At 44.5% G+C, this 121,896-nt stretch overlaps 3 protein-coding genes and 1 non-coding gene across 10 annotated transcripts; 1 reads left to right on the top strand and 3 right to left on the bottom strand.

Annotated features, from left to right (window-relative positions):
• Nucleotides 1-215: 215 nt before the first annotated feature.
• LOC114793790 (uncharacterized) lies at nt 216-10,509 on the bottom strand. The gene is made up of 17 exons (XM_028985922.1): nt 10,374-10,509; nt 9,945-9,971; nt 9,138-9,449; nt 8,355-8,651; nt 7,949-8,242; nt 7,186-7,497; nt 6,406-6,702; nt 6,000-6,293; nt 5,237-5,548; nt 4,455-4,751; nt 4,049-4,342; nt 3,806-3,832; nt 3,399-3,710; nt 1,432-1,728; nt 973-1,296; nt 746-895; nt 216-658 (listed from the first exon to the last, which is right to left on the bottom strand). Exons 1-17 carry the CDS (start codon nt 10,507-10,509, stop codon nt 576-578), a joined length of 4,065 nt encoding a protein of 1,354 aa, XP_028841755.1. The 3' UTR covers nt 216-575.
• Nucleotides 10,510-17,182: 6,673 nt separating this feature from the next.
• On the bottom strand, nt 17,183-103,799 carry rarab (retinoic acid receptor, alpha b). Of its 7 annotated transcripts, none has more exons than XM_028985814.1 (10): nt 103,457-103,799; nt 78,679-78,724; nt 65,072-65,575; nt 26,218-26,366; nt 22,684-22,825; nt 19,628-19,788; nt 19,133-19,309; nt 18,777-18,981; nt 18,373-18,531; nt 17,183-18,284 (listed from the first exon to the last, which is right to left on the bottom strand). In XM_028985814.1, exons 3-10 carry the CDS (start codon nt 65,220-65,222, stop codon nt 18,073-18,075), a joined length of 1,356 nt encoding a protein of 451 aa, XP_028841647.1. In that variant the 5' UTR covers nt 65,223-65,575; nt 78,679-78,724; nt 103,457-103,799; the 3' UTR covers nt 17,183-18,072. The 7 variants fall into 7 exon arrangements, with proteins under 7 accessions (XP_028841647.1, XP_028841648.1, XP_028841650.1 ...); XM_028985815.1 differs by having other exon boundaries at nt 103,474-103,799; XM_028985817.1 differs by lacking the exon at nt 78,679-78,724 and having other exon boundaries at nt 103,442-103,799.
• Nucleotides 67,230-67,393, bottom strand: LOC114795001 (U1 spliceosomal RNA). Its single transcript, XR_003750414.1, has one exon. It is a non-coding gene; the product is annotated as a U1 spliceosomal RNA (small nuclear RNA).
• A 16,030-nt stretch (nt 103,800-119,829) lies between the features above and the next one.
• hspb9 (heat shock protein, alpha-crystallin-related, 9) lies at nt 119,830-120,718 on the top strand. The gene has a single exon (XM_028987431.1). It carries the CDS (start codon nt 119,922-119,924, stop codon nt 120,588-120,590), a length of 669 nt encoding a protein of 222 aa, XP_028843264.1. The 5' UTR covers nt 119,830-119,921; the 3' UTR covers nt 120,591-120,718.
• Nucleotides 120,719-121,896: the final 1,178 nt, after the last annotated feature.

The following is a 121,896-nucleotide window of genomic DNA, read 5'->3' as shown; positions in this document are numbered from 1 at the left end:
TGAGTGAACTTTGTGAAGAGTTTTTCTTCATGTCCGCCTTGATTCTTTACAATGTTTTTATACCAGACTAAAGAGTCAGATGTCAGATGCCTCTGTGCTTGTGCTGTTACAGTGTTCAAGTATCACTGGTGGTGACATTAAAATGCTGGTCTATCTACCTATCCAACACCCACTTTGCAATGTTGTGAAATACAAACATTTTGATAACTAGGAAGCATGGTCTCTTCAAATATTTTATTTATTAAGGGACAGAGATGGACATAGAAATCAGTTACAAGCTAGAGTACAATGAATAGAATCTTATTATCTCATCCTCATTTGTAAGATTAAGACACAATGGTATGCAGTGGGGTTTGAACCTGTGTCTTTGTGGTGTTTTTGTTCATAGGTGAGTGTCTAACCCACTAGGCTACTTACACCCTACATTTCATGCTACAGATTAATAGGTATAATTTTATAATCACAATTAGTATAATGTAGTATACATGAAGAAATAAATGTATGGTTGCTGTCACAATATTTTCGGCCGGAGACCAGGGTGATTTTTTTTGTCAGCCGTAGTAATTCAGGATAGATTATTCTGCACTCTCATCTTGTTCCTTGTCTAATTTTTCTTCACCTCTGTTGTCGTCCAAGCCGCTGTATGTTTTCATGGCCCCTGTAACATTGTGACAAATGCATATATGCAAAACTTATAACCTTTTAACATCCTGTTTAACACAGCAAAGACTACATGGATACTCACAATACTCAATGTTCATCTCCAGTAGACCACGCCTCCGTCTTTTCATAACACAGATGATAGCCACAACTAGCTGGAAGAGCAGCAGGACTGCCATGACACCATAGGCCCATATGGGGAATGCAGATTTTGTATGAAGCAACATAATTGTTCCTAATAGGAAAACACATATTATGAAAGCTGAAACGGGGTCTGAAATGAGACAAACATGATTGCATCACTTGCAGCACCTTTTATAGTGACAACCAGTTCTTCAGTCTCCACTGAACTAAAGTAAAGGTTTGCCACAGCCACTGTGTAGATGCAGCTGTAGTTCCCTTGGTTGGAAAAAAAGGCCTCATGAACATTGAAGGTGGCAGAATGATTGACAGCGAGCTCTGTCTTGCTTGTGTTGGACCCACTGAAGATGAGGTTGAAAGAACCCCCTGGATACTGTGACTGGGTGGAGCAGGTAATGGAGAAACTGTGGCCTCTGTTAATCACTGGACCCTGTGGACCCCAGGACAGCCCTCCATTTGGAGCACTGATGGAAATGCTGGGCTGAGCAAGAAGCACTAACAAAACAGGGATAACTGCATTTGCCAGCACTTTGTTTAAATACAACCAATGTCAAACTACAAAAAACTACCAGATGTCAATTTTTAAGTGTTGCCAATGACATTGTGCAAGAATCATGTTAGCATTCTTACCTTCCACAGATAAGTTGGAGAAAGGTGGAGTTGAGGAAGAGCTGAAGTTATGATTAGAAACTGTGGTCAGATACTGGCAGAAGTATAACCCCGCATGAGAAAAGTCTACTTTAGCAATGGTGAAGGTAGCTGAAGTTCCTGCAGTCTCCACGGTCTCTTTAAAAGAACCAGAAACCTTTTCCAGGATGAATGTACCACCTAAGTGTTGACTTGAGATGGAGCAGACAATGTCAACTTTCTCTCCCCATTTGGCTTTTCTGGAAGGTTTGAATGTGATGCTAGGACTGGATAGAAGAACTGGGGAAAAATACATAATATTTTAAATGTACATACACTATATTTATCTATATTTGTGTGGTGTTGAATCAACATCTTCCAGCATGATTAAATTTACACCATTTAATGTCAGTGTAAAAATAATATAATACATATACACTATAATAGACACTTCTGAAATTAAACAGAGGTGTGATACTGGCTTAAACCACAATGACATAATGACCAAAAGGAAGCTAAAATACATATACAGTAATGGTCTGTACTGTACATGTACAACCCCAGTTCCAACAACAGTTGGGACATTTTCTTAAATAGACATTTTGATGATGTAAAAATTGCAGATACCCATATTTTACTCGCAATATAACACAAAAACAATTATTAATCGATAAATGGTATACTAACCCAATGTGTTTTCTGGGTTCAAATTTGGGGTCTGAATCTGATGAGAGGAACATGTTCTGACATGATAAATGAACCAAGAATATAAACCTTGAGGGACTTCACAAAATGTCTTACCTTCTACTGATAATTGTAAACTTTCACTTTGATTTGAGATGAAGGCTCGATTAGCTACTTTAGTCTCATACTGGCAGAAGTAGTAGCCATTGTGTGTGAAGTCCACTTGATCTATAGTGAATGTAACAAATTGCCCTAATTTTTTCTCCCTGAATGTTGCATTCAGCTTTTGCAGGGTAAACGCACCACCCATGTTCTGAGTAGAAATGGAGCAGATGATTTGGACTGTCTGTCCCCAGTTGATCTGAGAAGGTTTGAATGAGATATTTGGAGTGGGCAGAGTAACTAGAAAAGTTTATTAGAGAATTGAGTCAAGAATACAGTTACTTTCTTTACATATTTATTTTTATTATTCAGACCAACTTTACTCACCCACAGTTATATTAATGATGTTACTTCTAGGGGATTTCAGGCTTTCATTTTCAGTGTAACTGTAGTCACAGTAATAACTCCCCTTGTATGCATACATTTCTGTTTGCATGCGATCAGAATTTGTGCTAGAAAATGACAGTCCATTATGATACATACGATAATTCACCTTCACACAGAGTCTGGATCCTGTACTGCAATTTATCTGGATTTTTTCTCCTTCCATGAACACAGAGTGAGGGGGGATTATTGTGATAACCGGTGTTATTAAAACCGAAGCTGTTGGTAAAACCAAAAAAAGGTCAGTCTTCAATTATTAGTATTTTCAAAATTAATTTCTGCAACATAAAAGTACATACATATTTTTTTTATCTGACTAATATGACACAGAAACATAATATTGTCATAATAATGCAAAGCGATAGTGTCAAGTGGCTAGTTGGGCCAAAATTAACTTTGTTAATTTGGTTACAGAGAATATCGCTCTTGATTAATTAGGTAAGCATGTCAAACATGCCGTTATGGAAATATGTTGATACCTTTACTTCTCATCGCTCCACATGAGGTATATTGAAGTATTCGAACACACACACACATGCATTATTCACTCAGTCACTCACACCTACAGCCAATTCAGAGTCACCAATGGAGGACACTGGAGAACCCAGAGAAAACCAACATTGGGAGAGACAGGGATTTTAACTCGTTGGCCACGTTGCTAATCACTGCATCACCGTGCAGCCCCTACAATGTACCATGAATGTTATTATCAGTTATCGTATAATGACTTAAATATTTACCTGAGCAGACAACTCCAACATCTTCACTGTGATCACAGATCCGAGCTCCATGTCTCTCAATGGTGCAGTTGGTGATGAACTTCTCTGAGCCTTGACAATTGTAATCCCGCCATATTGGTCCCCGTCCTTGCTTAAAACAAGCTTCTGCAGAGGCACCAACGGCACTCCCACAATCCAACTGTCTGCACACCACTTCAGCATTTTCTAGGTGCCAATAATCATCACAAACTGTGCCCCACTTTCCATAGAGGTTGACCTCCAGTCTCCCAGCACACCTGTCAGGACCTCCAGCCAGCCGGATAAGAGCACTGTCTATAACAAGGACATATTCAAAAGAGGCAGGAAGTCTAACAATTTTATCACATTTATTGTACAGTGATAGAACTGTGTTGAAAATATGCTCATACCAGCAACAGCAGGAATATTCAGTTCATCTGAATGAAAAAAACACAACTGTAACAATTTTTAGACGGAGTCATGTCATGCAACAACAGATCATTTTTAAAGCATGTTTTCTAAAGCTATTCTATGATATATGGTAACCGCTCAGCGTTGAATTGCAGCATTTGCACAGAAATTGTTGAATGCAACAGGACAAACTTAAATAAACAATATATTAACCTTAATGTTTATTTTTAATAAATCCTTACCATCCAGAGTTACTTTTACAGTTGTGCTGCCTTTAGATATAAAGGTCCGATTAGACACCAATGTCTCATATAGGCAGAAATAGTCACCCTCACGAGAAAAGTCCATTTGAACAATAGTGAATGTGGCTGAGTTTCCGACTGCTGATTTCCTTTCCCTGAAATAACCAAATAACTTTATCAGGGTAAACTCCCCACCCAGATGCTGTGTTGAGATGGAACAGATAATGTCAACTTTTTGTCCCCAGTTCACCATCCCAGAAGGTCGGATGGAGATGTTTGGACTGGGTAAAGACACTAGAAAAAGAAGTTGTAAAATTAAACGTGGCACATACAAGAATAATTTTAGGGTACTTTTGTTTTAATAACTGGTATTAGGCCCATTTGTCACCGTACAGAGGTTACTCACCTACAGTGATGACAACAGTGTTGCTTTTAGGAGATTTTGCTCTTGTATTTTCTATGTAGGTGTAGTCACAGTAGAAATTGCCGTTGTAAGTTGTATCAATAGTTCTGTTTGCATACATTCCTTTGTGAATATGATCAGTCATTACGTTACTTATTGATTGTCCGTCTCTATATATTCTGAAATCTGCCTTGACACACAGATTAGTTGGTGCGTTACAGTCTATCCTGATTTTCTCTCCAATCATGAATGCTGAATAAGGAGGAGTTATCTGGAGTTGTGGGGCCTTCAATGGAGCTTCTGAAAAAGAATGTAGCTATTTAATCGCTTCTACCAAAAGCATATTATAATTTTCATTTTAGTGAATGACCATGAATAAAATTTTTATTCTAATTTCAGGTTTGGGATTCTAGCATGACAGCAATGGCAATTTATTTATTTTTTGCTGTGGACTGTATTATAAGAGGTTTTGTTTACTCCAGTAATCTCAAAAGAGAAATTGTTTTGTTGCTCAAGAGCAAAATTCTTAAATTTTACCTATATATAAATTATAAGATTTATGTAATTTTATAAAACCCCAAAAATCAATAGACAAATTTTATTTGTTACACCGTGGCCTTCCAAGCTGAAAATGTGAAAAGATGGTCAATATGCATTTTTTAACAATTGTCACATTAGAGACTATAATCTTCATCAGTGATCATCAGTTTAATTTCAGACTTTGCAGAAGTACATTATCTTCCTCAGTGAACAACATGATGTATAAGGAAATGTGGATTTCTTACTTGAGCAGACCACACCTCCGTCTTCACTGTGACTACATGAGCGGGAACTGAGTTTGCCAGCTGCACATGAGGTGATTGAACTCTCATTGCCTTTGCACTTGTAGTCCCTCCATATTGTTCCGTTTCCTCCTCCAAAGCAAGCGTTTCCAGAGGCGCTTACAGCCGTCCCACATCTCAGCTGTTTGCACACCACCTCAGCATTGGCCAAGTTCCAGTGTTCACCACACACAGTTCCCCACTCACCAGAGTGAATGATCTCCACCCTTCCAGAGCACGGCCCATTTCCATTGACCACTCGGACAACTGAGCTGACTAGGGGAATAAAATAGTCTCACTTAGCCTCAAACAAAAAGCATTCTGCTCTGACATTTCCTCTTTACTGTAAAAAGACCTCAAGCCATGGAGTTAAATTTAAACACTTCATGTACCACTGCAGTTTGTGTACAGGATGGCATGTGCAGCATTCCAGTTATACTCAGAAGTAAGAATTTCTGTTGTGGTTTTAGTAACAGCAACTAACTTGGCTGACGGGACCCCATCAGCTTGGGTCTGGTATCGTTCCCAGCTCAGAATACTGACTTCTGAGATAAATGTCATGCAACAACACATCATTTTTAAAGCATGTAGCATTGTGCTATTCTATGATATATGTTAAGCGCTCAGTGTTGAATTGCAGCATTTGCGCAAAAATTGTTGAATGCAACAGGACAAACTTAAATAAACAATATATTAACCTTAATGTTTATTTTTAATAAATCCTTACCATCCAGAGTTACTTTTACAGTTGTGCTGCCTTTAGATATAAAGGTCCGATTAGACACCAATGTCTCATATAGGCAGAAATAGTCACCCTCACGAGAAAAGTCCATTTGAACAATAGTGAATGTGGCTGAGTTTCCGACTGCTGATTTCCTTTCCCTGAAGGAACCAAACAACTTTATCAGGGTAAACTCCCCACCCAGATGCTGTGTTGAGATGGAACAGATAATGTCAACTTTTTGTCCCCAGTTCACCATCCCAGAAGGTCGGATGGAGATGTTTGGACTGGGTAAAGACACTAGAAAAAGAAGTTGTAAAATTAAACGTGGCACATACAAGAATAATTTTAGGGTACTTTTGTTTTAATAACTGGTATTAGGCCCATTTGTCACCGTACAGAGGTTACTCACCTACAGTGATGACAACAGTGTTGCTTTTAGGAGATTTTGCTCTTGAATTTTCTATGTAGGTGTAGTCACAGTAGAAATTGCCGTTGTAAGTTGTATCAATAGTTCTGTTTGCATACATTCCTTTGTGAATATGATCAGTCATTACGTTACTTATTGATTGTCCGTCTCTATATATTCTGAAATCTGCCTTGACACACAGATTAGTTGGTGCGTTGCAGTCTATCCTGATTTTCTCTCCAACCATGAATGCTGAATAAGGAGGAGTTATCTGGAGTTGTGGGGCCTTCAATGGAGCTTCTGAAAAAGAATGTAGCTATTTAATCGCTTTTACCAAAAGCATATTATAATTTTCATTTTAGTGAATGACCATGAATAAAATTTTCATTCTAATTTCAGGTTTGGGATTCTAGCATGACAGTAATTTATTTATTTATTTATTGCTGTGGACTGTATTATAAAAGGTTTTGTTTACTCCACTAATCTCAAAAGTGTAATTGTTTTGTTAGTCAAGAGCAATACTCTTAAATTTTACCTATATATAAATTATAAGATTTATGTAATTTTATAAAACCCCAAAAATCAATAGACAAATTTTATTTGTTACACCGTGGCCTTCCAAGCTGAAAATGTGAAAAGATGGTCAATATGCATTTTTTAACAATTGTCACATTAGAGACTATAATCTTCATCAGTGATCATCAGTTTAATTTCAGACTTTGCAGAAGTACATTATCTTCCTCAGTGAACAACATGATGTATAAGGAAATGTGGATTTCTTACTTGAGCAGACCACACCTCCGTCTTCACTGTGACTACATGAGCGGGAACTGAGTTTGCCAGCTGCACATGAGGTGATTGAACTCTCATTGCCTTTGCACTTGTAGTCCCTCCATATTGTTCCGTTTCCTCCTCCAAAGCAAGCGTTTCCAGAGGCGCTTACAGCCGTCCCACATCTCAGCTGTTTGCACACCACCTCAGCATTGGCCAAGTTCCAGTGTTCACCACACACAGTTCCCCACTCACCAGAGTGAATGATCTCCACCCTTCCAGAGCACGGCCCATTTCCATTGACCACTCGGACAACTGAGCTGACTAGGGGAATAAAATAGTCTCACTTAGCCTCAAACAAAAAGCATTCTGCTCTGACATTTCCTCTTTACTGTAAAAAGACCTCAAGCCATGGAGTTAAATTTAAACACTTCATGTACCACTGCAGTTTGTGTACAGGATGGCATGTGCAGCATTCCAGTTATACTCAGAAGTAAGAATTTCTGTTGTGGTTTTAGTAACAGCAACTAACTTGGCTGACGGGACCCCATCAGCTTGGGTCTGGTATCGTTCCCAGCTCAGAATACTGACTTCTGAGATAAATGTCATGCAACAACACATCATTTTTAAAGCATGTAGCATTGTGCTATTCTATGATATATGTTAAGCGCTCAGTGTTGAATTGCAGCATTTGCGCAAAAATTGTTGAATGCAACAGGACAAACTTAAATAAACAATATATTAACCTTAATGTTTATTTTTAATAAATCCTTACCATCCCGAGTTACTTTTACAGTTGTGCTGCCTTTAGATATAAAGGTCCGATTAGACACCAATGTCTCATATAGGCAGAAATAGTCACCCTCACGAGAAAAGTCCATTTGAACAATAGTGAATGTGGCTGAGTTTCCGACTGCTGATTTCCTTTCCCTGAAGGAACCAAACAACTTTATCAGGGTAAACTCCCCACCCAGATGCTGTGTTGAGATGGAACAGATAATGTCAACTTTTTGTCCCCAGTTCACCATCCCAGAAGGTCGGATGGAGATGTTTGGACTGGGTAAAGACACTAGAAAAAGAAGTTGTAAAATTAAACGTGGCACATACAAGAATAATTTTAGGGTACTTTTGTTTTAATAACTGGTATTAGGCCCATTTGTCACCGTACAGAGGTTACTCACCTACAGTGATGACAACAGTGTTGCTTTTAGGAGATTTTGCTCTTGTATTTTCTATGTAGGTGTAGTCACAGTAGAAATTGCCGTTGTAAGTTGTATCAATAGTTCTGTTTGCATACATTCCTTTGTGAATATGATCAGTCATTACGTTACTTATTGATTGTCCGTCTCTATATATTCTGAAATCTGCCTTGACACACAGATTAGTTGGTGCGTTACAGTCTATCCTGATTTTCTCTCCAACCATGAATGCTGAATAAGGAGGAGTTATCTGGAGTTGTGGGGCCTTCAATGGTGCTTCTGAAAAAGAATGTAGCTATTTAATCGCTTTTACCAAAAGCATATTATAATTTTCATTTTAATGAATGACCATGAATACAAATTTTATTCTAATTTCAGATTTGGGATTCTAGCATGACAGCAATGGCAATTAATTTATTTTTTTGCTGTGGACTGTATTATAAGAGGTTTTGTTTACTCCAGTAATCTCAAAAGTGAAATTGTTTTGTTGGTCAAGAGCAAAATTCTTAAATTTTACCTATATATAAATTATAAGATTTATGTAATTTTATAAAACCCCAAAAATCAATAGACAAATTTTATTTGTTACACTGTGGCCTCCCAAGATGAAAATGTGAAAAGATGGTCAATATGCATTTTTTAACAATTGTCACATTAGAGACTATAATCTTCATCAGTGATCATCAGTTTAATTTCAGACTTTGCAGAAGTACATTATCTTCCTCAGTGAACAACATGATGAATAAGGAAAGGTGGATTTCTTACTTGAGCAGACCACACCTCCGTCTTCACTGTGACTACATGAGCGGGAACTGAGTTTGCCAGCTGCACATGAGATGATTGAACTCTCAGTGCCTTTGCACTTGTAGTCCCTCCATATTGTTCCTCGTCCTTCTTTAAAGCAAGCGTTTCCAGAGGCGCTTACAGCCGTCCCACATCTCAGCTGTTTGCACACCACCTCAGCATTGGCCAAGTTCCAGTGTTCACCACACACAGTTCCCCACTCACCAGAGTGACTGACCTCCACCCTTCCAGAGCACGGCCCATTTCCATTGACCACTCGGACAACTGAGCTGACTAGTGGAATAACAAAATACCGCTATATCAAAATATCATGTCTTTCCTCTTTTCTTTTTCTCTCACTTTTGTTCAGGTTTACATTAATTTGTTTCACCTTGATCAGCACAGAAACCTAACATTTTAAAATTCTTGCTTGCATAAAACATAAACAACTTTCTGATTATTCAATAGAAATTTTAAGAGCAAGTGTTCCTCTGTTTAGATTCCAAATTTACTCAATGCTCTTGTGAAACTCTTTGACAGAAAAGTGTTATTAATCCAGAAGGAATCCTTGTTATTAGTGAGTATAAAGGACAAAAGGTTCAGATAAAAATTTCTCAAGCATGAACATGAATCATTAATATCTATGCTGTTTATATTAATATGATTAATAATATTTAATGATTAGCATGTATAATTAACGTTACATCATATTAAAGACCAACTATTTTATTGGACAAGAAAAATTTATATTTGACTATAGGAAATAGGAACTGATTTCTTCAAACTTACCTGCTTGGCGTTGGCTAAAAAGAAGGCCTATTAAAGAACATAACAACAATAACATAGATTAAAAACAACAATAACAATGAATAAATACCATTAATACTGTTAGTACTACAAATAACAATAATAAAAACAGTAAATTCCAGATTTGTGGAGATAAGACTTGTTGTACTCATTTTGTTTAAGCAGTGGAAACCTCCCCATATTTAGAATTATCACGTATATTACACTCCAAACCACTTACAAGTATGTTGTAAAATCAATCAAAATCAATGTAAAATCAATGAATAAAATCAATGAGCTTAGCAAACCAAAACGTACCTAAAACCAGCACCTGTACTCGTAACATCCTAGGTTTCATTTTAATGTGCCAAATGCCTTATCCACTCTTTTAAAACTTGAACTTCCCCATTAAAATGTTAATAAAATGCTTACTGTGAATACTCTGTTCCTCATTCCCTTCTAAAACCAGCAGTCTCATGAAAGGTATCTCATGGCCAAACTCATTATCCTCTGTGAAGTCAATGATCTTTAAAAATTTAGTGCTCCTCAAAGAATGCTGTAGATGCATGTCATGTCATATTTCTGCAATGGGAGAAAACACAGAGAAGCTCTATAGGCCAAGTAACCTAAAAATAGTCTCACTTAGCATGACTAAAAATTCAAAGTCAACAGAGCTGAGATTGTGCAAAGAGAAAAAAGATTTTGTGCAACGTGATTTTGTGCAAAAAGTGTTTGAAAGTGCTGGAGTGTATTGGAGTTCTATGTACTGTTGTTGTTGAGAGCTCGGACAGCCTGCGGGAAGAAGCTCCTCCTCATTCTCTCTGTGTTGGACAGAGAGAACAGTCCATTGTTGGGATGGCTGAGGTCCTTCACTATCTTCCTGGCCCTGGTGCAGCACCGTTTGCTGTAGATAGATTGAAGGTCAGGGAGCTTGGTACGGATGATTCGTTCGGCCGATCGAACCACCCTCTGTAGGGCTCGCCTGTCCTGCAGGGTGCTGTTCCCGAACCAGGTTGAGATATTTCCCGTCAGGATGCTCTCTATTGTGCATGAGTAGAACTTTCTGAGCACCTTGGAGGGCAGTCTAAAGTCTCTCAGGCATCTGAGGTGGTGGAGATGCTGCTGGGCCTTTTTCACCACGGTGTTGATGTGACAGGACCATGACAGGTCCTGCGTGATGTAGACACCTAGGTAACGGAAACTGTCCACTATCTCTACTTAGCTCCTGTTGATAACAGGGGTGTGGTAGGTCCTCTCCTGCTTGGTACTGAAGTCCACCATTAACTCCTTTGTCTTGCTGACATTCAGGTGGAGATTGTTCCTCTGGCACCAGTTCACCAGATTTCCAACCTCCTCCAGGTAGGCAGTCTCATCGTTGTCAGAGATCAGGCCGCCCACGATGGTGTTGTCAGAAAACTTGATGATGGTGGTGGACTTAGTAGTGGCTGTACAGTCGTATGTGTACAGGGAGTACAGCAAGGGGCTTAAAACCCATCCTTACTGCCTGTGGTCTCCCGGTTAGGAAGTTGGAGATCCACTGACAGAGAGATGAGCTGAGTCCCAGGTGCTTCAGCTTGGTGGTGAGTTTGGAAGGGATTATTGTGTTAAATGCTGAACTGTAGACAATGTAAAGCATTTTAACATAATTTCCCTTCCGAGTGTCCAGGTGGGTGAGTGCTGTGTGGAGGAGATATGAGATGGCATCGTCTGTGGATCGGTTGGGATGGTAAGCTCGACTAAGATGAAACCCTAACCTCTAAACCCAAATTCAGCTCTAGACCCTGATTCTTTTCCACCCTGAATAGTTCGCAGCTCCTCTACAGGGAGTGAGAGAATTATTAGGCAAGTTGTATTTTTGAGGAATAATTTTATTATTGAACAACAACCATGTTCTCAATGAACCCAAAAGCTGAATGTTTTTGGAAGTAGTTTTTAGTTAGTTTTTATTTTTAGCTATTTTAGGGGGATATCTGTGTGTGCAGGTGACTATTACTGTGCATAATAATTAGGCAACTTAACAAAAAACAAATATATACCCATTTCAATTATTTATTTTTACCAGTGAAACCAATATAACATCTCCACTTTCACAAATATACATTTCTGACATTCAAAAACAAAACAAATCAGCGACCAATATAGCCACCTTTCTTTGCAAGGACACTCAAAAGCCTGCCATCCATGGATTCTGTCAGTGTTTTGATCTGTTCACCATCAACATTGCGTGCAGCAGCAACCACAGCCTCCCAGACACTGTTCAGAGAGGTGTACTGTTTTCCCTCCTTGTAAATCTCACATTTGATGATGGACCACAGGTTCTCAATGGGGTTCAGATCAGGTGAACAAGGAGGCCATGTCATTAGTTTTTCTTCTTTTATACCCTTTCTTGCCAGCCACGCTGTGGAGTACTTGGACGCGTGTGATGGAGCATTGTCCTGCATGAAAATCATGTTTTTCTTGAAGGATGCAGACTTCTTCCTGTACCACTGCTTGAAGAAGGTGTCTTCCAGAAACTGGCAGTAGGACTGGGAGTTGAGCTTGACTCCATCCTCAACCCGAAAAGACCCCACAAGCTCATCTTTGATGATACCAGCCCAAACCAGTACTCCACCTCCCCCTTGCTGGTGTCTGAGTCAGACTGGAGCTCTCTGCCCTTTACCAATCCAGCCATGGGCCCATCCATCTGGCCCATCAAGACTCACTCTCAATTAATCATTCCATAAAACCTTAGAAAAAATCAGTCTTGAGATATTTCTTGGCCCAGTCTTGACGTTTCAGCTTGTGTGTCTTGTGGTGGTCATCTTTCAGCCTTTCTTACCTTGGCCATGTCTCTGAGTATTGCACACCTTGTGCTTTTGGGCACTCCAGTGATGTTACAGCTCTGAAATATGGCCAAACTGGTGGCAAGTGGCATCTTGGCAGCTGCACGCTTGACTTTTTCTCAGTTCATGGGCAGTTATTTTGCGCCTTGGTTTTTCCACACGCTTCTCACGACCCTGTTGACTATTTTGAATGAAACGCTTGATTGTTCGATGATCATGCTTCAGAAGCTTTGCAATTTTAAGAGTGCTGCATCCCTCTGCAAGATATCTCACTATTTTTGACTTTTCTGAGCCTGTCAAGTCCTTCTTTTGACCCATTTTGCCAAAGGAAAGGAAGTTGCCTAATAATTATGCACACCTGATATAGGGTGTTGATGTCATTAGACCACACCCCTTCTCATTACAGAGATGCACATCACCTAATATGCTTAATTGGTAGTAGGCTTTCGAGCCTATACAGCTTGGAGTAAGACAACATGCATGAAGAGGATGATGTGGACAAAATACTCATTTGCCTAATAATTCTGCACTCTCTGTACATGGGCAAATAATGAATGCTACCCACCCCCCCATACACACACACACACACACACAGGGGGCAGTGGTGTGTCTAGCGGTTAAGGAAACGGACCCCTAAATCAAAAGGTCCGAACACACTGCTCCCAGGGTGCCTGTCATGGCTGCCCACTGCTCACTAAGGGTGATGGTTAAAAGCAGAGGACACATTTCGTTGTGTCACCGTGTGCTGTGCTGCAGTGTTTCACAATGATAATCACTTTACTTTCATATAGTAGTATATAGGAACTGCTTTATATAAATGGGACATTTTAGGGTTTATACATTTAGGTGCTTATACAAATTTGTATTTGTTGCTGCATTTTTAACAACTAGTTCACCGTCGGCCGACTTTATATCCATTCCAACCTGGGCTTGTGGTGCATCACATACAACTTGTGAAATGTCTTTAAGAAAGTAGCCCTGAACGACCAACAAAAATGGAGTAAGAGCTGAGGTGTGGCGTTCACATAAAACCCTGTGAAAAGTAATAAACCCCCTGCAATATTTTAAGAGGTGATATTGTATTGATACAGAGACATAAAATGCAAACAATGGTGTCGAGCGTTTTCTTTAGTGAGGTCAGCAGCGATCAGAATCCAGTGTGCGACTAAAAGCTCCACTCCTGTAGATGCCGCTGTTCAGCTGAGTACTTTCAGGCAGAGCGAAATCGCAAAACATGATCACAGCATCTTGTAGTTCAGTTCTGTTTTTACATTTTCAGCGAACTGTAGCATATCGCAATATGTACAATATCACAACACATTATATCATGACCTGTGTATCGTATCATGAGATCTTTGCCAGTACACACGCTACCCTATATATGTTGTGTATGCAGTAACCATCACCTGATGATGGTGGCCAAGATTTGCAAATTTAAAAAAAAAAAATTTGCATCAAAAAACATTTAATACATTTACTTAAAACATGCAAAAAAAAAAAAAAAAACAACTAGCCAATCAGCGAAACTAATTTACAAGTAGCAAATCATATGGAAAGAATAGATACTATAGACCGGACATTTGGGTTTACTTTAGCCGCACGAGCTCGACCTGAGTGAAATGATTGAAATTTGTGTTCCTAACTCGGCAGGTCTCAGTTTAGTCAGTTGGTAAACTCTTAGAGACAAAATACTGTATATTGTCGTTTCAGTCCATGTGTACATACTATAAATTTCAGCATTTTGCGATCATGTAATCGCACAATCTGACATCGTGATTGCGCGGTGCTTCACTCGTGAGCCTATAAACTGAGAAACCCGAAAGTGCACAGCGTGCCGTGACCTGTTGATTGCTGACAGATTGATGGCTTGTCTCATTTGATTTAGAAAAAAACAATACAGGAGCATAATTTAACCCCTCTCACAATTCAATAATATGTGATCATTTTAATTAACATAAGGAGAATACGTCTACTGGGGAGTGCAGAATTTAGCCGTCTAGCTCTGTTCCGCTAATTCCGATTTCATTCACAAAAATGCAAAACACATTTTACAAACCTGCCAAATTATTTAGAGGTTACCAGTAAATAAATGCTTAGGGTCTACAGTGTTTTTAAGATATCTAATATGTCATTTTTTTATGTTATTTAAGGCTATAAATTTGATCATTTAAATCCTATTTAAGACTTTTTAAGGATTTGTGGCCTTTTTGCAATTTGTAGTTTTGCATATATGCTTTATACCCAGTTTCTGAATGTAGAATGTACCTGTGGATAAGAAGGGTGATATTAGCTTAGTGGATAACACAAATCGCTCTGGACAAATGTGTCTGCTAAATGCCATAAATATAAATTGAAAAGGTGAACTGCTCAAAATCATGTTTTAAACACTAGGTGGCACTATTGGCTTTTTTTTTTTGGTTTGTTTTGGTAGGAGTGTACTTTCTGTATTCATTCTTCATGATATTAGTTATAATGTATTACATTTTCATTTTAGGTTGACAACATATGAAAACACACATGGTTCATTTAAATCTTTCTAGAGTTGACTAGTGAAAACTGTCCCACTCATGTTGACTTTGACCTAGTTCATGTGCTGACACATTATTATTTATGACGATTGAAAAAACAAGAAGGCAGTGAAAACGCAGGACATTATAGCCCACAGGCAGGTTCGTGCATGGTACCAAATGTCGAGCTGCTAAAATCACAGGCAGAACTGCCATTTCGGGATCTTCTCAACGATATAACATGAAATCGTATGGAAGGTGAGCGAGGCCCGCATTAGTTAACCGCACCAAGATGGTGGACACATTGACGCATTTAGCTGTAATGTGAGGGACACTCTCCTCCCTATTATTCACACATGCTAATCAAGCAAAAATAGCAGATATTTTAACATAATGTTTACTATTTTTTAATCAGACTAAAGTAATCATTTAAAAACCTTTACGGACAGTTTCATTGGATGCATCTTTACACAAAAGACATCAAGTGAGTATCCAGATAACAGTATTAATAGACTGTGAAAAACAAGAAAATAGTAAATGTGCGTATTTTGACTTGAGGGTTTTGACTTGTAGACGAACCAAAAAATTGTTTTTTTTTTATATTACGTTTAGAGTTGAAGGCTTGAAGTTTCAAGAAATGATTCATGGCTGGCTTATATATTCTAAAAATAATACACAGTTACATTATGTGAGTTTACGCACATAATGATGGCATCATTGACATTTGAAAAAGTAATTGCATTTGTTTTCATTTCAAATTCATGTTAAAACACAATATGCAGGCGGAGGATATGCTCTTATGTTGTAATAACCTTTTTATTTTGCCCAGGGCTGTTCCAAACCCCACCTCAGAAACTTAACCACAAAAGCACAAGATCATCTCACCACGTTCATAAACACACACAAAAAACATGGTTCTTTATTAAACATGGTTCTCTTCACCCAAAGAGCTGACGGAATAAATGTTTCTTTACTTTTCTTATTTTTTTTTGTGCGTCCGGCTGTCGAGAGGATGAGAGAGGGCCGTGGCTTGTGCTGGAGGAGCCGTTCACTCCGTTTGCCACCTTTTCTATAGAAGGGTGGGCGGTTGCTGTTGTGTTGCGTCTTCAGTTGGTGTGCTGCACTTCAGAGCGTAGACACGCCGCAAAACGTGGTGCTGAGGAGGCAGTTGTTGTTGTTGTTGTGGAGTAGAGATACAGCGATGGATGCCCTCATTCACTGCTGGCCACACACGGGGTGATTGTCGAACGGGAGGCAGTGATGGTGTTGGGAGATAAATTGATTGTTGCACAGAACGGAGGCAGATAGGTTGCGGGAACAGGAGGCGAGCTGCTTGTGTGGTGTAGAGGCAGTATTGTTGTTTTTGGATTAGCTTACAGTAATAACGGAGCAAAGACGGGCGGTTTCATGACTGCGGATGAGAGTGAACGGTACAGTCCAAACGCAACGGGACTCCTTAACAGCTGAGTGATTGCGAAAGAAAAATATCTATATTTTTTGGTGTATAATACAACTCTCTCAGTGGTTATCAACAACTGGGCAATGCATTCAGCAAGCCATACGTGGGCTAAGCAGCCCAGCCCATCAGCACGTAATTGACAGGACTCTTCTGGGAAGTACAGTGAAAAACTACATGTGTTTTTCACCTGCCAAAATGGTAAAAAGACAAAAAAAACAAAAAAAACATGAAAGGCATTTTAAACATGTTGACAGGGATACTGTTCCAGATTATAAAAAAAAGAAAAAGAATACATCCTATGTACATGGCATTCCTGGCTCTAACATATTCTATTGAGTCCACCGGTTTGAGGAGGGAAACACAATCACAGCCAAATCAGGTACATCTGCGGCGTTCAACTTTCAACTCTATCTTTACCTCATAACAAAAGTCAAGGGATTCAAACCCAGTCTATTACAGTTTGTGTCTGGTGTTTTTATTATTATTATTATTTTTTTTTACATATTGTTTTTTTGTACAGTCAAGAGTGCGATAGTGCCTGTGTGCTTGAAATGAACAGCACTAGCTGCTTTCTTTTCAGTTTAAAAAAAAAAAAAAAAAAAAAAAAAACCACACAATCCTTTGAGGTGACCATAGACCTACTTAAGGAGGGAGGAAAAACTGCATCTAACTCTGATGAACAGTGACAAGGGAAAAAAAATATTTTAATGCATTTTAATCATTCCACCTAAGACAATTCAAATCTTCATTTGTCAATATAGATTTATATATATTCATGTATCTCTCATAAGAAATAAAAATGGTTTTTAAAGTTCTGAAATGTCCCTGACGACCTATGGACACCGAGGCATCTTGTGTCTGCCGACCTGTTTTTCCTTCCCTTCTCGGCTCCACCCCCTCTAGGTCCAACAGCCACCCTGCAATCTAACGAGTTTAAAAGGAGGAGGGGCCAGAAGGCAGGACATGTGACCAATGAGGAAGTGACCCGCTCGTCTGGACTCTGGTGAGTGGATGGTTCTGGACCCTGGGAGGGGATCAGGAAGAATGGGGGGGCTGGAAAGCAGGACACGTGCGAGCCCACGCCGGTCAGAAGTGGCTCAGTTCAGTCGCCTGGTACACGTGGCTGTCAGGCTTGGACCCCGAAAGTCAATTCCAGTTTAGTCTGGTCTGGTCTGTGAAGGTGTGAAGCCCAGATTCAGTCGTCAGTTTTCATTTTGTCTGATCCAAGTCACATCCTGCCCCAGTGCCAGTGAAAAGTCCAACTGGTTCTTGTCCAGCTCTTGCGGGGCTTGGCCCTGATTTGGGCCTGCTTCTGTCAGCTCCTGATGGAGTCTTTGCAGGGATTAGGGTGTGGATGAAGGCGATGGAGCAGGCGGGCTGCTGCGGGCCGAACAGGGGGACAAGCTGGGGCTGCAGCTGCCTGGAGGAGCGCCACCTCCAGCCCGAGATGCCCCTCCCTGGCTCTCCAGCCCCTCTGAGTTCTCCAGCATTTCCTGGATGAGTGGAGGCATAGACCCAGGGATCTCCATCTTCAGTGTGATCACACGCTCCGCCCCTGACAGAAAGGACAAATGCGCTATTATGGTCGTGTCGTGCAACGAAAAACTTGCATTTAAGCCTTACAGCAATGGTGCAATTCTTACCCTTAGCACTGATGCTGCGCAGGTCTGTAATCTTCATCAGCATCTTGGGAAACATGTGCGGTTTGTGAGGCCTCCTGTTCCTCACGTAGATTTTTAGTGCCTCCAGCAGCGGCTCCTGAAGCACGTCTACCTTGTCCGACTGCTCCAGATCCTGCCGGTCTGGACATACGATTGCAGAAATGTTAACTACCCATTAGAACCAGTGTCATTTCAACTTTTTTGGGGGATTATATGGGAATTCTAAGGTATTTAACCAAATGAATTAATTACTAGATTTCCAGTTAGTATTTAAATGTTAAGTAAAACAGGTTACGTGTAACACTGCTGTCGATGTTAAGGTATTCTAGTTGCTAAATTGGTGGAATTTTACATTTCTTCACAATAATCCAGTAGCAAAAGACTACCTCCACATAGCAGGCAGATGGCGCTAAGCAGACCCGTCTCCGCATCGTCCATCTCCAGCGGCAACAGCTGGTTGGCAAAGGCAAACACCAGGTCCGTGAGCGGCCCAAAGCCAGCGTTGTGCATTTGCGTGCGGTTGAGGGTCAGTCCGTCTGAGAACGTCATTGTGTCCTGATCGGGTGTGTAGCGAGTGCATATGCGCAAGATCTAATAAACAAAGGAGTACATTTACATTTACATTTACGGCATTTGGCAGACGCCCTTATCCAGAGCGACTTACAACGAGTAAGATGGGGAAACATTTTTACATTGGATATTTTGTAATATTCGCCTCTTAAAAACTAAAAATGACACTGACCAAGATGTCGAGACAGGCGGCTTTAAGCAGCGTGATTTGGTCGGCGATGGTAAGTGTGGTGAAGCCAGGCAGCTGCTTTGCAAATTCAACTGTCTTGATTATGCATTTCGTGGACAGCTCGCTAAACTTGTCCCAAAGATCGACGTCCAGGGAGACACGGTGTTCTGCACTGTTGTTCTGTAATACGATATTAAAACATAGATTTTCATTGTTATGCAAATGCATCTTGACATTACTAATACATTACAACCAATGACTGAGTGCCCTGCTGAGGTGGAAAAAAAATATAAAAACCAGGACAGCAAAACCAATGCTTATTAGCATAAATATGATTGTCATTAGTGATAATCAATGCTGGAAAACCCCACAGTTCAGCATGTGTTGTGTATTGGACATTCTTTCAGGTCAAAGGACAACTGCATCAAGTTGCAGAGGTCCGCCTCTCCTCTCCAGATACGCTGCACCCCTCAGAGGGGTCTGGCTGGGTGGACTCACCGTTGTGTATTTGCCCAGCTGGCAGAGCGAGGGGAAGGTTTCCTGATGGGCCTTCCGTACGCGCTCAATCATCTGTTCCGTGTCGGGACTCAGTACATAGTTCTCGGTGCACTCGGGCTTCTTCTCTTCCTTTTTCTTCTTGTTCCTGTCATTCCTCACTGCTGCAGGGAGGGAAAAAAAAAAAAAAAAAAAAAAAAAAAGAGACTAAGCCTTTTGTACACTTTCAATTTCAGTACAGACCAGAGCCATTCCAAGGTGAAGAAAGACAAGTAAAGAGTTTTTACATCATATGCATGCTAGACTAATGCACCATCTCACCAGTAGATGGCACTATAAAACCAAATACAGAGATGTGAAGCAAGAACTGTATGGAGGGGGGAAGACTATTTCAAACGCTTCAACTGCTAGACAGGCGTTAGAAACCGAGAAGAGGAGAAATAGTGCAGGAGAAGTGGGGCTGAGAGCAGAGTGCAGAACGGCTTGGCCGTGACAGTTGAAAAACAGCTTAAAGTGGGGAAGAATCTGCGGGCTGCTGAGAAGGCGGAAAAAGAGACAGCGAGGATTGGGAGGAACAGAAGTCTCCCTAGGCTAGTGTCTGCATTGTGGTGCTCAGCAGTGTCAACGTGGACACACACAAACAGTGGGATATTTCCTAAAATAAGATGATAGGTGAACAGAATAAATGCTCCTGCACAAGTATGCGTATGTGACATTATATATATATATATATATATATCACACACACACACACAGCAAAAAAGAGATAGAGGTGTCAGTTGATTAATAGTGTTGACTGATGAAGCAGTTAATTAAGCTGACAAATCACCTCAGCTTTCATTACAACCTAATCTAATCAAGTCACATGACAAATCTGCACACTAACAGTCGGGACTCCCCATGCACCCCTCACCACCGCACACCAGTTCCTCCTTTTACATCAAAGCCCCGACTACTACACCCCTTATGGACTTTCACCGCCACTCATTCCTTTCAGTTATGCTCATATTTCAAGATCTGTCGTACCTGGAAGTTCCTCCATTCCTCCTGATCAGCATAATTGTCTCTATCTGCCCTCCCTCTGAGAGCTGTACTCCCACGCACACCCAGTCCAATCTCTCTCCATTAGGCAGCCCCCCGAATTCCCCTTCACATCTCACTTCACTACATTTCCTCGCCGGGAAATGTGTTCTTTTGGTCCATCTGATCCAAACCATAAAACTGTAACACACAGAGCCTCTGGGTTTCCATCTCCGTCACTTTCTTCACCCCTCTCATCCCGGTCATGATACTCCTCCTTGCCTTTCCCTCACAACACCCAGACATGCACATTAACTGAAGTACAGAAGGGGTTTGAACCCAACAGCAAGTGTCTTTCCCTCTCTCTCACACACACACACACACACACACACAAAATCACATTTGGTCTGAAATGTCCCTCATTCCGAGAGGAGCCTCATTACCAGTGAGCCTGTCTCTAACGCAGAGGAGAGAAGGAAAGAGGGAACAGAAGAGAAGGGGAGGAGAAAGAACCGCTGGAGAACGAGTGCTTCTCTCGCTCTCTCTCTCTCCTGATATTCATTTCTCCAGGGGAGAAGGATGCCAGCATGGGCCCAGAGAACACAATCTAATGAAGCCATTAAAGAACTATTAGCCTGACTGCCTAATCAGTCACAGCACACACAAACAAACACACGGCCGCCCAAACGTGCACAGCCCCCCACACATACACACACACACTTTTAAAAAAAAAAAAAACTGCGCCAGCAGCTGGGCGTGTGAGTTTCGTCTCTGGGCAGGTGATAGCGCCCGGCATCTTCATATTGTAAGCCGGTACATGCTGGGAACACAGTGAGAGGAAATAAAAAAAAAATTATAAATAAAACAGCTACATGTTCAGTATTTTGATCCTGAGGTCACCAAAAGCCTCATTGTTAAGGAAATGAAATGGGTGTTTTTCTTTAGCTTTGCATTTTACCAAAATAAATGATAAAAAATAAGTGTAAATACAGAGGGATGATTGGGACATTGAGCTGTTTGCAAATTAAATAGAGAGTTTATATGGGTTGTGTGTGTCTGGAGGGGGGACAAGATGGATAGACAGCCTCTGGGGCAACCTAAGGAGGAGCGGAAAAAAAATAAAAAAAACGCCAACGGTTCATCTGTCAGACAGCTCAGGCTTGGTGACAACCAAAAGCCCCAAGCCTCCATCCTCCCCCTCCTCAGAAGAACAGCATGGGCAGGGATCAGAGGTGAGAGGTGAGGGGTCAGAGGGGTTGGCAGGAAGGCTTGGACACTGATGTGCCAAAGTGCAAGGGTCACGGCAGGCTTATGAACGACTGGGACTGTGCCATGCTCATGATGACTGCCTCCTGTGTTAACACACACACACACACACACACACACACACACACACACACACACACACAATCTTATTACACAGCTAACTTCTAAACGACAGTCTCTATATTAGTCCCTTTATCCTCTTTGCTCTTGTTTGCAAACATGAACGTATTTCCTCTGGATTCGGTTCAGACGTAAGAATATGCTGGCCTGTGCCGGCACATTTTGCCTGCAGTGAGCCCTTATTATTCCCTTTCTCAGAAAACTTGTTCTTCAAAAATTCGTGCATACATAAGCACTGACTTTCACCTTGGAAATGTACTCAGGTTGGCCAAAGACGTAACGAACCAGAGGATCACAGGGGTTAGAGGTCGCCAAATAAGAATTCGGTTCCCTGCTGAGGTCAGTCCCACCACTAGGTGGCAACAGTGAATTATCCCTCTACCCAAGACTTCAATGAGATTCTGTGGCCACGCAGATTTCAATCGAGACTTCTGGAGTTTTGGGGTGTGGGGAGGTTTGTGGAAGAGAGCGCCTGGCATGGAGCACTTGGCCAGGTGCCACAAGGCATGATGAGAAAGACAAGAGTGTGTTGTTGTGTGTGTGCCTGCACTGAAGCTGATAAGTCTTAAGCCCTATTTGGAATGCTGGTCTGGGAGCATAAACAAAAATACAAAACACACACACACACACACACACACACACACAATACTCACACTCCTTGGACATGCCAACTTCCAGACACTTCTGTAGCCGGCAGTACTGGCAGCGGTTACGGGTGACCTTGTTGATGATGCAGCTTTTCTCTCGGTGGCATGTGTACACCATGTTTTTCTGTATGCTTCTCCGGAAGAAGCCCTGCGAAAGACAGACACACACGGGGAGGGAGAGAGAGAGAGAGAGAGAGAGAGAATATTTTTATTGCAGCAGCCACACCATTCAACCCTCCGAAACCTGACAACCGTTTAAACATGTGAGAAATAAGTCGACCCAAATCAGAGTTACCCACACATTTAAACGTACACGCCGACAGGAGCGTACACCTCAATGACGGTCGCTCTCGGTGTGGTGCTTACGTGAGCTTTGTTGTTGTGTGCGGTCAGGGTCACAGGCACAGGACGAGTTCGGTGATGGCATCAGTGGTACCATACTGGTGGGCATTATCGCACAAGTTTAAGCGCCCATGAGCTCCCATTGGATAATCCCTTAAGGGGCTTAGCCCATATCAGCCACAGGAAGGAAGGGCCCAGGGGGGAGGAGGAGTAGATGGAGGAGTGGACAAACGCTGGAGGGGGAATTCCAGCGCAGACTACATTCAGTCCAAACACACACACACACACACACACACACACACACACACACACACACACACACACACACTAATATACACAGAGGTATAGTGTATAAATCCAGATGTCCAGGAACTACCACAGAGACTGCAGGGAAGGAATGTTCCCCAGTCTGGAGCTCAGATTCCCCAAGAGGGGATTCGACGGTGACAGGACCCGACTGACTGCTCCACCCAAAGCCACCGCTCCAGGTCGAACAGTTAAAAACAGCAGAATTGCCCCCTGCAAGGGTCACCCAGTCTTGTCGAAGTCCCACTTTCTAGAACTGCGGCACTTCTGGCTATTTTACCTTTCCCCCAATAAAAAGAGGGACACAGGTCTGATCGTTTGGCTGCAGTTGCGGCCGCCCGTGGCTCCTTTGTGGGGGTCAGGGGAGTTAGTACTGTACGAAACGGACATGGCAGCGCACAAAGGCCTTTGTGCAGAGTTAGTGGGTCAGGGGCCTGGCAGCAGAAATGTGTGCACACCCACTGAAATGGAGATCAGGTTTCAGCGAAGACTGTTTCCCCCCCCCCCCCCAAAGGTGTTACAAGCAGGAGAGGAAAGGACAGTAAATGAAGGGACAGAGAAGGATGGTTTAAAAAAAAAAAAAAAAAAAGAGCAGAGCAGTTTATGGTCCAAACATCATGGCCTTGGCAGAGAAATGATCTGGAAGTAAAAGGTAGTGCTGAGCGTGTAGGTCTTTCCTCGATTGAGCAGCAACAGCGGCGCTTGCTTCAACTGAGCAGGGCTGCTGTCGACGAATCCTGATGTCAGCACTCAGCAGCGTGGAAGGTGTGAACAGATGATCCGCTAAAGAAGATTTAAAAAAAAAAAAAAAAAGTGGTCCTCTGGGCAGCAGCGGCCATGAAAAAATCATGAGGAGGAAGGTGAATGGTGTGGACTGGAGATGGCGTCTGCGCTCGCTTCGTTGGGTCTGCCGCCATTTGAGGTCGTTCTCCTGTGCTTGGGTGCTAGTGTGTGCGTGCATGGGAGCGAAAGACGAGGAGCGAGAGAAAGCGAAGCAGAGACATAAGAGGTCCTCTCATATTCAGAGGGTATGTTTAATGGATGGAGCTCCTTCTTTAGGTCACTAATGTGAGGTTTGACGAGAAAGAATGAAAAAGGGGAGCCTGTGACATCACTCCACCTCAGACCAATCGCCACGGCTGCCACCAGCATTCTGTTCCCGGTTCAGGTTTCACCATGGGCTACGAAGGTCCATAATCCACCAAGTCCTTTCACAGGGGTTCAGACCACAAATATCCCGAATTAAGGACCCCCCCTATGGAGTGACTATGGAGTCTAGTCACAAATAAAATTTCCCCATTCTAACTGACCCCAACTCTTGTGACAGCAGCCACCGGTGGACTGAAATCCGCAGGAATGAACTGAATATCATCACGAGGTGTGAAGAATGTTCTGGCAATGACTGGGTGGGTGGGTAAAGCTCTGGATTACGCAGAACGGATGAGGCCATTCACGGGGAAAACAGGCTGCAGGGCGTAATTTTCCTCCCCCCCGACATCTATCTGCTATCGTCAAATTGGACAACTGTGCAAACGTATCAGAGATGCATTTTTGTATATGATATGCAATGTTTTACCCTCATACAATCAGTATAGTATGCTTCAGTACGCGTAGACAACACGTGTGGGTCGAACACGTTAAGGTGATGTTCTGTCCCAGGATCGGAAATCCTAAGTCATTAAGGATTAGTCATGGATTCAAAGTCCGAGAACGAGGGAAGTTCGGAACGACTTTCTTCAGGAGGATTTGTGCCACACAGACCAAACTGCAAAGTGATATCTTGGGCACATCTGACCGCCATTATACTTGTTTCCTTTAGTCAAGAATGTACTGCGAAACACACAGAACCAGACAAACATCGTCCTGTCTGACAGACTGGCACGTTCTTGGAGGCTTGTTCTCAAAGTTGGGCTCAACGCCAATCTAACCACCACCCCCTTCCCCCGATCCCACCTGAACTCAGGGCAGTGGTCCTAACTCCGCCTCTAATGAGTGTCTGCAATGCAGTGGAAAATGTACAAGTGGTTTTTTTTTTTTTTTGCTTGGGATACGGATCTAATGCCCATGTGTGTGAATCCTGCCGCGTTTGTCTGTGTGTGGCTTGGCGTCTCCAGATCTGACGGCTGTGTTTCCAGGATGGCTTCAAAAGAAGAACCCACCCGGGACTCCCAAAACATGCCTGTGGCTGCGCTTCCCAAAACCCGTGGGACTCCGGAGAGAGAACCTGGATCTGCTTACCCCCTTGCATGGCTCTCAAAACAAAGTACGCTACAAAAAAACAAAAAAAAAAAAGAGAGAGAGAGCAGCAAACGCCTTCAAGAAAAGAAGATCTACCCGCCCACAGTCAAAAAAACGCAGAGGAAGGCCCGGCGCATGAGCATATGTAACCAAGTCCCGCTCTGTTCCAAACACGCGCCTCCCACGCATTCTTCGGCTGCCCCTTGACCTCGTGGAGAGCGCGCCCCCTCGCAGCAACGCCCGTTAGCCAAGCGCTAGCCGACGCATTTCACCCTTTCTCTACGGGAGAGCGCACGCATTGTATATACACGTACGTATTATATATGCACACGCCGCTAGCCTAAATTATTTAAAGGACTCTTAGAAAAGCCGAGGCACAACGTTAAATTGGTGGAGAAGTTTTGTTACTTTACAGCAAAATAGCCTGACTATGCAAAAAAAAAAAAAAAAAAAAGCTGCTATGTAACAATAACAAAATCACAACACAACATAGCAAGCTCCACAACTCTGGTTCTTAATGTCATCTGTCCCATTTCAATTCTTACATTTGGCGATAACATGCACAAATGGCGTTCTTGAGTGAGGCGTTTAATATCGTTGGGTGGTGGTCGGCGTGTGTTTGTAGGACACGGACAGGGGGTGACTGGGACTCACCTTGCACCCTTCGCACGCGCTGACGCCATAGTGGTACCCGGAGGACTTGTCCTGGCACACGAAACAGGGCTTGTACACCCTTGGGGGAGGGGGTGGCGAGGGGGGGCTGGGGACAATCTCCTCCGAGCTGGTGCTCTGGGTTTCCACAGCTGTAAAGAGAATGAGAGACACGCAGTTAGCCAGGGGGAAAAGCGTGATGGCCACGGGCAGCCAGTGTCGGGCAGGACTGAAAAAGGCTCCCGAACTCTGGGCAGATTTCTAGAAGAGAACTGCACAACCGGGAGAACCATGTATAGGACTTATTACTATTCATTTAACTATTAAAAGGAACCAGACAAACAATATACACAAGCGTTTCAGCATCATTGATAAATTTTGCTGTAGGACACAAATCAGCACAAAGAAATCGCTCTCATGGATTATTATGGTAGAACATAAAAGGAGAGAGGGGTCAGGATGGATTTAAGCGCACAATGCGACAAGCAGAGACTATCTGACCGAATCTGTGAAGAGTTAGTCTGAACAGGCCTGCAGGAAACCGATGTAAACAGCACATAAGAGGGCACGCAATCCATTAGAAGACCGATTAAATGAACCCTGTGTCCTTTAATACAAAATCCAGAACAGATCCACGGATGAACTGACTCATTTTGATGAGTGTGTGTGTGTGTGTGTGTGTGTGTGTGTGGCAGTCTGTACCACATTAACCCAATCACAATGGGATTCCTTCACCCTGCTTTTCTCCTCCTTCTCTGCATTCCTCCCTGACATATCCACCCCTCACCCCAATCAACTCCTCCACCGGGCTCTGCCCCCAAATGCCCTCTGCTCCTCAGCCCCATCCCCCCTTCCTCTGTACAGGATGGGGGTGGGGTAAGTTCTAGGGGTAGGAGATGAGAGAAAATGGGAGGAAAATACCCGCTATTGATAAGTGAATTATTCAATATATACGAATGTCAATAATAATGATGAGCATTATTATTGACAGAGCAGAGTTGAGGAAGGGTTATCAGTGCTGCTGTGAGATGCTTTTGCTAAAAAAAAAAGGAATGCAAACAGACGTTATTTTTGTTAGTGAGACACACATGGGTGCGTGCAGACACTGGAATAAATACATAAATTAATTTCATGCAATTGCAACTCCCAGGGTCCTTCCTTCTGTACAATAAAACTGGAGCAAGCCTCTTCCACAGGCCCAGGGTCAGAGAGTCCAGGGAACTGGTGGCTCACAGAGCATAGCTTAATGCTGAGTGCTGATCCAGGGCCAGGCGTCCTTTCAGGAGATCATGGAGGCTGAATGTGACTCCAAACGTTTGTTTACCACATGTCACTTAGTTCTCCATGTAAGACTAGCCTTGCACCTCCAAGAATTAAACCAGACAAAAAAACCCACAGTGAATGCGTAGGGTTTCATCCTATTAACCTCTTAGTACACCGCCCCCTGGTGATAGGCACCGGCGCCTAAACAGTACTCATTTGATCTAATCATGTATTTCACAAAAACACAAATGGCAAACTTAAGAGCCACAGAGTGGCACAAAAAAAAAAAAAAAAAAAAAAAAAAAAGCACGCACACAGATATGAGCAGCAACTAAGGACCTTTCATATTTCTTTCAGCTCGTCAGCAAATACGATCATTTACAATAGCAGAAAGGGTCAAAACCACAATTTGATCCTGTGAGATGAAGAATTAAAAAAAGATCACAGACACAGCTCTCCTACCAACCCAAGATAACCCAATTGCGTCTAGAACCTGGTACTCTAAATGCAGATATTTTTTATTTAGGGTTGCTGAAAAGTCAGATACTAGCCAAGGAATGGTTTGTACAACAATGGTGATATTATTGGTGAGAAACTATCAAGCATTTTTCCCTGTTTGGACAGCTTGGAGAAGTTGGGGGACACTTGGGTACACCTATTGCCATCCCCTCAATAAAACTGCAATTAGTGACCTAAATATCCAAAATAAAGACTTCATATTTCTAATATAGTTTGTCAACAGTGTATTGAACCATAATATGAAATCATTTTTAAGAATACAATTGCAATTTCTTGTATTGCTTTGTGAAACAAAAAACTAAAGGTCTTTTATATTTTTTAGTAATTGCCCTGAATTGACATCTTTATGAGGATAAAAGTTTAAATATATAGATTTGTGGGTCCAAATATCTTTCACCATGTGCACAAAGATCTGTTAGATCAACAAAATTAAGATTATTGCACATAAATTGAAGTAGCTAAAAACAGGCGGAAATAGTGATCATTGGCCCGGTGAACAAGGGGAAACGAACAGTATTCTCAATATGAACATTTGATTTAAATTACAGTACTGAAAGTGTAAATAGGTACTAATTGCAAATTTCTGAATTTAAATGTCACATTATTAACCCCCAAACATACCACACTTTCTCTCTGGTTATAACAACAAGGCTGCAGCCAGGGTCCATTTCCTAAGTTAAGGAAGAAAACACACACACACACACACACACACACACACACACGCTCAATACAACATATTGTATTTTTAGCACTCCCGAAACGAAGCTGGCACAAACACCCTAAACAAAACCCAAGATCAGGATGTGGAGTTGTTATCTGCCCCTACACACCAATAGAAGGCAGGCACAATGGCACGCACCCCCACACTCTCCCTCGGCAGCTTCATACACAACGGAAACTGCGGCTTTGACGCTGCCTGCGCACAAACCTAGATGCCGGTGCATACCAACCTGAGCAGGTATTTCAGGGACATGCTCACCAGCACACGTGTGAAAATGCTCGCATGAAGGGGTTCAGCCTCAACCCTGTCTTAAGTTCTGAACAAGGTTCCTCATTACGGGCATGAAGAACCTCACTTTACAATTATTTGTCTGGGCACAGATGCCAACCCCCTGTTCAGTACTTTATTTTCAGCATCCGGCAGTTGCACAAGGGTGGACTACTTGAACACACATTCCTTTGTACATTAGTCTCAGTGTTCACTTGCATCTCACCTATTAATGCCATGGTCCCTGGCTGGCACTTTCAGCCTTAAGCTTCACTAAGTAAATTAATCATCTGCTGTCGTCCCCCTTCTAAGAAGACACAACAGTGCAAAAGAGGCTAGCAAAGTTAACCTACAGAGCCTCCTAAATACAACTTCCAAGAGGAAATATCCCCAAAGCGGATCTGGGGCATCAACATGTCTAATGGTCACTGCAGGAAAGGGTTCCTAAATATAAGATTCCAAGGATCCGATGATCTAGAAATACCCTTGGATTCGTAGGAAAGAGGCTTTATTTAAAGTCACAGGCTTTAAAATAACAGGACAGAGAAAAGGTCACACACTGGTGCCACTCTCTGCTGTTTTTAACATATGGCTTTGAGGACTATAGTACTAGACCAGTCTCTTTACCCACTCAGTGTTATTTCTTCACATCTCAGCACTCTATATGCTTCTAGAGATGCTTTTATGCCAAACAATATATCTCTCTCTCTCTCTCAGCATTTTTCACCTAGAAATAAACTGGTACAAATAAATAAACTGTCAGTAGCAAAGTCTGATTGGTCCCCTGTGTCATAAGAAAGCACCACTATACAGACCCATAGAGTTTATATTGTCCCCCTTTGGTCTTCAAAGGCCAACTTAATGATACACTTAATTAACACACTGCTTGTGATAAATACATATACAGAAATATAGATTAATATTTTATTCCTATGCAGTAAATGCTATTCACATAAAAACTCACTGCCCAGAACTATTCTGAGTGATTTGCTCTCTAAATACCTTTCAAATTTGAATCAGTGTGGGAGCAGAAAGGAGTGAAGAACGCACTATAGGTCAAATGACGCTGCTCCTCATCGTGCTCTGAAATAGACAGATGGCAATTTCTGCTCCACTGCTAAATTCTCTCATGCACAGGAAACCTTCACTTTGCTCTTCAGCAGCACGGCCACAACTCCATTAACCCACGGAGAGAGAAACTACGCCTTTCTGTCAGACCTCTTTGCCCGAGTCAGCCAACATGGTTGAAAGCTGACTCTCCAGAGAGCCTTATATTGGTCCAACGGGCCTCTTCATTTGAGTTTGCAAGATGCTTGTGGACACCAAGGAATAAAAAATTGCTGCCAGGTCAATTAAGCAGCAACGCTAGACGGCTAGAGGAGCATCAGAAAGTCCCGAATTCATCTGAGAGCCACTGAACTGTCGTTTCAGGTGACAATCTACCTCCGACTCTCAAGGTCAGGGTAGGGCCTACACAGGAGAGCTGGGAGAACATCCCTCCCTCCATCCCCCTCTCACTCTCTCGGTCTCTCTGGACGGCCGCTATTTGAGCCGGGAGCCAGTTCCACAGACTCCATTTAGGAGAATTTCTGGCCAGCTTCAGACCCTTCTACCATGTCCGCCTCCTTTCTAGGCTTTCACCGACGGCTGAATTAGTAAACAAGCGTTACCCCAGGCAACAATCCTACCACTCAGCTTCACATTCAAGCAGGGCCTTTCTGCTACTGAAACATTTAGAGGAGAAACATCTGCGTGGAGACGGCACTGCTGAAGGGTACAATGTTGAAAGTAGAGGGGCACAGACTAGACCCTGAGAATAGAAAGTACAGCAAAACAGATAAAGATACAGAATGTGTGTGTTACAAAGAGAGAGAGAGAGAGAGTGGGAGGGAGAAAGAGAAAATAGGGCAGCGCATGAAAGGAAAGAGGCTACATACCTCGCAGCACAGACAGAAGTCATTGGAAGGAAAGATCCTGGTTAAGCTATAAACACTAAATTCTCCAAAATCATAAAAAAGGCCCACACAAACCTTCCTACAGTTAATTGAATAAAGGGCACTGGGAGTATTTCCACACACTTCAGTTCGTGGGATACTGTACCTTTGGATTTGGAATGGGAGAATGTCTATCTTTTTGTTTCTAACCCTTTAAAAAACAATGACCAGGGGTGGGTGGAGGGGGTCAATATAGCGCACGCTCGCAGATAATGGAGATGTAGGTCACTTCACACCAGAATGACAGTGAATCACCAGGCTCGATCAGGTCCTGGTGGTTCGAGCCTGTGACTCACTTCCATAAACCCTGATCCTATTGGTGCCTCACATAGGAGAAAAGAGAGACCCTTTTCTCCTAGATGGGACTGCTCAAGGGGCTAAAACATGATTTGGTGGCATTTCAGTGCTGCAAGTCGCCATTAACAATGTTGACCCAACGTGGCTTTTCACTGGTTTTGTTGTAAAGTGTTTTGGGGCATGTTTAAGCAGTGGAGAGGACGTCAAATGAATAAAATAATCATGCAACGCTAACAATAAGACCTGCCAAAAAGGAAGTAGATGAAGCTGTTGGCAGTAGTGGTTCCAAGACAACGTTAAGAATGCTATAACCAGTTTCAGAATGCCCAGCCTATTTATTGACCTAGCAATAACCTCTCAAAACACTTTCATTTTAACAAAACCCCTGAAAGAACTTCCCATCAAGCACTCCATGCATTGGAAGTGCAAACACGATTTGATAGAAAGAGCCACAGACCTAACAGATCATTTGAGTCAACAAGACACTTCAGCCTACCCTGACGAGCCACTCATTAAGTGGTCATTGCCCTGAGAGGTGACAGCCCTACTTGAAAAAGCAAAGAACAAAGCAACAAAAGCCCCCAGAAGCCCACTGAACCTTGCACTTAAGCCCTGATGAGTCTATGGCAGGGGAGACAGGGCTTTACGTCCCTGGCCTATGTCTCGGGGGAGCAAATCTGTAAGGATTAGGCCACCGCAGACAACGGGGTAATCCGCGCTCCCACCCCTCTGACAGTCTGCAAAAGCCTGCCCTTTTTACTCCTCAGTGTCAAATGATAGGTGGCAACACTGGCAAGAGAGCTGCATCACTTTTTCCTAATCTATACCTGCGTGTAGGTGGAACATATGTAGACATCAGGAACACCAAAACAAGAAGGATCCAGAAATAGATTAGGCACAGGTCCTCGCCATTCAGTGGATGTCCTTCTCAATGTGCACAACATACTTTTACATTTATGACATTTATCAGACGCCCTTATCCAGAGATACTTACAATCAGTAGTTACAGGGACAGTCCCCCTGGAGTGTCTTGTTCAGGGACACAATGGTAGTAAGTGGGGTTTGAACCTGGGACTTTATGGTCTTACCCACTAGGCTACTATCACCCACAACATGCCAAGACAAAGCCAACAAAACGAGCCTAAAACTAACAAACTTGGTGTAAATAAAAACACTGCATGTTCCACAGCATACTTTTTTTGTGCATCAAATCCTTCCTCCTGCACGCTCCACAAAGTTCTGGAAATAACAGGAGGTGAGAATGGACGCTAAGGGGAACTCCATTCAGTTCACCTGAGAAAATGGTTCATGAATGGCCCGTGGCTGTAGACAAACAGCTCAAATCCCACATGAAAACACAGACCTTACTGCAGCTAATGTTAGCCTATTTAGTTTTGGGGAACAAGATCGATAGTTCGTAGCTAGAAGAAAACAGGGCACAACAAGAACTTTGCCAGACTCATTTTTTTCCACGATTGGAAACAAGAGTTTTGGGAGAAGAAGAAGAAGAAAAAAAAAGCAACTTTTCTAGGACATGCTGGAACCCTGCAGAAAGTCTAGCAGCTTCTTTGCATTCCTAGGCTTACCTAGATATTATTTTAAGGAAGGATCTATTTTAAAAACTTCAAGAGGGGCTGTTATGACCTGCCATACATTTTTTTCTAGTTCTCATATTACTGTTTCACTCATCATCTAATTTGTTTGCCGGGGTTACACACAGACAGTTGCTTGTGGGGTTAGGAAAACTTTAACAAATGGAAGAGAGAAAAGATTCAAACTGACCAGAAAGAGGTTTTGCTTCATACATCGTATCTCTCCAGTGCTTTTGGATTTATTGTTACTTACAAAGTGAGCCAGAAATTTTTCAAAACCATGACCTAAGCTTCCTCACAATGATATGCAACATCAGACATCCAGAACAGAACATGTCAAAACCACCCTAACCCCTCCAGGGCTTCTCTAAGGCCAACAACGGTTGGTGATACCTCCCTCTGTGAAGGAAAAGGATTTCAAAATCTTGCACGAAAAAAAAAAAAAAAATATTTTCACTGACTCAACTTGAACTTTAGAGTAGCCAAACACTGCCTGATGTTAAAATAGTCATATACATCAAGAAAAATAAATGCAAATTATATAATGCAAATTACTCCAAACATTTGATATTTATCACCAAACAGAAAATGTCTATCTGTGGGAGAGTCTTCAGAAAACACAGACCTTGGTCCTGCACCAGGCATGCGGCGGTCTGCATCAGGAAACAGAAATAGTGCCCCTTCATCGCGTTGGCCAAGCTCACCCGGGTAAAACTAACATTCCTGCCAGAGCCCTTCCTTAGCCAAAACCAAGAAGTACCAATTTTCCAATTGAGGCGCATTTTTATGGGTTTTCTTGGGCAGCCAGTGAATAAAAAAGGGACGAGTATAAGAGCGGCCTTGTAAACCAACAAATAAGTGTGCGGGCGGCATGCATTGCCGGAATCGCAATTTCCTATGAAGTGTTAACACGCCTGCTAAACTAATTCTGCCGGAATTTGAGGCCCCTTCCCCCTCCGACAAACAGAAAAAGGAAAGGATTTAATTAGATCAACATTAGTAATAAGATTAAGCATTTGCTGAGATAAGTGGGAGTGGAGCTGGCCAACCAACAGGTTTCTTTTTTTTTTTGCACCACGACTATAAAAACAGTGATGTAGAAATCAGCTCAACCTGCAAATCCCTAATCATGCTTGGCCTGAGTCCAATTCAAACGTGACAAATGCCCACGACCCAGTGAGTGCCCTAAATGTCCACCTAGGCCGAGGGACCAGCAACAAACAACAAAAGCCCAGCCCGCAGAACAGTAGTCCCGGCATGAGCGCTGAGGGAAAAAGCTGACGGGGTGGCATGCGAGGTCTGACCCGAGAACAGTGGGGGAGAGAAGAGGACGGTAATGAGAGAAAAGCAGAGTCACGGCTGAGGGGATCCCTGATCTCCCACCGACAGCCACTGACCTACATTCAGCTGCAGCTGGCGGGCCACGTCTGAAAGGAGCAGCAGAAGGGGGCTTCCGTGAAACCGAGACAGGAGAGGAGGCGGAAAGTGGGAGAACGAGAGAAATGAGAAGGGACTACGAGGACTGGGTGTGAAACAGGAAGGAGGACAGATCTGTATGTGTGGCACAGACCTACGAGAGCCACTTGGCCATCGACACCTTTCAAAGCGCCTGGAGTTTTTCCTGAAACCTGGCAGTATTTAGTGTTCTAAAGGACTGTTCGTAATTGTGTGTGTGTGAAGGTTTAAAAAAAAAAAACAAAAAAAACAAGAGCTTGAGACACAGAGGACAAAGGTAAGGGAGGAGGGTTGCAGGAGATGGTGAGGAAATCAAAGTGGGTTAAAGGTCAACCTCTGCTGAGCCAGGAAACGGGATCGGGAAGAGAAGTGGCTGACAGGCTGGCAGGATCAGTTTGTGGCGTCTTTAGTACGGGTTGACCCCACGACCCCTTTTACTCACTCTTCATTTAGGTGACACACAGCCGGCCTTCAGGCCCATCCTCCCCTCCCCCCTCGGTTGCCTATTTGTACCATGTGTGTGATCTTCCCAAATACCTCCAACTGCGGCTTAAACACCCCCTATTAGCGGGAACAAAGCCATTATATAATTCCTGGTTGCTGATATCCACCATTTTCTCCCAGGGGACATGGACACCTGAGTGGCCTGTCCTAGACAACACAAAGCACACTTTTTCTCTTCAATCGGCATACTTTTAAAGGCCTTCAGCATCGATACCCCGGGTATAGTCATTACCAAATCTCCATTAACACTTGTCACCTCATTAAGCTAACGTGCTTTCTGGAAGCTCTATACCAGATTCATCCGCATTATTAGCTAGGTTAAGGTATGGCCCCTACGATTCCTGCACGTCAGCAGACCAGGAATGGATTTTTCCATCATTGAGCATTTCCATACATTGGCAAAACACAGCAGTGCTATGTGATATGCTGCCCTAGAAACAGGACTAACTCTTATCTGATTCTTTAAAGTGGATACACATTTGAAATGTACAGATTGTTTTTATTATGAGGCCCATCTTTACATAGTTAATGTTGTTCGGACCAATGACATCCTAGGCTCTTTATATAGCTCTACACACACAACATTTCCCCTCTGCATAGAACCCACTTCCTTACCGCTTGGTGAACAGTGAACAGCTTGGTTCAAACTTGAGGTATGGCATGATTGAGACCGACACTGGGAATTATGCAGCAGGACTTCAAATCAGCATATCATTTTATAGACACTAACCCAAACAGGACTCGCTCCATTCCAGAGAAATCTCTGCACAATCTCCTGGAAAGCGTGACTGCACCTTATTTTTCTGTAGGCCCAGTCCATCTCTAGCTACTCTTCTGTAGCCCCATCCCACCCTCACAGGCACTCTGCCAGAACAGGTTTTCGGGCCTTGCAGGCCGCCTCCCATTTTTACAGCTTGACTTTATGGCCACTCTCAGTTTCTCCTTCTGCCTTGCGTTTCCTTCAAATTTTACAGCAGGCAATATAAAGGGACGCCCATCCTCCCTCACGTCTGGGATTTTGAGTGCCTTGCTAAGATATTTATGTCTAGGAGCAGCACTGCAAAGTCCAGGGGCATTAAACTGGTATCCCACACAATGAAGATGATAGGTATGGATGGGAATTTGCTTGAATCAAACAAGTAGCTACGTTTTCTCCAAATCAAACACGATCCCCCAAAACCGAGGCTGCCCCAACCGATATGGAGTCCTACACAATGGATAATATAGCTGCGTCGTTAACAGCCTCACCCCTTTCAATCACTTCCTATTTTGTCTTTCCCACTTTTCTCCTTTCCTCCCGGAGGCATTCCAAGCCCAACGCAGCATATTAGGAAGTCAAACTGACGCAGGACGATCACTGCATTATTCAGTCAGTTGTTTCTGTGTGAAGGGCCCCCAAGGAGCTGGGGAGAAGATAGTGCTCAGTCCCCCTAAACCACTGTCTACCAAGGTATTCTGACCAGGGACACCACGCACATCTGCCTCAGCAAGACACAGGCATGAGGACCAATTAAACAGACAGGGACAGGGAACGGGAAGCTGGAAGTGGAAGTTCTATTCTAAAATAAGTGCTTCGATTCCACTGGCCCTATATTAAGATGTGTGCACAAGAATAACGTGGTGATCAGAACAGGCATGGCCCATGGGCAAGCAGAAAAGATGAAGTAAAGGGCACCGCAATAGAACAACGATCTGCACACAATCTCGTGTGGCCGAGTACACAACATTGCGTCAACCACAGTGCCAAGCATGACACAAATGCATTTAGCAAGTAATGTAGAAAAACCAGGTACTGCAAGATCATCTCTGTTGTGTAAGCCTGTTGGTTGAGAGGAGAACAAAAAAAAAAAAAAAAAAAAAAAAAAGAAAGAAAGAATGCATGGGTACAGAGCGCTTCATTCTGCAAGGGTGCCAAGACTTGCAAAATTCTGCCCTCCGGTGTCCTTTAGGTGCTCGAATCGTTACCCCTTGATTACGGAGTGCCGAGGCTAATGTTCAGCCTGCTCCAGGCACCGTGTGCACCCAATTGACACCACAAATGGAGCAAATGATTGTCGCACCATGCTGAGCCGAGATCAGCGTGCGGTTTCCAGCGTTTTGGTTTAAACGGGAAGGGCGAGCAGGGCCCGGTGGGAAAACCACAAAGACTCACGCTAATAGTTTGGTCCAGTTTAGCAGCACTTTTATAACAGACGCAGCACCCGTTTAGTGGACCAAGGTCTCCTGCGCAAGCTAGGCGGACTTGTCCCGGGTGCTCTTTAGGTTGTCCAGTTGACCACAAAAACATCACTTCAGCCGGAGTTCCCAAACCGGCCACGGAACGCCACCAGGCTGCTGCTTCCTCAGGCTGCCAGCGCCGCATGCTCCCAGATGCCGGGGGGGGGGCACGTGTGTGTTTTGCATGTGTGTGTGTGTGTGCACGCTCGCAATGTCATATTTTCCCGGAGTGTGCCGCCATGGTCCTGGTGCCGGCTGCCAGACGCGCGCTGTACTTAAGAGCTGGAGAAATAAACACCAGGCAGCGCGGCCAAAACCGCAGCAGCTCGGCGCAGCCGCTGCCAGCCCCGGACTGTTGGCAGGATCCAAACAAACCGCCCCCGAGACGTGTGCTGCACAGAAGCCATGCCAGGCTATCTGCAGTCCAACCTGGCAGCCGAAAACACGGAGCCGACGCGACCGTAACAGTCACGGCCGTACGGCACCCCGCCCCCTCTTCCCCAAACGTGCCGTTCGTGGGAAACAATTAAACGCCACAGTAACACGGCCCCCACTGGAACGCCACATGGGTCCCTCGCCACGCCGCTGGGCCTCTGGACAACTCGGAAAGGGCTTCAGGACGGGACCCCTCAAGGTCAGCGGTCCGGACGGCGAGCCCGTCGGAAGCCCGCAGGGTTTTAAATAGCTGAATTACGATCGCAGAATAAATGCTTTTGAATAATTTAGGGGCAGTGGTGTCCTAGTGGTTAAGGAAGAGGCCACGTAATCAGGTTGCCGGTTCGAATCCCGATACGCCAAGGTGCCACTGAGCACAGAACCGTCCCCACACACTGCTCCCCGGGCGCCCATCATGGCTGCCCACTGCTCACTCAGGGTGATGGGTTAAATGCAGAGGAAAAAATTTCACTGTGTGCACCGTGTGCTGTGCCGCTGCGTATCACAAGTGACAATCACTTCACTTTTTGAACGCGCACGCAGTCTCGGTTTAAAAAACTAAATAAATAAACAAGCACCGGTTCTTCCGCCGCAGGACGTTTCGTCGGCATCAGCAGCGTTGCTTTCAGCTGTCAGCGCAGGGCACACCAGACTGGCATCTCGCTTGCTCGGCTGTTGTGGCGCACGGCAGGATAATCAGGCCCAGCTGTCAGAACCGCGGCGAGCGGGTTTAGAACTCTTTTTATTTTTGCTGTTATCTTAAAAAAAAAAAATAATAATAATAATAAACAAATAATACATGTATGGGCAGCAAAACAGACGCTGCAAAAATGGGGCAACCGTCGAACCCGTACACCACTGGCATCAAAGCCCACGTCTCCACCCCTTCTCCGTGATTGACTCAGCGGCAGCCTCTGATTCCCTCATTTTTCGCGAGAACAAAGGCGACGTGAATTTAATATGTACAAACGGATTCACAAAGCAGCACTTGTTCCGTAGCTGCAGCGCCGGTACAGCGACCGTCTCCAGCCTCCTGCTTGGGGAAGGGGGGGGGGGGGGGCTGGGGGCCGCGAGATGGGGAATCCAGCGCGGGCCCGCCCTGCTCTTGTCTTCTGGGGGGAACCGAAGAGCAGTCAAAATGATGGAGAACATTTCAAACAGGCCTGTGATGGATCCCTCTGGAGATCCGGCGCTTGGCCACTGTGATGTAACGGGACCTTGCGAACACAAAGAATGGGAGGGGGGGGCTGGGAGAAGGGGGAGGGGGATCGGTTGGCCATCTAAACCAAAAGAGCAGATTGATCTTGTGCCTGAAGGCGGATGAACCGATTCGGAGGCATGAAACGTACACAAATTAGTGACGAGAGCTCGAGGGAGAATAGTCACCTAATGGAGGGGTGGAGGTGGGGACTGATCATAAAACCAATAAAATCTTGGAAAAAAACTTCTGTCACGCATATTTAATCCTCAAGGATGACCAGGACAATAGGCCTGCTCTGGTATTCGAGTGTTTGGAGGGGGCTAATCCAACTGAGGACTGCTGTGAACGCCACTTAAGTCAATGGTGCTTTATAGTCACGCTGAAAGGCCATCTAGCTCTTTGTAATGTCACTTCCACAGGTCTGCCTGGTCGGATAATGGACCGGGGCGGGCCTGGCAAACATAAAAAGTGAGTTACGTGGCGCAAGAGGTCTTCCTCGAGGGTCTACAGGGCCACTTCTGGCCTTAACGTGTCTGGATCGCGTGCATGCACGGACTCATGGCTCAAATTCCACCATGTAAGCATCATTTATGGCAGAAAATGCGGGGACACCTTGCAAAACCCCACAAGTGTTCATTTTCCTCACATTGAAAGTATTCATGCTTCCATATATATGGGGAACATGCTGGTGTACGTCCCCTCTAGGTTCACTAGATGCGCGTTCTTGTTCAGCGGTACACCAAAATGAATAAATGAATGAATATGAAACGAGACACGGTGCAGGATTTTACACCTGGTTCCTTTTTTTATGGCCACTGTTGTGGGAGTTCCCAGAAAAAATTAAAAGTGTCACCCAAGATGCTCAAAAAATGAGTCACTTCCTGAACTTGGTTCTTACTCTCAGGGGTCAGCTGGGTGTCAATTACACACCTTCAACTCGACCCGAACCCGGGAGGGGCGGCGGGTTTGCTCATTGGTTCGTGCCGCTGGCCCCTTTGACTCTTTTGTGGGAGATAAATACTTTGGCCCACTTTTGGCCCCCGCGCGCCGCAAGAAAGGAGACGTCGGGCCGCAAAACAAATCATCCCTCAAACAGGCTTACACGAGCTTAGCCATGCCGACGTGTCCAAACAATCACAGGGGGAGACCGGGTTTCCAGGCAGACTCCGGCCAGGATGAAACGTCGGGTCGCTGCCACGCCGCGCACGGTGACGGCCGCGAAGCCGGATGGAGAGCCAACAAGGAACTCCCGGCGCTCTCGGCGGTGATGTCTTCACCAACCGGCGGGGTGTTTAAATAAATGAGAAGGCCGCTCGCTTCCCGTGGTGGACTAATGTAGTTCAGGGATCAATAAAGCAGGAATAACGGTCTCGCCACGTTCTAAAAGCTGCAAAAAAAATAAAAATAAAAAAATCATCGCCCCGTGGTCCAAATTTCATGCAAACACGCAGACGCCCATGAAACATGTTTGACTCTTTTGACTTTGGTCGCCGGCCTCGTGTACACAAACACCCACCCACCCCCACCAGCCACGCCAAAACCCCCAGTCCCCGGCTCTAGTCCTGCAGGGCACGAACACTTACCAAAAAAAAAAAAATCTGAGAAAAAGAAATAAAAAGGACCAGAAGAAGCCCGAGGGCGAGTTGCGGAGGGAGGAGGAAGAGGAGGAGGATGCGCCACCTACAGTGATTGGAGCCGCTCCAGTGCGGGTTCCGGATGGAAGTGCTGTAGGGACGCGGGGCTCCGGGCACGAGGCCTTTCTCCGGGATCAGGCAGCCGCGACTCTGGTGGTAATAATCCATGGCGAGGAAGGGACTCGGACCAGACGTGAGCCCCACCACATCCACGCTCTCGTACATGGCGCGCAGCTTTCCCGCTGTCGAGCGAGACGGACGGGGGAGGGGGCAGATCCAGGCGGGCAGGGGTCAGCAGGACCACATTTCCTCCGGGGAGCGCGACATTTGCTGCCTCCCGGTTCAAAAAGAACGATTCGGGTGGGAAGAACTTAGTCTCTTTTATTTAAAAGTGACCCGGGCGGCGGGTCAGTTGGCGAAATGAACAAAAATAATAAATCAGCGCCCGAATTCCTCCATTAGGACCGGTGTGAGGGGGAAAAACAAAAACACGCGTCGGTCGGGTGAATATTTCGGCGCGATTCGACCGACCGAGAACCTTTCCGGGAGAGACGGTGAGAAGAAGTCAGGCAGTCCGGTGGCGTCTCCATGCAACTCGGTTAAACCCCGGGCGTCGGTACGTGCGAGCCCGGATCCATCGTCGTCACAGCGCCGCGTTTCCGAAATGGTCGCGATCAGCGAACGCGCGTAATAGTCCTCGGCGGAAAGAAAGTCGCTCCTCTCGCCGGTTCGCCGCGCCTAGTGACCGGACGGCCGGTTCTACGTCGACGGGACCCTCCGCTCCCGCTTCCAGTTTCCGAGCTCTCCCCTGCCCGCCTCGCGCTTGACGAGCGTCAGCAGCTGCGCGCTGGCCCCGCCCCCCTCCGCCCGCCGCTCGGCCGTGATTGGACGGCCGCTGGCCTCTGATTGGCCGCCGCCGTGCGTAATCCTCTCAACTTCACCTCCACGTTCGGCGGAGTTGACGGGAGTGTGTGGCTCGACTCCAGCACGTGTCGTGCGAGCAAGAGAAGCGCGGCGTGTACGGTGTCATGACAGAACAAAGCACCAGGAGGCAATTCATTATATGTTAGTGGTTTATTTAGATCCCAATAATCACATGAGGACGGAGGCTATATTTAGGTACAACATAACAAATAGCCTTACACACACACACACAACCACGTTTCTCTGCTTTTCAGCAGTACCCCAGACGTGTTTATCATTATATTGTTATTCTTATTGATGTTAGATGCATTTGTGATGCGTTGAACAGTGAGACCATTAAAGAAAGTGCCTTACATCAGATGAACCCAGGTTAAATTCAGTTATCGACCGCCGCATCGTCAGGCTGCAAAAGTAGCATAAAATATTAACACTAACAGTAAATCAATTAAATCGGGAAAAAAAAAACCCTCAATGTGTGATACAAGAGAGGACACAGGCACCGATGATACGCCGCATCAGTCAGCGAGCCCAACCAAGGTTACTGTTGCTGATGGGAGAGATGGCTCCATCCATCAGTGCTGCAAGATATATTGGCCTCTCCCACTTATTTCCAGGCTTCAGCACTCATATTTTTGTCCTTGACACATCCACGAGCAGACGTATTGATTTTTTTACATTTAAAATATTAGGCCTGGCGCAAAAAGGCTCCCCATCCAATGAGTCCACATTCATTAGGGTGCTAGCCATCCGCCGGGACTCGCGCTTAACGATAAATACTGCTTGTCAGTGAGATCACTCACTGAAATGAGCCGCCATTAACACATGAGTTATAAGCAGGTGCTAATAGAGGTGATTGCGCACGCATTAGTGCGCACCGACGTATTGTGTTCTCGCGTGCTGAACCCGAGGCTAGGTGTAAAAACATCAGAGAAAGGAAAAATGAACAGCGATCAATCCAGAACCCACTAGAACACTCACTCAATCAGCCAAGTACAGAATCGTGGGCTCAGTTATACACCCATGTGTTATAATAAGAACGTCGGTTTGTAGTCTGTTTATGCTTATCATATAGTATGCATAAGCCTGGTCTTTAAAGGCTTGGGCAAACCTGAACCCAAGTAACATCATGTAACCACAACCACAAATAACAGGGTGTCAGTTATACTTACTTACACATAAAATAAAAGTTGACTGTGAAATGCACTGATGGTTTCTGCTACAGTCATATAAATGCCACATTTGAACTACAGATAAGATGTCATAGGCGGATATAGGTCATAAGACATTGGTCTTGTACTTATGTAAGCGTTATGAAAAGTGATAAACTATCACTATGGTGATCTACTACAATTCTACCTAGATACCTGTTATAACACTGCACTCAGTAAATATCTAAAATCATGACTTCCAGAAAAGTTGAGACTTCGAAAGGTCAAAGTGTTAACCACCCACACGTATACACACAAACACAGAGAAAGCGATAGAGAGAGAGACAGAGGGAGAGAGAGAACACAATGAGAAGCTGCCAGAGGTAATTCCAGGTCATAGAAAAGAGCGCCATTTATATCTGGGTCTTATCAAATGCTGTGCAGGGTTGCACTGTTTACTAAACAGTGGCACTTCAGTGCAAATCCAAGAACTCGTGAAGCCGAAAAAAAAACAAACAAAAAAAAACTACCAGTCGAACTCGTTGACTCTTTACATGACTGTTATTGAGAGTCATGAAGACCGTATTCCAACAAAACTATAGCAGAAGGCGGCATGAAACAGTGACCCAGAGGCACCGCGCATACTTTAAGTGTCCTCGACGAGCCAGACAGTGTTCTAGAGGCTTTGCAGGTGTAAATGGTAAGACTCCATTTAAGAAGTGATGGGGGGGGAGTAGGGTGTTGAAGTTTTATGAGAGAAGGGGGGCGGGTGCATGGGAAAACCTGCTGGCAACTTGAAAGTGTCAGGCCATTTATTACCCCCACCCCCCACCCTGCTCCCCCGACCACATCTTCCCCACTCACACACCCTCGAAAAAAAAAAAAGCCGTCCCTCCATTGTCTCCCAGGCATCGACCACTGAGCAGCGCAGCCATCATAGGACGTTACGCTTCCATGATGCTTCCTTTGTGAGCCCCGCGTCTCTGAGGTTATTAAAATATCACTTGTGGAGTCATTAATGTCTTGTTGAGAACCCCCACTCCTTGGCTACACTGGCCTTGTTACTACCTCCTAGGAAAAAAGCCAGAGCACTGTTCCACCACCATCTCCTGGGGCTGGGATGGGACCTCTAACTCAATTCTATTCATGACGCAGAACACAGGCGCCCTTTTCCCAGCCTGCAGAAGCAGATGGCTCTTTATGGAGCGCCGCCGATGAGCTTCATCTGCTTCCTGAGTGGATCTGATCAATCAGCGGCCTCACACTTTTGTCGTCACATGCGGCAGTGTTTGAATGTGTCTATGTGTGTGCAAGGAAGCCAGTAAGAAAATCAGCACGACTTTCAAAGACTATTCTAAGAGCACGGGGAGGGCACATAAGACGGCACAGCCTGTGGATTTTTATTTGTATTTTTTCTTCCTTTAGGAAATAATGCCTTCCACACGGAGGCACGCCTGAATACAAGCATGCTCCTGTTTCGGCCTTGTCGTCCGGGCCAAGAGAAAAGCAACAACACGCCGAGCGCATAGCGGCGCCGCTCCGCCTGTGCCAGGGGTGACGCTGGTTGGTTGCGTTAGCATATGGAGTGGATTAGCTACTGTGAGTATCCCCTCCAGATATGGATAGGTGGGGGTAAGGGCTCGGCAGGGTACTGGAGGCTGCCGGTGCTTTCACTGGGAAGACGGTCTTCGACACCCCCGGAGACCGGTGCATGTTTCCCAGCTCGGCGGTACGGATTGTGTCATCTGGTTGTTTTTCTCCTGAGAGCTTGTGTGGAAATAATGTCCCTCTTTTAGTGTGCATCCCACTAACACAGAGCTACGTAATGCCAAGTCACCGCTACAAATCGCAGTGTTTATAAAAAGCAGATAAAGCTGTTATCGGTACAGATAAAGCTGTTCCCCAGGTCAGTTCAAAAGGAGCTTATTCACACGTAGGCGTCGGGGCGAAGTTCGCGCCACAATGTACAATGTAGTGGACGCAGTCGGGAAAACAAAACTAGCCCCACATAACTTGGCACAGTTTCCTTTATATGTACATTTCAAGGTGCCTTGCTTTTCACATTCTACTGAATTCTATTCCATGGCATGTTATGTATACTAGCCTATTTCTGCCCCGTCGATTAAAAGATATTCCTGCGTTTTAAGAACTAAATTTAGTCAGATTTGTCATACTGGAATGTGTAATCGCAGCAAAAGATACCCATGTTGTGTAATGGAGTGTAGCTACATTCTTGGCCATGACCGCTGGGCCGAGAGGATGGATGAACGGTTCAAGTACAATAAGCTTGGTCCTCACCACCTGTTCCTGGATACCCAGCATCATAATAGCTCTCTAACCTAATGACCTTATAGACCAGCTGTAACCTCACAGACGCATGAACCAGGTCGACCGATGGTGCATCCATATGGCCACAACTCATAACGCGCAATGAGTGCAGAAGCAAAAATGAATGTTACGTAACGTACTGAGACGATGTAAATGAACACTTTTGTAATTCTGATGAACAACTGTTAATATGTGTGTTTTACAGACAATTTAGTTTCAATCCTCACTCTATTTTTGTTATGCCAATTCATGTGTACATATGATTTATGTTCATATGATTTATCACATCCCAGTATCTAGTGGTCATTTCAGTCTGTCTGAATTAATGCTACACAGAAATAAGAAGCTAATTCATGGTGTTGTTTGAAAGGGGGTTCTTGCAAAATTTTCATTGATGTCCTCTGTAACAGTGAGTGACATGAAAAGTGGTGATGCACACAGGCAGTTCAAATGTTAATGGGCCTCCTGAAATGCCCTGCTTAGCCAGCATGTTGGGGAACAAAAGGCCTATAGAGATGCAGCCTGACTGGGTCTGAACATGACAAATACTGTCGGGGACTGGACTGGTGGGAGGAGAGTAGGAGTCGGTGGAGGGGGGTGGACTGTAATGGTCAACTTGGCGTGATTAAGGCGATCTCCTCTATTAATTAAAAATCTTCCCATTCTGGACTGCATGGAAAAGCAAGAATATTAAGAGGCTGCTGGGTTAAATTAATGACAACACTCTTAGCAGTAAAAAGAAGATGATGCCACACATACTGGCTGATTGCCCCAGGGACAGAGTGCCCCTCCCCTTGCCCTTGTCCAGAGAAAGACCCAGTGGGACGGCTTTATGCCGAAGGGGCAGAGTAGGAAGAGTCTGTTACATTACACTGGCCAATGGCTTTCCATCAAAGCGAGACTGATCCCCATTTCAAAGCTTCCAGGGATCCGCACCAACAAAAGACGTCAGATATAAAGCTAGTATTCCAGCAGAAGCCGTTTTGGTTATCAAAGCACAAGTCCCCAGGAAGTCCCACTGGTATCTCCCACCAGCGCAAGAGCCAGCGAGTGCTTGTGACGACGCGAGGCTGGCCGATTGCGAGCTTAAGCTGAAAATCCAAGCGTGCTGAGAAGAAGCCAAGCCTGCCGTCGAACCCTGGAGCTCCCCGACTATCGACGCGTTGATTCCCAACGTAGCCCCATTGCCTGAGAATCGCTGTAAGACCCTCGCTCTGATCAAATGCTCCCTCTCGCCTCCTAAAGCTGCTTTGAACTCGGAACAACAGTCGGCGCATTGATAATGGTCTAGCAAACGTGCCATTATGCCTAGATGACCCTCTCCTCTCTCTCGGTGCGCTTTGAAACCCGTAATTAGCCCTCCTCTCCTCATTACCCTTGATTTAATTAACAATAGAGCAGAGGTCGGGCCTGGGAGGCAGGCTTTACAAAGGTGTTGTTCAAATTCATGTGTCAGTAGTTTTGCTAATGCTTTCAGACATTATCATGCACGATGCCAGCCAAAGGTTGCTGGTTGACAGGCACGTCACATTCCATCTAAAATGTAACATTTGGAAACATCGGAAAATTTCCTGCAAATATGTTGAGTTCTTAGCCAAAGTGGAGTGCATTTGAATTCAAATGGGAATAATTAGGATATTACAGGAATACCTAAAAGTGGAACTGGGGGTGAAAATGTAACCTACAAAGAGAAACCTTGATTTTAAAATAGATCCCTCATTAAAGTGAGCACTTTCCAGTCGGTCTAAAATGAAGGTAGGGCGGCCACCGGTGTCATCTTTGAGAGGTTCTGCTGCCGTTATTTAAAGAACTCTATTCATACATAACCAAAAACAGCCGAGTGCATGATCTGCCCACTCAAACGAGGACGCCGGAGAAGAAAGAAGGAATGAAAAGGGAGCGCAAGATGAAAGGGGCCCGGTGCAGCTTTAGTGGATTATGAGCTCAGCGGCGAAGCGCAGGCAGCCATTTTTCCAGCCCTGTACCTCGGCGATGCTCTCACTGCACCAGGACCTCGGCTCCATTCAGGGGCCTGATAATATTTAACCAGATCCTGATGAGGCCATCTGGAGCACCCAACCCCCTTCTCTACTCACACATCTGGGCCTGTCTCATTGTGCCCCCCTTCCCTCCCCATTTCGGTCCCCAACCCCACCCTCATGCAATATTTCATCTTTTGTTACGCTCCTGTCCATGCATACCTTCCCCCTCCCCTCTGGTCCCCTCCACCAAGCCAAGACTTGGATACTTTCTTTGCTGCTTTTCTTTGCTTCCAGAAACGGTGCTGGCTTCACTGCCATGCTCCTATTTTTCACACTCAAAATATAAAACCAACAAGACGCTGCCTGGAGATAATTGACAGCATTGGTTATTTGTCAAAATGTAGAGTCTTGTTGCTTTATCACTCCCCAAGATGCTGTCTGGCATCTCCTTTATTGGTTCATGTTAAAAAGGAATTATACCGCTTTTTATTTTGGCACAAAACAAACCACAAAACATACTTCTCCAGATGAAATGACTCCAGCAGCTCTCATTCAAAAGACAAAAAAAAAAGTGCATCTTATTCCCAACTGCAGAGCACTACGACCTCACAACAACACAATGCAGTCCCTCCAAACCTCACGGCTGGAACATCAATCCACCAAAAATTCCCAGAGGTTCCCTGAAGACATGGAGTCATGGGGGAGGGGGGGATTTGAAGATGTAGGACAGGAACAAACACCCTGACCCCTGGCCCAGTTGGCTTGGCATGGCAGTTCCCACTCTACGGATCACTTCCTGCCTCTCTCCTCCGGACTGCGAAAACAAGCGGTGACCTCGCAGACCCGCTCTGCGCCCAGGGCCACTTGGCCCGAGCCATAACAGCAGCACTCTGCCGAGCATGCCGACGGGCATTAACATTGTGTTTACGAGCAGAGTGGGAAGACAAGGGCAACATTTCAAACAATTGTCACTGTTCATAACAACCCTGTGTGGGCACCACATTAACAAAGGCAGACAAAAATACAGCAAAAAGTTTCTTACGGAATGGTTCTTATCATTCTAGAAGCTCTGTCATTTGGCAAATAATGATATAATAACCTCTCACCCAGCAGAAATGCACTGTCTACATGATAGGAGACAAAAAGGAGACAAAAATGAACTTAAATGTTGTAAATTTTACCATTTTTATTAGAAAAATGCTACCAAATAATATTCTTCAAGATGCGTCCTTTGACACATTCTGGTAGACTGGCAATGTAGTGCACTGTTCCACTTGTTTCAAATTCAGTTCCACATGATTCATTTTATTTAGGCGGCCCAAATTGCTGTGCATTATTTCAAACCATACATATTTAGCTAATTCAGCTTGATTTTTTAAATTAACAAATGGATTTATTAAGTTGATCAAATGTGATTTGGCATTGAATCTAAATTGAACACGTTAATATTACATTATGCATTTTGTTGTCGAATCCATTTAATTAATTTAAAAAAAGGAATATTCCCTTTTTTCCTGTGTACAGTCGCACATAATTCCACATTTAATACTAATATATACTCCTAAATTACACTTACAACCTAGCTTTTTCTTGCGCTTTATGATGTTGCTATTTATACCAGTGGATTTGAGGTTGTAAGTCGCTACCCAAAAGCTGCAGTGAAAGCTTATGAACCAGGCTATGGTATTATAAAGCAACATACATAAACTGCAATATTTGAAATGTAAAGCCATTTCAGCAACATATCTGCACATATGGACTATTGTGCAAGTAGCTTTGGTTAGGTCACAACCAACCAATCACAGACATGATGAATGGACACATCAAGCCATGCCATAGGCACGTGCACCACCCAATCTATGCCATAGCATATGCGTAATGTCGATCAGTGTTGACAAATACATATTTGTCATGTTTGGGCAGTGGTGGCCTAGTGGATAAGGAAGCGGCCCCGTAATCAGAAAGTTGCCGGTTCAAATCCAAGGTGCCACTGAGCAAAGCACCGTCCCCACACGCTGCTCCCCGGGCGCCTGTCATGGCTGCCCACTGCTCACCAAGGGTGATGGTTAAAAGCAGAGGACATATTTCATTGTGTCACTGTGTGCTGTGCTGCAGTGTTTCATAACGACAATCACTTCACTTTCACTTTAATATGATAGTACTCAGTTTCAGAAGGAAGGGCACAAATGCGAGTTAATGCCACAATTTGGGACACAGGCCAGGCTTTGGCAGAGCGTCCCCGAATAATCATACCAGACGTGGTCTAACACCTCCGGGTGATCAGGGTCAAATATGGTCAGTCAGTACCATGTGTTACAATCTGGCCACAGAGCCAGGGATGTGCTTTCGTCCCTGAAGGAGCATAGAGTCAAGGATACTGAAGACTTGATCTGGAGGCTCATGTTTCGGCGGTGGTGCAATCCAGTCACCCAACAAAACACCACGTTGAACACACACACACACACACACACACAGATCATACTCTGGCCAACAGCCCGTGCCAAAGACACACTTGCTGATTCAAAAATGTTTGTTATATTCACAACATAGTCAGTATGCAAAATAAGAGTACCGCCATCAAAAAATGCGACAGTGAAAGTGCTGCTCCCAGAACCTACCTTCAAAGTCATGTTCCTCCCCCTCTGCTGACTTTTAATCCACCATTCCATGCCTAGTGTTGCCAACTGACACTGCCAAATCTGCTTCTCACCGGCACAAGAGCCAGATAGGGAAATGTGAGCAATGGCCATCTGCAGGTTTCAACAGGAAGCCGACAAAATTACGCTTTTGTTCTTCGGGGTTTGTGTTGTTTTACATTTGCCTGTCAACTGATCGCACTTCTTATTTCACTGGAATGTATTCTGTGCTTGAGTCAGTTTTTTGACCTAGTATTACCTTTGAGTGTTAATGCCATTTCCCACTTTTTTATGATGTCAGCCACACTGAAATGTACCAGTTTTCAATAGACAAATGTGAGGTTCAGCAGAATAAAATACATATTTACAGGTGAATTTATTAACATTATATGAATTTAATGTTAATTTACTTAAGATTGAAATTTCACCTTTGGGGTCTTTTAACATTTTTTCTCCCTATCCCTGTTGTTACATTGTTAGATATCCTCATGCTCGTCTTACGGGTTCATATTTCCATTTCCCCACCACACAGTGGCTCTGCATGCATCAATAGTGTCTCCTGAAATGTCTGAGATGAGAAAAGCCCCCCAAATTCTATGTAGAGCCAGAGTGTCCCTGTTTCTAGTTAAAATACACTCACATTTAACCTCTTATTAAGAATAGAAGAATCAGCACCACAGACAGCTCCTTATTAATTTTCAGTAACTACACATTATTAACTATACAGTACATACATGCAATCATAATTTATAGGCCATATTATCCAGTGTGCACCAAGTTACTTGCATATACATGCATGTGGTCAATATATGTAGTCAACAGTGTTTCTGTGAAAAACTACTGCAGCCTCCAGTAGCCTTTCATACCGAAACATTAAAAGCAACATTAGAATCACACATGAAGATTTATTTGCATCCAGCGGTGTTATGCCTGGATACCACAGCAAAGACAGACACAATACTGTGTTAATTAGTGGAGATGGAGCGTAAAGAGATATGTTTTCTTTTCTGGAAAACTAAATCTCACACAAAAGTGTCAAATGTTTGAGTTGCCCACAAATGTCTCTGAGGAGGCTTTCAGAGGAGCTTGTGCCTCTATTTAATGCCTGTCTGGAGTATTAGGGGGTTAACGGAGTCACGGACACACTGTTGGAAAGAGTCGGGCTCGTGCATATGGCTTTAGATGATAGCAGTTGGTTCATTGAACACCAGGCTACTGCCAACCTATTACCACCAATAAGATGTCAGGGAAGGTTGCCATCAATAAGTCCCAGACACAACTCTGGAAAGAGCAGGCAGCCAAATTCACCCGGGCTGCACGTTTCTAGATGATCTCCCCCAAAAGAGCTGCTGTCACAGGGAGGAAATGGATTGCCAACACCATTTACCCCCCACTTCACGCCCCCTGTAATGAAGCACCAACTCTTTTCAGCGGTGGGATTTTCTCTCTTCCCCCCTTCCTTCAGAAGCCCTGGCAGCTGGAGGAGGGGAGGTGGGAAATTGTTTTGGGGCAGGAGGGGTACGGGGGAAGCAGGGGCAGAGCGGGCGGCCTGACAGCCTCTCACCGACGTAATTAGTGAAAGGGAACTTGCACCATGTGCCACGAACGATTAGCAAACGATCTTTTCCTCCTGAAAATAGACAAAACCAGGCAGGTCGCACTGGCTCTGCAGACACGCACACACACACACACACACACACACAGTTCCCCTCTTTTTATTCATGAAAATTCCTCCCTCGGGCTGAGGAGGGGGCTTCTATTGATTCGGCCGCCGCTGCAAATGAATTTGGCACCTTCAATGTGGGACAGTTGGGCATAGGGTGCCATGGCAGGGAGCTGAATAGCCTGGTGTGGCAATGTGCCCTGTGTACACTGCTTGTGTATGTCTGTGTGTCTGTGTGTGTGTGTGTGTGTCTTGTATGCCCCTTGATGCGAATGCCTTCAAGTGTGCAACTAATTGACTCTTCAAGTAAAGTGTGCAAATAAGTGACTCTCCCAAACCATCTCTATAAATAGACACGTTTATGTGGTAGTATTATTCATACATTCATATACTTGTCTTATGCATTATGATTTATACGGTTAGTGTATACTATTGATATTTGCCTGTTTTTAAATAAATTATGTAACTTCATGCTTGTGTGTGTGTGTGAGCATGCGTGCTCATGTCAGTGAAACTAAGCTCCTTCCAGCCTGGCACAGTCAGGAGTAATCTGTCATTAAGAGGACACCGCTGGCTGCTGCCATTGAGTCATGCCTGCACTAAATGAGGTCGGACTGATGTGTTGTTTTAATCAACCCGGGCTGCCTCCATCAATTATTCAGCACCTTGGTGGAGAGGGAGGCCCAGGGCAAGGGAGACGGGGAGGAGGGGAGGGATGAAGAGAAGAGGTCACACTGGGCGAGACTGAGAGGGGAGGGTAGGAGGGATGCAGAAAGTACAGCGCACCGCCAAACATGCAGCATGTGGGGGCTACTGTGCAGGCGGCAAACTGCCCACTGGCCCCACAGAGAATATTTTAGGACTTCCCAAAAGTTTCAACTCCTTCCCAACATTTTGGGTATTCAAGAGCTCCTGTACACACACTTATGTCTTCCTATCAGCAAAAATTGATCAACAACATTGGATCAATCAGCTTAAAAACCTCAAGACTTTTGCCTCATTACATGTCAAATGTCACAAAGGACTTTTTTTCAGGGATATATTTATATAGTTTGGGTGGGACATAACCTGCAAGATTTAATAGGCCTCAAACTTTTCATATTATTGTAAGTTGCTCTGAATAAAAGTATTTGTTAATCAAGCATTTAAAAAAAACTACCTTTGTGAGAAAAAAATGTGTTAAGGCAAATAATGTGTTATTTTGGGGTAGTGGTTGCCTAGCAGTTAAGGAAGATGCCCCGTAATCAGGAGGTTGCCGGTTCGAATCCCAATCCGCCAAGGTGCCACTGAGGTGCCACTGAGCAAGACACTGTCCCCACACACTGCTCCTCGGGCGCCTGTCATGGCTGCCCACTGCTCACCAAGGGTGATGGTTAAAATCAGAGGGCACATTTAATTGTGTCACCGTGTGCTGTGCTGTGTATCACAATGCCAATTTTTCACGTTCACCTTCACAAAAAAGTCTGGCCTGTTGCGGTCGTTTGGTCAGAAACTGTCTGGTTGACATAGCGAATGACAGTTTGTAACTTAGCACCTTTCCTGCGTGTCTATAAGGAGGATTAACCCAATAAAGTTGCAGATGAGCATAGGCACAAGGTGTCTGTTTCTAATAAAGTGGCCGGCGAGCATCCGTTGGATGTGTGCCTCTCGCGGTAACATGTTTTCAGCTGGGCGGCTCAGAACGGGTCTGGGGTCGGTAAGATATTGTGTCGGACAGTTGTTGTGACTCAGTGGTTGGCTGAGGCTTAACAGATCTGAGATCAGCCATGGCAGGGACCTCATCAGTCACGCCTCTCCTGAGTAACACACGGAGAGACACACACAAACACACACACCAAATCTCACACTTGTCTCAGCCAGGGAACTCAAGGACGGACTTTGGTGAAATGTCAGTGGACAAAGTGTGTCAATGTGCGAATACAGGGTGTGACGGAGCCACGGTTTTGGGTCATGGAGTTTCACACCTCCACTACTTGCGTGATAACACAGTGAGACACACGCCCAGCAGATCCTGGCCATGGCCAACAGTATGAGCTCCGGAGGAGAGGGGGCGGAAACAGATAGTGTAATAAATATGACTGAATCAGGAATTCTGATACACTTGTGTTTTGGAAACATCACTGGAAAAAGGGGGGAGAGAAAAATGGCAAAAACTGCAACCCAAGATAAAGGTGAGAGTAATCTTCAACAACAAAGTGCAGTATAGAAAAAAAAAGATATGAGAAGACGGGGAGACCGAATGGTCTCGTTCCCTATCTCTGGACCGCGGTCTACAGATTTATGGAGACCCCAGATCTGAGCCAGTATCCCTCCTCCCTGGCTCTGTCTGTTCTTCCCCTCTCTCTCTCCAGCAACCTCCTTCTCTTGTTTCCATCCGTCTCTCCGTCACCAACCCACTCCCACCCCCCTCTCTCCGGCTCTCTCTCATATTACCCTCTGTTGAGAGATAAACATTGTCTGTGGTCTGTAAATCCAGGCTGGCCCTGACAGGCTCCCAATAAAACAGTTCATTCTCTCGCTGTGCAAGCGGCTTTGGTCTGGAGGCCCACAGGAAGTGAGATCACAGCCATGTACACACACACAGACTCATAAGGAACACAAATACATACTAAAGCGACTGTGCACGGACATTAGAGCCTCCAAAATTGTTTGAGGTACTCTGTTGCCTCCCTCCGCTGAACCCCTTGTTTTCTTTTTATTCTTCTCTGTTGCCAGACGTGCATTTGATCATGCAAATGATCATCTTTTTCGTAATGATGTAGAATGATACAGAATAAATGTACACATACACGGACAGGTCTACTGTAATGTTTAACAGGGTCAGAGTGATGAACTTGTTTCTTTAAACAAAACTGTGTCTACAGGGTGTAGGTTCACACCAATCACATTTGTGTATTAGTGTGTGTGTGTCTCTGTGTGAGACCTTCTTCTGGGTCAAGTTCTTCCCCTAACGCCCCTTACAGCTGCTCCACTGAGTCATTAAATACCAACAGTTCAATGATCCCACAGTATGAACACAAATACGCATGCACACACACACAATATCCAAGTTAGTGGAATAAAACAATTATACACATGTGTATACTTCTAGCACAGCCCAGGACCTGCTCTCCATTTCTATGTCCAAGGACTATGAGGAGACAGAATGTGTGTGTGTCTGTAGTGCACATGCACATATATGTGGACGCAGTACTTGGGAAGGAGTGTGTATACACAGGTGGTCTCAATCCAAATGTGGCAAACACACACACAGACACTTCCTCATTTTAAGGAATTATCAGCTTAGAGCTAAAGATGAAGAGAGAGAAGAAAAAGAAGTGAAGATGGGGAATAAAATGGGGGTGGCACGCTTAGTAAAAACACACCTGGTAGCAATTTCTGAGTAGGGGGGGCAAAAATGATTTGGGTTAAGCCGGTGGTTTCATTTTTCAATCAAATAAATCATTAGGCGGCAGAAAGAGAGAGAGAAAATAAAAGAGTGTGTTAGCGGTAACGCGTCTCCATCTGTGTCTGAAGTGAGGTAGGAATCCCTCCCGGGGGGTGGGGAAGAAGGGGCGCAGAATCGTGTGTGTGGAACTGTGATTGCCTTCATCCTCATCTTTGAGCACTAAAGGTATGCTTATTGTTGAAAAAGAGAACCGATCAAATAATTTCGCCCACTGGCAACAAAACCACATTAAATGTCGAGTAAAAACTGGATGGAGAATATTGTAATTTTGTATCATTCTGACAGAAATGAGAAATGAGGGCCTGTTTGGGTTTGTGCTCGCAGGGTGTGTGTGTGTGTGTGTGTGCGCGTGCCGGAGTGGCTGGTCGACGTGTTCGTTTTGGTCGACGGTGCAGGAGTAAAACCCATGAGCAGAATCAATGGCAGCAGCCATGTGACAGCACCAGAGCTGGGACACAGACACGGCAGTGTGCCCAGACGCCTCTGCGCAGTCCCCACATACCAGCCTCATGTCCCAGCATGCCATGGGTGGCAGGCTGGGTCACCGCTGTGAAAACAGACTGACCTGCAACCAAATAAGAATGTCCTCGTAGAAAGTTCCGGTGTGTGTCTGAGACTGTGTGTGTGAGTCTGGAATCATAAAAGAAGCTTTCAAAACTGTTAGGAATCTGCAAGTGGTAAATCATCATATAAATACCCCAAAACATGGCTATAAAACCCATTAAGGAGTTAACGGGACCAGCCAGTCAACCCCCTCCCTGGCATGGGTGTGCGTTTCATCCTCTGATTTATGGTGTGTGTGAAAGCTGTATAAGGTGGTGTAAAAGCTGTGTGTGTGTGTGTGTGTACTGAAGGGGTCATCTTGTGTTGCCCTTTTCTCCCTCTGCATTCCAGCCCATCCTCTGTCTGTGCCTCGCACTACCCTACACTACTACCCCACCCTCGCCACCCCCCCCCCCCCTCCACTCGCTGCCCTGCCAATAAAAAAGAGGCTCTTTAAAGCCCCAGACTGCAGCCTGTGAAGTTATTTATTGCTGATGGGGCTGGGTTTGGGGTGCTCTGGGGTCCTCAGGGGTCAGAGGGCCACCGAAAAGCCACAGACCTTCTCTTCTGTCGGCCGAATGGGCAGCCGGGCATCTGTTGGATGATCACACTACACACGCATTCCTCCCAGCCAATGCGTGTGCAGGATTCTACGCGATGTAGTCATGCGGTGCAGAAACCGGACACTTCTAGATGAGAGTCTGCCCAGTTATTCTGAAGAGCTCAGTGACGATCAGTAAAAAAATAAATAAAATACAGGAGCAGCAAAACCAAGCAAATCTCACCAGCATTTATACAAGAGAGCGAGATGACAGGAAATATCTGGAAACTCCCCAAGCAAAAAGTCTCAGAGGGTTAAAAAAAAAATATATAAGATATTTTGGACGGGGTAGGGCAGGAGAGAAAATGTCATTTTCATGCTTGTTTCGGCCTTTTTATGTGGAAAAGCTCAGTGTGTGAATATTTACCGCCGTTCACCAGTCCGCTGTGAGCATGTCATAAAACATTTTCCAGATGATCCACCGCCCAGCTGCTCAGCACGAGCGCCGATCTCCAGCTATAACTTAAAAAAAAAAAAAAAAAACCGTTCCGTGAGCTGCTGAAGGCTGAGGAACCTGTAGAACCTGCTCAAAGGAGCTGCTGCTCCTCCCAGTGCTATGGGACCATAAATTTCCTCTACACCTTCTCCCATGGAAATAGCAGAGCTTTAGGTTCCACATTAACCCCTCAACACCAATCCTTTCTTTTTTGGAAAAAAAATTCATATCAGGTCTGTTCATACATTCAGAAGGAACATGCATGATAAAACAAAAGGCTGGTTCTTAATATTAGTGGTGCACTCCTGACAACAAATTACAGATAGTTCCAGTTTCATCAGCCATGCATTTTATTTCCCCAATTAGCAAGCGTTTAGAATACAAGATATTCAAATGTGAACAGAGAAGTCAAACTTATAAAAGTAGTAAGACATTTACTGCACATCTTTCTGTAGACATATTGCTACAGCAAAACTAGTCTATTCTATTCTGTTATATTCTATTATCCACTGGTATTCCTAATTGTTGATGCACAGATTTAGAACACTGCTCACAATGTCAGGACACAATATATCTTACATCCAATAATTCAAACGGTGATTGCATTTTCAATACTTAAATACCATGAATGTTTTTTGCAAATGATTGTAGTTTAACTATCGAAACAACAATGATGAAGGGGTTAAATAAGCATGCGAACTCTGTGTGTAAAGACATAAAAATGGAATACAGAGGACTACAGGAGGTGAAGAGGGCTCAGGAGACATTTTTAAACACGCAGACACAGAAGCACAAAAACTCAACACATAACCAGCCCACTGACATCCCAGTAATGACCACTTTTGCTAAATCAAAGCAGCTGGCGCGTCTGGTGCGCAGAGAAAATTCCTCAATTAGAGGGAGGCCACGAAAGCGCAGACTGTTAAATGCGTCAGAGATCATGGTGTCAGAGCCCATCCGCAACAACCGGGCTTTCACAGACCAGGAGCTTCGCATGGCCATCATTAACACACACAATTACTCACACAATACACATTGCAAATACACACCCCCACACGCAGGTTCCCACTTTCAGTTAGTCACACACACAAACACACGGGCCTTGGAATGTGTGCTCTCGCTCTCTCAGACAGAAGGACTGGTGAAGGTCGAGCCGGGCAGTGATCTGTGGAGAGGCTGTAAAAGCTGCACCGTTAACGGGCTTTTAGTGCCACCGGGGCCGCCACACTTTTACACTGTCACCTCCAGGCCCCTCCCCAGGGCACTTTAACAGCCTCCACTTCCCTCCTTTTACTCTTCCTACCGCCCAACCCCATCTCCTGCATGAAAAAAAAAACCCTTGGTCCTCCTTTTCTTTATCACCCTATACAGGACGATGAGGAACTTGGTCCCACCCACTCAGGAAATCACAGTGGGACTGATGAGGACATTTTGTCATGAGGCTTGAACAGCCAGTGGCAATGAGACTCGTGGTCTGGGTGGGGTACATTAACCTATGACTACTGGCAGGCTAAAACTGCAACCTAACTCATAACTGAGGTCTGAGCCGGCAAGAGTAAGAGGAAGAAAGGGGGGTGAAGGGGAAGAGGAAGACTTTAAAGACCCAGAGGAGAGATTCTTCAGTGAGAGGCAACCTTGACCCTGGATGATTTAGGATGCCTGCAGGCTGCTCTCCTTCACAGCCCAACCCTGCACCCGGCAGATGGATCCTTTGATTCTTCTCACAATTACTACTTTTTTTAAAAAAACAGATTTGACCAGACAGTGTCATATCTCCAATGACTTTCAAAGTCAATCTGGTCAAGACTGTCCATACAATTCGATTTCCATTCTACAGGAATTAAGGCAAAAAATATTATCTACCATGTTATGCAGAAGACACAAGTGTCAGGAAAATGTCAAATGCACAAATCCAGAGTTCTTGCAGTAAAACTTATATTGGAAATATTGGAAATGTCGTTGAGAACACATGGAGATGAGCGATGCAACAGCACTTTCCAGCCAGCGGGGGCACTAGACCTTCAACAGCTTCATTCTCAATTGAGAAACTGTTTTTTTTTTTTTTACAGTCTGTGACCCATATTGTCAGCCTGAAAACTCCAGGTAGTTCATGGTTAATTAAACAATACTGATTGCCTGGATATTCACGGTTCCTAGCGAATCATTGGACCAACCATAAACGGATTTTCCAGACTAAATACTAACTTGTTTTATATGAACTGGAATATTAATGTGAGACATTTACATTTACATTTACAGCATTTATGAGACGCCCTTATGCAGAGCGACTTACAATCAGTAGTTACAGGGACAGTCCCCCCCTGGAGCAACTTAGGGTTAAGTGTCTTGCTCAGGGACACAATGGTAGTAAGTGGGATTTGAACCTGGATCTTCTGGTTCATAGGCGAGGCTACTACCACCCCATTTCAAACAGCTCAGTTAGTGCCACAAAAAAAGAGACACAGACCACCAGTGCTGAGGTGTATCACAGGTGGAACCCGGGTTCCTGCTCAGGTTGAACCCACTGCCCACAACCTACACTATGGACAAGGCGCAACAGGCCAGACATACACCCAGCGCCCGCCTTGCGTCCTGCAGAAAGGGAGAGTCTTGACAATCTATGAACTCTAAACGGGCCCGACAGCTACTGCCATGGCGAGCATGCCCACAAATCCTTACACCTCCCGACAGCGAGAGAACGAGTCTGACCAGCGGCCTGCGTTTTCGCACCTTCAGACGTGGGAGGCGGCATGGCGACAGAGCGTGTCCGAACGTCTGTCAGGTGGAATGTTCCAGACGACTAGAGTCAGACAGGCGGCCCTGTCTGGCATCAGGGATGGTTAAGAGGGTGACGAGATACGTGTGTTTTCTGCAAGGGAAGTTTAGGTTGCAGTCATGTGACGGACCCTGTATGGCACATACGTAACTGGACCCGCAGTCTCCTTTTTCAGGCATGTTTCAGGAGCCAAGATGAATCCACTTTCCTCAAGCAACGGTCTGTAGCTTTTAAAGCAATGTGTCTAATTTAGATGTTGGCTAATACAGGGCCAAGCCTTGCCTGAAGGTGCAAGTGGTCCGCTCCCCTGCAGCTCCCCTCCCTTGAATCGGGCTGTCGAGAGCAGTGACGCACAAAGCACGGGTCAGATTGTGGTGCGGTTGTAAGCGGTCTGTTCAGGGACCCGGTTTGCGTATCAGGGCGGACCTCGGCAGCGGTAACGTGTGGCTCTGGTGCAACCATCTTGGCACAAAGAAGGGCTCAGACGATGGCATAGGCTGTGATGTTAGCACATTAATGGCCGTAAAAGCCACGGGACGTCCACGTTTACGAGTGCAACTCCGACGTTGGCTAATGGAGCTCGTTACAATGCAGTCCAACAGATTTCACAAAAACCTGCTTTGTTTTTCCTTTTATTTACTTAGCTGGATGTTAAGTGGGGAAAATACGATATTAAAAGGGCATTTGTGAAATTGTTAAGGTAGAGCTTCCAGCAAATTTTTACTATGTACATCTACACTTGTGAGTTTTATTGCCCAGTCACATGTGGTATGACAAGTTCCCGAGTAACCACACAGAGTCTGGAATGGCACTGGTTGTAGGAAGCGTGGGATGGCCAGTAAAAATCTGTGCTTCGTAATTGGCTCCTTTGAGCCTGACCTCCTTCTAGGCTGTTATGAAAGTATCACGGTTGCACAGTTTCATGGCATTAAATTATACATAGGGACGCACATCCATTTAGTTTATTTTTTTTGTGTCTCTATTGACATGGCAAAATATGTTTAACTGCCCAGCTTTTTGTGAGAAGCTCTAAGTTTACTATTAATATTTTCATAAAACTACCGCTTCACAGTGCGGGAAGACACAAACACCAGTTTTTACTGGTTTTACTAATGCCGCTCACCCCACAACACAAGGCTGAAAAAGGAAAAAGGGGCTGTTCACATGTAGTTGGAAAATAAAAACACAAGCGTGGCAAGCCGCCCATATTCTAATTTCCCTCAACACTTCTTCGGCATGGCCACAGGCGCTCATGAAGTTCAGGGCGTGTGCATCCGTGTTTGGGGGAGACCGAGGACACAGAGTTCCTCCACGGCAATGCAAAGTTGCACTAAATGGGCAAAAGGTGTGGAGAGTGTTCCCAAGCTGTCTAGCTTCTAGCGAAAGATTCTGATCGATTAAACCCATTTCACAACGGGAAATAGGCCAAAAAGGTGGAGAGTGATTAGGTCTGTAAGCTGCAGGGATCTGCCAGAAATTATGTCGCTAAGCCCCAAACATTTTTTCATGTACAATATGTGTGCAATATTAGCAAAAAAAAAAATCACAATAAGGATAATTAGACCGTATTTTAAGAACACCAGTCAAAATCTTATAATGTTGTGCCGGGCCATCCGTAACTATGCCTTTCCACTGACTATTTAGCCACATGCAACAAAACATGTACAGCTTTTTCTGTTTTATTTGACAGCTCTTCTTAGATCACTTCTGATTTCTGAAGATTAAAATATAAGAAAGAAAAACATTAAGGTCTACAGTTGTGTAATAACAGTAAACCATTTCTGCTCATTGCTGTAAAAAAAACCTACAAATTACAAATTTTTGTATTGGCCCAAGTTAACCTCAAGATTTTTTTTTTTTTATAATTTTTTGTGTTATAACCATTTTAGAGATTGTTTGTGATTAAAATTATATTCTACAACAATAAAAAATGAAAATGTCAGCACTGCAGCAATTATAGCATATAGACATGAATTGAGCATGTAGACATGAAATTGTTGTTGCGTAATAAAATGTGCCATGATGCAGGAGGCTGCCACGTGTGGATTTTATGGACAGACAACACGAACCCTGTTCGAGATGGGAGCTATTAACAGGCGTGGTGTGCTCACTTTTCATTTGCATAATTTTCACATCTTGAGCTGCATGCCGCTCTTTTCTTGGCCACACAAAGACGCCACATTTGCCAGGAAACTGTGAGTCAACATGGATGTGCTTGCACGCTTTTCATGATCTTTCCCATGCCCCAGCACTTACAGAGCTCCAATGTCTGCAGTCATGCAGTCCCTGTATGTCCCTTCACGTCCAGTCACGTTTCATTTATAACCTGCCACCTGCCTATACAGGCAAAAAATATTATCAGTGTTTAGTATTAAATATTCATATTTAACACAGTCTACGCAAAAACTGAAATTCCCAATCTTAAAAATCATTGTTTCAGTCAGATTAATATGTTGGATACATTTTCTAACATTAAACATAATTAACAGGTGATTAACAGACATTTTACCTTTATTCATATATTAATATGTATGCACTTTATTAAAAAATATGTAAAAAAAAATTTAATTTTTCTAGCACACAATAAGAAAAGGGGGCATACATCATCCCTTTCACTGAATCACACGGAGCCCCCTGCACTCAAAGTCTCCAAAATCCCACTATTGAGTGCCAAGAGCACTAGAGGCTAATCATCTGAAACTGTGAAAGACGATGTCGGTCACCTCGACTCGAACCAACACCTCCGCCCCTCCCACTGTTCTCACCACTAAAACTGTGACTCGCTGAGGCGGCTTGTCAGGGGGAGAGACCCGGGAAGAGGGCGGTAGAAATTTGGGGGATCCCCACCGGTCTATCTAGCACGCTCCGTGACGGAGACAGTGAGAGCTGGACACCTGGGGGCGTCCATTACCAAAGCGGGTCGTCATGTGATCATAATCCGCATCTCTGAGGGGAAAAAGCTGGGGGATTGGCTGGAAGAGTTTTTTTTTTTTTTTTAAATATGAGGATGTGAAGCCAAAGGGAGCCCCTGAGTTGGTGAAAAGGCCCCGAGCTGCGGATTTCGGAGGCTTAATCCTGGCTTCCTCGCTTCAAACGGCCTCGGTGGTAATTAACACGCCAGTCCCACAGGGGTCAGAACCCACAGCTCAGATCTCTCGCATTCAATTAACCCACTTTAACGAGCCTATACGGTGTGAGCTCCATCCAGAGATATAATGAAGGGAGAATCAGAATTTATATATATATTTTAAAAAATGGTGACGAGGAGTTGGGCCGCTGTGCTGCAGAGGGAGGACAGCATGTCAGGAGGTGTGAGAACCAATACCTTTTCTCCACTCTGCAGGAGACCATTCACACTTCCCTTCCTGTCAGATCCCATTGAGGGAAGAAGCATCAGAGCCTTGCAGCAAACAGCAGTGAAGGGGCTGACAGGCAGCAGAGCATGATGGGATTGAATCGACTGTATATCCTTATGTACTGCAGAATGGTTTTTAATGACATAAGACACTTTTAGACAAAGATTTAGAAAAAAGAAGTAGCACTCTTCACTTTGGAATGACATTTTTCAGGGGAATGGGAGGTGTTTCTGGTAGAACTGCAACTAATGATTATTTGATGATGGATTAATCCGTCAAAATGTACTCAACTAATCAATCAGTAGAATCAATCAGCTTTAAAATAATCATTTAAAATAAGTAAATACATCTCCAGATATCAGTTTTCATGATTGAGAATCACATTTTTGAGCAGAAAAAAACACTTCTGCCATTTAGAGCTTCTTTAGTGTAAATGAAGTTTTTTTTTTTATAATGCCAATTTGTAAACTGGCTGGCAGCTATTTTAATAATCAATTATAATTGATTATATACTTTAGTCGCTGCAGCCCTTGCAGACGTGACCACTGTACAAAACACACATTCCCTGTGCTGATGCAAGAAAAAAAAATCTCCGAATGCCAACATCTGACATGCATAAGATCTAAGCAGACGAAGCTAAAAATACGCCCGTCAGACTCCACACAGGAACACGTGCTCATAATGCCAAGCATAAAGCAAAAGCCAGTTGCATGCGCGCTGCTGCTCTATCCCCGCGACGGGCTGGAATGTAGGACAAGCCCGAGACGTCCTCCCTCTCACTCACACTTCAGGCGTCTTCACAGCGCCAGCGAGCGGCACCACGCGCAACGCCACTTGGAGTCCCATTCCGGACCAGCAGGGGAGCGTGTAGTAATTGGCCCCCGCGAGCGTCGCCGCGCTGTTTGTGTGACAACACTGCGCTGGTCTGGGGATTAGTGCGTGTCCCTGCCCAGGGAGACGGCAGACTCCGACCAACTGTCAGCCCACCCACACGCCCCCACCCACTTGCCGGGACTCACAGCCCGCACAGGGGACCCAGAGAGGGAGGGGAACTGTGCTATCGGCTGCATAGGCCCGGCGCTGGCAGGGTGCAGATGTTTGTGTTCATAAGCAAGCACCTGGTTATTCCTGACGTCTCCAGACTTGCAGAGGCTAAGGTGGGATTGGACGAAATGTCGCTGAAAGAGACCCGATATGGTGGAACGCCGAGGTTAGTGATGCAGACGTACGATGGAACCCATGCAGAGTTCACTTGAGGACGCAAACATCTCCCAAGGCATTGTGGGCAGGATGGTATTCTGAGTTGCCCTAGAACATTCCAGTGGTTTGCCCGGTCTCGCAACAATTGGGCCAATCAGGGAGTGCCAACCTGAGGCAAAGTCAGCAAGACCCTTTCATATCAGAAGCGCAATGCAACATCACAAACAAGCAAATAAAGACATAACACGACGACCCTGGGTGACTTGTTAGTGAGTCTGACGGCCCTGGCCCTCCTAACCACTGTGACTCAGTCACACAAGGGGTCACACCCTGACTCAAGAGGTCAACTTCCTCTTTTTTTATCCACATCTGCTTTATCTGGTGAACCTGAGGAAATCTGATTTCAGATATCACACTAAACCCAGCGCATTCAGCTGTTTTGGGGGAGGTAAATAGAGTGACTGCATCAAAAATATTGCCTAATACCAGAGAATCTGCTGTGCAGACAGCATTCCTGTACCAAGCCGGGTTACGGTCAGCTGCGCTTCAGATTTGGCGCAATTCAGGAACTTGTGAAATTGTTCCCACAAACATACAAATGATGCGCAACTGACCGTAATGCTGAAAGATTTTGTGCCACTGACACTCATCATTTCCCATCAACACCACAGCCAAATAACAAAACCAACGACAAAAAGGCAAACTGAACAGTACAAATCAGACTGTCATTGTGAGCTGGCATTGATCCACAATCGTTCATCAACATCATTATGGTTTGCGGTTTAATTTATCAACAGAAGTGACTACAAGTGTGTGTGTGATTATGAACACAAATGAGACTGAATAAGACACCGTAAAACCAAAAAGACACGAAAAACATGCCATTTTGTCCTTTAAACACACGGAAAATAAGCGGAACCAAAGATTTATACTGCAGCCAACCAACAGGGGTGATAGACCTGTGTTGGCTTTACGTCTCAAAGACAATGTGATGCTCATGATGGTCAGTGAAATAACGGCACATCTTTTATAGAAATGCCAGGAGTCGTACCTGCCTGTCCTGTTCAGGCACCTAATGTTATGCTAACAGAAAAGTTATCAGCTCCAACTTGGGGCTGGACCTATTGCCCCTGGCTGCAGCTCATGCCGGAATAACAATAACTCTTATTTTTCCCCAACCTTATCTTATCTGTGAATGACTAACACTGTTCATATATTAATTTAAACAAATCAAGTGACAGACAATAAAATAATTTGTGTACTTATAAACTTGGTGTTAAATCACAACAAGTAACTAAATTTGGGGCAGTGGTGGCCTAGTGGTTAAGGAAGCGGCCCCCGTAATCAGAAGGTTGCCGGTTCGAATCCCGATCCGCCAAGGTGCCACTGAGGTGCCACTGAGCAAAGCACTGATCCCCAAGGGTGATGGTTAAAAAAAAAACACATTTCCTTGTGTGCACCATGTGCTGTGCTGCAGTGTTTCACAATGACAATTACTTCACCAATAGCAACATTACTGACGTTCTCAGTATAGTTAAACTGATCTAAGTTACCAGGACCAACCTTACACAGTAATATGTTGAGAATCACGTCACGGCAAACTGTAAGCATATTCAGATCAAACGATCTCTTTGCGCACTTTGCATCAAGTGAAAGTTAGCAGGTTAGACAAAGACATTACAGGCATTAAAGTAGCAGTAGGGTGACGAGTACTCACTGGCAGGTGACGGTGTGCTGTACCCGCTGACCGGCAGCCCAGGTGACAGTCCTCCAAGCATGTGGGGGAAGAAGTACGGGTAGTGGGGCATAGGGAAGGGTGCCAGGGGTGCCCCCACACCAGGGGGGCAGGGGTTCCCGTTGCCAGACATGGCGCTCAGTCCCAGTCTTCTCCTCAGGTTGTCCGTGGCAACAGATGTCTACATCCCATCCAATGAAAACGTAATTGGCAGTAATCCAATTAGAACCACTGGCTGTGTTACATGTGTGTCTGTTCTCTGTGTGTGAGTGTGTATGCAGGAATCAACCAGTATGGAAGTATCCCAAAGTCTGAAGCTCCCTCCCTACAACGGATCTTCTTGGAGGAATGGAAGCAGGTGAAGACTGGTGAATAAGGGGCGTTGGAAGACACTGTCCAATAGTGAGCAATGGAGCCCAGTGTTCTGGAGGTCACATGATGCTCCTGGCTTGACCCTGTCACAACGAGTGACCTCAACAATTCACCCTAGAAGGAGAGACAGAGGGAGAACATTAGTAGTCTGGAATCCTGGAAATAAAACACAGACAGACACCACATCAGTTTGACAGCGTGGGAAAATTCAGCCCAGGTCGTCCTCGGTGATCTTGTTAAATGTAATGCCTTCGTAGGCTGATGGCAAGAATTCCTTACTCTCTACCTCCACCCATCAGAATATCTCACAGCGCCACAGTAACACTCTCACCCCAAACAGGCGGGCAGGAAGTGAGGAGGCACCAAACAGCTTCTAACCTTGCAACATCTGCTTTCTAAACGTGCAACATCTGACCAGCTATAGCCCTACAGATCCATACATTCATCCTGCATACACAACAAGGAAGTGTGGCGTGGGATTCAAACTAATTTAAACCCGTCCCTTTGAGGGAACGAATGTAGAAGGCCTCCCAAGAGGGTCTTGGTGAATGAGCAGGGTGCGGCGTTCCAATATAACTCAGAGCGGGAAGAGTCTCAAGGGGGCGGGTGAGGAGGGTGGATGGGGGGGTGGGAGACAGGAGGGAGAGATCAAAGGAGGAGAAGGGAATGAAGATACCTCATTGTGCCGCGCAGTGCTCAGTCTCACTCATACATTATTAAACGGCGTACTAAGTAGGTTAAACCCCATAGGTCCCCTTTACGTAGTGAGGGGCTTGCTAATTTAATCATGCACTTGTGTGTTTGTGTGTGAGTGTATATGTGCATGTGTGTGTGTGTGTGTGTGTCAGAGTCGGAGGGAGAGGGAAGTATATGGAAAGCACACTGCACAGATCTTTAAAAAGACGCACAGAACTTTGTGGATGGCGAAACGCCCAGCAAACGCGTTTGCTCACTGTAGCGGATTCTTCTAGAGTCCCTCTTTCTGCAGCTGTTCTCTGTAACCCCTGTACCACAAAATTCCACAAAAAACATAACTAGCACACTTGCCTATTATCTTGCAGACCTCCTGTCTAAAATTTGTGTATTGAAGGAGATGCTTTATAATGTAATATGCACCACGAAGTAACCCTGTTATCAATGACAACACTTTTTTGAACAAGACGTTTTATTGTTGTTCATGAGAAATTTTATCTCTTAATATCCATAAATAAAATAATGATAGTATGAACTTCCACTTTCAGTTATCACGTTGAAGCGTCATGTAAGGAATTATTATAGCACTTGTTTTCACAATTTTACCCCAAACACAACTTGAGATGTGACTGATATGATCATTGTACTGGTCACTTGATCTACTAATAATATTGATAAAGAATATTGATCATCATTTTTAAAAATATCTATATCATAGCATACCATAGTGAATACTGTGATAGGAATACATTATAGCTTGAAAGAATGAACTACAGAGTTTAACTCTGACCCTCGGGTGAGAGGTTGTAAATAAGTAAAGTAAAGTGAAGTGATTGTCACATGTGATACACAGCAGGACAGTACACAGTGAAATTTGTCCTCTGCATTAAACCCATCACCCTGAGTGAGCAGTGGGCAGCCATGACAGGTGCCCGGGGAGCAGTGTGTGGGGACGGTGCTTTGCTCAGTGATACCTCAGTGGTACCTTGACAGATCGGGATTCGAACCGGCAACCTTCTGATTACGGGGCCGTTTCCTTAACCGCTAGGCCACCACTGACCAGAAAAAATCAAATCAGGGGAGAGCGTGAACGCAGTCCCCCACTACCAGAAATTATGCAGTCGAGATTCCCACATTTGGGGAATTCGCAGGGGTCAGCACAGCCGAAGTGCAATGGCTGAGCCTCGCCCTGGCTGAGCCGCCTTCTTGATCACGGTATCTCCCCTGCCAGGTAAGTATGTATAAATACACTGGCCTCACACACACACACACACACACACATATTTTCTTCTTATGGATAGATTGATCTCTGGAGTCGGGATATGCACATGCACAGAACCTAGAAATGGGTCATTTGTTTAATCTCAGGTATTAGTTCCTGTGAATAAGAAAGATTCAGACTGGGGCAGGGTGGGGGAGGTGAGGATCAGATGCGAATGACACTTAAGATCTTCATACTTATCTGTTGAGGCAAATACAAAGAAGCTTAAAGGAAGCCTAGGTCAGAATGGGTCACGAATCTGTTGTCAGTAATCCCTAACATTGCAAAACACATTTCTATTCATTACATTTTTTTCAGGAACATCACAAGTGTACATAAAAAAGTGTCCGAGCAGTTTAATTTTTATTTTTTAACCAAGGTGCATGAAGGATGGGTAGAAAACTGAGGAGCTTCAGCAACTATCAAGAGAACATAGAACTTTGGCAGTGCAGACAACAAAACTACTCTCCACGTACATATACGTCTCCGAGTGCATATAGCAGCCTGCCACTGCTGAAGAAATTTTAGCCATGGAACCTAATCCAAAATTAACCACAAGGTTTATAATCTCTGCCGTTTTCCTCGTCCTAAAAGTACACTAGGTTTAATGCAATTTCCCACTTGTGGGACTAATAAAGTTTTATCCTATCTTATTTTTCCAAACGTCTATATTGTTCTGCATTGTTCAAAAGATGCATGTGTGCTGGACATTTCGTGATTGCTGCTCATGCTTAGATCTGTAGTCAGTGACCTTTAACCCTAACTAGAGAAGAGAACCCAGAGCCACATACTAATATATTTTCTATTGTGTGGACGGTTTTTGTGTGATGCCTGTGACTGTTGTTGGGGTAGTTGTAGTAGGCCACACAACTCACAATAATACAATCAGCTGCATCCTGCTATGTACACATGTGGCATTAGATAAGGGACATGCAGTCGGTGTCTTCCATGTCACAGTTTTAAATAGGCCAAAACACCCTTCTCAATGTCCCCGTGGCTTACGAGGACTCCTCGCAATAGTCTTTACTTCCTAAAATGCTCTCTCAGTCTCTGTAATCAGGTGTATTGTCTGCCTAAACCATAAACACACACACACACACACACACACACACACACACACAGATAAGTACTTTTGTTCCCTGTGGCGTAGCTGCCTCGCTTAATGGCCAAACCTTTTCAGAACTACCAGAGTGTGACAGAGGACGCAACCTTCCCTTACAGTACAGACTCACCAGGGAATGGGCCATTCAGCTGCCTTTTACACTCACAACTGACCCGGGTCAGTTCACCGCCACCACTGCCCAAATGAAAAGCATTATGAGTAAACAAACCAGTCTCTGACTTTTTACAAACACAAAGAGCTGACAGGAACCTCGACTGCTTTAATAAAAAGATGGAGGGTGGTAGTAGTCTAGTCGGTAACACACTCGCCTATGAACCAGAAGACCAGGTTCAAATCCCGCTTACTACCATTGTGTCCCTGAGCAAGACACTTATCCATAAGTGCTCCAGGGGGGGGACTGTCCCTGTAACTACTGACTGTAAGTTGCTCTGGATAAGGCCGTCTGATAAATGCTGTAAATGTAAATGTAAATACTAAAGTGCAGCGTGTATGAGATAGAGCTTGTTTGAACTGATTTCCTAATCTCCTGTGGTGGGCTGGTGAGTGTGACAACTCGATGTTTTAACGGACCCGGGTTAAAACGTACCTCGCCTTACATTACTCTACACATTTAAAGCCAAACCTGTGCAATATACACAGGAATTTCATGAAATTGGTTGGCACGTTTTTAAGCCATCAGTTTATTAAACTAGCTAACATTTGAAATAAATTACTTTATTCATTAATTTCATCTGCTTCATATATATATATATATATATGTGTGTGTGTGTGTGTGTGTGTGTGTGTGTGTGTGTGTCTTGTCCCTGAACCTATAGAATGTGTCCATCTAATGTCATTACAGAAAATTCACAGGTAAGACAAATGAAATAGTGTTTTAGTGGCCAAAGGCCATAAAAGCAGTCCTGGTCATGATGTCCTCCATGTTTTGTCAATGGGGACAATAACGGCAGTCACCTCAATATAGTAGATTTCAGTGATCAAGATTATGATGGTGGTATAGTATGTCCAGCCTGCCATCCACAAACCAAACCCCAACCTCCACCCCCCCACCCTATCCCATGAGCCCTGCTGCATCCGGCCAACAGTGTGACAAAGCGTAATAACATCACAGCCCCCGGGCGATCGATAGCGGCAGTGGCTTCTGTGAAAAACGAGCATTGGGCCCAAGTGGCAGCGCGCAGCGCAGGCCAGAAGCCGTTAGAGGAAAAACAGACCGTAAATACGGCCCCCAATTCTGCCATCATTGATAAAAGAGGCCCCATTTTCTCTAATTTTTTCCATCTCACTTTCCTATTCAAACACACAGGCACAAATGAAAACACACTCTATCACTGTGGGCGGTAAGACTGTAAATTCGCATGCAAGTGCAGAGGCATGTGTTTTTTTTTCAAGGGTTGTGTTGTTTTTTTACATCTTTTTTTCATCTTGGCATCATTTTTCTCCTGAGGCAGATCCCACGGTGACCACTAAAGTGCTGCTGTCGTTCGAAAAAGCCAGAGGTTCCTGGAGACAAACCCCAGATGTTTTATTGAAAGGTGCTTGAAGTAGAGGGCACTAAACGAGGGAGTTAGCAGGAAAATATCTGGCAACCCTCCAGGTAGAAGCAGCAGGAGAGATGAGTAATGGCTTGCTTTAATGGAGATGTCAGTGAAGACTTGGCAAAACTTAAAAACAGCATGGGTGGGGGGCGCAGCCTTGCGCAATCCAGGAGAGCCGCTGTTGGTCACATGACCACGACTGGACTGTATTGGATGAGTTGGCATCAGCTTTACAGACATTGCTGTTGTGGGTTTTCTAGCAAACAACTGAAGGCACATCATATGCATGATTTCACCAGCACACCAACAAACATATGAGCCACGATTCATTCTGTCAAACAAACTCTTGGCCACCTCGACCAATCTAATGCAGCTGGTCACATGTTAAAGGGCTAAATCCCCCACACTGAAGGACCACAGTGATGCAGACAAATGCAAACTACACCCACAACCAGCCTATCACCGAAAACATTGCAACTGCAGCGTGCATAAAAATAATGATGTATGCACACACGCACACACATTATCTCGGTCCAGACAAAACTGGCCCCTGCCTGGTTCAGTGTCTGTGCGTTGAAGACGTCTTGATGCATTAGCATCGAACATCTGCCATTAGCAGGCAGCCAGAAATGGGCGGTGAGAGAGTTAGTGCGTTAAAGAGAAATAGAGAGGAGCGGGAAAAGAGCTGATGGAGGTCTGGGGGGCTTCGGTAATGGCCCCATTTCCCCTGGTCCTCGTCCATTAGAGGCAGGAAATGAAACGAATTGAAATGAATTGAGCCCACAGTCGAGAGGCGGGCCAGCCCCTATGGGACCCGGCGGTGGGCGACAGGGGAGACAGCAGTGCCGTCATTACTGCCAACGCTCGCCAAATAAAGAGCCTGCAGAGCCTTGTGTGCCCGGAGGTCGTTACGGACGGCGTCTGCCAAATAGTGAGTGGATAAATCTCGTTGCTAAACAAGCGGGAACCCCATTAGGAGCACAGGGCTGGGCCAGCTGAACATTATGCACCGCTACACCCAACCACATCTTTGCATGTGAGTTTTGGGTACAGTATACAGCCCGTGGGCTCAATACACAGGGTTCAGCGCAGCTGACGTTTGACTGAGTAAATCTCACACAGCTGAACTACCAAATCTGCAGAAAACACACACACATACAAGCCATGAAAAACGTGCGTCCGTGGTGCAGTCGGTGTGAAATAAGGACATGCAACTTTAAGAACTGCTACCGGAATCCGGACACAGAATCAAATAGCTGTGAAAAACTGGAAATATACATGTACATCCTTTCCACAGTTTCATGGTTTTATATTAGCTAATACTGTTTTTAAAGGTTCAAATACGATGATAAAAACACACTCACAAACATTCATTGAATCAATCTAGATACAAGAAAAAACACAAATGTGTGCACAGAATGCAAAAAAAAAAAAAAGAAAATCTATACAAATGTATGTATTGATTGACTTTTCTTGCAGTCACATGTTCTTCTCAGTTGTCAATATAAACATTATTGACTGTTTAGATGTGTCATATGGCCTGAGCTCTTGGGGGAAAAACTGGTCCAACTCACTGCTGTGCTGTGCACATATTTCTCCTGACTGTCCATATCTATTAAACACATAATAACTGTCAAGAATCGGATAGTGTATGTTGAGCCCAAGATTGTATAATTATGATATAATTATACAATTATACAAAAATGAATTATATATATCTTTAGCATGAGTTAAATTCACAATACACAGACTCATTTCAATGAATTCTGTCATAATGTCTGTGTGTGTTTGGATGTGTCATGTGTCTCTAAGGAATGACCCTTCTTGGTGGTCATGATCCCAGCCCCCACCCTGATGGTGAATACTTTGAATGGGTACGAGTGTGTGAATGTGTGTGGGTAGTTGTGTTGATGTGATAATTGTCATCTAGTTTTGATACTTCCATTATTTTAATTATGAAGACAACCTAATATCTAAGACAACTTCATACCGAAATATGCTGTTAACAATGAAAAGCATGAAGGTTCAAAAACATGTATAATATAATACAAAAACAAAAAAGAAAATTGTATATTTCTGTTCCATTGTAACTTTCAGTATCATGTTAAGTTTGAGCATTTGAGCTGTTAAATTCCCTCATCTACTGATATGTGGTTCTGTGTTCTGCAGAACTCTGTAACTGCGGCTGCTCACTGCCTTATGACAATCCTTCACCAGAACCCTCAACTGAGTCACACTTCACGGCAAACATGCGTTTTATCCATTTCTTCAGCTGCACATCACTGTTTGCAAGAAAGAGGAAGCCATCTGTGAAAATGGCCAGGTTCGAAATGCAAGCAAAAATACATTTAAAAAAAGAAAACATCAACAAACACCGAGGCGGTGAGCACCGGCATACGTAGTCAGACATTGACCTGGTTTCGGAAGCGGATGGCAGCAGTCGGAGCGTCGGAATAGCGCTCATGGAGAAGTTATATAAGCCAGGGAGGGGAAAACACAAAGGCAATCCTTCAGTTCAAAGCTTGTTATACAATTTGTTTACTGGGTGGGCAGGTTTTTTTTTTTTTTTTTTTGTGGGGTGGGGGTTTGGGTGTATTAATTCAAATGTGATTACCACTGCTAAATATAGATATCCATCTGTATCTGGTGTTTTTGGTTCTGCAAAAAATTGTGCATTTTCTGAGCTTCTGAATGACTCTTTTTATCTACTGACATGTTTGGGTTAATAAGATGTGTGTGTGTGTGTGTGTGTGTGTGTGTGTGTGTGTGTGTGTGTGTGTGTGCGCACACACATTTTGCCCTTTTCTGTTTGGCAGGAGGTGATCTCGAACCTCGATCCCTGCCATGTCCTCACTTTCACCAGCTCTTGCTGCTCCGGCTCTGGATGAACAGACAGGACATTGTGTGCTGATGTCTTTCTTCTCCCCTCACCCTCCCTCTTTCTCGCTCCCTCTCTCTCTCTTTCACCCCCTTCCTCTCGATGTCTCCATTATTTATTTATATCCAGACAACATTGACTCACACACACAATCCTATTACTGCTTAACATGACAGCCACCAGGACAGAGGAGAGAGGCGCGGGAAGTCAGCGAGAGGGAATAAGAAACGCTGTCGTTGCAACCTTAAAGCCAAGGCCTCCCAGAGAGAGAGCGAGAGAGAGAGAGGGGGGTGGGGGGTGGAGAGAGAAAACGGCCAATGAGAGACAATGAAGGAGTGTAAACCAGATTGAAATGAGAGAGGTAGAGTTGGATATGAGAGATGGATGAATGCAGTCTGAGGGAAAGACAAATGAGAGCAGCCGCAGACAGGATTCTCCACGCAGCCTATCATGAGTGAGGGCGAGGACAGGGGCGAAATGCAAATGGGTTCCCCCGGCAAGCGATATTGGATTCTGGGAGAGCCATCCATAATGCGGCGGCTCCGGTGCGGGGAGGGAGAGTGGGCTGATGGGAAAAGGGGAAGGGAGCTGGTGATGAATAGAAGTCTGAACTTTAATCAGAGCCACGCTGCCTAAGGTGGTTTCTAGGCCCAAGTCACGGCAGCTTATCCGTCACACCGGCCCGGTGACGTGGCACTGAGGGGTTTTGGGGGGTTAAGGCCGGCGAGGGAGACTCTGTGAAACAGTGAAATCATCCCTGGAGGCGGGGCAGGAATGAGAAGCAGGTGTGCAGAGATTGGTTCCGCCAATCCGTTTGGATTAAACACAAGCATGCCAATGCTCAGCAGTGTACCTACAAGGGTCCTGATTCATTTCATCCAGGGCCACCACCAATTGCCATGTCAGATCTGCACCTTCCTGCCAAGCCACCAATGACATCAAAGCACAAGCGACAAGGCGGCTACATTTGTTATTAGTCATAAATATCACAACTGTGTCATTTATAAATGATATACAAAAGTACATATGCCTACTCCAGGGTTTATTTCAAAATACCATGCTTCTGGACTTTTATAAGCCAACTATTCACTCTTAAGATTCTAAATAATAATATTATATTTTTGTCCTCACTCATCATTTTTTATTTTTCAAAAAATAAGAACAGAAGAGAGATGGGAAAAAGAGTTAAATAACTTACAGTATAAAATACAGGCCAAATGTTTGGACACACCTTCTCATTTAATGTGTTTTCTTTATTTTCATGAATGGACACATGTTATGTACTTAACAAAAAAAATTGAAAACATGTTTTATATTTCTAGCTTCTAAATAGCCACTAGGGCTGCACGATTTAGGGAAAAAGACATATTGCGATTATTGAGATCAATATTGCTATATGATAAAGGACACTTGCCTGTATATCAATGAAATAGTGAAATGTTTAATTTCAAAGTGAAACATACAAACTACTTATAACAACCTGAAATGCCCAGTGCTTTCAAAATACAATATTCTACAAAATTAAATAATCACAAAAAACTCTTTTACATTACTGTCGAACGACAAACAACTGTTTTGATTATATTTGGCCATTATAAAATCCCGTATTATAGTTCTTACGTTTAACCAAAACGTTGTTGGGAGGCTGACTTGAACACAAGGATACATAGCTTTGCCAGCTTAGCTAAGGTTAAGAATTATAAACTGAATTTCTTTAGGAAACCTTCAACGTTTGAAAAAAAGTTAACTAAACAGCTAAGAACAGTCTAAATAGTTAATGCCTACGTTTAGCCAAAACGTTGTTTGGAGGCTGACTTGAACACAGGAATGCATAGCTTCGCTAGCTTAGCTAAGGTTAAGACTTATAAAATGGGATTTTATAATGGCCAAATATATTCAAAACAATTGTCCAGCCTTACGTATGAAATGTAATCCCCGGGATCTGGTTTGGAGCGTACAGTGGTTTGTACAGCCCCAAGCAGCACAAGAGTGAGGCATTTTTATGCACTTCTCTCCATAGACATGTATATGCTTCACTCCACAGCAGAGCCTATTGCAATATGGCGGCGACGTTGATGTACGATGCAGCTCGTCATGCCGCATCTACCTATATGTCTCCGAATCGAAAGTCATGTGACCAAACACGTAACATCCGACTGAAGTGAGACTTCAGTCAGCTCGTAAACTTTGAGAGAATGAGAGAATGGATCGGATATGTTGCCGATCCAATCTATGTACTAATCATTTAAATCGCAGCTTTTTGCATTCATGTAATCGCACAGACTGACATCGCGATTACGATTGTGATTAGATTAATCGTGCAGCACTAATAGCCACCCTTTGCTCTGATTACTGCTTTGCACACTCTTGCCATTCTCTCGATGAGCTTCAAGAGGTAGTCACCTGCAATGGTTTTCCAACAGTCTTGAAGGAGTTCCCAGAGGTGTTTAGCACTTGTTGGCCCCTTTGCCTTCACTCTGCGGTCCAACTCACCCCAAACCATCTCGATTGGGTTCAGGTCCAGTGACTGTGGAGGTCAGGTCTCCACTTTTTGTTAAGTACATAACTCCACGTGTGTTCATTCATAGTATTGATGCCTTCGGTGAGAATATACCAATGTAAATGGTCACGAAAATAAAGAAAACACATTGAATGAGAAGGTGTGTCCAAACTTTATGTATTCGCAATAGATTATGATCACTGAGTACATCTATAGAAACCATTTACTCTCTGAATCCATGCACCACGCATGCTGTAGATAGCCACTAATGACCTCGGCCTTTGACCAACAAAAATTATCAGTTAATCCGTGAGTCCAAATTTGCTCCAAATTTGAAGAAACATATCCTTAATGGCTCATGTATGAGTTCCTAATATGTGGTTGCCACAAGAATTTGAAGTCTGTGTGACCTTGACCTTTGACCGCCAAAATACAAACCGTCTAGTGACCATCACTGGCACAAACAAGTTGATTTAATTTCCAGTAAAAGACATGTGCATGTGTGACCCTCTCAAACTTTTTGAAATTGAGTCTTTTCTGATTCCCAACCCGGTATGTGGGTCATAACAGTAAGAGCTTCATTGTGCACAGTTCAAAAATCACCGGAACCATGGTGAACTGTAGAACTCAGATCACCTGGTTCAGATGGCTGGGAGCTGGGGCGGAATGAAAAACATGAAAAAGAGGACTGGGTGGAGAACCACTGACCCAGATATTACATGACTGTTTCTAATTTAAGTTGGGGGGGGGGGGATAATACATGGCACTGTTGAACAACCTTAAGTGACCCTGGCCCAAGATCCCCAACAAGAGAAAAAAAATTCTCAGCATAATTTGTGCACAAGAACAACAGCGGTGACATAAAGCAGGAAAAGCAGGCTTTGGCTTGCAGAGAGAACGGTTGGATAGAAAGAGGAGGAAAGACAGAGAGAAGAAGAAGAAGTGGAGCGATCCTGCCTCGGAGGGCTTCTCTCCACCATATCATTAGCCTTGCCTTAAATTAACGTCGGCCCGAAAATAGGCTGATTAAAGAAGCCCCCGCAGCCATTGCAGCTGCGGTAATGCGCTTTATAGTGTGTGTGCAAACAAATGCTGTACAGACACTGGCAGACAGACACTGGTGAACGTTGGCACTGTCGTATACGCCAATGACATCTCCACTGAACTCCATCACCAGATTTGCAGAAATAAAGCATGTGCCTGAAACGAATGACAATGTTGGGTGAGACCAACCTGACTGGACCAAAAATGGCATAATCAGAATCGGCTGATGTCTGCATTTGAGAATTTAAGTTAAAATTTGCTCATTTAATATCAACAAAAAAACATGGGTGGCTTCAGCCTATATATTTGGAGTTTTTTTGGCATGTTTGCTTTTAGGTTCTGAATAATTGGTTAAAACTTTGTGAACTATATATGGTCAGTGGTCGGGTTACGTGTGTCGATATAATTGCATTCTGCCTGGTGTGTAATGTGGAGTCATTTTAGCTTAACACATTTAAAAAAACACACAATTCGGAGAATAATCTTAACAGGCACCGCGTCAAAGACATGCATTCATTGTGTCACACTGATATTCATGGAAGTTAACATGTCTTGCAGTGCCATTGGCCACAGCGCGTTGCTGTAGCATCAAGTAATGCTGCCATGTGTTCATGTTGGTTAACTTGTTAAGCTTGTTGATGCTATTGCCCCCGGTTATTAACAGGAAGTTACTGAATGGAAGAGTAAATGCAACATTGGCTTTCCATCTCCTGCAAGCACTCTGATGAAACACTGCCCCCTATTTGTTGGAATGTAGCTTTGCAAAGTGTCCATATCTTACGCATTGTACCTTTAACTGTTCGTTTAATTTGAGAGTCTCAGTTGTTGTATGCTATCTGTATCTGTTTACATTTGCCTGATCTATAACATATTTCCTTTTGGTCATTAAAAATCCCATACAAGATTATCTGGGGTAAAAAAAACAAACAAACAGACCATCTAAAATAAATAGTAATTTCTGTATTACATTCACATCATGAACATAAAACCAAATGACGTGCACAGTTTTATCTGTCAAATCAGTACCCTGCCTAAAATAAGCTATAATGTACACATTGTTTAACTTTGTATATTTATTAACTTAGAACCAATATATTTCCACACACTTGTTTGTTAAACGTTACTGTGTTGGTTGCTGCTTGTTGACTCAGGGTCAGTGAACAGTCAGAAAACAATAAAAGAAGAACAATGCATATATGAAACAATACACATGACCCTAGGTCATAAATAGACAAAAAAAAGGGGTTAAGCAATTCCTACAGCATACCTAGACACATACCTATCTACTCACACAAAGAGAAATATATACACATAGAGATAAATAAATGATGAGAGTGCACAGGTCATTGACACTTAAGCTCACAGGAACCCAAATACAAAGGCCCGTAGTGCTCACATACCTATAGACTTACACACACATAGGTACTTGTGCAAACTCCAACACAAAGCTTTGACCTCTACTGTAGGCTGACCACGTTCAATAATGCAACACCGGAGAACATAAGCAGAACACCAGCCCTGATCTCCGCTGAAAGTACAGCCTGTGTAGTAGCGCGCGCACACGTCCCGTATTTTCTATAGAAAATATTACTGCTATGACAACGCACTGTCCCTCTCACTGTGTTCTCACTGACCTGAATGGAAAAAGCCAGTGGACCTGCAGGCTGGTGCACTCATACACATACACACACACACACTCTCAACACAAATGTCATAAAGGACTCTTAGAGCGCTAGACAGCAGAAAATCACTGCAGTAACACACACGCACAGTGGCCTCATCTGGGCTCAATATCGGAGAGCTTAGGTTAAAACAATTCATGTGTGGATGTGTATACAGAACAAGTTCCCCACCGTGTGAGCGAGAGAAAAAACAGACAACAAGAAAAGTCAAACCAGAGCCGGAGCGGGAAAATGCTGAGTGTGGCCTAAAAAAATTGACACTGACGGAAAAAAAACAATAAAAAAAAAAACAAGACACAAGAAAAACCTGCGTCATATCCTAGTTCATTAAGTTCACAATAAAAAATGCATGATATGGAGGATTTCTTTTATTTCTACAGTACATGAAACATGCATTTTTCATGATTTCATACATATTATCTAGCCTTCTGTAAGCAGGTAGCATATTGTAAGTAAAATATAAATAAAAGAACACACACACACACACACAGGACGTACCTGCTGCACTCACTGCTGGAATTCAGCACACTTCAGTCACCTCCACCTGTCACAGAGGGAAAGAGCGGGGAAGGGAAGTATTACGAATAAGTGAGCTTTAAGGGCACATTACTCACCCAAACTCAATTCAGAAAGTGTGTGTGTGTGTGTGTGTGTGTGTGTGTACGTGTGGGAGGGCCCTAATAAACAAAGGTTGTGCAGCTGCTGACACAGGGCAGAGAGATTTGTCAGGGTCGGCTCTTGTCTGGCTGTGGGTGCTCCGCCACAGAACGGTGGAGAGGTCCCACAGACGACATTTCCCTAGAAGTCAGTACAACAGGCCTCTTCCACATCCACATTATTCCGCCATTCAGACAAGGGGCCAACTAACCAAGTGGGGCATGTAGCTTACAATATTAATGCCCACAGACGGAGAGAGACAGAGCGAGCGAGAAAAGAGGGCGAGCTGAAAACAGCGCGAGCGTCAGGGTACAGAGCTTTTTTAGGACCATTAACACAAGGATAAAGAGACACACAGTAACGCTTCTCCAGACATCCACCCACAAACACACTAGTCCCCAAACGCCAGAGGTTTCGTACACCACTACACACGCGAGGCTTTTTTCTTCTTCTGACCGTTGTCCACGTTGAGAGCAATGGCTTTCGTTCTGTGCATGGTAAATACAAAACTACAAAAAACAGGAATAAAAGTTCTCACACAAACACACACTATTTACACTTATGGCATTTATCAGACGCCTTACAATCAGGAGTTACAGGGACAGCTCAGGGTTTTGGTGGTCTTTCATCCACTGCTCTTTTTCCTGTGGCAACTGACTTTTACTTTATATGTTGATATGTGCTTATGCTGTTGAGGTGTTTTTTTTATGGTTCCCACAATGTACACCCCATTGGGGTACAATCTGGGGGTTGTCTTTTTTTTTTTTTTTTATCCCCCTCCTCCATCCTAATGTGTATCCTTGTTTCTGACCTTTTCCCCTATCCTCCTGACCTGTCCACCCAATGTACTGTTCTGTGTTTATGCATGGTCAGGTTGATGGCCAAGTTTCAGTAGGACTTGTTATTTTGACATGGTTTGTTGCAACAGCAATACATGGTTTCATCAATAAATCAATCAATATACATGAATTTTCTAAATTAGTGGATCATTTCATGTTGATTGGTTTGATGATTAATATTCTTAGATGCCGACCAGAGCTGAGTACTAGAATGAATCTAACAATACGATACATTTAATATGATTAAATATATTATGATACATTGCCACACTTTACATAAATGTGTTTTACTTATAAATACACTGCCATTACAACACCTCACGCAGTGATTAATAGTGTAATACCCCAATTCTGATACATAGTGTGTGTATTGAGTGAATAACATTGTTATGGTCCCTCCTATAAAAGTGAGGTTTCAGGGTGCTTCATACCTGCAAAGCGAAGTCAAAGGATGCATTTATTTCACTATTTTCTATTCATGATCTGTCTGTATATGCACTGTTTGTGCCTCCTGCTCCTTGTCTCAGGCATTAGTATCAGTACTCCCTGAAGGCCGGGGTTCCTCTCTGTGACAGGTGCTGGGCAGTTGGGCAGAGTGCTGCTGCTTAAAGATGGAAGATGGGAGAGAAACCCAAGCCCATTTTTCATCCCTGCCTCCCTGCCTTCACCCAACTGCTAATGTCCATTGTGTCTGAGAGCTGAGAGGAGCAGCATGTGTGGATCAAGCTGAAGGCAATCACTGTGTAGATCTTACGTGAGAGAAGCAGCTCAGTGCAAGAAAACTGTATCGCTGACTCTGTATGTGTGTGTGTGTGTGTGTGTGTGTGTTCATCTCTGCCCTGGACTCCACTCTTACCAGGGTAAACTCTATGAAAGATTCAGGCTTGAGTTCACTCACTCAGACACGGTTCGTCTCTTCGTTCAATCACCCCATCCTACTGTAGCCATACTTGGAGAGCAAAAAAGAGATTGTGCGTGTGTAAAACCATGCCTGTGTTTCACCGATTAATTCCGCCTCTATGCACCTCACGTTATACGCTCATACAAGCACTTACAGCGTGATCCTAGCATGACTCACACAAACGCAAAAAAACACAGGGCATCTATTCACCTGTAGAGCATGCAGTGGTGCTGATCCAATCAGAACTACATCCATCCTAATAAATCAATCAATAAATCTAATCCATCTAATAATATAAATGAATGAATACATTGTGTGTTTTACACACATATCTGCATTACACATTCACACAATGATTCTTTACACATACTGCACCAAAACCCAAACACAGATCCTCACACACGCACACGCTGTCCCGAGCCCCAACATCACATTTCAGGGAAAATTACCAAGCGTCACTTCATCAGGGGTGACATGGCCAGCACCACCCCTCCCACAATGTTGCTGGAATCTGGGGTCAGCAGCAGGCAACCAGCCTTGATCTGACTGCACTGCTCTGGGCTAAACACAACCCTCCACAAGCAGCAAGAGAGCGGAGCCGCATTACTGCGAACCGTGAACTGCGAATGCCGTGCGCACTCTATACAGCAACGTCCTGATAAACATCAGTAAAATAGGACAATGGCAAAAGATGCAGCAGCAGTTGGTATTTTAATGGGTCAGTTTTGTAAACAACAAAATGTATGAAATACATTACAATATACACACACATACGCTATATGTTTACATTTACGGCATTTGGCAGACGCTCTTATCCAGAGCGGCTTACAACGTGCTTTCAAGTTACCATCGATGAAGTGATCAATTCTAGTTCATTAGGACCCTCGACTATGAATTCAATCTTTTTATTCACTCTGCTGTAGATTCTGTACATAAGTTAGACAATAAGAAGGTTACAAGAAGGTTACCGAAATATTCTCAAAAGAGGAAGGTCTTGAGCTGCCGTAGTGAGTGACGTCCACCTCTTGCATATGACTGCATCAAACCAGCATCAATATGCCCCAAAATGGTCATGGCAACAGAGAAACCAAAAAAAAAAAACTTTTCACTTCGTGAAAAATACTTCCATTGACAATACAGGGCTTGATCTTTAGTTTTAAAAAACTGAATTCTTGCTATCATAGTGGCTAGTCGGAAGTGCAGCTCCCACAGATATCAGCGCATGATCATCTATATTTCAGAATGGCTCGTCATGAGGCCGAAGCTTTGATCAACACCCCGGCAGAGTGAGCGAAGCGACTACTTTATCATTCCATTTCCTTCCACCAGGCAGATTCTGCAGAAGGACGTCTGTTTGCATAAGTGTTTTAGAGCAGGCAGAAGAAGAAAGCCTCAGCCCCAGAACGTTCATGAAGACTTCTGCAATAAGTCCACATGCAGGGCTGTTGAAGCTTTTACTAAACTAGAGTTGTGTAACAGGCCATTTTGGAACGCCTCTCCTTTATCACCCTTGACTTTTTTTCACTAGTACTGCTCCTTAAAACACCTTAAATTCGTACAATGTGATTACCATAACATCTATCCCTAACAGATAAGCAGAAGTTTCCCTTCATGGGACCAATAACCTTTCACTGGTTTCATCTTATGCCTGGGAAGAGCAGCAGCTGATTTGCTGAATTCTAAAGTACCAGCACAGGGATTTTGAGCTGGTCAAAGTGACCCCAATATCTCAGCAGGAAAACGTAATTTTACAGAAACCTGCAGAAAATAAGAAATTAGTCCTCCTCAAGGGTCTCAGATGTCATGGAGGTCCACACCGTAATGGCTGTTTACAACATTACATGGACAAACATTCGATTTTGCTTGTTGCCTAGCAATAGCACTCCACGGTAAGCTCCGGTTGGGTCAAAGTTGGTTGGCATTCATTCATTGGCCAGCAGATAGGAAGACAACACAGTCCCTGCTGTGCCAAGGGCAAACTTGTCATCTGGTTGGAGACACTGTTTGCAGCAGACCTGTGATCACAAAATCAGCTTCTTCGATGTGACAGCGGACCGCCAAGGACAGTAGGTCACCTGGGTCCCATGACTAACCTCCCCCTCCCCTCCCACCTCCACGATCAGCATTTCTATCGCTCTCTTCCCATTCTTCTGCAGTAAGTTCATGCAACACATATAAACAAATCTGGACGCAATGTCAAGACGAGACTCACAATGGCAACAAGCCTTGATTTTATGATTTTATGATGTGCAAAAATTGCATAGAACATCACACATTAAAGGGGAGTGAATGGGATCTGTGATCTGGTACATTTCATGTTATTCTATAATAATATAAAGTAAACTACAGATTCCAACATTTGCATTTACTTGTATTTTGGGAGGGTACATGTGGTTATGGAATAATAATATAAAAAAAAGACATGGTGAGGATTTCTATACTCTCAACTCTAATGATTTCTGAAGGATGATCTCTACACACCCTGTGCAAGCATAACAGGAGTCACAGGATCACTTCCAAATTGACGCTGTTATTAGGTTCACGTTGTCCAGTATTGCACATCACTTTGGTTTGAGGCTTCGTCTCTGTATTCATCCGAGATTATTTGATGTGTCACATCCGTGTCCTTCGTCTCCTTCATTCGTTATTAACAATTTTCATCACACTAGGATGCAGTATAGGGGTGTCGATCACAAAAGGCTTTTATTAAACAATAGGTTGTGTAACCCGCGACTTAAAAACAAGGGTGAACTGAGCCCGGGGGAATCACAAACCCCTGCACACACACACACACACACACACACACACAAAACATATTAAAAGCTCCCTACACTGCATCCTGAGGCACTAAGTACCAGTCACCGGAATATCTTTAAATATTTAATTAATGTTTGTGTTAAATTAATTGTCTTCATGAGTGTTAATGCATTACCGTTCACAGCCCAAAAATAAACACATCATAATGGTTTAAACAGGTCATTTAAATCACATACATGAAAATACGTGGTTTTTATTTCATGGAATCCACCAAAACCTTTGGCTGTTGTTCTTTTTGTGCGAGGTTCATGTAGTTTTATACAGTGTTCGTTTGAACCTGGATCTGTAAAAGCTGTAGCGTTTACCAGAAGTAGAGATTTTCGTGTCTGTGGCAATGCTCAACGGTGGCAAGAGCCTTCAGGCCTTTCAGCTTCCTAATTACGGAGCCGCTCTGTCATCGCTCGCATTTAATACAGTAGAGCCTGTCTTCCCGAAGTACCGTGCGAGAGATTTCCAGAACACCACAATCTGATGAGAAGCTGTCATCTTGGATTTCTTAACGACATCATTTGCTGGGAAATCCTGCGGACGGTGAAGGGGCGCTCTGTTCTGCGACCCAATTTCGAATGGCACCTGGTTTTATATAAGTGGTTATGCTCCCTCAAAGTCGGCCGCTCAGTGTTTCGAGGAAGACCGGCATCCTTGATTGACCTGAGTGGTCTTTAGTGTGTAGGAGGGGGGCAGGCGCTCGTGATCCAGAGGCTCCTAGAAAATGGCAGCAACATTTGAAGCTCTAAATGTCAGAGGTTGGGAGGTAAACGGGGGGGGGGTTGGGATGGAGCACAGATAGACAGGCTTGGCGGGAGACAAAAAGAAGGCGATGGATAAATATACGGTGTGACAAGTGAGGGAAAAAGGAATATTGTCTGAGGCATTTATGGGAGGGATGAAGAAAGAAAGAGAGACGAAGAGAGAGCAGAGAAACAACAGTGTCCACATCAGCCAAATGGTTTCAGTTCATGTTCTTGGATGAATGCCAGCTTGTGTGTGTGTGTGTGTGTATGTGTATGTTTTTGTGTTCAGTAGGAGGAGGGCAGTCAGACAGCCTGATGACCCAACACAAGATAAATGGCTTCTCCAGCAGGGTCGGTGTCACTCTCCTGTCACTCACTAATGGGCGCTGACCTGCAGGGCCAGAGGTCAGGCTCATCTCCGCAGCAACCTCAGACTATCTAAACAAGACCATCCCTCTCAGTGGCACAAGATGGAGGAGCAGCACCCAGACCCTTGCAATCTTATCTCTCTGCCGGCAGAGAGGGGGAGACATGGACAGAGATGGAGGAGGTGTGGATATTTGGTGCTGAAGACGGAATGGGAATGTTGGTCTGCATGTATGTGTGTCTGTGTGTGTGTCCAAGAAGGATATTACACAGTAGTCAGATATTTACATTTCTCAACAAAACTGCAGTTTATTGTAGTTGCACAATGTCCCGTGGCATAAATAAAATCCACTGATGTGAACTGAGTATGTTTACATGGTTTAAAACGTATTTCCGACTGATACTCGAGTTATGACAGTTAAGCTACTCCTGCATGCACACTTTCAACTGGACCCAAAATGTACAGACCTGAACAGTTGTCCAATTTACCATTTGACATGGCAACAATTTAAGACAACGAAATTGTCTATTGTTTTGGTCTCTGATGGGTCAACAGGAACAATCCCAAATACTGGAAATGCTCAGCACCTATCGTAGAGGCGTCAGACAAACATTAGTTAAGAAACTGATTTCCCTCCTGTGCATGTATACTGGGATAAGGGCGGTAGTCAGATTTGAGTTGATGATGAGTTATACCCATATCTTTAGTGTCATGGAAATACACTGTGCAAAATTTGGACTGTCTGCATATCCATGAAGGCTCAGGATAACTTATGAAAAAGTAATTTCATTTTCATTACATTTAAGGCATTTATCAGACGCCCTTATCCAGAGCGACTTACGATCAGTATTTACAGGGACAGTCCCCCCTTAACTCAGGGTTACGTGTCTTGCTCAGGGACACAATGGTAGTAAGCAGGATTTGAACCCAGGTATTCTGGTTCATAGGCGAGTGTGTTACCCACTAGGCTACTACCACCCTAGCGGTTAAGGAAGCGGTTGCCGGTTCGAATCCTGATCCGCCAAGGTCCCACTGAGGTGCCACTGAGCAAAGCACCGTCTCCACACACTGCTCCCCGGGCGCCTGTCATGGCTGCCCACTGCTCACTCAGGGTGATGGGTTAAATGTGGAGGACAAATTTCACTGTGTGCACCGTGTGCTGTGCTGCTGTGTATCACATGTGACAATCCCTTCACTATATATATATATATATATATACACACACACACACACACACACACACACACACACACTCACACACACTATATCATTTCTTACTCACAAGATGGTGGGTAAGTCAACCTGTTTTGCACCTTCTCATCGGTTGACTTGGTCAGCACTATGGAGGTGTGAGTGAAACAGAGACAGCCTGAGAGGTTTTGAGGGTCTGTGCGCTCACAGTCAGCGAGTGAGAGGAGAACGCAACATAAAGCAATGTGTTTTAGTCATTCATCCTGAGCTGTGAAGCAGCGATGGCTGATAGACGTCCCCATGAGAAGTCCAGACGCACAGACGGGGGAGAATTGGAGCCAGAAAACAGCACTGCTTTTACAGACAAATATTTAAAGTGAGACAGACAGACGTACACAATGCCAGACAGAACGATGGGAATCTGGCCCCTGGTCTGTATTTGGGACGCGGGCCACCTGGGGAAAAAAAAAACAGGCGACTAAATGTGACACCGCTGCGAATTTAAGGGGGTTGATGCCAAAGGAGCGCAGAGAGCGATGAATCATGGGATTCATTCCCCTGTCCCCCAGCGCTCAGAACACTGTGTCCTTGGGCGCGCAGGATTGATGGGAATCGAGTGATAAAAGCATGTAGAGGAAGAAATAAATATCTTCTCTTCTTTCACTCTCCCTTGTGCTCTCATTCTACTCCTGGAGTCCCCGCGAGGAAGAGCAGCCCCTGCTAATTTATTACCTCACTGAGAACTTTTAAAAAACTCTGATTTACGATCAGCTGCAATTACCTGAATCTCAACCATGACCACATTAAGGATGACATCAAAATTGGCCCCGGATCAGTGGGCAAAGGTCCGAAACATGAAGAGTTACGTGTGTCACCAAGGGGTTCTGTTTGCATTCAAGCGTGCATGTGTATGTACAGAAATGGGATGTGAACCGTATACTTCATTTTCATTTACAGCATTTATCAGATGCCGTTGTCCAGAGCGACTTACAATCAGTGGTTAAAGGGACAGTCACAGTTCTTACACATTTTTACTAAAGAATTTCAATGATTTTTCAATTAACAAACTCTAAGGCAGATTTTCATGACCAAATGTTCTTTAAAAATTTCTGTGCAAAAAAAATCACAAAAAGTCAAATTTACAAGTAAAATTGTGTCGCCTTCCAGGTTTGCGCAGCCAGGAGCCCGAGTAAAATGGACCCAGTCATGTTCCGGCATTGATTATCAGAAGTAATTTACATGACTTTTATAAGGAGACACGCTGCTGTGGAGGTACAGGAATATGGAAGCAACGCACGCGGCACCATGTGACATGTTTCACTACATCAAGCCAGCAAAGGTGCTACAGACCTGCTCTAGTTTTAAACGTTGTAGTTGTAAACATAGAAAATCATTTCTCGTGCAGTCTTACGGGAACTATGTTCTTCATTATACATTCTTGTCACAATCAGGTTTCATTGACTTTTCCATAACTTTGTATTTTTTATTTCATATTTTATGACTGTAGGAACCCTGGACTGTCCCCTTGCAGACACTCAGGATTAAGAGGGGTTTGAATCTGTGACTTTGTGGCCTTCTGATTCATAGATGGGTTAACCACTACAACAACCCTATTATTACTTCATTACTCATTTGTGTGTCAACTCCAGTGTAAATTAATCTGGTTTGAGTTATCTACTATTGGGTTTTAGTGTACAAAAACAACAATAAAAAGTTATACTTTTTTAATACCCATTATCATTTTGAAGTTCAGTACAAATCAAAGTATAAATCTCTAGTGTTAACGAAGTACTAAATGCTATTTTGACATTTCACAAAAACCTACGTAAATCTTTGTCAAGCTTTATTTCACATAAAAGCTTTATATGAACAGTCCTAATTTTAACAGGTCATTATTAGCATTTATAAACATTTCAGAATATATATTTGGGTTGCAAATTTAAATATATAATTTCTTATTATTCACAAGCTTTGCTATTTTCATGTGTGGGTGACAAAATGGCAAACACAACAGAGAACAGCAAACAGGAAACACTACAGCCCGGTGGACATGACATTACACCTCAAAAACCCTTTCACTACGTTCAAAACACCGTCCCCACACACTGCTCCCCGGGCGCCTGTCATGGCTGCCCACCAAGGGTGATGGTTAAAAGCAGAGGACACATTTCATTGTTTACACCGTGTGCTGTGCTGGAGTGTTTCACAATGACAATCACTTCACCTGTATCGGGAGACTAAAGATCTCAGAGTTGGACAGATGTAAAGTTCTGACTTAAGATTCAATTTGTCCTAAATGACAGCCTAAACTCCTCATACTATTAACATACTATATAGTTTCATACACCTATAGCCTTCAGTCCAAAAGATCAATTGTCTGTATATTTGGGACCATTCGCAATACAATAATGACACTGACGTGGTGCTATTATTATTTTTACAAGCAATCAACAAGTTCCACGTCCAAACAGCAGCCATTCTGTGGTCAGAATCTGGCCCATGACGAATACGCCCCCCAACTAACTGTACATGACGCAGCTGTGGGTCTTCCGAGGCATTTCTAATAAAGTGACCAGCGAAAGTAACATGATGTGTGAGTTTGAGGAGGTGCTTGGGTCGGGCCAGAGACTCTTTAATGGTGGAGTATCGATTGCCTGCCTCGTCTGCACTCCACGCAGATCGATCGCCGAGCCAGAAATAGCCTCTGTTCGCTGCTCCAAAGACAGCCAGGTGTGGCGTGTATATAAAAGTCTGTGTGTGTTGTATCTGTTGCCGTGTTGATTCGCTCTCCGCCCGCTAGAAAAGATGCACGTTGCCATTCTGCCTTTGGAGAACACTATGGACGCATGGCTTCAGTTTTGTTTCGAGCAGAGGAAGCCCTTGCACACTCTCCTGCACGTCTCAGCCATGACTAATCTAGTCATGTTAGCCCAGATGGGATTTTTTTTTTTTTTTTTTTTTTAAACGCCCGAAAGTGGGACAGCGAGATGTGCAATGAAAAATTTAAAGCTCCCTTTGGGCATTTGTGTGCGCAACTTCAGAGGTCTTCATTTGAAATCCTCCCCACCAATCCTCTCCAGCTCTCTGCCCACCGCCGTCCTCCCCTCCTCCGCCCGTCTCCCCTGATTCTCCAGCCCAGCACCGCACCTCCTCAAAGGGAGCACAGCTGGGAATTGCCTCAGCCAATCCGGCATCTTTGCTGTCACGCTGAAGGGCACAGTCTTCCTTTTTTTTTTTTTTTTTGGCAAGGTCCGCTATGGAGGAGGGAGAGCGTGTCCCACTGATGCGGAGATCTTTGCGCAGTAAGCAGAAAGGAGGAGGAGAGGGGGTGGTGGCGAGGTCTCGGCTCCGACCTTCGTCGCCGTGATGAAACCCTCATGCAAGCATCCCTGCTGATGTAATCCTCAACAACGGCCTTAAACAGGCTACTGAGTGCCATCAATTTTCCAATTTGCCTTGGTCTGGACATTTGAATTTCTTTTAGTTACAACAAAAGACACAAATGTCATGCCTGCATTAAACACAGCACTTCAACATAATATATAAGACATTAAATTAGAATTATAAATGAGGATTATAATTATTATTGTTGGATTATTATTGTTGCTTGGTTTACATCCTATGATTAATTAATTATTAGTGCTGCACGATTAATCTAATCACAATCGTAATCGCGATGTCAGTCTATGCGATTATATGAACGCAAAAAGCTGTGTTTAAATTATTAAAACAAGGATTGAATCGGCAACACTCATTCTCTCAAATTTTGCGATCTGACTGAAGTCTCACTTCACTCAAATGTGATGTGTTTGGTCACATGACTTTCGATTCGGTTCAATGGAGACCTCAGAATCGTGACTCGCATAGACATATGGGTACACGTACGTCAACGTCACCGCCATATTGCGATAGGCTCTGCTGTGGAGTGAAGCATATACATGTCTATGGAGAGAAGTGCATAAAAATGCCTCACTCTTGTGCTGCTTGGGGCTGTACAAACCGCTGTACGCTCCAAACCAAATCCCGGGGATTACATTTCATAGGTAAGGCTGGACAATTGTTTTGAATATATTTGGCCATTATAAAATCCCGTTTTATAAGTCTTAACCTTAGCTTAGCTAGGCTAAGCTAGCGAAGCTATGCATTCCTGTGTTCAAGTCAGCCTCCAAACAACGTTTTGCCGAAACGTAGGCATTAACTATTTAGACTGTTCTTAGCTGTTTAGTTAACTTTTCTCAAACTTTGAAGGTTTCCTAAAGAAATTCACCTCAGTTTACAAATCTTAACCTTAGCTAAGCTAGCAAAGCTATGCATCCCTGTGTCAGCCTCCAAACAACATTTTTGGTTAAACGTAAGAACTATTATACATGATTTTGTAATGGCCAAATATAATCAAAACAGTTGTTTAGCCTAACCAGGGTTTGTCGGTCCACAGTAATGTAATGTGATTATTTAATTTAGTAGAATATTGTATTTTGAAAGCACTGGGCATTTCAAGTTGTTATAAGTAGTTTGTACGTTTCACTTTGAAATTAAACATTTCACTATTAGTAATTTGTATGCAACTTTTCATTGATATACAAGCAGGTGTCCTTTATCATATTGCAATCGCATATCGCAATATTGATCTCAATAATTGCAATATGTCTTTTTCCCCAAATTGTGTAGCCCTATTAATTATGCACTTGTGCATTATTACCTATGTATAAACAGCCTAGCAGGTTTGGTGTTCAAACCGGGATAACGCTGAAACACAAGGTCACGTCAAGGACTCTTATACCAACTTGAGATGATCCAAAGTAAGATGTGATCCTTTGCCTTTTCAGTCTTGCCCTCTGAGACGCTGTCACTGAGGAGCATGGTTTTGAATAAATCCATATTTCCAAACACACACACACAAACACTTGGCTCTGCTGAGCTGAAGGGGCTGACCTTTGTCATCTGCCACAAATCCCAGGCACACTTTTTACATAACACCCAAATACCACACTCTAAAAATACCCTGTTGACATATGAGACATTTCGGGACTTGACAAGAGTATTAAGCAAACATTACTGTGTTTGTGTGTGTGTGTGTGTGTGTGTGTGTTATAATATCTAGTATTCTAAATCAACCAATGTAAATCCAAGATAGGGTGCTATGAAATTAATTTCCTTTTTGAGATAAGGACAAAAAAAGTAGGGGTGAGGAGGGAGCTCTGACAGTTTTGTGCATGTTTTGGCACACACACACACACACACACACACACACACACATATATATATATATATATATATTAGTTGAGCGAATAACCGTGCGCTTCTGAGTTCAGTCGTGGTGGAGGCTCTGTGATTGAGAAATGGCTGGCCTGGAAGTGTAGCATGCACGCCGAGCGCTGGGAGTGTGTAGAGGAGCTTGTGCCAAGCTCCAGTTAGATACCACATACCTCTCACTTCTGCAAAAGAGCACACACACACACACACATGAAATTATTTTCCATATTTCCTCAGCGTGGGCTGCGCTGTATGACTCATAGGAACAGGCCCACCCTGACTCACAGAAAAGCCTGACATCTGAGAGACAGACACAGAGGGGAGTGGTATAGACCCCCCCAAAAAAAAATACTGAGTTGCACACGGCCTTAAAAGACATGACACAAACGCACACTTTTAAGAAAAGTTTTAGTGGTTGAAAGCTTCTGCACCAGGCCATGCAATAATATTTCATGAGCCTTCCATTGTTCACACCGGCAAAATTATATTTACAGACATTTGTTTGTATTTAATGTGACTCATAATAGCGACCTAAGTAATATGGAAGTTGCGGTTCTCAACTTAAAGGTCCCCTATTATGAAAATACTTTTTTTTGCTTTTATATTGGTCGTAGTGGTCCCCTAAAACTATATCTGAAGTCTCTATCCAAAATTCAGCCGTGGTGCAAAATTACAGCTACTTTTAGCCAGTCACACAACGAGACTTCACCAGGACGTGCTATTTCGATGCGTGTAGCTTTAAATGCAAATGAGGAGGAGAGAGGCGGGACAAGGAGGAGAGCGGGCTGTAGAAGTTGAGTGGGCATTCGTGGAAATGACGTCATCAACACCATTCACCAACCACAATGTTTGCCGCAGACAAAATGAGCCGTGTGCTCATTTGTACGTCCAATCACCGAGCAACTGCAACGCTTCGCACGTTTTCAAGCCATGAAGGTCGGTGGAGTTACTTTTCTAGGGGAGGGGTGGGACATTCTCTGGCCGGACAAAGCATAAGAAACGGGAGCCAAGCTTTCCCCTTATGTCGACATAACAGGCGAAATTCCAGATTCGACCATCTGAGCTGGCGAAGCAGAATGACCATTTCGAGCCATGGCAGGACCATAGACAGGCCGGGGGAACTCGTATTAGTGTTAAATAATCTCACAATGTGAAACTTTCATGATAGGGGACCTTCTATGTCTGTATAAGTCTGCGAGTGGGTCATTCCATGCAAATACTGAGTCCAATATGTATCCAAAATGAGGAAATAGATACACATTACACAACTAATGCAGCTGCAGCAATGCAGACACAGAGATAAGAGAGTAAAATTTGGGTGAGGAAGTACCAGTACTTTGTGTTTGAGGCAGATGAACGAGCAGCGAATATGCAAAAGGGAATTTGCAACATTTAGAGCACACACACCACTGATTGTAAGTGCTCTGGATAAGGGCTTCTACTAAATGCCATAAATGTTAATTATGTGATTCTAATGGTGTCTAGTATTGCAATTCTGTTTATCATACAGAATTTATTTCAGTGTCAGAAAAGAAAAGGGACAAACTTACAAATACGTTTCTTGATTAAGGGCCAAATTCACAGATTTCGTAATGAAAGAAAATGTTGTCAGCACCTCCATGTTTTAGATTGTAGGGCCAGAAAGTTGACCCACCCACCCATTATACACTTAATGTCCTGTATGCCATTGTCCCTATCTTTGTGAGGACATTTAATACTCCCTAAGAAATAGCAAGTACAAACTCCGTGAGAACGAGACGCAGACAGCTCGCTGCCAAATAACAACACTTCCAGATGCACGCAGATGTGTGTCCCACAGCATTACAAATGGTGGCACTGAACATGTGTGTGCCCTGCCTCACACGCACAAATACATACAGTGATAATGACACCAGCGCAAACCCAATGAATGCCTACGCCTGACATAACTCCAATTATGGGGTTACCACAGGAATACATACACTTCCACCAAGCACACACTCTCATGACGCCCTCAAAAATGAGGTCAGGAGACTGATGTGGTCGCGCTGGCAGCCGTTCTGCGGTAATCAAACATGCACAGTCATCTCCGAGGCCAGCGTGGACTGCTGTGTTTATTTTTCTAGAATGGGACTCGCTGTCCTGTCCAGGTTCTCACAGACCACACACACTAGGTCAGTTTCCACCTCAGATCTCTCTGTCTATCTCCGTCGTGCACGCACACACACACACACACACACACACACACACACAAGCTTGCTCACACTGACTTCATAAGAACCAGCACCACAGCAAACCCAGCCAAGGAGGGTGGGCGCAGTCCTGCATTTTCCGTGCTTGGAAGAAAGAGGAGCCGCTGTTCGCTTTTGCTGTCTGGAACGGTCTGCGTGTGTGTGTGTGTGTGTGTGTGTGTGTGTGTGTGCGTGCGAGAGAGAGAGATACACACTGTGACTGTGAGGATAAGTGTGTCGGACAATCAGTGTCCCCTGATTTAAAACTATAATTAGATGTTAAAGAAGGAAATTGGTTTCTCTTGAGGGCTAATGACCCAGAGTGGCTGCTAGTGTATCAGCTGTCAGGCTGAATGAGACAGAGGAGCGAGGCCAGTGAATACAGTCTATTATATGCACATGTAGAGCACACACACACACACACATACACACACACACACAAAAGGGTGTGTTCCTGAGAGGAAATCATTCATGAGGGCCCGACGGGGGACAGTGACAGTGGCGCTGGGGAGACACAGGAAGCCGACTGGGGAAACAGTTCAGCAGGAATGCTGCTAGCGCTAATGACTTTCACAGAGTTACTGGGGATACTGCACACACACGCACACACACACACACCTCAAACAACAATCTCAAGCAGTTAAAAGCACACAAAAATAAGTATACATCACACGCGGAGGGCAACCTCCACTCCACAGTGAAGCCAGACACACCACCCAGCAAACACGACAGAGCTCCAGAGACAAAAGACCACCGGGACGTTTCTTCTGCGTGTGTGTGTGTGTGTGTGTGTGTGTGTGTGTGTGTGTGCGTGTAAAAATTAGACAGCCCCAACCAAGTATCAATTGTGATACATTTTCAGTATGGTGTGTGGTGAACTGTTTTTCTTTTTTAAAGGTAAGTTTTTAATAATGTGAGACAGCCCATGAACAATCAGCCATATAACAAGCCATATTCAACATATTTCCCTTTACAACTTGAATTTCAATAGCAAAAACAAACGAAATTGTACACAGTTGGCTGTGTGGAACTACATTACTGGGTAAAGTGTAGCCGGTTTGACTTGAGAACGCCGATACACTCACAGGAGGTGGCATTAAAGTAGACACACGCGTACACAACCACACATGGACCTGGCACAATACGTTACGTCTTACAGCAAGTGCTGTGAAACAGATTACAAATAATGCTACTAAGTTGGTTCTTTCTTTGACACACACACAATTTTTATTGTTTTTTTTTTTTTTTTTTACACGATCCCGGGGGGGTACTCATAGTCACAGACAGGGAAGTCCCTAATCACACAGGGCACACTGCTGACGCTTTACAACGCCTGCCAACACCACCGCCAGCTCCACCACGCCACTTCCCACGACACTGCCAGCGGCATGGCAACACTTCCTGTCCCTGCCCAGTTCTCTCCGCAGGATATCCTGCGTCTCCTGCTGCAACCGGGCCTCATGTGACGCCTCAGAGACCCCATAAAATCCTACACCCTCAAAACAACCTGATCGGGCATGTACTATCTGAAGAGATGCCAAATCTGGCGCGTTTACATGAACGTTCTTATTCATTCGCTAATAGGCGACAATAACTTCTTACGGAATAGTTAAAAAACCCAAACTGCAGTCATCTGAACTGTACTGGCCAGACAAAAAAAAAACATTTCAGCATTGCATCCAAAGTAGAGTGTCGCATTGATGCTACTCACCCTGGAACCTGAGGGCGCCGATTTAAGTCAGATCGCGGCACTCGGACACAGTACAGTACGGAATGTGAGTACTACCAGTACTACTTTGGCAATTTGCTCTGTCCGTTTGTTTGAATTCAACTATTTTTTTCCAGGAGGAGCATTGGGGGAGCAGGGTCTTGACCAATCAATCAAAGCAATCCCGTTCTTTGATTCTGTTAATCACCTGAGACGTGCTCAGCTGTGATCCTTAATCCAACCATTTGCATATAGAGAGGATGGACGTCTGTAGTGTAGCGTGTAACGCAACCTTGAAAACTTGGTTTTCAAAGGTGAGCACCCACGGGAGTCAGAGGGACACAAGAGTGTCTATTGCAAATGATGCTAATCAAAAGCACCCTCTGCTTTGTCCTTCTTACTGTCACTATGGACTCACTTTCATGGCAATTATATGTCACCTATTCTGCTGCTAGTCAAGAGGCAGATTATCCCTACAGATTTTGCAAGAAAGCATGCCCAATCAGCTTCACTTGCCACTATCTTCATCCTCTTCCATCGCCCCCTAATCTCTCTCCTTGACGATTGTCAGACCCCGCTGACAACGCTCTTGAAATGTGGCATTAGCGGTATTGAATCCCACTTCGCGGAGATATCCTATCATTTTCCAAAGAGAGGAGAGTTCTCTGTATGACAATGCATTGAAAAAAAGCTTCTTTTTCTCCTCACTCCTCTCCTTCATGATCTGTCCTCGCTATCTGGAGGTTCCTGACCAGTCATACATTTGTAAGCTGATTTGTACACGTACTACAAGCTAGCAACATCCAGATGTCATCGGTTAGACTATAAACTCTGCTCCAGTAAAGTGGATAGTCTCCTGGTTTAAGAGGACTTCTTGGAGCTACGGGCCCCGTGCTGGTTCAGCTCTCTCTCATAAACAGGGAACAGGGTGGACTGGTGCGACTTCAGCATACACAGTCTGGCAAGACTATTTAAAAAAAAAAAAAAAAAAAAACAAAGTCACCCCAACAAATTACATTGTGCGCAGGAGAGCATCAAACCAATTTGTCTGGGAGGAACCTGGTGAAGGTGCTGTGGATAGTAACAGTTTACTGAAAGCCTGTTTCTGCTCTAAAGCAACATTTTTCAGTAAGAAGACATTAAAAAGAGATTAACATCAAAATATATGAAGAGAAAAAAACCCTGTCATCCCTAACTGGAAAAAATGACAAAAAAGGAAAAGGACTGAGTCAACTAGCACAAAAACAATGTGTTCATTCTTGCCGGAAAACAAAAGGCTGATCCAAGATGGAGACTCATCCTGGAAGTGAATGAAGCCCTGCAAAAAAGGGCATTTAACATGCACTCCGGAGTGGAAGCAGGGAGTGGGGTGAAAAGCATCTGCAGCCTTAAGCCTAGATCGCATCAAAGCATTGAAACACCTGCCAATCACAACAAGCGAAGCCCGAGTAGGAATAGGAAGCGCAGTTAAGGCGGCCTACGCCGCACGCTTCAGTGTTTCAAAAGGCTTTGAGGAAGATGGAGCACGGTAGCTTACATTAGATCCCCGCTGATTCCACAGAGCAACTGACTCCGGAGGTGTGAGAGCATTAGATTATCCAGAGATAATAAATAAAGTTTGAGAAGTTGCTCTTCACTATCCTATCATACCTCTTCGTGCTTTGCACTTAAACCGCTCAAACGGCGGCTTGCGCGCGAGGAGCTGCCTGTAACTGCAGGCACAAAAACGCAATGAGCAAAGTTAGCAATAAATACTGCTAAATCTGATAGTCCAGAAAAGTTATTTTGTTCCTTGTTTGGAAGAAGAAAAAAAAAAAAAACATTTTTGAAAATGAAAATGATCTTCTGTTAGGAATCAATCATCCAGTCCCTCCCTCTGCCAGGAAACAGACAAATCCAGAAGCCGTGGATTTCTGCTTCCCTACATCTGTCTCCCATTTCAATATTTCTCCCCCGTCTACAGGTCTCTTTTCATTGTCCCTGGTCGCCATGGTTTCCTTCTGCAACGCTCGGGCCAAGGGTCCTACGCATCAAGTACATGATTGATAACGAGCTCTCTGCAAATGGACACCGCTGTGCTGGAATTTCGGGGTCGCCAGGGGTTAAAGGCACTTTTTTTTTTTTTTTGCAGTGCGCTCCTTGTGCAGGGGATGTGGGGCGGGGGGCTCTGTTTGGGCTAGTGTCCGGCGCGCAGCACAGGCCGTAAATTAGAAGCAGGGGGGGGGGGGGGGGGGGGGGGGGGGGCGACGCTTTTCTGCTGGGAGATTTACGCGCGCCATCCGTGCCTTTTTTTTTTTTACGGCCGCGTTGAGCAAGGAGAGCGCCGGGCCTTTGAACTGTTGCGTCATGGCGTGTCAAAGCTCAGGGGCTGGAGGGAAGGCCGGAGAGAAGATCTCTGACGGGCCTCAGAGAGATCTGGCGATCTGCTCGGCTAACATGTTTCAACAGACTCCGCCCTTTTGAAGAATGAAAGACACAAAAAAAGAAGGACAGATCATAAGAATACAGGAATTCTTGGCAGCACTTGCAGAGTGTTGGCCAAAGCCGCAGTTAAAAAAGACATTTACATATGTTGGATGTGGTGAATAAATGACCATGGATCTGTACCATATTTTCTGCCTTTGTGCTGTGGTGAAAATAAAACCCAGTATCACTACACAAGCCAAAGAAAAAAAAAAAAAAGATAAATAATTGCTTTTAAGAATAAAAAAAAAGGCTAGCACCAGTGTCTGTTGTATTCTTGCACTGTCTGTCACTTTAAATGTTTACAATACTTTACACTCTACTGTTAAATGCTGTTAAATGTTAATTGAATAAAATGGCTGCCGGAATTTGACGGAAAAAAAAAAAATTAAAATAAGTAATGATACTGACAGTTTAACAGGATTTTCTTTACACATATCTCCTGAAGGGCCAGAAGGTTTGCCTCACGCTGTGGCCTCACGCTTCCAGTTTAATTATGGCCTTCGCCCATGCACAGTTTCCTCCTGCATCCCAAAGGCCTGCACACTGATATCACTAAAATCAAATTACATTTTAAACCTACATTTTGTATTATCAGTATTCTTAGTATTCTTTAGGAAATGGAACACTGCTTTGAAACTATTATCAAAACTGATCAATGCAGAAAAAAAATTGTAGTGATCATTTTTTTTCGTTCATATCGCCCAACATTAAACATTAAAGAACACGTATTTAATTGATGAATGCATGTGTGGAATCCATGTAGTACATGCTGAGCATGTTGCTCTGTCTTGCACCTGGGTTAATAGAATACTCTCCCATAACGCATGAGGGCATCCATAATACGTTCCCTCGGCCACTCATAATGGGCCCAATCCCAGGTCACTGGGTCCACATCAATCCGGCGAGCCTGATCAGTGATTAAGGTGAAGCCTGCAGCGGCTTAAGCCAAAATCCAATAGACAAAAGGACAGCATCCCACCCGGTTGGGGGCGGCCAGGCCCAGTGCCGCACAGCCTCGCCGATCGAGAATCGTATCTCCAGGAACAAAAGAGTTTATGGGGCTAATCAGGCTGCCAGAATCATCCATCCATTCCGGCACCACAAAGGGATTAGCTGGCGTACGGGCGGGTAATGGTGACTTGCACTGCTTGGGCGCCGAGGAGAAGTGGCAGGCAGAGTGATAAACACTTAAGGTGGGGGGGGGGGGGGGGGGGGTAAATATACGAGTAAATAAAGGGCTGAAAGTAGCAAACGCACGGAAAAAGGACTCGGCAAAAGCCCTAAAGTGCAACGCTGAAAAAGCCCTTGTGTGCTGATCTCTGATCAGCTCCCATTACAGAAACCCAACCCTAAACCGTTCTAATGCAAACGGCGAAACCGAGCGGATCAGCATGAGAGCGGCCGCAACCCACATCTCTGTTTCCCTCTCCTGTTCTCCCGCTCCCTTTCTCTTTCCCTCCCCTCCCCCCCCGCACACGGGAGCGCAGCCAGGCGGCCCCATTAACGGCGGCCATTAAATACCGACGGGACGGAGGCGGCATGTTTCGTTTACTGTCTCCCGCTGCCGGATCGCTGCGCCCCACGCGAACCCCGGTGCAGCTGCAGAAGCTGGGGAGAAAGGGGAAGGGTTAGTGCCCCCGGTTCCACATGTGACTTTGCAATCATGCCAGCATCGTGACTGCCGCGACATGCGTGCCCCCCCAGCAGCGTCGGCACACAGTGTTCCTCACAGCCGCCACTTCCTGTTTTTCTTTCTGTCGAGCGGGCGGCGATGTTACGCACCTCACGCATCACCTTGTTGTTGCCGATATTGAATTAAGTCATGAGTTTGACACCAGTAACCTTTGACCCTTTGGCCTTTGGGCTCCACTGTAAATCTAAATACGATGTCATAACGTGGTAGTGGGGGGAAGTAGCCTAGTGGGTAAGACACTCTCCTATGAACCAGAAGACCCAGGTTCAAATCCCACTTACTACCATTGTGTCCCTGAGCAAGACACTTAACCCTAAGTTGCTCCAGGGGGACTGTCCCTGTAACTACTGATTGTAAGTCACTCTGGATAAGGGCGTCTGATAAATACTGTAAATGTAAATGTAAATAACGTAAATGAGGTGAGCCGGAGCATTAAAAGTATGGGTGTTCGGTTAAATAATTCAATTTAGATATTAAATCAACAAGTGTTCACATGCTTTAGGACTAGTTTTTTTTTTTAGAAAAACTATGATAGTATACGGCCATACAGAATTAAGTAAGGATAAACAAGTTTCGTACCTACAAATTACGGTTCACGAGCTACCCAACAAACCTTGGACGCATTGAAGGCTGGTTATTGTACGCGAGGCCCACGCGGCGCAGAAGTGCGGTACGGCTTGGAAACAAATGGAAAGGGGCGCAGGGTGGCACACGGGCAGCAACAGAGAGTCATAGATGAGAGACTACCAGCACGCTGCTGAGTGGTTAGTAGGCCGAGGTGGGACGGGGATGGTGAGGACTTGGGAACCTTATTATGGGGCAGCAGACAGGCCGATACCTCCTTTCCACTTCACTGGTCCTTCAATTTCTTTAGCTTATTGACCGTATGGTCAAATTTGTTCGTGTGAAGCCTGCGACTTTAAGTTCTTCCCTTATTTCTTCATATGTTGGGATTTTTGTTGAATTTCTGTGGACGCTGCACATTCTCGGCCATTTTCTCTTCTAACGCTATCGATCGATCTGCCCACAGCTCGTGACATCACGAGACCGGCAAAGTTTAGGAGCTGGTTCGGTGCCTGTTTTTGAGCACAGGAACCCATTTTTTTTTTCTTGTGGAAAAGCATTGAACTGGTTCCACAATTGGGAACCTGCACAGGACCCAGAGCAGTGGAAAAGGGGCAAGGCCACCGGGCCTAACTATTGTGCACACGGGTAACGGTAAAAGAGAGCGGAAGCCGAGAGGGAATCACGGTTCACTTTTCTCTGTGTATGGATGATGCGGCCGTTCCCGTCCTTTATTTCAACAAACCAGCACCGCCAGCACCCGTTCTGACACGGTTTACTGATGTTGTTCCACCGAAAACAACCCTTTTAGTAGAAAAATGTACAAACTGGACACGTAACCCGTATGTTCTGCATGTTTGCATAGCTACTTCAGGATCAGAGAGAAATAACGCCTGAAATACCCAGATCCTACAGTTAGCATGTGTTCATTTACAGTTATAATGTTCACATTTGGAGTATCTGTACTCGAAATCGAACAGATTGTATAAGTGCTGTTAAATGCTCTGCCCCTGTGCCGCTTTAATTCATCCCTCCGACCGCACGGCAACACCCCGCAGCACTGTTTTCAGGTCAAATTAGGCCTTTGTTCACACAAAACATTAATAAGGTTACAGTGCAAACAGCAGCTGCACCTCAGCAGCAAGCGCGATAGACAAAAATACAACAACGTAACGCACACTCGCCCAAGAACTACCACCGTAACTCCGCCGTCTGCAACCGCTGACCATTACTGCTGCTCCATGTGAAGAGAGACAGGCGGGCAGATGCCAGTGTTTACACAGTGGGAACTATGCACTTGCCCCGCACCGAATCCACACTCACACACACACACACACACATCGCACAATCGATACAGCCTGGCTTGGGCAGATTCCTGACCGTGGCCCTCGTCCAATTACAGGAGAGTGCTGAATTTACCACGCCGTCTTCGAGCGCGCTGATTTACGGACTGATGAAAGTTTGCATAGGCCATGGATAAAAACAAAGTGCTATTTAATGAAATGTGTTTGTTTAATTTGATCTGTGTACAGTAAAATAATTAGAGCAAGGGCAAGCAAAATGTCAAAATCGACAAGATCTATCTAATTACATACACAGACATACTGATACTTGCATTAAAGCTTGATTCATGCGGATGCTATAAAGATAGACCACGTAAATAATAATACCAACACGTTGGTCTCCAAATTTCCCAGATCGGTTCGTTGGCTACCTGAGAGAGGTGTTGGGAATACTTTGGAGCAACCAGCTCACAACCGCACAAAACACTTTTGACGTTGTGGCCGTGTCAGTCTGTATTCTTCAGCAAGTGGCTGAAAGTCTGTTTTCCACTTTCCTTGTCCCTCACGGACAAATGACCAGCTGCTCGTATTTTTCCGGACCTTTAGCTCTTTTATGCCCCCTTCCCCAGTACATGAAATTTTCCTACATCAGTTCTTTTCATCCCCACATGCTTGTTCTCCCCAGTTCGGCTCACCGTATTTCTTCTCGGACTTCATTTCCTGCCCATGAGTGCGTGTCATAAATGTGCGCCCTTCACCAGCTACCCGAACAACTCCCATTATGGAGGAACATTAGGAAGTCCATTACACTTCACCCGTGAAGGAATGCTCCCAAAATGCTGCCATTGTGTGAGAGCGCTGGTGCGGCATCGCATTTTACCATACACACACACACACACACACACACACACACACGGCAGGTTTTCTCGCCATGTTTTTGCCAAACCCTCTGTCAATTCTTACCAAACTGCTCACAGTCTTATTTTCCTCTTCTCCTTTCACAATGGGAACACAATAGGAACCGTGGCACACATTAGGTACAATCAACGACCAACACAGCCCAATCTGACTTGTATTAATGTAAAATGCTTTGTTTTGGCAGTGAAGCACACCCACTACCAACACACCCACATGCATATGAAAGATCGGCATGTTATTAACATGTTATATAGCACATTAGACGCAACAACAGCCCTTAAGGGCAGCAGCTGGTATGGTTCAGGTGTTCCTTCTGTCTCCTGGCACCTTGACACAAGACCACGCACAGTTCAGCCTTGGCTTGTGTATCATTACAGCCCTTAGTTAAATAATATACAATTTCGATAAATTACTTCATATTATTTCAAGCTTCTAATTTCCCACAAACCCATGCAGCATCGGGAGGGGGCGGCCCAGTCGGTGAAAGACAAATTTAGAACTCTTGGCCCCCTTTCCCAGAATCCTCAGCAGCAAGACTGGGCTTGCCTCAGGATCAATCAATTTGCACAGCGCTGCACAGAATCATTTTACTCGTGGCCTCATGAGGGCCGGGAGCTCCTTGAGACGCTCTTCGACCTGTTTGCACACACTTACAATCCCGACAGATACATGCACGGTGTCGAGTGGACGAGGACGCATGATTGTAAAGTACGTATGTGCGGCGAGGGCGCACAAGTGCCTTCTGCTCTCCATGCACGTAAGTGAAAACAGGTCCCGGGCCCGATACGTGCCTCACAAATCAGACGGCAAACTGACCCACCGCATACCAACATGAGCACACATCGAAAACACAGCCGGTAGCATGCTCCTACACGACAGAGATAACATCAGACTGCACGGCTTGGACACGTACACACACACACACACACAAACAGTGTGAGGGCGATCTGTCCCACGTTATGGCTGCAAAGTATGAGAGATCTGAATGAACGAATGGCCAATCAACCGGACATTCATGGATGCAGATCAGACAGATTTCGAGGAGTACAGCTTTCTACTCTATTGCAATGTTTAGCTCGAGAAGAAAAAACAAATAGTGTGTGTGTGTGTGTGTGTGTGTGTGTGTGTGTTGCCATCGCTTGAAATGCCCGTATTTTTAAGCAAGGATGGCTTCAGCGGTGCGCCCAAGTTTTGATGAAAAAACTTGCAACACGGGCCTGAAGTCCAAAAAGCACCAGGCGACGATTTTAAAAAAGGAAGCTGCACTTTCTATAAGCCGGCGATTCCGCATTTGTCACCCAGTTTTCTGCGGGTCCTCGCAGCAGAAAGCAGAAGCGCAGCGTCGCCGGCGGTCCGTGCCAGGCCCGCAGAAGACATCCCTCTCCCAAAGTCCCCCCAAAATACATGGCCACCACCAACCCCCCCAAAAAAAAAGCTGCTCGGCGCTTTCCAAGGGCCTCGTACAACTGCCTGGAAAGCACCGAGAAACTACGAAACTTCAGCAGGAGCGCTCAGCATTCCCGATTCCACCATTCCAGGAGGGCTTACACGGTACCAAAAAAATAACTCAATTAAATACTAGCTCATAAAAAAAAAAAGGAATTTGATCCAACATAAACAGAGGCGTGTTTCGCCTTAAATGACAGTAAATTGCGGGTACCGGGGTCTCGGCTACCTGTCCGGTCGCGGTACCTGTTGGCTCCTCCTACCGACGTGTTGGTTGGTGGAAGTCGCAGCCGGAGATGATTTGAATTTTGAATTTTTTTTTTTTTTTTTTTTTACTTAATCTCGTCTCAAGGTCGCGCACGTCGCGCCGCGGAGAGCCCGGGGACGGGGACGACGCGCCGGCTCGTCTCTCGCCGTCGGACGGTGTCGCTCCCCCGCTGGTCGGCCGGGCTGCGCCGTGGCCTCCGCCTCCTCCGCCGCCGACGCCGCCGCGCGTCTTTTTTTTTTTCACGGAGCGCCCGCGGACTGATGCGCCGCTGCGCCCGGAGGAGCAGCCATTGCGGTCACGTGCCTCGGCGGTGAAACCGAACACCGGCCAGCCCACGCAGCCGTCCCCTCCCACGGTCCCCTCCCATCCGCCCGCTTCCGCTGCGCGCCGGCCGCGCCAGCGTGCGCGGGGGACCAGAACCGCGACGTGGGCTTTCTGGCTCCACGAACACGGGACCCGCTGCTGAAATGTGCCGCGACTCCAGAACCGCGGGCTTGTTAAGGTGGCATCCACGTCGTTACCAGGACCGATGGCGCTGGCTCACCCTGGGCACCTTATTTCATCCCCGTGGGAGTCACTCAGACTCTTGCACTTGCCAATTTTTTCCTGTTCTCAACTCGCCCTTCGTCTGGTGCCACTTCGTATTCATCACATGGTAGAAACCCAATAACTCACTCCAACTCGTTTTTTTTTATTATTGCATTTTATTTATGCCGGAACTGCGCATAATAAAGACATGGAATGGGTGCGGGAATCCAAATGATCGGTTTTGGTCGAGGGTTTTCTCAGATTCATAAAGACAAACGGGTAGAAATATGACAGAAACGTGTCAAATTGATGCACTATTTCAATACAGTTCAGTGATCACATGAGATTCACAAACACTGAAATGCACAATGAAAAATTCTCTGTCAGAGCTAGAACATGACTGCGCTTCGCTGTTTCATTAAGAGTTGTGTCTTACAGCCCATGCAAGAACTGTGTGTGAAGGTCAATGTCATGATCCAAAGCCTTTATGCTCCTCTGACAAATGTCTCTTCCTCAGTCAATAACCTGCCTGTTGAATCAAAAAAAAAGGGGGGGGTGATCTGTTCACGTTTGAGTTACGATACTCATAAGGCTACAGTACACTGGAGACACATAAAAAAGTTCAGGTGAGCCTTCAGATGCATATTTCATGCCTCTTGGAAATGGGAGGAAAGAGCTAAAATGCAGTGTACAGGAACAAGCATAAAAGTCCGCTGCACAAATCCCAGCCTCAGATTTTTGAGCTTGGGTGGTATTTTCCCTGCTCACTCCCAGTGCTTCATATTACAAGTTTTAATGATCTCATTGGAGAGAACATGTCCCATCAGATACAGAATGAATCCTGATTCTAAGTAGGTATGGCATGGAGCATATAAAAGTCTTTTTAATAGAATACAATAATATAATATGTAATTCTGTCCACTACAGACTGGAAATGGGCCTTTGTCTTAACACAACCTGGAATGATGGGATGTTAAATTAGATACCAGTCATTCCTACTGCTATAACAATTGTCACCCTTTAAGAATATTTGACAAATTTCAGCTGTAAATTGCAGCTGTTAACTACACAGCTCCTGCACTGTCCAGTGCCATCTCTGGACAACATATCATCCACTCCTGCAACCCCTGACACACAATAGAAAAGAATAAAGCAGAATCCACTTTAGCCTGAAACTAGCTGTAGTTCACTCACAAGACATGAAAAACATCATACGTCCATAGAAACCGAACACAATTGCCTGTTTGAAATTTTCCCTCTGTCGCTGAACTCTTTGATCTCCTGCAGTTTATGAAATGCAACACGTCCCAAATTGTTTGCATGTTATTCTGCTTGCAAGCTTCATTATGAGATGCGCTGCTGTCATCTCCTTCCAAGGTTCCTTTTTTGCACAGCGAGTGATGGGCCTGAATTTGCATGGAACTAATTGATGAAAGTGGAGACTGTTGGAAAAGGGAGGCGGAGCCTGGGATGTGATGCCTTTCCAATGCCTTATTGTTATTCTTTTTTTATAATTTTTTTTTTTTTTGAAACTCTGTAATGTGGAATGTTGGCACAGACCCCGGCTCGGTGTCCTCCCTTCACATCCATGTGCAGTATTTACACAGAGAACTATTTGAAGCGCTGGGCGTCCCTCCAGGGTTATTCTTAAGAGTCAGGCCTGCCCTTGCCTGCCTCGTGATGGCAAAAAAAACACCACTGCTCCTGAGAAAAAGCATCTTGGGTGTTAGACGAAACACCACCACTCACCAACAACGCCACCGCCCTGGCTGGTTCCACCAATGTGACAGTCATGGCAAGTCATCCAGGAACTTTAACCCAAATAGGCTGAACGCTGTGGGGCGAAAAGAGAACTCTGGGTCCTGTGGACGGGAAGAGCAAACTCGCGTCTGGGCAGAAAGCCAGTAGGTTTAGGAGACATGGAGGCTGGAGGTTCCTGCCCATCACTGGATGATGAACACACCCCTTCCCCTCCCTCTAGGGCCACAGAGCTCTCTAAGCGTGCTGAAACATTTAACTTGAGCAGAAGCAATATGCAGGAAAATGACCACTTCTTCTGAGAACGTTAATATTGCCGCTATTAAAATGTGATCAGTAGTGATCAAATATCAAATGTGTTAGCCCATGGTGTTACACCATGTGTGTTTTCTGAATAGTCCACCTAAAATGCACACAGGAATGCAAGATGCTACCATTTGATTTGCCTGCATAGTGTGTACCTGCTGACATACAGTGTGTAAAATAAGAATATAATTGTTCCGTATACCAATTTGGATTTGCAGAGGCATGAGCCAGCATAGATTTATTCATCTCTGTAACCTGACACAAATCAGTTGAGGATTATGTTTGCAACAGGCTATTCGCAAATCTTTTGATACATGCACAACAATTAATCAATTGCAAATATATATATGCACACACAGCTGTGGTAGAGCATCTACGGTTGAGTTCAAGAGGTCTGTTATGAATGTGCAGGGAAGTCTGTATTAAAGGAAATAAGGAAGAAATGCAAGTACATTATCCCTGTGCATTCCCATAAAGACAATATTGTGATGTGTTAGTTGTCGAAGCTGATCAGTGGATTCATTCATTTTAGTGATTTATATTCCATTGTTCATGGTTTCAGTCACCCCATGTCTGTGTTTATTTCCATGTCTGAGAAAGTGTGTATTTTCACCTGTGCATGCTTCTCAACAACAGAGGTGCAAGTCCAGTTCAGCATTTCAGTCTTCCAAATGACTTCAAAGAGAACATTGAGGAACATTCTCCCACACACAGACACACATGAACAGACAGACATGCACAGGGCCAGCCTCACTCATCTTCCATGTAGCGCAAACCTTAACTTCATCCCCTGTCTCTCAGGATCACGTGCCGAGGTCCTCAGCCAAACTCTAAAGAAGCTGTAACACGGTTTAATGTTCTAAAACATGCTCTTCGAAAACCTTTTTCTTTTCAGTTCTGGACAGCGCAATACCTCTTCGTGGGGCTTAGCCCATCGGCAAGCATGTGGTAAGCCATGAGGAATGTTTTAAATGAGTCCCAGATGTGGGCAGTGGACAGATTTAACCCCTTAACATCCTCTGCTGTTTTATGGACTGTTTTGGCAAGGAAACAATTTTTCTTTCATCAGCCTCTAAACACATCTGTCTGTCTATCTATCTACAGACTTTTTTTTTTTTCCAACCGTCCAACTGTTTATCATCTGATATCTTGACCCTCTTATCCAGCCTCTTATCCAGTGTTCACCGGTCCAGGCCTGGACCGAGCCGGGAACTGTGTGCTACGTGGTGCGGTGCCCACCATTGCACCACTGTGCAACCCTGTAGTGTCACATTTCCTTTCCAAAATGTTTATTGAAGAACCTAACGTCAGTAAACCTAAGCTGCTGGTCTTCAACGTCTAGTTGGTGCATGAGCCCGCACCCCTTTAATGCTGGTGTGAAATGACGTAAGTTTTAAACAGGTTTTTGCTGTTAAGTTTACGACGGCGGTAATTGCTTCTTTATAGTTGTTGTGCGTTTATGAATAAAACGGCCAGCGCTGCTGTCGTTTTACGGCCGTAGTAGGCTTTTCTATTAAAGCACGGAGAGGTGCGTAGGATCGGGCAGAGGAAGTAGAGTGAGTCAGCTGCCCGCAGGGCGGGCACAGTGAAATGACTGATATCCCTTTGAGAAATGAACTTGAATGCCCTCTTTTCTCTCTCTCTCTCTCTCTCTCTCTCACACACACACACACAGACTCTTCCTGCTACCTCCCTCCCACTGTCTCTCTTTCTCTCTTTCACTCGCTCGCTCGCTCTCGCTGCACTTGGTGCACTCGCCGGCTGGGCAGAACAAAGCCCTGGAACGAAGCCCATTAGGCAGGCTGATAACAGCCGACAGAACCAGGGCTCCGCTTTTGTCTCAGGGTAAGAAGGCAGGAGACGTACAGGGGAAAGTGGGAGGGAGACTTTGTGGGATGGTGACAGTTTCTGGACATTCTTTCCCCCTCTCTTCCAGTCCATGCTTTTTAAGGCTGACAGCTGTTCGAATCTCACTTTGTCCTTCAGCTCCTGTCTCCTCGAGTTTCAATCTTGTTCTGAAACCTCAGACTCGTTCCAAAAATACAACAAAACAACACAGCAAGAGCCGGTTCTGGATTTTTCATACAGCATAAATAATTTACAACACATGAATTAGACGGGGGACAAACCAGTTGACTGTAACATGTCCACTGTAACATGAACATTGAAATCCAACCCCTGTGGCAGTCCATCTCCAAGCCCCTCTTCACCATCCTTTCATCGTCGCGCTTTGTTCCTCCCTGATCCGCTCTGTCGTTATTCTGTCTCATCGCTCGCCCCGGGAGAACATAATCCGCTGAAACAGATGCCTGTCGGAGGACGAGCACGCCGGTGTCACTGAGAGGATGGCACCAGGGACGCTGCGAGTGGGCAGAGGTGGTGTTGAGGGAGGACGTAATGAGGGTGTTGAGGTACAGCCGCTGTTAGGACCCACAGACCGGGCAGGGTGGGGATGAATTATTGAGTGGAGCTTCATCCTCATTCTCCACCCCTTGTGATTCCAGACGTTTTTTCCTTGGGGAGGAGGGCTCAATAATAATAACGATTCTTTACAATTATGTATTTTAATTAACGAGAATATGAAAAAACAACAGAGGCTATACCAATGAATCATTGTGTGTGTGTGTGTGTGTGTGTTTGGGATGTAGGAAGACAGACAGAAACTGTAGTTGCACTTGGCAGAAGACTGAAGAAAAGAAAAGCACGGGCATGTTATGCCGACTGAGGCAAAACAAGGACACTGAGCACAAATAGTCATTCACAAGCCCAATAAAACAGAACAGCTCAGTAAATGGCAATTAAAGCTCCAAGTACTAATTAGGTGGAAATTATGGCCTGTTAAAACTGAGGGGGAGGAGTGGAGAGGGGTTCAAAACATGCAGCCAACGCTTTCAGCAGTGGATGCTGAGCCAGATCTGGTTCCTTCGTACACTTTAAGAATTCAAGAAGGCTTTCGAGGAGATGTTAAGACACATACACTGGACATTCTGTACATTCACAATAGGGATGGACCAGTGCCGGTATCACATTTTGGTTAGATACCAGGCTCACATGCTGGAATTGCCTGATACCCACATGTAGGTTTATGTGACTTCAGTCAATAGGCAGCAGCACCCTTTAGCCATATAACGCACAGAAATGTCAACGATTGAAGGCCCTCATAACTTCACCTTATCTCGTCAATAGATAAGTATATTGTGTTCTCCCACATATACACACAGTCCATTAAACAAAACCCTAAAACTTACCATGGCAAATGCAAATGCCAATATTTTGTTTTTCATGTTCCTAAATTAAGCATTTTAATTTCATTATCAGTGTGAGGACATACAAGACACATACACACTTGCAGAGATTAAACAGCAGTCTCATGTCTCTCCAGCCAAAAGTGCTGCAGAATAAAAATGAGGGGTGTAATCCTTCCATGCCCTTTTTAATTGATTATTGATCGAGCCTCACTGCCCTTCGCAGGGGGGTGAACAAGGACAGGTCCAATTTGAAACTATCTGCATAACCGAGAGAACACCATTACTCAATACTGTGTGTGTTTTGGACTAAAAGACTAAATGTCTATACAGCCATAAAACAGGATGAATATATAGAGATCTGTAATGTGTCTCACATACAGTACAGGCCAAAAGTTTGGACACCCCTTCTCGTTCAATGTGTTTTCTTTATTTTCATGACCATTTACATTGATAGATTCTCACTAAAGGCATCAAAACTATGAATGAGCACGTGTGGAGTTATGTACTTAACAAAAAAAAGGTGAAATAACTGAAAACATGTTTTATATTCTAGTTTCTTTGCTCTGATTACTGCTTTGAACACTCTTGCCATTTTCTCAATGAGCTTCAAGAGGTCGTCACCTGAAATGGTTTTCCAACAGTCTTGAAGGAGTTCCCAGAGGTGTTTAGCACTTGTTGGCCCCTTTGCCTTCACTCTGCGGTCCAGCTCACGCTTTTGATGATGACAATAGTGAACAAAGCAGCCATGAAGGCAAAAAGAGGCAACTCTTCACTTTCTTTCTTGCATTGGATTCTTCAAAATGCCTCCATCTTAGCCTCCGTAACCACTGCGTCCAAACTTTTGACCGGTAGCGTATGTTGTATTTATTTGTCAGCATTTACTGATTCCATGGTCATAAGGAAAAAACGTCATTTGTTCGAAAAAAAAACAACCAAGCACCATCGGACGGCTTCAAACCAATATTAAATACTGACCATTCCAGCCTGTAGAAATGAATGCATGCTCTGGTAAACCACTGTAAATTAGCACTGTGAATATGGGCCACAGATGAAAGCAGCCTGTTGTTGCTGTGCGAGTGTCACACCAGCAGTTTTCTCTTCTGATGCTGCGCTTCGTCCTTTACACGTGTCTTTGGCCCTTAATTTATTTCCGCCAGCTGTGACACAACATCTGGACAAATTTTGGTAAGTGGTAACAGCAGACCACACGGCTACTAATCCTGCGACTGAGATAAAAACAGCTAGGGCACTCACGTGAGTTGTGCATATGAGTGAGAAAAAAATGGCCCCGTGCTTTTCACCAATTTCACATACTTAAACTTACCAAACACACTATGAAACATTCATGCCCTTAAATGCTCCCATAGGTGATGAATATGAAACTCTTATGGATGCAAGATGCACCTTAGTGTCGCCGCGTTTTAAATTTAACATCAACTTAACAAACCCACAACTGAAGACTTTACATCCAGCTATCCGCCACTGAATAGCCCCGTTCCCACGTCTTCCACACTCTTCCCCCCACCGCCTCTGCCTTTATTTTTCTCCAGCAGGAGTCCTGCGTCCATTTTAGGGCACGGGGCCCAGTAGAGCATGAAGGCTAGCTGTCATTTTGCATTACTGTGAGCAGCCAGTGAGCACAGGACATTCCAAGGAAGAGTCCGAAAGAGGGAGAAGCAAAAAAAAAAAAGAAAAACCTGAAACAGGACCAGATATGGTCCTTTTCATTCGCCTCTAGGGGGTGAACTGGTGGAGAGTTCCTGTCATCCAGGAGACAAGATGGAGCGGCCGTGACAAGAGTTTGAAGGACAAATGGGATGAGCAGGAGTTCCCAGTTCCCTCTGAGAGCAGTAGGAGCATAACCATTAGTTTCCAAAGAAAGGGAAGTGCATTAGCTCAAGGGTGGTAATGTTTACTGAGGTACGACGATTTTCAAACCTCTTGACTTGTTTATTCTTTTCTTTGGGAGTTCTTCATAATGAATACTGCAGTTTGGAGACGTTTTCTCTTTTGCAGTTAATTGAAATGGAGTGCGGCCAGCATTTGGGTTCTTGTGGCCTAACTGGGACTTCCTGCAAGCTCCAGTTCATTTGCATGCATCCATGTTCAGGGACTGTGTGACTTGCTAGCATGCTTTAGGATTAAATCTAGCAAGATTTGTGCCAGCGCTGTGAAATACAATTTCAGCTCCCACTGATGCACTTTGCTCCAAATGCACTTTGCTCCAAATTACACAAGTAGCCTGTGCCTCGGTGTGTATCTTCTCTTTGACCTTTTCTGAAAATATGAGTAGGCCAACCAGACACCCACAGACACACACACACACACACACACACACACACATGCACGCCTGAAAACCTCAGCTCCACTTCTCTCTGTTTCACACGCAATGCTCATAGCCAACGGCTTCCTGTTCCTCCTGCCTCTGTATATTTGGTGCCCGTGTAGTACCATCAAACCCTCCTCCCTGCCCCCACCCGACCAAACGGAAGTGAAACCATGGGTGCCCTCAGGGTGCAGTCACAGTCCAGAGGAAAAGCCTCATTTCAATGTTAGCAAGGAGAGACTTCGAGGACGGAGCAGGTGGCGCTGCTGGCTGGAGTCGAAGTTAAAATGGCGATTTGATAGGAAGAAAGAAAAAGAAAGCTAGACGTTTGTGTGAAAGACTATTTGCAAATAGCTTGCCTTTTCACCGACTTCCACCGACAGTCGCCTAGACTCAGTTATAGTACCCATACACCAGAAGACTGTGAAACATTTCGGAAAAGAGTTTTTAGTCTCCGCCACAGACTATGATCTTGCACCGATCTTGAATGCCAGCATGCCACAACCTCAGCAAAACTCTGTGATCTTTTTCTGAATTCATTCGAAAAACCTCATGGTGTAAGGCTGTCATTAAACATTGTTATAATCCGGTCGGCTCTTCCTGCCTAGTTTAATGTGATGTAACATTTTTTCACAGACTCAAAAAGCCCACGCTTTTGCACATTTCTCTTTTGACCAATCACCACTACTCAATTAGGATCACATCTCCCATCAGGTTTGTGAAAGGCCTGTAAAATGATCAAAATGCAGTATCATGAGCAATGCATCCTTCATTACCAATACGCCAACTCTTCAGTTTCTGCATTTACTGTACAGAATGATCCACAAAAATGAGCCACTGACCCACAGTTGGCACAACACAAGCAATTCTGTTGCAGGGTTTTACTCTGCTATTATAAAAGCTAGCTGGCATTTGCTTTCTCATACTGTGGAAGTAGGCCACATAGCCTGTGAAAATGGCACTTCGTTTAAATTCTTCAAGATTAAGGAAAATACCACAATGCAAAAACATTATTCTCTGGCTGTGGACATGCTGAGTATATTCAGGACTGCATGCAGACTGGCATGCATACGTTCTCATTTGCACATGAAAGGGAAGCCAGCGAGTCTGACAGTCTGTAGAGAAAGAACGAGTGAGACCGACAGCGTGAGTGGGGGGGGGGGGGGGGGGGGGGGTGCCAAGAATTGTTCACCTCAATAAATGTGATTAACCTTAAGCCATCCCGCCGTGGCTGAGAATTGACCAGAGTAGTCAGGGTTGCACCAGGAGCCTGTCAACACCAGCCGTGATCAATACGTCCATATTGATCTCAACACAGCACGTGCATGCATCTGCTCCCCACTATCTGTGAATGTGTGTGTGGTTTCATGGTAGCATGGCAGCATCTGGACTGTATTTGTGTGCAAAGGTGGGTTAAAGTAACACAGGTAAAATTTTTAGCCCATTAAGTCAAATAAGGTTCAAGATTAGAAAGCTAACACTACAAACTGTTGCACTAATGAGGAAGGGGGTGGGGAGATGGGGGAGGGAGGGGGTTGTGGACTCACCATCTGTTTTGTCTGAGTCAATCACACCACTAATTCTGCTGTCAGCGCTATTATAGCTGCTTTTATTATAAACAGTCCAACGTGCTGCCAGCTCCCACATGGAAAAGTTTACAATGTCTCAAATGTACAGTACATCAAATGTGTTCCTATATATATATATATATATATATATATATACACACACACACACACACACACACACACACACACACACACACACACACACACACCACTGGCAAATCACATCAGATCATGTAGCCTTTACATTAAGAAAAAGTAAAATAAATAAATAAATAAGTTCTGAATAAGGGGAATTAGTATTATGCTAATACTAATTATAATTATTATGCTAATTTTAAGCTAAAGAGATCTTGTGATGCTTTTTCCAAAGCAGAAAGACGCAGATATGTTCATGCACATGCGCACTGGGACACACACGTAAACACACACACGCACACACAGACACAGAAGCCACCTACTCCCCATCTCTGCTGGCAGGTCATTTTGGACATAAAAGTGAGGGGGAGAGGCTCTTTTTGTTTGGTTGCATGGCTGCAATGGGTGGGAAGTGGGGGGCACAAAGGAAAGGGCAGAGGAAGATTTATATGGGGCTGTTGTAAAACTCTAACCCCAGAGCCGTAAATCTGTCAGCAAAGTCTAGCCGGCACAACAGGAAGTATTACGGGCAGGGGGGTTGGGGGTCAGAATCTCTTGAATTATTTGCAATTATATGAACAAATTAATAGTGTTTTTTTTCTTCTTCACCTATTTGGATGGATTGTCTATAAAAGGAAAGAAAAGCCGTTTGAGAAAATTAGACTAAAAAGATTTTTTTTAATAAAATGCAGTTGCCGCACTTCAAATCGAAATCAAATTAATATTTGGTGTGACTACCCTTTGCCTTCAAAACAGTATCAATTCTTCCAGATATGCTTGGTCACAGTTTTTGAAGGAACTCTGCTGGTAGGTTGTTCTGAAAATTTTGGATGACTATCCTTGGGCCTTCTGTGCCTATTGGCGGTCTCATACCCTTCTGTCTCTTTGTGGAATCCCAGACAGGGATGTTGAGATCAGGGCTCTGGGGGAGGGGGACACACCATCACTTCAAGGAATCCTTGTTCTTCTTTACACCAAAGATGTAAAGATGTCATTGACGGTACGCATGTTACATAATAAATTTGGGACCAATTATATGCACACCCTACTGTATTACATGACAGATAAGTATATGCCTGTCTACACTGTATTTATAGATGCGCTGTGTGTGTGTGTGTGTGTGTGTGTGTGTGTGTGTGTGTGTGTGTGTGTGTGTGTGTGTGTGTGTAAAACTGATATTACGACATACAGTGTCTAATAGAGTGCTTGTTAGTGAGCCCAACTTTAGGGTAGACCTGGCCCATAACTGGTAGATTAGTTACGTTTAAGAATTCCAGAATAATTACACACCATTTGTGAGATGAGACATGGCATCAAAGAACGAAAGAAAAAAGAATAGTCAAAAAGAAACGGATTTATTTTGACATTGTCACGTCCGCGAGCTGAAACAATGCTTTATCAACACAAGAACCAAACCGGCACGAGGGCCAAAAACAGGGGGGAAAGGGGAGAACAAAAACAAACCCGCAGGCGTGTGCCGATTGCCAGAACTGGAAACAACTAACACAACAGTTTCACAGTACACATTAAAAATTGCAGCCTCGAATGGCTGCTCAGAAGCTCCTTAAAACACCCTGCTGTCAGGCAGATTGGTGGCAGGTGCATCCCCAGCCGCACCCAGTCGTGACAGACATTGGGAACCAGGTGCTCAGAAGGCTGCTTAAGTGTACATGAAGGCAGAAAAGGTGAAAGACTATTACTCTGATAGAATACAAATGATGTCAAAAAGCGACTTCTGTCTCTTTCCGCCAAAGTCCTCATACATCATCCCTGCTATCAGCTGGCCTGTTTTCAGTACATGCTTCATTTTAAAATGGTCATTTCTCCTGTTGTTTGTGGCTCCTCTGTCTCCACGGCTTTATCAGTGATGGGATTTGTGGAAAGAAAGAAGTGATTGATTTACTCTCTCTCTCTCTCTCTCTCTGGCTCTCCTAATCTCTCCTGTAGCTGAGCAAACGAAGCCGGTGGCTCATCAGGAGGGGTAGAATTGTCTCTGAATAATGATTCACTCCCATTCAGGCTTCTGTTGACACAGGGCCGTGTGTGTATGACTCCTCATTGATAAAGATCATTGTCTGAATTCTCTTAGTCACTCCAGTGTGAAACCTTCCCACAGAACCGACTTCACACTGACGTTTTTACAAGAACGAAAGCACCTAGCCTCCAGCCAACCTGGGGTTAATAAAGGTCATGACAAATATAGACAGGAAGTCAGAGTGTGAACAGGAAGTGCATGTGAAGCAGGTGAAAAATTGTTGTTGTTTTTTGGGGTTTTTTGCTTCATGTGCCACAGGATACAAGATCAGGTTGACTGATTATCTGCTAGAGCTTTTTTAAAATTCAGGTGAATCACAGTCCCTGTCGTCCTGCTCGTGCTGGCCCTGGAATGACACTGATGTCCGAAGGAAGTGAATAGATGGTCTCTTGAACCCAAAGATTGCACATTTCTTCATTCAATTTCAATGAAACATAAGTCTAATAAGTCTATACTGTTGTGAGAGCCAAGAATAAAGGGCAAGAATCGGAGTAAAACGCGTTTGTTCTATACTGAGAAATGCAGGAATTAGTCTACAGATTGTAAGCAGCGGTGCGCGTGCATACAACGACACTATGCTGACATATTCCTTCATTGCGTCTGTAGAAATGCAACCACGTAGTCTACATGCATCACACTTGCGCTTCCTCTCTGCTTCAGAGATGCGCTGCGATAAGAAAGGTGCCTTTCCTTGTCACGATAGTGGAGTGTCTGCGTTCAGAAGTTCTGAAATGCGACACGAGCAAATGAAAACCCACACACGGTGGTGCGGGGGTTTATAGGGGGGTGGGGCTGTCTGTGGCGGCGCTCCCTAATATTTCTCAGAGTGGATGGCGGCCGGAGACGGCAGCTGTTCCCGGCTGAGGAGAGGGAGGGCCTGGGCGATGTGACTGATGGCTGGTTTTACTGGAGAGACACCACTTAGCCAATGGACCTGCACCTCTGTCTGCTTGAGCAGATGCTCCGCTGAGTTCGTGGACCCGAGTGCCTTGGTGCATTTGGGTTATGAAAGTGAATCTGGCTCGAACCCAGTGGTGAAATAAGATATGTGGACATTCCGTTTACACTGGATTCGTATTTTGTGCTTACTTCTGGCATTGATGTTCTGCATCCAAAATAAGCATCTATTTGCTGATACAGGCTTCAATAAAGTTATGAATAATGTTATTATTATGGTTGGCATAGCAGGTAAGGAAACAGACCCATAATCGGAAGGTTGCCGGTTCGAATCCTGTACCGTGAAGGTGCCACTGAGCACTGCCCCGCACACTGCTCCCCATGTGCCTGTCATGGCTGCCTGCTGCTCACCAAGGGTGATGGTTAAAAGCAGAGGACACATTACATTGTGCTGTGCTGCGGTGTTTCACAATGACAATCACTTCATTTAAAAAAAATGTTTTCTTAATTATTCATCTTTGCTGTATAGAAGTACAGTCAATAAAGTGAAGTGATTGTCACATGTGATACACAGCAGCACAGCACACGGTGCACACAGTGAAATTTGTCCTCTGCATTTAACCCATCACCCTGAGTGAACAGTGGGCAGCCATGACAGGCGCCCGGGGAGCAGTGTGTGGGGACGGTGCTTTGCTCAGTGGCACCTCAGTGGTACCTTGGCAGATCGGGATTCAAACCGGCAACCTTCTGATTACGGGGCCGCTTCCTTAACCGCTAGGCCACCACCGCCCCGTCAGACAGCCCCAGTCAGACCAAGGGAGCTGTGCAAAATTGCAACATGGAGCAAGTGACGCAGGGACGGAGGAGTAAACTGTGGCTTATCCGGGCTGACTGAGTCAGGGTTGAAACGGGGAGCAGCCCAGTTGAACCAGAGTTCAAGCACAAGCGGCCGTGTCGGCCTGCAAAGGCGAGGCGGGTGACATGCAGGACGAGGCTGTGAGAAATATCAAGGATCCGATCTGCAGGAGCTCCGCTGGTGTGTCAGCAAACAGGCCAGGAGGCCGAGGCATGCGGTCGGCTGCCATTCTCACAGATCTCACTTCCTCTCCTGCGGTGGGGCTTCTCACGCAAGGCCACCAGCTCACTTTCGACTTCACTCATGCAGCCCTGCGCCCATTCAGCTTCTAGAACAGCATTCACCTTTACTTACCTCCACACAATCCTCACATCTACTTACGTTCCGCCCGGAGCGGGATCCTGTAGCGCCACCCAGCACCTGGCCCACATGACCCTATGGATGTGTTTTCTCTTGATTTCTTCTGTGATATTCAATATTACAGCGTTCTTTCTTTTGTTTGCACAGCAACCAGTCTGAGAACACTGTTCTGAGGAATGTGATTTTACGACGTTCATTTCCTCGACTTTACTCTCATATCCGTTTCTTTATTGTTCTTTATCCACCTTTATTCCCTGCCCATATGTTTCAGCATGTCCTTGATGGGCCCATGACTAATTGTTGCATTTTTATTGGCTTTACATCTGTTTGACTGTGCAGCTGTGCAGCAGGTCCAGAGTAGAAGAGTAAATGAATAAGTGTGGTCGGACATGGCCACAGCATCTCTTCTCTCAGTATGTCTCTTGAGAGGAGTGGACAGGCTTTTCAAGGGAGCTGTCAGACTAATAGATTTCATCCTTCTCTCCTCTCTCTGATGTGAGGCTGGGATAAAACCCCTCCCATCTGGGATCTGCTAAAAGCAAAGTTTTTACAGGCAGGCGTGTGTTTTATTGTGTGTGTGCATGTGCGTGTGAGTGTGTGTGATATTGACTGTGAGTATTCGTTTACCCTTGAAGTTTGTCTCTCACTCCCTCACCCTCTGGGTTCTGAATGGGTCACAAAGCTGATCCAAACCTTGATAAGTATTTTATTTTTTCGGGGGTGGTCCACTGTGACAGGAGAGACTTTCTCACTGGAGCCACACTGCCCCCTGAAGACACACCAACCCCACAGCATCTGAAGGTGACACGGTTCCCCAGGAGAAACCTGGAACTGTTGCTGGCTTGTCTGACAGCACCATCTGTTGGAAGCGTGATGAAGAGCACTCTTCCGGGAGGTCCGCGGTGAACTCTGGGACCACTGACCTAGCAGCGCAAATATGGAAATCGCTGAAATCCAAGAAGTGAGGGCCCAGTGCCAGTCTGCTGATAGTGAAGATGAGAACAACCTGGCAGACGGGCTGACAGATATATTCACAATATGAATATTAAAATGAAATATGAAAGGACTATGTGCATTTATGAGTGTAACTATGAGTGTGTTTTGTCCTGAAGAGGAAGATATTTCAATTGAATCTTGCTTCTTCTGAACCAAGCAACATACAGTCTGTGTTTCTGTGAAGTTTTTCTGTCAGGTTTGATTGTTGCCTTTCCCTCATTTTCTAAAACAAGACGACTGTGTGAAATTTACTATTATTAAAATTGACTGGTAATTGACTGATTATGAGCTAATTGCTTCTCAATAAAGACAAGACATTGTGAATTTCATTAAAGTTATGCTACGTGTGTATGTATGTGTGTGTGTGTGTTTATTATAGCACATTGTGTCATGAGCATGCCTTGCGGCTCTTCTAATTCTGGGCTTCTGCTCAGGCACAGAGTTGACTGTGGATGTTCTGAGTGTTTTGTTGATTACTTAACCCTCCAACTCGGTTTAAATGCATACCTTCAAGCTTATTTCATGGGACTTGTTCTGATCCATGACCACAGGCATGTAAAATGTAATAAACAGATTAGACTGTCATACAAAATATTTTTACTGCTTTATCAAATGACCAGTGTTGCTTATTAGGCAACCGAGGACTACTTAATTTAACTATTGTTTCGTCATTGATAATAATAATATTATTAAAAACAATGTAAATATTTATGTTATAATGATGAATTGTAATGTTTTTCTATTGAAAAAAATAGAATAAAATATATTTGTATATTTATAATAGTGATAAAAATATATTTAAATTACACCTTTATACATCTAGAATTTTTAACAACGGCTTTCCCAAAGCATTTTAGGTGTGAAACAATCTGTGGTCTTGTAAAGCCTCATATTTTCTGCATTATTTATGATCTACAATGTACAGGAAGTGACACAAGCTAACACAAATTCACCTGTGAGTCTTGTGAGGTCAGTCTCACTATTAATATAACCAGTGGAGTCAAGATGCATGCATGCATGTCACACAAGTGATATAATTACCAGGATGAGCTCAGCTGCTGTGACTAAGAGGTCAGAAAACTGACCCTGGTGGCTACAGCACTGACCAATAAGGACAGAGGTTTTGAAAATAGAAGCAGTTTCTTGTAAAGGTAAACAGGATATGGCAATTAACTTGATTTAGTTCACTGACTTGTCCAAAGCACGCAGTCCCCATCGGCATGTGCCTTCTCCTCTGTCCGAGTGACCTCAGTGCTGCAAATGGCAACAGGGGGAGGGTCCAGACATGGTCTGCAGAGGTATATTAAACCGTGAGCTGTCCAGAGGTCCTCACATCAGCCCAGCAGAGTTCGAACTGCTCCGAAATCAATTCGGATCGACTCCTCAAGAAGTGAAGGGCCGAACGAGAGAAGGATGGCGCAGCTCGTCATGGACAGTTTCTTCAAGGATGACCCTTTCTTTGATCAGGCCAGGCTGCTGTGGCCCCCCCAGCGCACCTCTTGCTCCAGGCTGCGCGAGGACTTCATGCGCCGCAGGGCCCAGCTGGTCGAGGGTCTCTGCAGTGATCTTCAAGACGGCCTCCTGAGCGAGCTGCGTGAGGGTCTCCAGACTGACCTGTTTAAAACCATCGACCGGCTTCACTCCTCAGCTTCCCGCTCCAGGTTTGAGAGTCCAAGCGCAGAGCAGAGGAACCTGCCACTGACTGTCAACACTCAGGGCTTCTCACCAGAGGACGTCACCGTGACTCTGTCTGGGAAGAAGCTGGAGGTGATGGCAGCCAAGCGAGCGGAAGTTTCTCAGTCCGCCGCCACGAGCAGTTCCACATCAAGCTCTTCCTCTTCCGCCTCACAGAGCCAAAAGCAGGGCTTCATTCAGAGAGTGACACTACCAGAGCATGTGGACATGGCTGCTATTACCTGTTCCATGGGAGAAGATGGCCTGCTGCACATCGAGGCCCCAGAGAACCAGCAGGAGACTTCAGAGGAGCAGATTGTTCCCATCCGCTTCAGAACATCCTTGGACGTCTTAATCAGCAAAACCTCCACAGCAGACTCCAGTTCTGAGAAATCAACCAACAATTGATATGCTAGAAGCTGTGGGTGACTGTATCTCTGAATATGTACATATTTTGATGGGATTTGATGGTGTGAAATAAGAAAACAAGGCAATTCTGAAAATTCAAACCCAATAAACCTTTGTTATTTGTTGTATATTGTTTTTAGGTAGATTTTTTAATGCAAAATGCAAAAAACACTTTCCTAAAGTGGCTCACAGGTCAAATTGGTCATGAATTCTGTTGTGAGTTTGAGGCAAAACTGTCATGAAAGTCATCTCAACTGTCTTGAGACAAAGAATGTATAAAAACTATAAATACACAAGTGAATGAACAGATCAATAGTTAGAAAGATAATTATGTCCCATGAAACATTAGATTTTACATTATTTTGAGGCATTAAATGGATGCGGGGAGTCTCACATCCAGATGGATCAAAAGATTAATTGAAATTTTGAAAATATATAAAAGGCCCTCGTTTTCAGTTAGCAGCTAGCACAGCAAGTACCGCCCGCTGACATTACACAGACCTTTAAAAATTTAAATACATATAACTTGCTTCAATGTTTTGTGCTCATTTTTATTCATTAAATCCTTCCAATAGGCAACATGAACTTCAGACTGTTAGGCTGTGTATATTACATAGTGTACTACACAATATTTAAATAAGAGATATTATTGTGCCTATTGTTATTATTATATATATTATTGATATATATTATAGATATTTTTGTTCCTTGTACATTGACCTGCAAGTCAGTTTTGTCATGATCCGGTCCGGAAGGGGTTCTTCACGTCCTTCTTCCTCGTCTAGTTTAAATGGCCGTGACAGAAAGACCAGACCGCATTTGGATGCAGCCGACACCGACCCGCTGAGATCCAAGGAGCCGCGACTCGCCGGGAGGACGCCACCAGCCCCCTTGTCCCCGGACCAAACTTGTCTTCATGTTCCGCAGGGTCCCGGCGTGCCCGATGGGTTTTCCGGGCGGTCGAGGACGCTTGCCTCACAGTCCCATGCCTGGTGGTGTTGAAGGTGAGAAGCGGCCATTCAGCGGGGCGAGCCAGAGACTGACTGGAGCGGCAGGCGCCTGCAGGTGATGGTACCACACTGGGCTGAAGCTGTCTGCACGGGACTACTGCCACTCGTCCATCATGAATATCGGACCAGTCATTCATCTTTCATTCATCTCAGCCGTTCATCTCCTCATCGCATCTCATCTCCTCATCTCAGTGTATGGTCTTCCTTCCCTTCTTTGGCAAGCATGCCAGATGTCGTGCCTAGGAGGGAGGTAACTCTCATGATCCGGTCTGGAAGGGGTTACTCCTGTGCAATGT

The sequence above is a fragment of the Denticeps clupeoides genome, chromosome 7 (genome assembly GCF_900700375.1).
Source record: "Denticeps clupeoides chromosome 7, fDenClu1.1, whole genome shotgun sequence".
Lineage (NCBI taxonomy): Eukaryota > Metazoa > Chordata > Actinopteri > Clupeiformes > Denticipitidae > Denticeps > Denticeps clupeoides.
Note: the sequence above shows the minus strand (reverse complement) of the source record. Positions and strands in the feature narration are given on the sequence as shown.

Bases quoted from the DNA above. Each gene is read 5' to 3' on its own strand.
- LOC114793790 (XM_028985922.1), bottom strand. From the start codon at position 10,509: ATGCATCTACAGCATTCTTTGAGGAGCACTAAATTTTTAAAGATCATT. The intron at 5,549-5,999 runs GTAAGGATTTAT...TTATTCCCCTAG, and splicing joins TGTAAAAGTAACTCTGGATG to TCAGCTCAGTTGTCCGAGTG. The intron at 1,729-3,398 runs GTAAATATTTAA...ATTTTTCCCCAG, and splicing joins TGTTGGAGTTGTCTGCTCAG to TTCTTCTATCCAGTCCTAGC.
- rarab (XM_028985812.1), bottom strand. From the start codon at position 40,538: ATGTACGAGAGCGTGGATGTGGTGGGGCTCACGTCTGGTCCGAGTCCC. The intron at 26,367-40,363 runs GTAGGTGGCGCA...TTCTCTTTACAG, and splicing joins CTGGAGCGGCTCCAATCACT to CTGTGGAAACCCAGAGCACC. The intron at 19,789-22,683 runs GTGAGTATTGTG...CCCTCCCTGCAG, and splicing joins AGTTGGCATGTCCAAGGAGT to CAGTGAGGAATGACAGGAAC.
- hspb9 (XM_028987431.1), top strand. From the start codon at position 119,922: ATGGCGCAGCTCGTCATGGACAGTTTCTTCAAGGATGACCCTTTCTTT.